The sequence below is a fragment of the Camelus ferus genome, chromosome 18, assembly GCF_009834535.1.
Source record: "Camelus ferus isolate YT-003-E chromosome 18, BCGSAC_Cfer_1.0, whole genome shotgun sequence".
Lineage (NCBI taxonomy): Eukaryota > Metazoa > Chordata > Mammalia > Artiodactyla > Camelidae > Camelus > Camelus ferus.
The window spans coordinates 7,074,515-7,177,399 of NC_045713.1; the positions used below are offsets into that span (position 1 = coordinate 7,074,515).

Consider the following 102,885-nt stretch of genomic DNA (forward strand, 5'->3'; position numbering starts at 1 on the left):
AAACACACAGCCCTGACTCCTATGCTGCTCATGTTGTAAGTGAGCAAGGCAGGCAAACAAAGAATCGCAGGGAAGTGTAGTAAGTGCGACATTAGAGACATGAGCCCCTTAGGTCCAGTGGGACAAGGTAGTGTTGAAACGGGTCAGGTTGGGGATAAATGAAGGAATGTGTGGCTTCCGGTCAGGAGGCTTTGCTAGGCTGAGAGTGGGAGTGCTGGGATCGTTTGGAAACCTCTTGGACTGGAAGGAGGAGGCCAGCTCTGCTACTGGGATGGATGCAAACACATTATTTCACATCTCAGGATTTGTTCCCTCCTTTTCCAAAGAAGGAAGGGCAAAGAGCAGAGCTAGAGACCAGGAGAATTAAAAAAAAAAAAAAAGTCTCTGAAAACCAGAAGGAAGTCCTGGGAGCAGCTGGGATAATATTAAAAAAATTACTCAATTTGTAGGTTAGTGACTTGCTAGGTGCTGAGGTAGACGCTGGAATTTCAAAAGGTCCTTATCTTCAAGGACCTCAGAGTCTAAAACAAGCTCAGTGAGCACTCACCAGAATGTTCTTCCCCTGGGTGGATAGCTACCCACCCATCGAAGTCCCTCAAGGTCTCAGTTCAGTTGTCACCTCATCAGAGAGACTGATCCTGCCCACTTGGTATAAAATAGCACACCCACCAACACCCTGACCTTCTGCATCCTCTCACCCAACTTTGTTTTTAAACTTTACTCAAGCATAATATACATACAGGAAAAGTTCACATATCACAAGTGTACAGCTCAGTAAATTTTCACAAACTGGATGCACACACCCCAGTATCAGCAGCCCCAGAAGCACTATTCTTGTCCAGTCTCTTCCCTAATGGATAACCTGTGGGTAACTGCCACCCTGATTTCTAACAGCATCAATTAGTTTTGCTTATTTCTGTACTTAACATAAATGGAATCACACAGAATGTACTCTTTTGTTTTTGACTTCTTTCACTCAACATCAAGTTTGTGTGATTCATTCACGTTGCCGTGTGTAGTGTCAGTTCATTCATTCTCATTGCTCTATAATGTTCCATTGTGTGAAACTGACACAATTTATTTATCCATCTAACCACTGATGAGCATTTGAGTAGTTTCAATGAAATCAATGAAGTTAGGACACCCCCTCACACCATACACAAAAGTAAACTCAAAATGGCTTAAAGACTTAACTATAAGACATGACACCATAAAACTCCTAGAAAAGAACAAAGACAAAACATTCTCTGACGTAAATCGTAGCAATGTTTTCTTAGGTCAGTCTTCTAAGGCAAAGGAAATAAAAGCAAAAAAAAAAAAAGACTTAATCAAACTCATAAGCTTTTGCACAGCAAAGGAAATCGTAAACAAAATGAAAAGACAACCTTCAGAATGGGAAGAAATACTTGCAAATAATGCGACCAACAAAGGCTTAATTTCTAAAATATACAAACAGCCCATACAGCTCAATAACAAAAAAACAAACAGCCCAGTCAAAAGAAGGCAGAAGACCTAAATATTTTTTCCAAAGAAGACATGCGGATGGCCAACAGGCACGTGAAAAGATATTCAACATAGCTAATTATTAGAGATATGCAAATCAAAACTACAATGAGGTATCATTCACAACAGTAAGAATGGCAATCATCAAAAAGTCTACAAATAATAAATGCTGGAGAGGGTGTGGAGAAAAGGGAAACCTCCTACCCTGTTGGTGGGAATGTAAATTGGTGTAGCCACTATGGAGGGCAGTATGGAGGTTCCTTAAAAAACTAAAAATAGACTTACCATATGATCCAGCAATCCCACTCCTAGGCATACATCTAGAAAAGATGAAAAGTCTAATTTGAAAAGGTACATGCACTCTGATGTTCGTAGTGGCACTGTTAACAGCAGCCAAGGCATGGAAACAGCCTAAATATCCATTGGCAGATGACTGGAGAAGGAAAATGTGATTGATATATATAATGGAATATTAGTCAGACATAAAAAGAATGAAAATTGCCATTTGCAGCAACATGAGTGGAAAAGATATTAGCATACTAAGTAAAGTAAGTCAGACAGAGAAAGACAAATATTATATGATGTCACTTATATGTGGAATCTAAAAAAGTGATAAAAATGAACTTACTTACAAAACAGACACAGATTCACAGACATAGGAAAACAAACTTCCAGTTACCAAAGGGGAAAGGTGGGAGGGATAAATTGGGGGCTCAGGATTTGCAGATACTAACTACTATATATAAAATAGATACACAACAAGGCCTGACTATACAGCACAGGAAACTATAGTCAATATCTTCTAATAGCCTATAATGGAAAAGAATCTGAAAAAGAAAAAAATTTTATTTTTATATTTTATATTTACATATTTACTTTATATATGTATATCATTATTCAATTATATATAATTGAATCACTTTGCTGTACATCTGAAACTAACAATATTGTAAATCAACTATACTTCAATTTTTTAAAAAAAGAATACTCAGGAGAGAGAATAAATAGCAGAATGGATACCATTTTGGAGCAAATTAGTAAGCTAAAGAATTATTCCAGAATTCAGGTTCTATTCCTCATCACTATAGTACTTTTAGAATTCTCTTTACCCTGTTAGTTAGTAATTCCTTACATTAACTTTCCCTGTTCAAATTAATATGTGATTTCTTTTTTCTGATTGGACACAGACTGATACACTAGTAATTCCTAACGAATCACTTTTTGACATTTCTCTTTTTTTTTATTTCAGTAATAAAAATAGTCCTGGAATTTCAGTGGCTGGTTGATACAATAAAAGTTTATTCTGAACTCACTCGATGCCCAGCCAGTGTCTGGAGCAGCCTTCCGCACCCTGTCCTCCAAGCTGTGACTCAGGAACCCAGGATCTTTTCATTCCTGTCTCCTCTGTCCCCCAGGGCCTCCCCAGAGGTCACTTCTGGATCCTCTGCACCCAGCCCACTGATGAGCTGAGAGACAGACAGAGAGAGAGAAAACAAAGGACTACATGGGATGTTTTATGTCCACACATGGAAATGGTGTGCATCTTCACCCCCCAGGTTTCAGTGACCAAACAGGGAATTTGGGAAACACAGTCTTTAGGAGAAGAAAATGGGGGTGGTGAGCAACTAGCTAGCTCCAACTTCCCATCTTTCCAATTATGTTAATTTTAGACCATAGTAAACTGTGTTTATATTTTTGTAAGTATACAAATATTTTTCTCTTCATGGTCAAAATTAATACTATGATTTAGTTTCTAGTGTAATGAATTGTTCTTCCTTATCTCTCTTTGTTCCTCTCCTTCCTTCTTTCCTCTCTTACTCTCTCTCCCTTTCTTTCCTTCTTCCTTCCTTCCTTTCCTTTCCTTCCTTCCTTCCTTTTCTTTCTTTCTCTTTCTTGTTTTTCATCAATAAATTTTTACTAAGCACCTGTGATGTCCAGGCACAGTTCTAGGTTCTAGGACTATAGCAGTGAATGACAACAACAACAAAAATCAAGACTCCTGTTTAGTGGTACATAAACTCTAGTGGAAAAACTCTGAAACAGCGACAAAGTATACACACAATTCCAGAGACTGAAAAGTGCTGTGAGAAAAAAATAATGTGAAGGTGCAAAGTGATGAGGAAGAGGAAGATAGTGAGATCAGATGGTCGGGGAAGATGCTTCCGAGAAGTTTCATCTGGGATGAGTCCAGAACGATAAGAAAGAGCCAGCTCTGTGATGATCTCGGTGATCATCTCTGGCTCATTTTACCCTCTGCTTCTTTGGCAGTGATACCTGTGCAGCTGAACACGCCTGGAGGAGAAGGTCAACCATGCTGTTCTCACTTTAAAGCATGACTGCAAACCTCAGTGGGGCCTAATGCTGCACAGTAATCACGATGGTTCTCAAAACACGGTCCCCAGACCGGCAGCATCAGTGTCACCTGGGAGCTGTTAGAAACGCAACTTCTCAGGCCCCACCCAGACCTACTGAATCAGAAATTCTGGGGAGGAGCTCAGTCTGTGTTTCAACAAGCCCTCCAGTCATTCTGACATGCACTGAAAAGTCTGAGAGCCACTGCCCTAGTTTCACCTTACTTCTCCTTTCTTCTGAAACCTTCGTCATCCTCACACTCAGCTGATGACCTAACCAATTTTTCACACAAAACGAAGCAAAAACTCTCTCCATGCTTCCATCTACAACTAGTCCTTCCACTTGAGCTCTAAACCTCATCGCCTTTGCCTATTTGAGAAACATCACTTGATCAATTTCCCCCTCTCCCTCCTAAATCACCTTCCCTCTCAATAAGCTTTATTTCCATCAAATTGCCACCAGCATATAAAATGGTACTTTTTACTTTTTTTTTACAGGCTTAAGAATTTTCGAGTGAGTTACAGACATCCTGATGTTCCACCCCCAACTATTTCAGTATAAACCTTTAAAAATCAGAATAGCTTTATACGTAACCAAAAGTAGATTCCGTACATCTAATACCCAGTTCAAAGTCAAATTTCCTCAATTGTCCTTCAAGAATTTACACAATTGTTTTTTCAAAGCCAAATCCATTCCAAGACCTGGCTGTTTTGTCCCTTGATTTTTTTTTTTTTTTCAATGCAGGCCAGTCGTTTTTCCTTGACCCTGCTTTATGGAAAAGCCAGGGCCATTTGTCCTGTCAGATGTTCCACCTTCTGGGTACTTCTGATTGCTTCCTTATGGAGACATTTAGTTTGTCCTCTCTTTCTTGTACTTCCCATTAACTGGAATTTAAAGGCTTGATAGATTCAACTTGAGCATTTGCGTAGTGATGTTGTAAATTCTGCTTGCAGCACATCAGAAGATGCATATTATCTGACTGTTTACCGTCAGTGGTAATAAGAGTGAGTCTTTGGGTAAGGGGAAAAAAGCTGGATCCCAACACAGTACGGTTTTGTTTTCTTCTTGGGACCAGAAAGGAAACTAGTGGTGTTATTTTGACATTGGAAAAATTTCAGAAATCCTCATTTACCATTCTTCTAATAATTTTAACACAACTGATGATTATTGCCTGTGTCAGTCATTTTGTAAGTGTTATAAAAGAGTGATTTTCTAATTCTGATTTTCTTTCTGTATGTATTAAGTGGCTTTCTTTTATAAAAATAATGCATTCTCTCATTAACAGGAGCTAATAGGTTAGCTTGAAAAGTAGCTTCTCCTGGAAAGACAAGAAAACATTAAACAATTTCCCTTAAATTACCAATTTACAAAGAAAAGAGCTGGTTTCAAATGGTGACAAATGACTATCTTTTTGGAGTATCATTATGGATACATGGCATGTTTTAGATTTGGTGTGACTGAGCCAATCTTTTACTATAAAATCATTATTTTCTCAAATTATTTTTTCCATTTTTTTCTTTGATATTCAAATTTTCACAATCTCTGCCAAGTTGGCTCCTGTGTCTTTTTGACAAACCGTCAACATTAGAAAGCTCCCTTGATTTCTGGTACAAAATACCCCAGGCTTGCTTTGTACTATTCTGTCCCAGACCTGGAATTTGTTGATCCTCCAAGAATTCATGGGAAATTAGAAATGAACATCTGGGCACTGTGAGTGCTCATTAATATTGGGGTAACATTGTTTCTAGGCTATTTAACAGACAGAAGAAGATGGAGACAGGTGCTCTGTGGGAATACAGAACAACGCGATGTCTCCTGAAGAAAAAGGAATATGCAAAGTTCCCTTGTGACAGGTTAAGGCTGTTAAACAGAAGCCAGATGCTTCCTGGAGGCAAACGATGTTAGCCTCAGAAAACTGAGCTAACGAGCAGAAAACTGCTCCGGCACCTACACCTTGCCTTTTGCTAAAGGAAGGTCAAAAGGTTATCTGTGACACAGACCTGGCCTATTTACAAGTAGGAAGAATGAAGCCAGGAGGAGACAGGATGATGACTATCTTCTAATAACTGATCTAGAGTGCTGGGGGCCTGGTGATTGCTATTAGGCTTCAGTGATCCTCAAAACTATTCTTAGGTTATTTCCTGCTAGAGAATCATAATAAATACGATTCAGACTGGGCATTCAGGGCTCTTGATCCATGAGGTCTTGAGTCCCCTGGTCCCATCTTTGATCTTACTCTTGTGTCTGTCTTTCTTAAGTGCTGCATTGCCCGTTTGTTTACGGGAACCATTGTTGCACTGGCAACAACAATGCTACACAGCTGGAGAGACTGCACATTACAAATTCATGCTTATACTTTAAATTTCTTTTAAAGTGTGTGCTTTATTTTCTTCTGTGGGTTTGTATTTGTATCTTACTTCTCTTACATCAAAAATCTAACTGTACAAACACAATTACTTACCTGCTGTATCCTATCATATCACAAAAGGCAATTTCAAAGTAACAATACCACTGTTACAAATAGCAATAAAACCACTAAATGAAGTTAAAGATCCATCTCTAGATAACCAGGGTGGTATCAAAAGAACTCAGAAGCCAACTTGAAGAGGATTCCACTAGACAAAAAAAAAAAAGACATTTGAACATCAACAAGGGCAAAAACTGCAGTGGACTGAAATACAATAGACAAGTTTACATCCACAAATTTATAATGATAACATTTTGGAGAATTGTAGGCAACCAACTTGCTATTTTAAAAGCTGCTAAGTGAAATGAAAGAATCAAGTTTTTTTTTTCTCCTATATAACCAAATGGTTGGTAAGGGGAAATTTATCTCTAAAAAACTCCAGCTGATAAAGAGAGAATAACACTAGAATGTCATCATTTTGTGACCCCTAATGAATTAATGGATTTAGTCAATAGTCATCAATAGCTGTTCATATCACAAAAAGCAGAGTTATCCAGACAATATGTGCTTCCTGGTGAAAGCACACAGTCATCACCTATGAAGCCCTGCTCCCAAAAATGGAAAAATCTGAATTTGATCAAACCTGTAGATCTATCTAATAACTTGCAGGAAATACAGAGGATAGAGGAGAATGTTAAACACCATGGAGGTTAAAAGCCAGACTATGGGAAACTCTACAGAACAAACAACCTGGTTTCTTCAGCAAATAACTACAAAGGAAAAAAATGCAGGTGGAGGAGGGAAAGTCAATAGATTGGAAAAGACTTAGGAGACAGCCGTCAATCACAATCTGTGAACTTTCCATGATTTGAGCAAACTGTAATATTCGTTTGTAATTCTTTTTGTCCTTAGAATGCAACCCCCTAAGTAAGTCCTACAAAGAACTCGGTGGTAAAGTCACTTGAAATAAATTCTTTCTCTGTGTGGCTTTTATCAATTTGATAAGTACTTTGATACATTTCTTTCATTATGTTCCCAATTTCAGGGACTGCACTCTTTAGATTTAGTTTTTGAGTATGTATTGCATGTACATGAGTCAAAAGTCAAAACTATACAGAAAATTATGCAAAGAGAAGTCTTATTTTCATACCTGCCCATCAAACTCCATTCTCCTTCCATTCCTGAGTAACTGTTTTTGTTGATTTCTTATTTATCCATCAGATACTTTTACAAATATAAGAATTTAAGTGTACAAGTATGCATGTGTATATAAAAATGGGTATACATACTTTTACTTAAATTTTTTTATAAAATATAACACTACATAGAGAAAATACATAAAGCAGTTTAACAAATTGTTACAAAATGATAAGCAAAATAAGAGCAAGGTCTTCATTCCAGAAGCCCCCCAGATACCATGTCTCTCCCGAGTTATAACTCCCCCCATTGTTCTAGATGTATTCATAATTCTAACTTCTATATAATATTTACACCCTTGTTTTTCTTTATAGTTTTGCCAACTTATTAGGCGTTCCTAAACAATCCATGTGAGTTTTGCCTGATTTTCAACTTCACATAAGTGGAAACATAGTGTACAAATTCCACTGTATCTGGCTTCTTCTGTTCAATATTATGTATTTTAAGATTCACCCATATTCTTCCATGCAAGTGTAGTTCATCCATTTTCACTGTTATATGGTCTTTCATTGTATGATTATTTCACACTTTTACATTCTACTGTGAATAGGGCTGCCGTGAAAAATGCTCCCATAAATATTTTTTTGCAGGTAGCTTTAGAGCCCGTATGAACATGTGTTTCTGTAAGGTGTCACCTGGCAGTGGTTTTGCTGATCAGAGAATAGGTGTATCTTTAGACTGACTGGATTCTGTCAATTTTTAAAAACTGGTTTTACCGGTTTACTCTTTCACCAGCAGTTCTTGGTGCTCCACATTCTTGTCAGCATTTGATATTATCATTTAAAAATATTTGGCAAAAATTATGGGTGTGTAGTAGTGGCTCATGCGGTTTTAATTTGAATTTCCTTGATTATTTATAAGAGGACACTTTTTTTTTTTTAACATTCTGGGTATTTTTACACCTGATAGATCTGGCACACAGCCTGACTTCATCCTTTCCCCATAGCACTCCTGTGCATCTTTGTCATAAATCAAGTGTCCATATGTTAGTCTGGGGACTTTCTATTCTGTTTAGTGAATTTGTCTCCACCAGCACCAGCACCGCCCCATCTTCATGACTACCATTGCAAAATAATTCTGGATTTCTGGTGGCAAAGACCCACATAGTTTTAAGGTCTTTGACCCATGTTCATTCCACTTGAAAAGGCAGTTTTTGACCTTTCGTGCTTCCATATGAATCTTTTAATTCAATCTGTGGAATTACCAAAAAAAAAAGAAAAATTCCTGTTGGGATTTTTATTTGTGATTATATTGAACTTGTAGTTCAGTTTGGTTTCAAATGAGATATAATGAACATGATATATCTTTCCATTAATAACATTTTTGTTATTGATTTCTAATTTAGTTGCCTGTGACCAGAGAATATTATTTCATATAATTTAAATCTCTTGTGATTTGATGAGACTTGCATTTTGGCCCAGTATACAGTCAATTTTGTAAGTGTTCCACATGTGTATTCTGCAACTGATAGCTTCATTGTCTAAACAAGACAGTTTTTAAACTGTGCTCTTCAAATCTCTTAATCATTAATTACTTACGTATCACATAATCTTTTGTCTACTTATTTCACCCATTACTGAAAGACATATATATACTAATCTCCCAGAACAATTCTGAATTTATTTCTCTCTGAAAATGTGCATATTTTGAAGTTTGCTTTATTTATTTAATGCTATATTGTTAGATACAGAGCTATTTGGAATTATTACATATTCTTGGCAAGTTGAACTTTTTTGTCATTATGTAGAAACCCTCCTTATTTCTAGAAATGATGTTTGCCTTAAGGTTTATACCAACTTTCTTTGGTTACTGTTTGCCTAATTTATCTTTTTCTACTAGATTTGTTTGAATCAGGATTCAAATAAGGTATGCACATTGCAATTGGTTAAGTTGCTTACATTTCTTCTAATAGTTATGGTGCTATTCAAATTGTCTACTGCATATTAGGTGAGTTGTAATAATTTGTGATTTTCAATGAATTGGTCTATCTCACCAAAGATGTCAAGTTTATATTCATAGAGTTGTTCATAGCATTCCCTCATTATACTTCTGATGTCCGCAGAGTGATAATCTCTATTTCCTTCCTGGAATTGGTAATTTTTGTCTTCTCTTATTTTTCATTTGATTTTTTTATATTTTCAGTCAAATGTGATTAAATGTGGACTTTTCAAAAAGTTCTACTTTGGCTTTGTTGGGATCTTTGAAATAGAAGATTGATGCCCCTCATCATGTCTTTAATTGTTTGGGGGAAACTCTCAGCCATTATCTCTTCAAATATTTTTCCTCACTATTTTCTCTTCCTATTTTTTCTTTTTTTCCCTCTGGGACTCCAGTTAAATTATGGTCTGTTTTCAAAGTAGAATTTTATAACCAGAAAAATTTTTGATAGAATGAAGGAATATACTCTGCTTGGGCTGCCATAATAAGATACCATACTCTGAGGGTGTTTCAACAATAGAAATTTCTTTTCTCACACTTCTGGAGGCTACGGTCCAACATTAAGGGGCCAGCAGGGTTAGTTTCTAGTCCTCTCTTCCTGGCTTGCAGACAGCCACCTTCTGGGTGTCCTCATATGACCTGTCATGCGTGAAAAAACAGATCTCTGGTGTCTCTTCCTCTTCAGATTAGGGCCTCACTTAACCTTAATTGCCTCCTTAATGGCTGTCTCCAAACAGTCACTTTAGGGGCTAGGGCTTCAGCATATGCATTTTAGGGGAACATAATTCAGTCCATAAAAAGTGGTAAAACTAAAACTGATGAGTATGACAACCTCCAGGTCCATCCATGTTGCTGCAAATGACATTAGCTCATTCTTTTATATGACCGAGTAGTATTCCACTGCATATATATACCACAGCTTCTTTACCCAGTCATCTGTCAATGGACATTTAGGTTGCTTCCATAAAGAGAAAGAAAAATACCATATGATATCATTTATATGTGGAATCTTTAAAAATGACACAAATAAACTTATTTACAAAACAGACTCGTAAACATAGAAAACAAACTTGTGGTTACCAGGGGGAAAGGGGAGCAGGTAGAGGGATAAATTGAGAGTTCAAGATTTGCAGATACTAACTACTATATATAAAATAGGTAAACAACAAGGTCCTACTGTATAGCACAGGGAACTACATTCAATACCTTGTAAGAAACTATAATGAAAAAGAATATACATGTATATGGATGTATAACTGAATCACTATGCTGTACACCAGAAATTAACACAACACTGTTACACTTCACAACTATACTTCAATTAAAAAATGATCCAAAAAACCATGATAGAGGTCCTCACTAAAGAAAAAATTTAAAGAATGTACTTCAGAGGGGAGGGTATAGCTCAGTGGTAGAGTGCATGCTTAGCATGCATGAGGTCCTGGGTTCAATCCCCAGTACCTCCATTAAAAATAAATAAATAAACCTAATCCCCCCCCCTAAAAAAAAAAAACCCAAAACAAACAAAACATATAGTTCCATTAGATAAAAAAACAAAAAGAAGATACGTCAGTCAGAAAGAAAGTGACTCCAGATCCTTCTATTCAGATGTGAATAACTTAAAAATGAGAATCCATTTTGCTGGGAGGGTGGAATCAGAAGCCCCCGGATTTCAATAGCGGTGGTGGTTGCAAGGTCAGGCTCCTGGCACAAAACTGGCGTCTTTGGTGTAAACGGTGGGGAAGTTTCCCCTGCTGCTCAGTTGGGTGCAGCAGTGGTAACAGGCATCTCATCAGGCACATTCCGAGTGCGGGTCAGGGACCTACCTCCTGGAAGCTTAGCATTCAGGTCTGCTTCTCCAGTCTCCCAGCAGTATGTGAGCTTTCTAGGGTCCTTTTATTAATGCCCCTTACTCTTTAATCAGCCAGAATTTGCTGCCATTTCTAGAAAGTAAGAAGTCTGATTAATCAGAGTATGTGATTATGCTGCCGTAGTTTCCTATGGGAAGTGCTGTAATAGAGGTGAACTATGAGAGTACATGAGACAGGCATGCATCCCAGTCTTTGGGGTCTAGGGAAGAATTCCACAAAGTGGACTGTGGATTCGCTTGGCACAGAATAGCATTCCAGGCTGGGAAACAGGGATGCCCAAAACCACACAGTAGCGTTTTTGAGTTGGGGATGGGGTGAGGCAAGAAGTGAGATAGAATTAAGCAAGATCCTTGAAGAGTTTGTAGACCATGCTCAAAACTGTCTCCTGGACTAGTAGCAGGGCTAGAGCCCATGCCTTGCCAGGTAGATCCTAGGAAAAGGAAGATACCTGATATGACCTGGATATGGTGTTAGATGAGTGTCTGTTTTGTATTCCGCTCTCAACCTTGCCCAAACACTTCGGGAACAGCAAGCTGGAGGTGACAACAGCCCATGATAGAAACTGCTGGCCTGGAAAGAAACCAGCATGTTGGACTCCCACCTTCCAAGCCCTTAAGCAGGACTCCCCCTCCCTTAGTCCTTGCAACTATGACCCCACTAGCCAAACCCCATCTCCTCAGGGACCTTCTTATCTCAAGTTTCCCCCCAAATAACTATACTCCCTTTCCTGTGTCTTCTACTGTTCAGCTGACAGGGAGCTTTTCTCCAAAGTTGTATCTTACTTTACTGGGAAAGGAAACCTTTTGCATCCTTTCCTGTTAACTTATCTGCCAGAAAACTTACAGCTAAATTTATCACTCACATGGAGCAACTTCTAAGCAACCAGCTTAATTACTGATTTATCTGCCTCTGCCAGCAATTCAGCTACAGTCTCTAAGCTCCAAACTCATCCCTCTGTGTGCTACTGCGGGAGTGTGGGGCTGGGGCCCTGCAAACATCTCTGCTGTACCTGCAGGTTCTCTATGAGGTTCTTCCAATAAAGGACGCTAGAGGGCGACAGCACAGCTGTCTGTCTCTTACGGGTTTGCACCTTAAGTCCTGCTCCTATAAGCATCAGCAACCTTCTTCACACTGGTAGCATCTGTTCCTTCCAGGGACAGAAGCTGACTCCAGTTTGTGGTTTTTCCAACACTTGCAGAGCCAGCTAAGCAGAGGTCTGAGCTTTGTCTCCATGGGACTCCTGAGTTTCTAAATTTCCATCATTCTAACGTCTTCACTTGGCTCCTTCAGCCTCCTGGGTGGTAGCTGCTTCCCGCTGTTATTACCTACATGACACCTCAGTGTTCTCCCTCAGCCTTTTCAGACACCTGCAAACAGCTCTTCATATCCAGTTAACAATTCTTTATGTTAGATTCTCCCTGTTAAAATCTGGTGTGATTTCTGTCTCCTTACTGGACACTGACTGATACAGGCAGACCTCAGAGATATTGTGGGTTTGGTTCCAGACCATCACAAGAAAGCAAATATCTCAACAAAGCAGGTCACACAAATTTTCTGTTTTCCCCGCACATATAAAAGTTATGTTTACACTATACTGTAGCCTATTAAATGTGCACTAGCATTTTGTCTAAAAAAAAAAAAAAAGAGTACATATCTTAATTACAAAATAATGCTGTTGATGTGCAAAAGCTTTTAGGTTTAATTAGGTCCTATTTGTTTATCTTTGCTTTTATTTCCTTTATTTTAGAAGATGGATCCAAAAAAACTATTGCACAATATCTTCAAAGTGCAATAAGATGAAGTATGCTGTATAGTGCCCTCTCTGCTTCCTGAGGCTTTTTTTTTTTTGGTAAGTCAGTCTTTCATACCTTGTCTAACCAAATAATTTGTATAATATTTTTTGGAAATAGAGTCAAAACAACATTTTCCTATATGAACTCTGAACTTTAAAGTTTTTCTTCCCCCAACTTCTCACTCGTTCCTTGCAAACATGGCATTTGGAACCCTTCTCCCTGCTTCCAGCTTGAGCCACTTTTCTCCTCTTAGTGCTGAATGCTACGCAGAAGACAACAAAAATTCAGATGCAGGGAGAAAGCATGCAGTCTTCGAGCAAGAATGCCATATACCATCCCCTGCTCTTTCCCTCATCTGCTTAGGTATGGACTTCACGTCTAGCATCTCTCTAGAAAGCAGACATGTCTGGTCCTCTCCCAGGGCATTGCTGTTCTGCAGACATCAGCAGAAAAGTTTCCCAGTGAGTGGGAAGAGGAAGTTATTATTCTTTGTCCAGGGTTCGGACCATAGTGTTTTACAGTGATTAAGCCCTTCTGGCTGCAGCCTTATTCCCACATTTCTTCTTTGCTGCTGTGTTCTCAGCCTTTAATTTTATTCTGCTAAGAAGCATGGCTGTCTCTTTCCTACTGCAGCTGCCCCGTCTCCACATTTGACATCCTTCCGGGTGCCTGACAGGCTACATCATCCACATTCTTGGAGATGCTGCACTTTGGCAGTAGGTGTAGCACTGGCTGGACGTTATCCCGTGAGCTGCTATGAAGACCGGAAATAAGACTCTGGGGACTTTGCAGAGGAAGGAGAGAAAAAACAAGATTTGTTGAGAGGAATCCTGTGGTGAGCCCTAAGGGGGCTTAGGCCTCAGAAGGGAAATGTGAGCAGAGGAAGTGGACTCCTGGGCAGATTCAGGTTTGGGGAACAAGGCATTTAGTCTATTTGTCATGCAATTAGAATGGATTGAAATCACAATCTGGGCAAGTCACCTTCCTTAATGTCCCACGGAATTCAAAGAGGCGCACAAGATAGGGTGCCTGATTTTGAGAAAGTGATGTACCCAGGGCTTAACAAATAGAACGCTGGGTCATGTCCACCAATAGGGCCTGCGGCAACGTCTGAGTGGTCAGGAAGACAGGAGACTCAGGTCACCATAAAATCCAGGATTGGGTAAGGCTTCAGGTTGGAGAAAGTGGTCCACAGTTTAAAATAATGCTGAGGATTTGAGAAAAATAATGGGAAAAGAGGCCTTGGAGATGACAGTTAACCCGGGCAAGCTTGAGGAGCACTGGAAATAGATTCGTGGTTGGGAAGGGAGCAGGATGGATTCTTTGTTTCTAGAAGACGTGGGATATCCCTAGGATGGGATAGTGTGTGTCTGCCTGCCAAAGCCAGGAGCCAGTGTTCAACTGCGCAGAGCCAGGGATAACAGCTAAGGTGTCTCAGAGTGTGATGCTACACCAGTAGGCCCACAGCTGACGCTTGGTCTGTAGCCGACCTCATGATCTCTCTGTGGGCTCACTTCCTTCACGAACTGGGCCAAAGAGGAGAGAAAGGTGGTATTGGGTGGTGGCAGAGGACCCAACCACTATGGTTCCCTTTATGCCTCTGTTGACCACTGTCTGATATATAATAGTTGTCCAGATGGTCCTGAACACAGTGCTGGTTGGGGAACCATGTCACTGATTGCCACCTAAACTCCAACAGTAAGTCCAGGTCTATGTACAGCAGTGACCTGCTCATCCATCAGCTGAGGAGCTTCCATGAGATGGCCTTCTTTGCTGGCATCCCTTTGGGGTTTGAATTATGATATCAACTTGACTCTGCCCTGGGCATCATTTATAATTACATAGATTGATTCCTCTTCTTGGTCTGCTCTAGCTGAAGATATCTACCAAGGTCCTAGGGCCGTGGAGGCAGAGAATGAAGCCTGCAGCCTAGTCCCAGGAGTGAAAAGGGTCAACTGAGTGGTAGGATGTCTGGAATTTCTAAAGATGGTCTGGATTCCTGGGTTCTCTATCAGCCCCAAGAAATAAATGCTGAGGAGGATGTAAGCTTCCTACTCAAGGAGGGGCTGAAGCAGGAAGAATAAAAGAATGGGCGGCAGCTGCTTTAAGAAGCTGGAGAAGAGATCACTGGCTTTGTCCCAAGTTAAATTCTCATATTAATATTTGCCTTAGGTTTGTTAAGATGTTGAATAAACATGATGTTATAATCATGCTGGAAGCAGATGCCTGACAGTGTAGAATGACTGGGTTTATTAGAGCAGTGTGGGTGGCTTTTATATTTTAAGGAAGTCTGTCTAACATGATAAGTGCAAGGAAGCAGGGGTGGAATTTCTAGGTGCTTAAATGGAGGTGAGTAGGTAGGTGGAATTGGGGGCTAAGAGCCCCGTGTTTCAAGAAAAGAGATGGAATGGGATCGTATCTGGAGGCTGCTAGTAGCAGTTGGGGGACTGCATGTCATACTCTTCTCCCTGCCCCCCGTCCTCATTTGAGTGGGAGCTCAAATCTGCGCAGGTGCCCCCTGCTGCTGCTACTGTGCTACGGCCGCTGTTCTTGCTTCACATTTTTATGGGGCCTCTTAATTTTAATTGCACTTCCGTATCATACACTCTCAGTCTGCACGTGGGCACGGTTGGAATCAATAATATGGAAAATGACGATGACGCTGGTGACAATACTCATTTGCTGTATTGCCCCCTGGCCCAGGACTCTGCTGCTCTGGATTAGAGGGCAGACAGAAGTTAATGCAGAAGGTCGAGAAGAGTCTCAGTTTATTCCCCAGCTCGACGGTCACCAATCTTCATCAATAGCTAGGTTGTCACCGAATCTGGCAACATCGTCTCTTTGCCACTCCCAGGATTCAGTCTGCACAGTGGAAGGCCTGGTTGTCGAGCTCACAATCGCTTCAAGTGTGTGCTGGAACTTCTTCACTGAACACCCAAACTTCTACAAAACCCTCTCAGCCATGGGTGATATCAGAATTGATGTTCTTTGGCAGGGAAATGGTAGGGAACTCTTATTTCATCGTGTTTATGACATCAGCCCTTTTGATTTTACACTTCCATCTACGTAGGGTCTTGGTCATGTACCAGCTGTCTAATAAAGAACTCCAAGCTTCCGCAGACCTGCTCAGCAGACAGTTCAAGCGGCAGGCACAAGATTGTGGCTGTGGGGTCGGCCGTTGCAGCCTGTGTCAGTATAGCCCTTTCTGCTTGTCCCTATCCATCCACAGAGCTCGACCCAGCTACTTTCATCTAGAAGAAGGAGGATGAGGAACGCTCTTCATTTTGTCATTCTATTTTCCTGTTTCTAACCCAGAAACAGAAGTGCCGTGGCGGGACAGGTTCTTAGAGAGAGAGTGAGCACACCGTGTCAGGTGGGGGTAGCTTTAAAGAGTCTGAAGCACTAGCCCAAAAGAGTTTGTCTGAGGGGAAGTTACAAACCTAAGCCGTCCGTGCTTTTCTCTTTCCCTAAGTTGTCCTATTTCTGCTTCAGCTCACCTGAGTCCTTTCCCCGTTCTTAAAACTGAGGAGACCGCTGTTCCCTCCATACCCTGTCTCTAAGGATACTCTGCTTCCCCTTCTGACCTCGCCGCAAATGCAGAAGTTTCCTTTTCTCCTTGGTTCTGCTGAAAAGCAGTTAAATTCTTCAAAAAGAAGATTTTCCAGGAATAAATGGCAGGGAGGCTGGGGAGGAAGTAAAAGAAAACTCAAAGATAGAAATCTATGTGTTTACCGAGGACAGATCACTTGTGTTAAGCTAGTTAACAGCTGCCTTCAAAGTGAGTTGTCTTTACCACTCCTTTTTCTGGGCAGTAACTAAACTGTTCACTGTTTAGCCCGGGATAAGTTCATGTTGTTGCTGTGGCTCATTCTGGTGAGACTGAGAATCTTTCCTCGAAGATCCTTTCTTGTTTTCTGAACCAACTCAGATCTCTATCAGAGAATAGGAGATAGAAATTCAGTATGGAAGCGCTATCTCAGAATAGAGTGTATATCTAAGGCACAAAAGGATCAATTCATCAAGGGGACATAACAAACCTAACTCTATAGGTTCCTAATAGCAGAGTTTCAAAATGCATGAAGCAAAAACTTCAAAGAAAAATAGACACATTCACAGTTATAGTCAGAGATTTCAGCACCCCCTATCAATAACTGAAGGTACAAGTTGACAGAAAATAAGTTAATGTATAGAAGACTTGAACAACAGTATCAGCCAACTTGACCCAGTTTACATTTATAAAACACTCCACACAACAGCAGAACAGAACAAACATTCATTTCAAATGCACATAGAACATTTACCAACATAGACTGTATGCTGGATTATAAAACAAATCTTAATAAATTTAAAATGTTTCAAATAATAAAAAGCTATGTTCTCTGATCACTTTTGAAATACATTAGAAGTCAGTAACAGGAAGATTTCTAGAAAATTCTCAAATATTTGGAAACTAAATAATTTACTTCTTAATAGCCCAATAGGGTCAAAGGAGAAATCTGAAAAAAAAATTAGAAAGTATTTTGAATGGAGGGAAAATTTAACCAGACATATAAAAATTGGGGGGAATGCACAGAGGGAAATATATAGTATTAAATGTCTTTGTCAGAAAAGAAGTAGGATCTCAAATCAATTAACTCAGTTTCTACCCCAAGAAACCAGAAAAAGAAGAATAAACTAAACCCTATCTAAGTAGAAGAAAGAAAATAAATATCAGAGAAGAAATAAATAAAATAGAAAACAGAAAAACAATATAGAAAATCAATTAATTGAAAGCTGATTCTATAAAAAAATCAATATAATTGATTAGCCTCTGGACAAACTAATCAGGAACAAGAATAAAAATACAAATTATCAATATCAGGAATGCAAGAGGTGTCATCAATACATACTCTATAGATATTAAAACAATAATGAGATACTATGAACAAATTTAAGCTAATAAACTCTACAACTTTGATGTAATTGACAAATTGCTTGAAAGACAAAAATAACAACAACAAAAAAGACTCAAAAAGAAATAGACAACATGAATAGCCTTATATCTATGTGGAAATTGAATTTGTAGTAAAAAAAATCTTCCTGGGAGACACACCGTTACTAAGTGGGGTTTACTGTAGGTGTACAAGGCTGATTCAATATTTCAACATCAATTAAGTATAATTCACTATATTAAAAGCCAAGGAAAGAAAAAAAAAGGTTGATTATTACAACAGATGCAGAAAAAGCATTTGATGAAACTCAATGTCTATTCATGATTAAAAGTCTCAGCAAACGAGAAACAGAAGGGGACTTCCTTAAGGTGATAGAAGGAATCTGCTTCATCACACTTAACAGTGAGAGACTGAAAACTTCCCGGGAACACAAGGAAAACTGCTCTCAGCACTCTTCTTCAACGTCGCACTGGAAGTCTTAGCCAACACAGTAAGGCAAGGGAGAAAAAAATACACAGTTTGGAAAGGAAGTAACAAAACTTTCTATTCACATAAGACATTATTTTCTATGTAGAAACCCCCAAGAAACCTACAAGAAAATCTCTTAGAATTAATAATTATATTTAGCCCTTGATGTCCTACTCTGGGGCATCTTGTTATGTGAGGAAAATAGGAACATCATTCTTGCACCACTGTGTGTTGGGTTTTCTGTCATTTGTACCTAAACCATTCCTAGATCATACAACTAACATAGCTGGGCATTTTTTTGGTTGTTTATGTTCATTTTATAGTTCCCTTTCCATAAATTTCCTGCTCATACACTTTGCCTATTTTTCTACTGGATTCTTTGTCTTTCTCACGCTGACTTGTGGCCATTCTTCCTATTTTCTGGCTATTAATCCTTTGTCTATCACACAGGTCACAAATACTATATTTTGTCAGTTCTAAGATGTGCACTTTTCACATGTGAACATCTCTGAAATTGAGATGTGTCTTATAAGCTATGGTATCTCACACTGCAGTCAGCTGTGTGGGACAGAGCTGACTTTGCTATGGTTGCAACCTGAGCCATGTATGCCAGGAAGAGGGGAGGATAATAGCTCAGTGGTAGAGCACATGCTTAGCATGCACCAGGTCCTGGGTTCAATCCTCAGTACTCCATCAAAAAAAAAATAAATAAGTAAACCAAATTACCTCCCCTCCCACAAAAAAAAAGAAAGAAGAATAATAAAATTATAAAATATATATATTTGCCAGGAAGCCAATGAGGCTTAAAGTTCACAGTCTTTCCCTTGCATAGATCCCTTCCAAGGCCCTGGGAGGGGCACATGCAATATCAAGTGTTTTTGTAAAATTTACAACAGTAAAATATTTTAACCTCAATCTGTTAAGGTCATGTATCTTTCTATTACAACTCTCCATGTCAGATGACATTGGGGTGGTCACAGACATTTTTTTTAGAGCCTGGAAAGGGAAATTTGAATTGAGGAACATTTAGTTTTGATTTAATAGTGGTTTTGAGCTAAATGTCTCAGTGTAGGAATGGCTTCTAGGAATACTCCTACCCTGCACTGTGCCAACTCATCATCATGACACAAAGAGACAGCCAGAGGTCCTATCATGATATGACGTTTCCTATGACGCCCAGCACCAGCAGTATGTGGGCAGTGGAGGAGAAACAAGGTTTGAAACAGCCTTCCTTGTTGGGGTATAAATGCGAAACAATTTTAATTCTTTCCGTTGTTGCTATGAACTATGTCTGTTGAATGCTATCCTTTCCCTGGCTTCCTTAACCACATGTGAGTCTAAGTCCGTAACTTTCAAGTTAATTTCAGTTATGAAGTCAGTCCGTTTCATTTCTCTAAGACCCAGTTCTATTTATTTTAAACTTCAACCTCATATCTAATTCAGCACTCTCCTCCTTGCTCCTTCCCTTCTCCTCCATCCCTCTTGCCACGTTCAACAACAGCCCCAGCTGATTGGAGTTGGGGAGTGAGGCATGCTCTGCTCACACATGCCTCCCTCATCTTCATCCCTCTGCTTCCCCTTTGATTGCAGGAAGGGAAACCAGGAGAAGGAAAAGACAGCCTCCTCCCCATCACTAACCCAGGCGACATGGCCATTCCCTCCTAGTGACTGATCGGTCCTTGACTGTTGGCTTGACGAAGGGGTGGTGGTTCCAACAGGCCCTGTGCATGAAGGGCTCAGTCCCAAGCCACTCCCAGAGCCACTGGTCAATTGCACATATCTCTTGACCCCATGCTACATGGGCCCCTGGTAAGACTGTGGTCTCCCCAGTTCTCAGTCACAAACTGCAACTCAAAGAACATGACATAGAAATATTCACATTCCAGGGGCTTACTTAAGTGCCTCTGGAACAGGTCTCAATGATCTGCATGAAGGAAATACTTTCTTCTGCGCCTCCCCCTTGGTATCAGTTTTTCCTTCCTGATGCACCTTCTGAATCTTTCTTCCTGCTTATGCTGATTTTACCCAGGAGATATGTAAGGAGAGGCATCTGGGCATGCCCTGTGCCCTGGAGAGACCCAGGAGGCTCAAATGGCCAGGAGTGTGTATACAACACCTAATGTCTGTGCTATTAGGAAAGGTTGAGTAGGGGGTCAAGTTCTTTAACGCTAAAGTGTAGTCAGAGAACAAACTAGATGCAAGGTAGGTAAATGCTAGAGACCATCAGATGCTGATGGGACATCAAACTGGATTAGCTTCTTTCCCTGGGAGGAATTTATTTGTACTGTGCTTTTAAACCAAATGTGTTTCCCTTGAGGCAAGGCCCACATAGGCTTGTGCTTATTTGAGACTTGGATTTTTGTTGGGGGCTACAGAGAGCTGGGGCCACAGCCTACTCCCTCCCCGAAACCCCCTTCTATCTGCACATCTCTCTCCTTTTGCCTGTTGGACAGGGGAACGCCAAGATACCATGTGTCTGATTCCATCAACTCTAGCTTTTGCTTCTGTGTGTGAAAGAAACCCTCTTTCTAAATCCACGATGGAGATGGTGGAGGTTAGATTGTAGAAAGAGGAAACAGGAGGGCAAAGGGGGATTTAGTCTGGGTTTTGAAGTCCCAAGAGTGAAAAAGAACTTGTAAGAGGTGGGGAGAGCCAGAGACTAGGGGGTAGGTCCAAGCCTAGACCCCAGCTATGGTGGCAGTAAAAAGTGTATGTGTCAGGGGTGAGCAGATGGTGGGGTGGAAGTTAGTGGGGACCAGGAGACAGAGATACTATTTATTCTCTGTGGGGATTTAGCAAAACCCACAGACAGATGGTTTTAAGCACGAGATGGTAAAGGTTGGAGGAGCAAGAGAAGGGTAGGGGATTAAGAAGTACAAACCACTATGTATAAAATAAATACCTTACAAGGATATATTGTACAGCACAGGGAATATAGTCAATTTTTATAAAGTTAAGTGGAGCATAATCTATAAAAATGTTGAATCACCATGTTGTACTCCTGAAACTAATATAATATTGTAAATCAACTATAGATCGATAAAAAAAATTTAAAATAAAAAGTTAACAGGAGTTGGTGTCTGCAGATATGTATGGTGGTGGCTCAGACACCAGCTTTGGGTCAGAAGCAGCAGGAGGCAGGGCAAGTGGGGTTCCTGCCTCAGACCCACCAGGCAGAAGAGGACGAAGTTTGGTGAATTGAGAACTTCCCAGAAGAAAGAGGAAGAGACACAAACCACTGATGGGTTCTTCTTTCTCTGCCCACAGATCTTCTACATCAAGGTTTCCTGGCCTGATAGCGCTGTCCCTCTGCCCGCAGGGCCCCGCCCTGCCCACAAGTCATTCGGCTCTCTCTCGCAGGAGCTCTCGGATCTGACCCATCTTCTGCATTGGCCTCTAACCCCAGGAGATGGGGGGGGACCTTTTGGCCTCCACCAGCCCCAAAACCTCCACTTGCCACCTGAGGGATCCTGCCCAGGCCAGCTACACCCTGGGAGGCTACCTGGAGGCCGTCCTTATCACCAGAGACCACCAGGGCAGGCCCAAGACCCACGGTGGGGATCTATTTCGGGCACAGCTGTTGGGTCCTGACCTGAAGGCAGGTGTCCCTGGAGATGTCAAAGATCTGGAGAACGGCACATACCTGCTGTCCCTGCCCCTGCTCTGGGCTGGGCAGGCCCAGGGGCAAGTCCAGCTGATCCACTCCAGTGAGGCAGTTAGGGTTCTGCGGGGGATCTGGAGAGACCAGTGGGCCACAGTTGATTTCATGGGTTATTTCCAGGGACCCACGGGATATGAAGAAATTGTCACTTGCAACGTTAACCCCCTGTTAATCGGGGAGGAAGGGTCTGCCTGTCACTACAGGGATGAAGATTCGGGTGAGCTCTGGTTCTGCGCTCGACCCCCGACCCTTCCCTGCGACTCCTTGTAGAACATTCAAGTGGACGTTACTGGAACGTGACCACACCACACGAGGAGGCCCTGCTGGCACGGTAAGAAAACCAGCATCGTCTGGGATGTCTGTCCCAATCCCTGAATCCCAGTGCCTGAGATTCCTCTGCCTGAGTCCTACTCTTATCATTCAGCTATTCACTCCTATTAAACACGTTTCCTGAGCACCTACCCCAGGCCAGGTCTCACTCTAAGAGCTGACAACTTTTAAGTAATAGTTGGTAAAGGTTTTCACCCACCTTCCTCTCCTCCCCATGCTCCTGACTGACCCCAGTGCTTCCCAACATGGCCCTGCATGGTATATACCGTGCCCCCACGCGGCCCTGCGTGGTATATACTGTGTCCCCACGGATTGGGAACTGTGAGTAACACACTATCTCTTCAATGGCAACCATCTCCTGATCTGTTGGCCTCACCAGATCTGAACAAAACCAAAGTCCTGGGTCCATTTTAAAAACAATTTTGCTTTCTGCACTGATGAAATCCCTCAGGGTGGGAAATTCAAAGACCCTGGATCCCAGAGCTCCAGCTTCTAATCCCATCCCCAGCCCCATACGTCACAGTCTCCTAGGAGCCCTGACACTGGACAGATGCTCTTGACGTGGAGAACTTCCTTTCCTCCAAACACCCCCAACCCCTGCACCTCGCTCCAAGATTCCTTCCCATTACACATTCCCCTCTTGCCAACTGGTCTCTCTTCAGGAATGTGACAGACCAGGCCCTCCCTCAGGGTACTTCTCCAATCTGGGTGGCTGAGAGCAGCAGGAGCCTAGGTGAGTGACCCCGGGGCTGGAAGGGAAGGCAGCCCTTAACTGCATACCCGTGGCTTTAGCCTCTTGGGGCACTCACTGATTGTTTTGCTTACAAGCCATTTCTTCCAGTTCCATCCCCTCAACAACCATGCCATCCTGGGATCCCGGGCCCAAAGCCCTCTGGATTCTACCACCAGAACATGTGGCACTCGCTGTCCTGCTCCAGCCACTCCTTCTCCACGGCTGACAGCGTCCTGGGCTGCCTGGCTGGTCACATTGTCCACATGATGGGGGACTCCACGCTCCGGCAGTGGTGGGAGTACCTGTGTGACACTGTGCCCTGTGAGTGGCCATGGGGAGAGAAGGCAGGACTGATTTTGCTCTCCCTAATCTATAATATTGCCAGGAACCTCCCAGTTAGCAAGTCTGAAGACCTATTCTCGGTCCTCAGCCTCCCTGGCTACCTACAGCATTTTGTCTCATTGATTTTCCTTTGGAAACCCTCTCTTTTCTTAGCAGTGTGTTGGCACTTTCTGCGGTCTGCTTTCTGTCTGAGCTCTCCAGTGTGGAGTCATCCATTGGCTTCCCTCAGCCACCCTTGGATGAAGACTTGCCCCAGGCTAGAGATTCTGGTCCACTTCATGTCTTTGCCAAATGGTGACCAGCGGGTCCTGAAACCCAGCGTGTTCACTCAGCTGTGTGCCCTGACACAGAGCTAGAAACAAATTGAGCAAAGAATGACCAGAAAGGTAGAAAAATGGGATAATACAGTGTTACAGAAGGTAAGAAAGGAAGGTTACAGAAGGTAAGAAAGGAAGATTTCAGAAGAGGCCAACCAGCAGAGGGAAGTCAACACTATAAGGAATTGAAAGCAAACTCATTAGGGGTTTGAATGGATAATAGTGAGATCTGGGGCAACCTTGAAAACTTGAGTGGGGGTCAGCTGTAGGGTTTCGGGAGAAAGTTTATGTCCTAGAAAGAGGGGACTACAATTTTTATTTCATCCAAGAGGAAGGTGCATGGTCCCATACTAACCCTTGAGCCTCCTCTCTCGTCCCCACACAGCCCTGAAGCCAGTAGGTCTCCATGCCACATGCCAGACGGGGCCCCTGATGGCCATGGACACCACTCAGGGCATTGTGCTGCACTGGCGTGCCCACCGCTGGCCCCTGCACTCCCTGCGCACACCAGTGGCCTCCCTGCACTCCGTGGCCCTGGAACTGGAGGGCCTGGCCGGGGGCCCCCGCACCATGGTGGTGCTGAGCCTGGGCGCCCACTTCACCACTTCCCCTCCATCCATCTTTGTGCAGCAACTGGCTGGGATCCGGGCCGCCGTGGTCGCGCTCCCGGCCGGGAGCCCCGCACTCTTGTGGTCATCAAACTGGCCAAAACCAGCTACAAGTTCGTGTACGGCAGCGACTGGTTCATCCTCCAGGTGAATCGGCTCCTCCAAGCTGCCTTTGCCGACCTCCATGTGGCCTTTGTGGACGCCTGGGAAATGACCACCAGCCTGGCCTTGCTGGACAGCATCCACCCCAGGAGGCACGTCGTCCAAAACGAGTTGGACTTCCTGCTCTCCTACGTCTGCCCAACCTGAGCGCTCCTGCCGGTCTGGCAGCTGTGTGGATGGAGAAGCTCATGCGATGGTCAAGTCTGGAAGCCCTTCCTCCCAGCTCACTGTACCTCTTCTGTTATCTCCTTCTAACACACAGGTCGTAATAACAACCAGCAAGAACTGGGGTGTGGGTGGCGTCAGGGGAGGGAAGCCTGGCTGTTGTCCAATGCATCTTAAGAGCTTTAGTCCCCACGTGGAAAAGCCCCGCTGAGGGGATGAGTGTGGGGGACAGAGCCAGCAACACCTATTACATTGCTGCCTTTAAGACTGTGATTTTATGTGTTGGGCTCTCTGTTGAGATGGTCCATGAACCTTATAAACATATAAGAGATAGATTCCATTTCAATTCATCAGAGCCACTGAGGAGCCTGACTACCTAGATAGTCTTTTATGGACTGATTTGTAAAATAAAATATTTCTCCTAATTATAAAAAATAATGCACGCTCTTTGTAGAAAATTGGAATAAGTACTAAGAAACAAACAAAGAAATCTTAGATTGCCATCCAGAGAGTGATGGATTGCTCAAGTGGGGTGAATGAACAGCCAGAACACAGCCTTGCTTTTCTGTGTTGGGGATGTCAGTGCTGAAAAAAAGATGAACGCTATTTTCCTTATAGGACACCCAAAGGTAATGTTCTGATAACCCTTGTCTCACCAGTGAACCATATGGACCCTATTTTCCACTAGACATGGTTGAAATGTTGGAGAACCACATTACAGAAGTATCCCTGTGGTGTGCTGGCTCCCATTCCCTGCATAAGCACTACAGTGTAGGTGTTTTATAATATTAGAGAAAGAAACAAAGGAACAGAGAAATGCACTGGATGCCATATTTTTATATTCATTAAGATTGCTGCAGGGCCACATTTTTTTCCTCCATGCAAATCTGATTAAGGATGGTCAAGGCTTCCCGTGAATCTGTCCTGGGACAAATCTAGGCATGGCCAGTCCTCCAGTGAATCCTGGACAAGACAACTGAAACTCTGACTACAAGAAACATTTATAGAACATGTCGGTGTGTGCACGGTAGCTAGGAACTTTCCTGCTTGTTACACGAATGGTACAGAATTGTAGCAGAAAATTATGGAACAGTTCATGAATCATAAACATTAATTAATTATATTAGGGGAAATTACATTTCCAAAATTAAGCATTGTCATGGTTGCTTCCTTTGGGACTTACTTATTTCTGCTCCAGTTATTATGTTCCTTCTTTCAGATCAATTTTTAAATATATATATATAATTTTCTGTAAGATTAACTTAGCATGTATGGACATTATAAATTAAATAAAGTCTGCATGTGAAACTCCCCTAAAAAACTGCTTGGTGGAAAAGTCACATTTCCCAGAATTTCTTGCAACTAGGGATTGCCACGTCACACATTTCAAGCCAATGATGTATGTAAGCTGACATCCCTGAGTCGGGCTTCAGGAAAGTTCTTAACAGGCAGATAGACTTGGCTAATGAATGCCTTTTGCCCTTTTTCTCTTCTTGACCTCCTAAGATGCAGATGTGGTACTGGAGGTGGGGGGCGAATAGGTAGGGGCAGACATCTTGAGACCATAGGAAACAAAGCAAATGCTAAATCTGGTTGAAAGATACAAGGAGCCAGGGTTTCTACTGGGATCACAGATCTAGTGTCCCCTCCCCTCCAGGCTGCCTGCTTTCGACTTCTCCTTATATGAGAAAAACAATTTTTCTCTACATGTTTAAGGTCCTGGGTTTTTGTTTATTTGTGCATGAGGTCATGGGGTCAATCCCCAGTACCCCCATTAAAAAAAAAACTAATAGTAAATCATTGAATAAAGCCAGTAAGATCTTTTAAAAAAAAAGCAAATACATATGTACCATTTGACCCAACAATCCCCACTGCTAGGTATTTACCCCAGGGAAATGAAAACATGTTCTCACACAAACTTGTACTCTAATGTTCATAGCAACTTCCTTCATAATCATCCAAAACAGAGGGAAAAAATCATCCACCAACTGGTCAACCGGTGAGTGGGTAAACACGTCATGGCACATCCATACAATGAACACCACCCAGAAGTCAAAAGGAGTCAACTCCCAATACACAAAATGATGTGGACGAATCTCAGAAGTATTTTGCTAAGAGAAAGAAGCCATACTCAAAAGGCTACATACTGTATTATTCCATTTATATGACATTTGGAAAAGGAGAAATTATAGGGACAGAACTCAGAGCAGTGATTGCCAAGAGCTAGAAAAGGGATAGAAATGGGATTTTTTTTTTCTTTTTTTATAAAACTAGTCCAAGTTTATTGCTGAGATGGGAGAACAGGGATGGGGTGGGGGTGGGGAGAGGCCACCCTTAGGATTAAGGCCACAGCCTGGCCTCTGTGCTCCACCAGGACAGGGCCTTGGGAGCCTGTGCCCCACCCCCCTCCCCGAGTGACACCCATTCTGGCCCTTGGCGATCAGCTACAAAGGGGCATGAAGAAACTCATGGTTGTGGAATACTCTGTGTCTTGACTGTGATGGCTACACAACCTTATACCTTTCAAAACTCACTGAGCTGTAATACCTAAAAAGCATAAATTTTAGTGTATGCAACCACTGAAATTTATTTATATCAATTTATATATGTCAATTCTCCTCAGATTTGTCCATAAGTGCATACTATACCAATAAAAATTCCAACAAGTTTTGTCATAGAAATTTGGCAAGCAGATTCTAAAACGCAAATGGAAGAGCAAAACACCTAAAATAAGTGAGATTCTGAAGAACCAAACTTAGGTGAGGGTCTCACATATTGGTACTAATTATAGAGTTATTGAAATTAAGACCATGTGGCTTTGGCCCAGAGATAGACAAATAGAGCAATGAGCATACATTGCCTGGAAACAGATCCTTGCGCTTGTGGGAACTTTATATATTAGAGAGATGGCATTACAATCCTATGAGGAAAGGATGGCCAGGACTACTGGCTATCCATCTGGAAAAAACTAAATTCAATTCCAACTTCACACCTTACACAAAAACCAGTTTCAACTGGATGAAAAACTTAAATATGAAAAGCAGATGTTTAGTCTTTAACAGAAAATACAGGAGGCTATCTTTATCACCTTAGACGTAGGATAGGATTTTTAAAATAAGAGTTAGATAAATCTGAGATTAGATTTAAATTTCTATAGCTCAAAAATACAATAAAGTGAAATAACTAGCCACAAACAGAGAGATGATGTTTGCAACATATATAACTGGTAAAGAATTAGAATGCAAGATATCTAGTGAACGGCATATCAATGTAAAAGTAGAAAAATACGTTATTGAACCAGGTTGGTTTGTCCCAGGCGCAGCAAGCCAAACGCTGAGACGCCAGCGTTTGCCCAGAGAAAAATTTTGTTCACGAGGTGGCCAAGCCAGGAACCAGGAAAACAGGTCTCAAATCTGCCTCTTGGAAGGGGAGGGGCTCAGGATATTGATGGGGTAGAGCTGAGGGTGGGGAGCCTGGGGAAAGGTAATTGGAGATGAGAAAATGGTGGGGCAATCGTCATTCTGCGCAGGTGCAACTGAGCCACAGTGCTTTAAAAAGGTCACAAATAGAAACCTAGTTATGGTGGCAAGGGGCTTGTTATGAATAACAAGATAGCCATTTCACATTTATGGCTCTGAAACAATTTCAAGAACTGGAAACAAGAGAACAAATATAACAAAAGATGTTCCTATTGCTCTTATGGCTCAGGAAATTCCAAGGGTTTGGGGAACTGCGAATCAGGAACTGTGGATGACGACCAAATATACATGAGAAATATGTTTTTGGTCATCTGAATGACTAATATATATTTCTTATCAATCACAGTATTGCAAGAGTAAAGGGCAGGTTGCAAATGAATGTGTCCTGGGAGATACCAACATCGTCATCAGTTCCCAGGGACCCAGCGCACAGGCTGGGCTGTCACCAGCCTCCCGATCCCTGGTGACAGGAGGCCAAGGCTGGGCCAGAGCAGGATGGAGACCACACGAGACCTCTGCGTAAAGGCAGGAGCCCTAAATCACTGACTCCCAGACAGTGAACTAGAAGAAAAAGAACCGCCATGAAGAGGGAGGCAGTGGGGACAGATTGTCCAGTCACAGCTTGAGAGAAGAGAATGGACAATATTCCAGAGCATCCCTCACCCTCACCCTCATCCTGGGGGGTTAGGTCAGAACTCACAGTGCCTGTGAGGCTTGAAAAACATGAAGCCAAATTCTCATTTAAAGTGAGCCTCACTGGACAGTACACCTGCACCTGGCAGCTGTAAACACAGATCCCTTCTGGAGGAAGGCACTTACACCTACGCCTGAGGGCATTCCCGCAGGTGAAGTTCCAAGGAAGACGATCTCAGTTAAAAAATCATCAAACACTACAAAACAAGCGATCACGAGCAAAAGAACTGCAGAGACAATTGACTGCAGAGTTAGACCTTCCAAGACTGCTGCCCTTAGTGTTAGCTGACACAGTTCATCAATCAAAACACGTAAACAAATGAAAGTACATATTGGAAGTATGATGAATTAAGAGAATGTGAAACAATGAATATATGTATGTTCATGTAAAACTGAAAAATTGTGCTCTACGCTGGAATTTGACACAACATTGCAAAATGACTATAACTCAAGAAAAAAATGTTTAAAAAAAAGAATATAAAACTCAACAGGCAGATTTGGGGGTAAAACACAAACATTATGATGTAAAATATAAAAATTGAAATAAAAAAGTAAATGGACAATTTAAGTCCAGCTGGAGATAAAATTAGTGGGCAGCCTGAAGATAGGTCCAAAGACATTGCCAGAATGCAGCATGGATGCACAGAAAGGGAAAATATGGGGGGGAAATTCAAAAATAAAAGACAGAGTAAGAAAGTCTTATGTGTCTAAAACAACTCCAGAAAGACAGACTAGAGAAACTGAAATAAGCTGTATTTGATGAGACAATGGCTAAGAATTTCCCAGTATTGACTCGGGAAGTCCAGTAAATTCCAAGCATAATAAATAAAAAGAAGTCCACAACCGGAAACATTTTGGTCTAACTCTAAACTACCAAAGACAAAGAGGAGATGTTAATAGCTGGAAAAATGAAAACCAGTATCTACGTAAGAGCCACAGATAGACACCTACCTCCTCAATGGGACCCAGAAGACAGTGCAATGTTATCTTTGCATTGTCAAGAAAAAAAATGTCAACCTAGAATTATGTACCCAGGTAAATTATTTTTAAGAACACTAGCAAAATAAAGACATTTCCAGACAAAATAAGGGTAACAAAAAGAAGTAAGGTCTGAGGTGCAAAAGGGGATGGTGAGAAAAAGAAGCAAACATGTAGGAAAAATCAGAACTAATACTGAGCTTATAAAACAATGACAATAATGCCCAATTTGTGAGATTGAAAATATCAAGGTAGGAGCCCCAGTTCTGGTCAAGATGGAGTAGACACACTCCACCCTATCTCTTCCCAACTGATTACAACCAAAACCCTGGACAGAACACATGAAGCAACTATGGATGACTTTGAAAATAAGAGCAGACAGATTGGAGAGAGAAATAAAACTCGAGGGAAGACACTGCAGAGAGTTTAAGGTTTTAGAGGTTTTTTTTATCCTCCCCTATCTCTCAGCTCAGACTCGGAGCATCCTGAATCCCAGAACTGCATAACAGGCACAGAAGAAAAAACCCCAACAGAAACCCTCTTTTTCTGACCAGAAACCCAAGGCAGAGAACAGGAGAATCCCAGTTTCATTTGCAATCCCAGAAACCCTGCCCTGAGGCAAGGCCCAAAGCAGCACTCTCCTGGCACTAGTGGCAATCCAGCAGCAGCAGCAGCAGCAGACATGACCACCCCGACAGAGAAACTAGGAGGGAGGAAAAACCCTTCTCCCTCGCCAGGAACCGTGCTTTACTACTGTCTGTGCTCCTGAGGTTACTGGGCTGCTGGGTGCACAGTGGGAATACTGTACCAGGACACAGACTGCACATTTCCTCCTGACTCACATTCAGTGGCTTCATGTTGGCATTTGTAGTATCTGCACAGGCTGCCAGAGCAAAATACCACAGACAGGGTGGCTGAAAAACAGAAATTGACTTCTCACAGTGCTGGAGGTTGGGAAGCCCAAGGTCAAGGTGCTGACAAGGTGGGTTGCATTCTGAGGCCTCTTCCCTTGGCTGGTAGGCGGCTGCCATCTTGCTATGTGTTCGCATGGCCTCTGACTGCAGGCCCGTGGGGGAGACAGAGAGGGTGCTGTGGGCTCACTTCTGATGAGGACGCTAATCCTACTGGGCCAGGCCACTCTCCTCATGACTACATTTAACCTTAATTATTTCCTTAGGGGCCCATCTCCAAATACAGCCACACTGGGGATTAGGACTTCAACGTAAGAACTGCGGGGGTGGGAGGGTGGACACGTTCAATCCATACAATAATTTAGTTGATATCGTGGGAGTATTTACACATGAAAACTGGCAAATGCTCCTTTTCTGCAGGCTGTTTGGCGAACATTTACCAGCACAGCCCTGCTCTGAGGGGAAGTGCCGACAACCATCTCCTGGTCCCATCCCTGTAAGCTTCCTTTACTTCTCCCAGCTGGGAGCCCAGCAAGGTCAGGGTCAGGCTTTGCATCCCGGTTCTCAGCCCTCTGCTCTCATCTCCTAGAAGCTCTGTCAGCATTTGTCAGGTTGATCAGGACCCGATAAGCATGAAAAGGAGGCCGACAAGTGAGGAAGTCTCAGTCACACAACAGGTGAAACTTGCGAATAGGACAGAGGCAGGAACTACAGATGCAGGCTCTGGAGTCAGACTGCTGGGGCAAATGGCTTCCTTCCCCCGAACCTCAGCTTTCTCATCTGTAAAGTGGGGGTAATAACAGCACCTCCCCTGGAGGCTCCCAGTGAGGACAGAATGGGGTGACAGAGGACCCTGCACGCAGCCTGGAAAGCTACATGGATTTAAGGATCCCTCCTTTAAAGATCTCTCCTTCTTCCTATGAACCTGACTGCCCCACACACTCTGCCGGTGACAAGGACCCAAAGCTCCGTGAGCCAGTGCCCCAGCCATTCCTCAAGCATCTCCGTGTGCAGCAGGAAGACAGCACAGAAAAGGGAAGCCTTGGTTGTAAGTGTGGCCAGAGGGCTGCTGACGTTTGTCACTGCAAGGGGAAGTGGTTGGGAGCACGGGCTCTGGGCTCAGACCCACCACCACAGCATTTACACACAGTGTGGCCTCAGCTGAGGCTCATAATCTCACTTGGGAACTGAGTTTCTTCCCACGTAAAATGAGGATCCTGCCTACCTCCTGGGTTTATCAGGAGAATGCAGAGCTATTTTTAAATATAACCTGGCTTTGTTTTAATCAGGTGTGGTAAGACACACAGACGTGAAACTGACTGTTACGAAGGAAGCCGTTTATACTCACAATCGATAAAAACAAGATTCCAGGCACTCCACGCAGGGCTGTGCAGGGAGGCACCAGGCTCAGTCAGGAGGCAGAGGGTCGGGGAGACAGGGGAGGAGACTTTGTTGTGGGTTCTGTGAGAAAGGCAAGGCAGGGCAGAGCAGGCAGGTTTAGGATTGGCTGGTTTGAATAATGTCTGCGGACTCTGGGGATTAGCAGCCTCCTTAGTTGCCTGGCATCTGGCCCTGGGATGAATACAGCACAAGAATATGGAGAATAAGAGTCAGATAGAGGAGGTGGCTGGGAGTGGGGGCTCTGGACTGGTTGGTTTGCGTATGAAGGGTGAGCTCCTGGACATGTCCATTGTTGTCCCTAAGAATTGACAACCCTGGCAGGGGCAGTCTCTCCCTGGTCTGTGAGGTCCCCAGATATCAGAGCATCAAGAATACAGCAACTGAGAAAACATAGTCAATACAAGTGCGAAGCGCCCAGCACACAGTGAGTGGGAGACGTCATCCCGCCTGCTTCAGCACCAACTGTGGGGCCTGGGTCTCCCTCTACTGTTTCACACGGTGAGTCTTCTCTGCTCAGCTGGACTCTAATTCCTGGAGCCCTGGAGGGCTCACTGCACGTCTGCATCCAACCAGGGCAGGACAAGCTCTCCCTGAGCCCCCTCCCCCCAAAAAACAAGAGGAAGTAAACAGACGGCTGAGTCCGCAGAGGCCCACAGACAGTCCGTGGGAAAGAGCTGAGACCAAGACCTTGCCCCTCATTTCTCCTCCTTCCCCATCCTTCAGAGAGCCCTTTGTCATCTTCCTGTGCCTGTGAGCCCTGCCAAGTCTCAGGGGCCATGCTCACATCCCTCCTGCCTTTGTTTCCCAGACCTGGAGAAGCGGCCAGCTGAATGAAGCAGGATGAATGACCATCTCTGGGACGGGCTGTGGGAGGAAGGGGAAGTGAGGGGTGGGGGAGGGGCAGGCACTCGGGTAAGCACCAAGTTGACAAGGTGCACAGACCTGAGTGTGCTCCGCATCCAGATCTGGAGGGTGTTAGAGTAAGTGAGTGTCCTCTCTGAGCCTCGGTTTCTTCCTCTGTCAGGTGGGAGTAAAAACTCCTCCATCTCACAGGACTGCTGTGAAAAGGAAGTAACACACGGCAGGGTCCCAGTGCCAGTGGCCTTGCCCCAGGGCAGTGGTTCTCAAACTTCAGCAGTTCCGGCTGGGGCCTGAGAATCGGCGTTTCCCCTAAGTTGCTGCTGGTCAACACTGTGACACCCACTGTGACACCCGCGGGTGGTATGACTGGGTCACATGGTAGGTGTAGGTGTAACTTTTTAAGGAATGGCCAGAGCGGTTGTACCCTCTCACATTCCCACCAGCTGGGTGTGAGAGCTCCGGCTGTTCCACGTCCCTGTCAACAGTCAGTATGATTGGTCTACTGATTGCAGCCATTTAATGGATGTATGATGGTATCTTGCTGTGGCTTTCATTTGCATCTCCCTAGTGACTAATGATGTTCCACATCTTTTCGTGTGCTTGTTACCTATATATCTTCTTTGATGAAGTATCTATTCACATCTTTAGCTCATTTTTTTCATTGGAATTTTGTTTCCTTATTAGAGTTCATTGTATAGCATGGATATACAAGTCTGTTACATGATCTACAAATATTTTCTCCCAGGCTTGGTAGCATCTTTTGAAGAACAGAAGTTATTAATTCTGATGAACTCCAGTTTTTCAATATTTTCTTTTATGCGTCATGTTTTTGGTGCTGAATCTAAGAAACATTTGCCTAATCCAAGGTCACAAAGATTTTCTTCTATCTTCTTGAGTTATATAATTTTAAGACTTACATTTAGGCCTGTAAATCATTTTGAGTTCATTTTTTAATATAATGCAAGGTATGGAATAAAGTTCCTTTCTTTTGTATACAAACGTCAAATTGTTCCAGTAGCGCTGGTTTAAAAGACTATACTTTCTCCACGTAGTTGCCTTTGCATCTTTGTGGGAAATGAATTGATCATAAAAGTGTGGGTCTATTTCTGTGCCCTCTGTTCTGTCCCATTGACCTATTTGCCTACCTTGATGCCAATACGTCTTGACTACAGTACCTTTTAATGAGTCCTGAAGTCAGGCAGTGTAAATCCTCCAAAAATGTTCTTCAATTGCAAGTTTTTTGGGCTGTTTCAGGTATTTTGAATTTCGATAGGAATAGGGATTTTAGAATTGGCTTGTCAATTTCTACAAAGAAAACCTACTAGGATTTTTATTGAGATTATGTTAAATCTACATATTTTTGAAGGAAAATTGGGATCTTAACAATACTGAGTCTTCTCATGAAATCTCCATTTACTCATCTTTAATTTTTCTCAACAGTATCTCACATTTTCAGTGTTCAGATCTTGCACACTTCCCATCATATTTATTCCTACATATTTCATGTCTTTGATATTATTGTAGCTGGCCTTGTTTTCATTTCAGTTCCCGATTCTTTGTTGTTAGTATAGAGAAACACAGCTGAGTTTTGTGTACTGATCTCGTATCCTACAAATTTGCTTAACCCACTAATGGTTCTGGTAGCTTTTTTGTATGTTCCGTTGGATCTTCTACATAAACAACCGAGTCATCTGTGAATAAAGACAGTTTTTACTTCTTCCTTTCCAATCTAGATGCCTTTTGTCTCAATTATTGTACCTGCAGGGTTTTAATTTATAGAGACGACTTGAGTGATGACTCAGAAAGATTAATGCCATTGAAAGAAGATTTTTATTACTTATATTTCCCAGAGGCAGAAGGTACACTGGTGGTGGGGAAGCACCAGAGTCATTCAGGAGGCAGAAACAAGAATGAGGATGAAGAAAACACATTCTTTATTATGTTTTCTGCGGGAAAAGCAAGGCAGGACAGGGAGACAGTTTAGGATTGGCTAGTTTGAATAATTCTGGTAGGTTTGGACTATACACTCTGTCCTTAGTTGTCTGGTACCTGGCCCTGCGTTGACTTAGGGCAGGGGAAATATTGGCTTGATGTGTGAGGTAGATAAAGGAGATGGGTTAGAGTAAGGACCCTGGAGTGGTTGGTGTGCATATGAAGGGCATGCTCCCAGGACAGCCCTTTGCTGTCTCTAAGAATTAGCTGGTCCTGGGAGGGGCAGCAGCTCCTTGGGCCGTGAGGCCGCAGATGTCACAGCATCAAGAACACGGAAAATTAGAAAATACAGTTATTCCGATTAGCCCTGTGGTGAGTGCAAGCCAAACAGATAAATGCAGAATCTAAGAAAATATAGTTACAGAAATCTCATTTGTGTTTCTTGCCTTATTTCATGGGCTCGAACCTTCCAGCACAATGAATGCAGGTAGTGAGAACACACGTCTTTGCCTCATCCCCAATCTTGGGAGGGCAAGTAGGAGCAGGGTGGGGTGCCACGGAGGGGGAAGGGGCAGGGGCAGTGGTCGACATGGGAAGGGAATGGAAGTTGGGAGAAAGTGGGGAAGATGTAAGGAAGTGGTTCTCACAATGTGGTCCACGGCTGGTAGACCTCACTCTGTCCCTACTCTTAATCATACTGAATTGACTTCTCCCTTGTGGCCACCTGCTGAGCTAAAGGGCTCTCCTGAGGCTCTGCCCATCTTTGAATCACAAAACCCTAGGCCCTCGTCCTCCCAGAGGCCTCCTCTGTAAGTACAGCCACAGCTTCAGGCGGACTCCCAGGCCCTCCCATTCCTGGTGGGGGAAGGGAGGATGAACACGCCAGGGGCCACATACCTAATTCCTGAGCAGAAACCACACCTCACAATTCCTAGCGTTATGGGGACCTAACTGGGTCCAGGGGCCAGAACGTGACATAAGATGTCCAACTTGCATCTAGGGAGCCCTTACGTGGAAGCAGTGGGGCCTGAGGCCACCCGGACAGCAGGTACTCTGAAAATTACCAAAAGCCTGTTTTTGTTAATTATGTGCTGCCCAACGGAATGGGCAGTGATGCCCCCTGGTGGGGTCCAGCCACCTCCTTGGGTGGCCTGACAGTGGGGAGATTTTTCAGGTACGAAGCTAGTGGGGTAAGGCAGAAATGGAACCAGGTGTGACCCCACACACAGGGCAGGGACGCTCTGGAGGCCCTGCCAAGAAGCCAGCAGGTCCCTTGTCTCTCTTATGCCCACCTTTCTAGCTGTTACCAGTTCAGCACAAGCACCTTTCACAGCCCAGAGGGCTCCATGATATTAAGGCTCTGTGCCTCAGTTTTCCCCAAGGGTTAAAATGGAGGTAAGCATTCGTCCATCACAGAATGTTGTAAAGCTGAAAATAACAAACTGGATGTTTAAGGCCTGACTCAAACAAGAGGGTTCCATGAAAATGCAGAACCTCTCTTCTGGGAAGAGGGGTAAGAAAGGTAAATGCAGACAGAGGGCGGAGGGTGCCTGGGCCAACCATGGGAAATCATGGAAGAAAACTATTAAAATTAGGGGGAAACTGAGAAAAGGAGAAAGGAAGTCAGTCTGCTTGCTTCCACCTCCAGCACTGAGGCCACTTCCTCTGCTGAAATCGTGTCCTCCCCAACCTACCCCCACAGCCTGCTCTCAAGCCAATGCCAACCTCACCCTGGGGAGGGGGGAGCAGAGCCTCCTTCGCAGCCAGCCCCAAGGGTCACCAAAGGTCCCAGCCCCCATCCCTCAGCACCTCCACCACCAGTCCCAAGCTGGCAGTGGCCTCCATCAGACATGGTCCCAGGGACTGTCACCAGGATGACTCATGGCTGCTCTGAGCCTTCATCCCCTCTGTCCAGGGAAGGGTCTGGAGTAGCCAGGGTCTCACAGCTGTGGAGGGAATCCCCTGAGGAGCATTATTACAATACAGCCTCCTGGCGCTCACCCCCCACAGCTCTGCACTCAGAAGTTGAGGCCCAGAGACTCTGTGCAGCAACCAGGAGGAAGCATCCAGAAGGAGAAGGAGGCTCTGTGGGCTCAGCAAGACTGGAGCTCCAGTCCCGGCCCTGCCACTCCAGTCCTGGATGGGGGGCAAGACTTCTCTGAGCCCCTGTTTCCATGTGCAGAGAGAGGACAGAGGGCCCTGCAGAACCTGTCCTGCATCCGTGGGCGGAGGCGTGGCCCCCGGAAGGCCCACTCTCCGATGGGTGGGAAGGTGAGCCCAGTCTCACCCCGTAAACTCACTCGGGGAGGGTGTGCAACTGCACAAGGGGGCAGACCAGGGGGAGGGGCCTGGTGGGCCTTGGTTCTGCCTGGGGACTGCAGGGGAGACAGCAGGGGAGCCCCCGCCCAAAGGGAGAGGGACCAAGAGCCAGCCGGGTGCCCCTGGTGCCTGGGCTGGGGGCTGAGGCTCTGACCACCAGCGGCTCCCTCCTCCTCCTCCTCTCTGAGGGGCTGCAGCTGGGCAGGGACTCATGGCCGCCCACCTCCTGCCTGAGCCGGTCCTGCTGCCGCCCCTCCGCTGCGATGAGAGAGACTCTCAGAGAACCAGAGAAAAGGAGGGACAGACACCCAGAGACACAGCGACTGACTCCTAAGGAGGTGCCGAGGGGGTGCGGAGGCAGGGAGCTGGGCGGAGAGAGGAGCGGCCCCAGCTGGCCCAGGGCGGGACCGGGCCCCTCAGCGTGAAGCTGGGGGCTGGGAGGCCTAGACCACGCTCCCTGCGCGCTGACCACACGGAGGCCCTTTTGCAACATAGGAAAAGAAGAAGCCAGATTGATAAAGGAAGTGCCAGTCACTGCCGGGGTGGGCGGTTCAGGGAAGGCTCCCCCCAACCCCAGTCCTGAGGGAGCCTGACCTCGCCCTTCTGGTGCTGAGACTCCCCCCAGGTGGCCCCTCCACCGGCCTCCCCTTGGGCCTTGAGGTCTCTGCTTGTCTTCTCATCCCAGGAAGAGGGCAAGGCCATGGGTCTGGCCCTGCTGCTGCCCCTGCTGCTGCTGCTGCCCCTGCTGCTGCTGCTGCTGCCGCCGGCATCTTCGCAGGCTGGTGAGTGCCCAGGCCTGTCCTGCTCTGCCCAGGGCCTGGGGGCACCCCGGGGAGGTGCCGTGGCCGGGTGTCTGTAGAAGGGGTCTCCTGGGGTTGCCGGCCAGGCTCCCACCCCCAACAAAGGGCTGGTCCCACAGTGCTGGATGCCCCCAACCCCTCACGCTCCTCCCTACCCCGAGCCCGGAGAGGGGCACACCCAGGCCAGAGGGCCAGTCCTGCCACTGTCACACACCCGCCTGTAGGTGAGGGTGCCGGACTGTCTGGGGTCACCTTCTTCATCTCTCCTGGTGGCTTCAGAGTCTCTCCCTCTCCCTCGTTCCTCTAGGTCGCCAGGCAGAACACAGTCCAAACTATGACTTTGGGATGAACCAACCAAATTCTCTCTCAGCCCCCGAGGGCGGCTCCATCCACATCCCCTTCTCCTTCTATTACCCCTGGGACTTAGACAAGGTTCCCAACGTGAGAATATCCTGGAGATGGAAACACTTCCATGGGCAGTTCATCTACAACACAACTCCGCATTTCACTCATAAGAATTTCAAGAACCGGCTCTTCCTGAACTGGACAGAGGGTTGCAAGAACGGCTCCCTCCAGATCCGGAACCTGCGGATGCAGGACCAGGCCGTGTACTTCTGCCAGGTGAAGTTGAACACACGGCAATATGGCGAGAAGGTGTGGCAGTCCATTGAGGGGACCCAACTCATCATCACCCGGGGTGAGTCCAGCTGTCCTGTCTGAGGCTCTTGGAGGTCATTGGTGCCTCATTCCCTGGCCTGGTCTCCTTTTCCTGACTTTTCTATCAAAATCCTCTCTGCCCCTCAGATCCAGCCCCTCCACCAACCCCATGCCTCAGCACCTTCCTCGCCCCCAGCTGTCCTCCCTTCCTGCTCCAAGTTGGGGCTCCACCCTGCCCCTGGCCTTGCCCCACATCCTCCAGGTGACCTGACATCTTCAGGATGTGCCTGTCTCCCCTTTGTCATGTGTCCATGTGCGGAGCCCCACATACCCCATATCTGTGTCTCCCCACAGCCAGGAGCTCAGCCCAGCACACACAATAGGTACCCAATGGTGCCCTGAGGGGCTCTGTCTCCTGGCAACTCCCCATCACCTGTTTCTCAGTCTCCCCACTTCCTTCTCCTGCTCTGCTGCCCAGAACATGGCTCTCGGTGCTCCCACACCCCCCCACCCCCGTCCCATCTCTTTCCCACCTCCTCTTCCCCTGCCTCCACCCTCTTTACCCTCCTTGTCTCTCGCACCCTCCCCCCACCTCTCCTGTGTTGTTCTGGTCACATTGTCCCCGCTGTCCACTCTGAGCTTGCTCCTGGGTCCTGGTCATGAAGAGGTGGCAGCAGCAGCAGTAACGGCAGCTCCCGCTTGCTGTGCACTGCGTCCCGGCTGAACGACCTGGTGGCACCAGCCTCACTAACCTTCCCCACAACCCCCAGTAACAGTCGCTACTGCTGTCATCCTCCCGCTACAGGAAGGGAAACTGAGGCTGGCAGAGCAAACACCTGCTCAAAGTCACACCCGGTAGGGGTGGGATTTGGCTCCAATTTAACTCCAGAGCCTCCTCTCTTAACCATTAGCCGCTGGACCTCACTTACTGACCTGATCATCTTGTCTTGACCTATATTTAACCTAATAATGGACGTGTTGCATTAACACACCTTCCTCTCTTACTCAGTGAGGGGTAGGAATTTGAACCTCGGTGTATCTGTCTCCAGGGTTGGGGAGGAGGTCTCTCCCAGGCACAGGCAATAAGGCAATGTGTGGTCTGTAGATAAGGTTTTAGAAAACTAAAAATTAAAACTGTGTGCTCCTTATAATCACTTGGGCTGGCAATCCTACACAGTATCAGTGATGAGTTACTGCTCCCGGCCTGGAAGGACACGCTCTGTGTCTCCTCCTTGGAAAAACACTGCCTGTCTTGACCACCATGCTGTTTTTAGAGCAAATAGACAGTGGCTCACAACCTGAATTAACACAGCCTTAGATTAATATCTCTTGCCCCTCCTCCGTATTCCCTTAAATGGCCTCTTCAGAGACATTTTGGCTCTACTTAGATCATTCTTTTTCCTTTCCAAATTCCCTACTTTTCTCTCTATTCTTTATTTTTATTATGAATATGCAACATTCCCTTTTGAATGTTCAGTTTTTATAATTTAAATTGTAAAAGTAAGGCATAATTCTGGCCAAGATGCTGGGTTATATGCACTCCCTCCCAATATGTTCTAAAAAAGGGGGGATTTTTTTAAAGACAAAAATCCACAAGGACAAAAAATTTGTGAGCTAGGTGGACCAAATCAAAATTTGAGAAGCTGGAAACAGATAGACTAAAGTAACTGGTTCAGGAGCCCAGAGGAGTTAAATCCTAAGCCAGCAGAGGGGAAATCCAGAAAGAAAGTGATTTACACTGCAAAACCCCTTAAAGGGCCAGGGATGGGGACCGCCAGCTCCCCTGAAGGTGGGAGTGGAAGCAAATCATGATTGGAGATTAGCATAAGGTTTATGTTTATCATTTTACAAAATGAACTAGAATTGCATTATCTTCCATATTTCTCTCTGTTTTAGAAACTTCTGTCTGGGAATTATCTACTCCTTCAATTTTCACAAGAATTTATCCATTCAACCTCCTGAGCTTGAAATCTCTATGAAAGGTAGTTCTTTAATGGTGGTGTCCATTTCTTCTGTGTCTACCCTTTAGTTAAAGTTTACTATTTTGTAAGTTCATTCTTTTAAAATTTTCCTTGTTTCAGAAAATCATCCATTTCACAGAGGTTTTTAGGTTGATCAACCTGTAACTGAGCACACGCTCACTCATGACTTCAGCAGACTTTGTCTTTGTTACGTTGGCAGGAGTGGTTTCTATTTTCTTGCTTATTTTTCCTTGAATAACCACTTCCTGCATTTATTATTCCTTCTGTTGTTCTGTTTTCTTAAAACTTTGTTCTTATCTAAGCTTTCATTACTTTCAAACTATGTGTTTCCTTAGAGCTGGTTCCTCTCTGTTTTGGGTACTTTTTCTTTGGAAACTGAATATATATATATGTCTTCACATTTAAAATAATGAAAGTTTTTAATAATGTTAATTCAACTTTGCATGTAGCTTTAGTTTTGTGTGGTTTTTAACACTCATAAAAATCACTTTTATTTTATCTGACATGTTAGTGTGTATTTTTTCTTTGATTAAGTAATTTTAAAATTTTAAAGCTAAGTTGAGGGATAGTATTTTATTATTAATTTCTAGTAAGAGTGGACAGTGAATTTAGTCCACACTAACCCAAAGATTTATTGGTACTGGATTTTTTTTCACCTTTGGGTGAGTATTAGGTCAATTTTTAAATGGTCTATTAAAAGAAGGTAAAAATATGTTTATAGGACTTAAATATTAAGTTAACCTTAAAAATTCATTCCGGTGTACATTAGGTGCAGACAAATACTTTTTGAGTCCATTTATATGATGTACCTAGAATAGTCAAATTCATAGAGTCAGGAAGTACATTGGTAGATTCCAGGAGCCGGGGGTAGGGAAATGGGGAGTTAGTGCTTAATGGGGACAGTTTCAGCTTAGGAAGGTGAAAAAGTCAGGAGCTGGATGGTGGTGAGAGCTGCACAACAATGTGAATGTTTGGTGCCACTGAGCTGTACAGTTAAATATGTTTAAAATTGCATATTTTACGTTATGTGTCTTTTACCACAAAAAAAATTTTTTTTTAGTCCTGTAATTCAGTTATCCTCATTTGTAGGTGATGAAATGAGGTTCTGAGGTCACAGCACTGATCAGTGGTAAAGGCAGGATTTACACGGAATGATGTGGATTCTAAGCTTCCAACATTTCCCCTTGTTACTCCCCTCCTGGTGGAAGAGCTTCAGAGAGTTGCTCCCCACCCCCTATATTCCCCAAATTAGGGAACAAGATGTGCCAGCTTCCCAGACACCTCCAGTCCCCTAGGGGAGATCTGTGTATTTCTTATGTCTTCTCAGCCACCAGGACAACCACCTGGAGCCCCACCATCACCACTGCCACGACCACCCCTACGCCCACCATCACAGCTGACCTCTGGGTCCCAGAGGACAAAAGAAGTTCAGAGTCTTGGCCCCTGAGTATGGAAGCTATAATTGGATTGGCACTGGCCATTGCTGTGCTCAAAATCGCAATTTTGGGACTGATTGTGTACCTCAGGTGGACAAGAAGCAAAGGTACCCAGGACCCCTAGCCCCTCCCCATGATTCCCAGCTGGGCGTTTCGTAGACGCCCCCTGCATCAGAACTACCACAGGTGTCCATCAAAGATGCAGGTCCCTGCTGGCTGAGGGCTGGGCTTGGGAATCGACATTGTTGTGGCCTCCTCAGTGGCCTTCCTCAACTTCTGTTTCATGGGGAGGAAGGGTCTGCCCTGGGAAAAGGAAGGCGAGAGAAGAAGGGACAGGAAGTTGGCTCACTCAGCAAGCACTGTTTGGATGCCCATTTTCCAGGGCCTGGCTTGTAATTGGAGATGCAAAAGTAAATAAAGCACAGGCCTTGCTTTCAAGGACTGGGGGCCCAGGGGCAGGGGGTAGGGCTTGGGGAGCTGGGTGCAGGAGGAGGGACAGTGACTCAAGGGTTAATTTACTAATTTAGGAAGAGCTGTGGTATTGGGAGGAAGGAGGGCTAGTCAAGTCGGACTTCCCAGAGGAAGTGACTACAAAAAGTCTCGAAGAATGGAAAACAATTACCAGGCAAGCAGTGAGGCTGGTGTCTGGGTCACTGTCCTACCAGGCTAAGGAAACCATTCTGGGAAGTGAAAGTAGCTCAGGGTTGTGGAAGAGGCAAGAGATGAGAGAAGACCTTGTAAATCACACCCAAGAGCCTCTGACCCCAGAGGCAATGTGAAGCAGCGAAGAGGTAACCTCAGCTTGGCCTTCCAGATACACTGCTCTGTGGTGGAGGGGTGGGACATAGGCCAGGCTGGGGTCAGTCTAATGGATGTGTCAGTGCGGACAGAGGGAGAGAGCCAGATCCTGGAAAAGTTTAAGAGGGAAAACCAATAGGACTTGGTGATTGAACTGGTGTAGGGACGAGGGAGCAGGAATAAGTCCCATGTTTTCAACTTGGGTGACTAGGGCCACCAAGTATATTAGGAGACAGAGGAGATCAAACACCATGATTGGGAGAGGATGATGATTCTTTAGTTTGGGATAGTTTACATTTGAGACACCTGTGTGGCATCTGAGTATAGGTGTCCATCAGAAATTTGGATGTATGCATTTCATTGATTTGAAACTACTCTAAAGAAAATCTGCAACAGAAGATTAGCCCTATCAGATTAATTAAAGCACAGAGGTGAAGAGCACAGAATCAGAAATGTCTACTGCTGAATCCTGCTTCACTTCCTGGCTGGGAAAATTCTAGCACAATGATACCACTGCTCTATGCCTCAACTTACTCATCAACAAAATGGGAATAATAATAGCACTTCCCCGGGCACTTTCATAACAATTAAACTTAAGGTATTTGGAATAGATCCTGGTACAGAATAAGCACTATATCAGCATTAGCACTTATCATTCTTAAGCTACAAAAATTTAAATGATGCAATACTGGCATATAGTAGAGAAACATACAACACATAACAGATAAAGCAATGGAAGAAAAGAAAAACCCAAATACAGGCAGGATGAAAACAGACCCAAATATATAAGGGACTTTAGTAGGTTAAGAGGAAGCACTTCTAATCAATGGGGAAGGATAAGTAATTCAAGATATGGTGCTTTAACAATGGAGTAACATCTGAGAAAATAATGTTACCTCCTTACCTCATAATTTGCACAAAAATTAATTCCAGAGAGATCAAAGATTCAAATGACCCTAGTATTAGACAAAAGCATGTGAGACTATTTTATAACCATGGAAGAAAGATGAATCCTCCAAGTATGACATAAAACCCAAAAGCCATGAGTAAAAATATTGACAAATTCATACAAATTAAAAAAAATTCTGCACAGCAAAAACCACAGCTGTCTCCTGAGAATGAGGATGAGGGTCTGAGATGAAGAGAAAATGTGACCTAGTCACTGAGGAAATGCAAGATAGTATTTGAGGATCAACTCAGATGAGAAGCCATAGATGTATTAAAACATGAATGATTATGAGTTTTTTCAGCAATATAAACCATGCAGGTTTAGAAACCTTTTGGAATTATTGGTTGGAAATTGTGTTCAGCTGCTAGCATCAGAGGATAAAAGTAACGGTGGTTTAAACATCAGAGAATTAAAAAAAATTTTCCCTCATATAAAAGGATCTGGAGATAGATAGCAGAGGCCACTGTCCTGAGGCACTCAGGCTCCTACCTTTCTGCTCACTGTCCTGGATACTGGCTTCTATCCTGAAGACTGCCTCATGGTCCAAAATGGCTGCAAGGACTCCAGCCATTATTTCTGACTCCAAACAGGGATCAAGAACAAGGAGGAAAGGACAAAATGACTATGTCCTGGCTAACTGTCCTCCTTTTAAATAGCCTTCATGAAGTCCTACCCACAAATTCCCCTTATATCTTGTTGGCTATATTTAGTCATATGTCCCTCATCTATCTGTAGGGGGCACACTGCCATCCCAAATAAAATCAACATTCTGTAACTGAATACAAAAAAGTGAAAGGATATTGGGTGAGCAAATAGCATTCTCTGCTTAGGAACACACCCAGGATTGGAAATCTGTCAGCATAATGTGGCAGAAGGACAGGGGAACACAGGTCAAGGAGCCAGTGAGGGCACAAATGGAGAGGAGAGGGCTCAGGAGGGAGCCTGGATAACCTGAAAGAAAGTAGCTTATCAAGGGACAGGAGTTCAGTGAGGTCAAAGCACAGGTATAGAGGGATGATGACAAAGGAGAGCTGGAAGAAAAGAAAGTTGTAGCATAAAAATGACACTAGCACTTACTATGTCAGAGTTCTCAGTCCCAGTGATTAAAAAACAAAAACCAGTCCAGGATGCGGCTGAGTGGAGCAGGTCACTGGACTCTGGGGTGGGGAGTGAGTCCGCTGTGCTAAGGCTGTCCCTGTGGGTGACGGGACCTCCCAGGGCGGTGCTGGCTGGTGGAGAGGACGTGTATCAACCAGAGGCCAGATCCCCGGGAAATGCTGCTGCAGGACTTGAGGATGTGGAGGGAGAGGGCTGCAGGGAGACAGCACAGGTTCCAGTGGAAGGGGGCGGAAGGGACCGAGCTGCAGTGTCAACATGGATTCCAGGCACAAGGGTCACAAGGTGGGAGAAACAGTTGCCACTCAGAAGGTCAGCCCAAGAAGCTAGCTTGTCAGGGCAGGAGGGAGCAGTGGTGCCCGTGACAATGGCTGAGTGGGCCAGGACTCAGCAGGGGAAGGAGCAGGTTGGGGGATGCCCGGGAGTTCAAGGAAGGGAGAGAAAGCAGAGAGAAAGGTCAGGAGAGAGGGCAGGGTGAAGGGGTGCAGGGGGCAGAGAAGAGCTGCTGTCCTGATTGGTGTTGAGGATGACACAGGACAGGTGTGGGCAGGCCACCTGGGCACTGGCTCTGAGTCCCAAGTCCTTCCCAAGTGGGTTTCAGCACAGCTGCTTCCCAGCTGTGGTCTCTCCTAGGATGCACTCAGAGTGGGAGGGGGCAGAGAAGGCAGGGAGGAGATGTGCCTCTGTGGATGGCACACTGACAAGCTATTGGTCCCCCTACAGGTCTGCAGACTAAGGCCAGAACCCCAGCCAGGTGAGTGAGTGTCCTAGGGGTAGGGGGGTGAAGGTCACTGGTTTGGGAAACAGGACCTTTCTCTCCAGTCCACATCCTCACACGTCCCCTAACAGGTCAGGCTCTTCATTTCTTGAGGCTCCATCTCTTAAAAAATCTAGGACAGTTGACCAGCCCTTTGTCTTATTCTTTCCCAGAATGACTCCCTTTGTCTTTCTCTGGCACCCTCTTTCCTCCTTCTTTTGTCCCCATTTCTAAACTTTTCGTGCCATTCATCCTGGTTTCTCTCCACCTTGAATATTCTCCTTCTCAAACTCACATATCTTTTCCATGTTTTTTCCTCTTTCTCGCTCCCCCTCTAATCTGTTCTTTCCCCTGTGACATGGGGAAGGCCACCAGGATCCTCTGCCTCCAGCTCCTCTGCCCTTTGTCCTTTCTCAGAGCAGCCTGGTCCCCTCCCCTCTGGCCCCAGCTCCTCTTCCTTTCCTGACCTCTCTCCCTCCTCACCAACCACCTCTTTCCTTTCTCCATCCTTTCCTTCCACTTCCACACTTTTCCTCCTTGCAGCCCCGCCCTCTTTCCTCCCTCTCCCGACTCTTGCCAGCTGTCCTCCTCAAACCTCCCCAGGGTGGCATTTCCTCTGGGGACCAAGGCCTGAGCACTGCCCAGAGGACCTGAGAGTAGCTTCCATGTTTTCAGTCTCCAGTTTTAACGGAGGAGCTGCAGCAGAAAGGACAGGAACTCACCCTCCTATTTCTCCTCCCTATGTCCCTCCAGTAAGGCCACTTCTCTAGAACAATCCACCTCAGTCAGCACTCAGGGACAGGGCTACACCGCAAACTGCCCCTCAACCCTGTCCGGGCAGCCTCCTCCTGAGAGCCTCAAACCGTTGCCCTCATGTTCTGAGTATGTGCAGGCAGGTCACAGAGCTCCCTCTTGGACTTTCTCCTCTAGCTCTTGGACCTGACCTGTCTTCTGTATTAGCCTCCAACCTTAAGAGATGGGATTTTTTGGCCTCCATGAGCCCTCAGACCTCTCCCTACCACCTGAGGGGTCCTACCCAGGCCAGCTGTGCCCTGGGAGGCTACATGACAGCCATCCTTGTGATCAGAGACCACCAAGAGGGCAGGCCTGTTACCCACAGTGCGGATCTGTTTTGGGTCCTGATCTGTAGGCAAAGGTCCCTGGTGATGTCCAGGGTCTGGAAATGGCACATACCTACTGACCTTCCTCCTGCCCTGGGTTGGGAATGCTCAGATGTAAGTGCAGCCAATATATTCCAACAAAGTAGTTGGGTTTTTTTGAGAATCTGAAGAAAACAAGGGACCACAATAGATTTCACAGAGTATTCCCAGGGAATTTGAAGATAGGGCAATAAAAGTACCCAAACTGAAATACAAGAGAGAAAGAACAGAGCTTGCAAGAGCTGTTGGTCAACATCCAAAGGTCTAACATACTGGTAACTAGAATCCCAGAAGGAAAAGAGAGAGAAGAGTGCAGAGGAAATACTTGAAGAGATAACGGCTAAAAGTTTTCCAAAAACAATTTTTAAAATATCAACCCACAGCTCCAAGAAGTTCAGAAAATTCCAAGAGAACACACACATGCTAAACACATAATTTTTAAACTAATGACAACAAAAGAGAAAGAGAAAAATCTTCTGTATACACACACACACACACATCTCACATTTTCTTTATCCATTCACCTGTTAATGAACATTTAGGTTGTTTCCATATCTTGGCTATTGTGGATGATGCTACAATGAACATGGGAGTGTAGCTGCCTCTCTGACATACTGACTTCATTTCATTTGGATACCCAGAAGTGGGACCAGGATGATATGGTAGCTCTGTTTAATTTTTTGTGTAAACTACACACTGTTTTCTATAATATAATTTACATTCCCACTAATAGTCATACACAAAGGCTCCCTTTTCTCTACAATCTCACCAACACCTGTTTGTCCGACAATCCTAACAGGTGTGAAGTGTTGCTTCGTTGTGGTTTTGACTTGCATGTCCCTGATAACTAGTGATCTTGAGCACATTTTCACATGCCTGTTGACCATTTGCATATCTTCTTTGGAAAAATGTCTATTCATGTCCTTTACCAATATTTAAATTGGGTTATTTGTTTCTTTGCTATACAAGTTTCTTACATTTTTTAGATATTAACCAATCATTAGATATATGGTTTGTAAATATTTTCTGCCACTCTGTAGGTTACCTTTTCATTTTGTTGATTATTTCCTCTGCTGTGAAGAAGCTTTTAGTTTGAGGTAGTCCCACTTGTTTTTTATTTTGTTGCCTTTGCTTTTGATGTCATATCCAAAAAATCAACCAAGAGCATGTCAAAGAGCTTTTTCCCTGTTTTCTTCTAGGAGTCTCTGGTTTCAGGTCTTACATTTAAGTCTTTAATCTGTTCCATGTTAACTTTTGTGTATGGTATAATGGTCCAATTTCACTTTTACACGTGGATATCCAGTTTTCCCAACACTATGTGGTTATTCATAAAACTGAATATTACACATGTGAAAATGAATGAATTACAGCTACCTACAATAAATGAGTAATTCTCAGGATAATAATACTGAGTGAAAAAAGTATAGAAGAATACTTATGATATGATTTCACTTACGTAAAGTTTAAAACATACAAAAACAATCATGCTGCATAACTGCAAATCTATATGGTAAGACTACAAAAAAATTCAACCAAATGATAAACACTCCTTTCAAGATAGTGGTTTCCTCTGAGGGGCCAGGAGAGAGATGGGATTTGAGAAAAACAAAGAAGACTTCAAAGTAATGACAAGTATTTTTCTTAAACTGAGTGGTGAGCATACAGGTGTTTGTTGCATTACTGTTCTCTGCACCTTTTATTTTAAAACTTTTCTTGTAACTACTTAATTTTTAACCAAAACGAAAAACTTTTTCAGACTATTCATGGTGCATGAGGAGAAAGAGAAGCCCACAAAGGAGACTCAAAAGGAGTGGGCAGGGAGATTAAGTGGGGAACAGAAAGCCAAGGAGCCATGCAAGTTTCAAGAAGGAAGGTCAAGTGTTCCTGGTGGTCAAATAAAATGAGCACTAAGTGTCCTCTGGATTTGGTGATTACGTCAGTGAGCAGCATCATCCAGAGCCCTTTCAGTGGAGGCGGCAGGGTGGGAGGCAGACTGAGCAGAGCACTGAATAGAAATTGATGAAGAGGAATCAGCAAGGATATAAAGAAAATGTCTGGTCGGGGTGGGGAGGGACCACCCCTCTTCTGGAGGTGAGCGTGGATTTTTCTGGTAAGATGGCTTGAAGCAGCAATAGCTGGGACAATGGTCCTTTCTTTTTCCAAGTGCTGCCCCCTTCTGGAAGTGAGGGGGAATGGTGTGGTGTGATTGATAGGTGCTTTGGGGAATGGCAGGCTTAAAGGATTGAATTTAAGATCCACCTAATTGAGGGGGAGGGTATGGCTTAGTGGCAGAGTTTGTGCTTAGCATGCACAATGCCCTGGGTTAATAAACCTAATTACCTCCTCCCCCAAAACAAACAAAAAGACCCACCTAGTACTGGAGAAGGGCAACTTTTAGCATCACCAATTCATGCACACACTCATCGTGGCAGATTGCAGCAGGAGAAAAAAAAAGCTGTAGACTCTTTGCAGCATCTTTTCTCAAAAGGGAGAGGGTATTTCCTCATCCCCGCATCTGGGCTAGCCTTCTGACGTGCTCTGATCAAAAGAATTTGGTGTAACGGATATTGTGCAATTTCTGAGCCTAGACCTCATGGCCTTGCAGCTTCCAGCTCTAGTGCTGGGAACGCTTCTGCTACCGTGTGAACAAGCCCCAGCTAGCCTATTGGAGACGGACAGACCATGTGGACAGAGGCCCCAGTCATCCCACCAATTCTACCTGAGGCACCGGATGCGTGAGAGAGGCCATTCCAGACCATTCAGCTCCAGCCAAGGCAGTTCAAATGAATCAGAAAATTCTAAGAAATAATGTCTGTGGTTTCAAGCCACTAGATTTTGGGGTGGTTTGTTATACAATAAAAGCTAATTGATACATCATCCATTTATTCGTTCTTTTGACAATTTTTAAAGCATATTCATGACTATCTGGTTATTTTCAGTCATTAACCTTTTGTCTCAGTTTGTGTGTTGCTAGCAAGCTTAGGGCCAAATGTACTGTTCAGCTTCAGTGAGTGTCCTGATAAAATTCCCAAATTCCTAGTAAAATTACCTCCTTCTACCTGGTTTCTAATCCCTCTTTTAATCTTTATTTTAATTATAGTATGTTGTATTCATATCTCTATGGCAGCCACTTGGAGCCTTTTGTGAAAACAGGCACAGTGAAAGTCATGACTGGTATCCTCCTACCTGAACTCCAGCTTTCAGCCCCTCACCATGTCTTCATTCTTATTAGACATTTGTTTCTCCAGGAATGTGACCGACAAAGCTCTCCTTTGGTGCCTTTCTCTGGTCCAGAGCCAGATGGTAGCCAAGAGAAGGAGCAGCTTGGGTGAGTAAATCCGCGATGGCTTCCGGTAGAAGCTGGCCGACCTAGAGGGTTATATCCACAATTGGGATTAGCCTCTCCCTATAGAGTCTGGAAGCCAGCCTTCATGTGGCATTTACCAGCTCATTTCACTCAACTTCCCCATTGATCACAAGAGGATGGGTATAGTGCACTGCACCTGGCACAGAGTAAACACTCAAAAAATATTAGCTCTTTCTAGTATCTAGCCTTTTGTTTTGCCCTTTTTATAGCCTTGTCCCCATGGCCCCCATGCTGCCCTGGACTCCTGGCCCCCCAAACCCTCTGGCTTCTATCACTGTGATGTGGGGTACTTGCTGTGTCTGGCCACTCCTCCACAGAGTCCTGGGCTGCCCGCCTGGCTACGTGGTCCATATAATGAGGGACTCCATGTTTTAACAGTGGTGGGAGTATCCATGTAACACCATGACCTGTCAGCGGCTGGGATGGGAGAGGGCAGGACACCTGGGGCCTCTTGTTGAAAGAGGTGAACAGGGAGGGCTTTGAGAGACACCCCTTAGTTTGCAAAGTGGATGGGATGCTGGAACTTCAGAGGATGGGATAGACACCTAAGTCTTGGACAAGGAGTTAGAGCTGGGCCACAGGTAACAGATGCCCAAGCAGATTTTTTTTAATAGCATGCACTTATTTCGTGGCATTTATAGACAAAACACCAAACTCTAGAGCATTTGGAGAAGCATTTTGCATAGTTTCTGCTCTCAAAGGGAACAGTGGGGAGAGGATATTTCCAGAAAACTAAAATGACGAACATCAGGCATTATCTAATGCTAAGTGAATAATATAGAGAACGCATTACCAGAGTTTAAAGGGTTGGAAAAATCAGAGGTTTTCTGTAGGAGATGAGAGAGCCTGGATGGTTGGGATGGGGAGAAGGATGAGAGGACCTGGGGGGAGAGCAGGATCACAGGCCTGCAGAAGAGGAGGAGGGGGCTAGTTTGTCTGGAAGGCAGCAGGCAGTCCAGCCCAACTGCAGCGGAGAGTTGTTCTTGGAGAACTGGGCAAGGAAGTTTGGGTTACGGGTGACATGCAGTGAAGATCTTTGAGTAGAGGAAACTAATCAAATATGTCAAGTTTTCCTAAAGAGTTTTCACAAAAAAAAGAAGCTTGAGAGAAATTTCTAAGAGTAGTCACTCTGGGCCCGATCTCCTAATGTCTTAAGTACTGTTTTCCCTGTTATCAGCCCTCTCCACACGCTGTCCACACTGCCTGTCTCATTTCTACCTGTGTATGCATTCACCCTGTAAAGGACTGAAAACACAGACAAAGCAGCTTAGGCAGGAAGCAGCTAACTAGCCCAAGAGATTGCTGAGTTAAGCAGTGAATCTAGCTTTTCATCAGGTCCGTTTCTCTCCAAGCACACTTCTGCCCCCTGCTGTTCAGTCTCATTCTCAGTCCCCACTGGGTGTTCCCAGCAGCAGGTGGCTCTTCCAACAAGGGGGCAAGATGACCCATCCTCCCATGTCAGTCTTGCAGGAAAGAATGAGACTTTTTCCCCCTAGCTCCAGCAAAAACCCTACGATTACCAAGTCTGGACCAGCTTAAACTGGACCGTACATCCTGGAGACAATCAGTATGGCCAAAGGGGTGTGTTGCTCTGGATGACCAGGCCTGAGTCATGGGCAGAATACCAATGTTCTAGAAAGTAAGTCCAGGCTGGAATTTTGTCTGTACAAGTTGATAGTGCATAGCTCTAAACAACCCATCCCCTCCTCTCGTCCTCCGAACAGCCCTGAAGCCAGAAGATCTACATGCCACATATTAGACGGGGTCCCCGAGGGTGGACACTACTCAGGGCATGGTGCTGCACTGGTGGACACAACTGGCCCCTGCACTCCCTCCACATACAAGTGGTCCCACTATACCCAGTGGCCTGGGAACTGGGGTGACGAACCAGGAATCCTCACAACATGGTGGTGCTGGGCCTGGGCACCCACTTCACCACCTTCCCTCCGTCCATCTTTGTGCAACGACTGGCTGGGAGCCGGGCCACTATGGCTGCACTGCTGGCCTGGGAGCCGCACACTCTTGTGGTCATCAAACTGGCCAACACTGGCTACCGTGTACAGCACCTACTGGTTCATCTGCCAGCTAAACCCGCTCCTCTGAGCTGCCTTTGCTGATCTCCACGTGGCCTTTGTGGAGGCCCACAAAATGACCTTTAGTTTGGCCCTGCCCAACAGCATCTACCCAGGGAGGCATCGTCCACAAGGTGGACTTTCTCCTTTCCTGCGTCTGCCCCTCCTTAGCTTTTCTGCTGGTCCTAGGGCCGTGGAGGGAGGGCTTGGGCACTGGGACACAGCCCTAGCAGGACTTCTGGGACCAGCAATTTCTCTCACCAGGAAAACTGCAATGGCTTCCTATCTAGCCCAGCCCATTCTATTGTTGCTCCCCTTCTCGACTCAGAACAAGACTGATTACTTTAAAACATAAATGAGACCAGGTCATCAGCCCAGTCTTCTGTGCCGGTATAAATCCAAAGCCTTCTATCTGAGTACAAATCCAAACCCCTCACCATGGTCTGCGCGGCCCTGCATGATGCTGCTGCCTAACTCTGAAACCTTGTTTATTGCCAGTCTTGCCCAGTGCTCAACACTCCAACCCCGTGGTCTTCCTGCTGCTCAAGCAGGTCAAGCAGTCCTGCCTCACGGCCTTTATACCTGCTGTTCCCATCACTGGAATCCTCATCCTTGTATGGCTGGCTTTTTCTCATTCATTCTCATTCAGTTCTCTGATCAAACATCACCTCCTCAGAGGCTTTTCCTGACCACTCTTCCCCCGCCAGCACTCTATCCCCTTCTCGCCCAGTTTCTTTTTCATATCACTAACCAGAACCTGAAATTATTTGATTTACTATTATTATTGTTGTTTACCTGTCTCCTCAATAGAATGTAATCTCCAAAGGGGACAGGGAGTTTGTCTAGCTACTCACTGCTGTATTTCCTTGACCTAGAGTTGTGCTTGAGACATTGCAGGTCTATCAAGTATTCACTGAATGAACGAATGAATAAAAGTCAGATGACTGAGATGTTACTTCTCTGCTCTACACCTTCTTTCAGCAACCTACACCCTGAGAAACAGGTGATCTATCAGCCAAAGTGTCCCCCCTGTTGCAGTTGCTGGATTATATTAGCAATGATTAGCATCACAAATGTTTCACATTTCCATTAGAGCAGTATGGTTTTCAATGCAGTTTCCTACTTTTTTATTTTGGAAGACTCCCCCAAGAACATTCTCCTGTTTTACTAATGAAGCGCCAAGAGATGGCACACAGCTGAGCCAGTCCTTGGTCCCAGTTTGGTCATAGAAACAGTGATATTGGTGTCTACAGTGGCAAAAGCACTGTCCTCCCTGGAAAACTGGCTTCCTGGAAAGGCTGTAAGTGACCAACCCTGACTCCTCTCTGACACGTCCTCTCCGTGTCCCGAATGTCCGTTCCTTGGCTGGGGTTGGGGCAGGGGGGAGGGGGTTCCCGGACAGAAATCCAGGGAAGACCAAGGTTCATTGGTGCACTGGGGGCTCCTCGTCGCCGACCAGGAGTTCAGGACGGCTGTTCCCCAGACCCTTTGTCTCTGGCTGCGAGGCTTCTCTGATCACCCTAAAGGGGGCCCCGTGACCAGGAACGATCACGTCGGCAGCGCCTAGGACCCTCTTCCGGCTATGCTCCTGGGTCACCGGGTCTTCGCTCAGCGCCTGCCACGAGTCCTCGTCCCCATCACGTTCAAACACATCGCCCACTATCATTACGGTACCTAGGGCGGTGCCAGCCACCACCACGCTCACGTCCCGCTGACCACCATGGCCCGGCGTGGCCCACACCTCGAGCCCCGGCCCCAACCGCAGGGGATGCTCTTCACGCAGGCCGTGGGGGAGGTAGCGGCCCCCGGGGAGGCAGAAGTCGTGCGAGACCAGCAGAGCCGCCCCGGGAAACAGCCCCAGGTTCCCGATGTGGTCCGAGTGTCCGTGGGTCCCCACCACCAGAGTCACGTCTCCTGGAGCCACGCCCTGCCCCGCCAGGGCCCTCAGGAGCGCCTCCCGTGCCCAGGGGCCCGCGGTGTCCACGAGAATGGGGCCACGGGCCGCCTCCTCCAGGGCGGTCTTCGCCTCACAGCCCTCGGGCGGGGGCTCCCGGTGGCTGGAGGCCAAGCCCCAGGCCTGGGGCAAGACAAGAGTCACGGAGCCGTCTGCGCGCACAGCGTCGCCAACCCCCTCCGGCTCGGCGTAGCCCTGCAGCAGAACCACCACAGAGTAGGGGTCGCCGGGCACCAGCACTGGGGACTCCCCGCGCAGCGGCTCGGTGCGCACTAGACCGCTCATAGCCGGAGAGGGACGAGCTGGGGAAAGGAAGTAGGGCTGTGGGAGACTGTCCGCTCCCTTCGGGTTCCCACACTCGTCTGGCCTTCGTCAGGTGGTACCTTCCAAGTTTCAGTCCTGCCACCCGCCCTCGCACCCCTAAGTCGGCATCGCCCTCAACTCCCTTCGGAAAATGGTATCGCCCAACCTTCACTTCGGTGAGAACCCGCCCATCACTCAGCGTCTTCGGCCCCGGCCCGGCTAGCGTGCCAGAGCCTCACCCACCACCCTCCAGGGAGACCTTTATTATTTCCCTCACTCTAACCCGGGGCTGCTCTCTACCTTGGACCTAGTTTTATCGCCTCTCTTAGGTCTTGCTCGCTCTGAGTGAAGAAGAGACACCAGAAAAGAGAGTGAGTTTGTCCTCTGCGAGCTACCGTAACCCAAGTATGGCGGCCCAGCAGGCGTCACGCACTGAACGTAATTCCGATGCGTTTCCAGACATGCGCAGACAGGGGCTGCGCAGACCCAGGCCTGAAAACGGTCCTCAGCCCGCTGGTCCCTGGCAGCCTCCTGGGGCTGCAAAATTACAAAGCAGCATTAGCTTCTAAACAGGACGGCAGCCAATGGTCCTATTCCCTGGGCGCCAGCGTATCGGCCAGCGAGGACGTGTGCACGACAGCGGTTTGAAATGTGGGGCCCTGCTGATATTAAAGAAAAGAAAAAGATTTACTAGCGTTATAGAAAATTTGGCACCTTTGCGATTACTTGGTGGGCCGTCGGTGAAATTAGTATGAAGTAGATTAAGTATCTACCCAACCTAACTAATCAACATCGCCTCATCCAGTGTCCCCTTCCTGTTCACAGTTTGTTGGAATGCAGTCTCCTAGATGCAGGTGGTGTATATAGGTCGTAGAGAATGTCCATTCCCGCTTCTTCCTTATAGGAGTATAAAAACAGACCCCCGAAGGTTAAAGTTACTTTCTCAAGGTCCACAGCTCCTGTGCTATGCTGACCTCTGGGTCCTGTGGGGAGCAGAAGAGATATTTAAATGTCTCGATACCGTCCCCACACACAGCTGACAATCAGGGAGCTAGACGGCAGGTGGAGGACTCATCTGTTGGGGCAGGGATTCCACCTACTGCTCTCACCTTTCTCCCCATAGCCGTGCCATGCTGCACCACCAGGATCCTGCCTGAGAGCAGATGGGAGAGAAGAGCCACAAGCTCTAGCATGGAGTCACTCACATACGCACACTCTTAAAGCTGAGGGGCAGGGAGAGCTCAGACTTCAAAGGGTTCTTCTCCATGACCCCTGTCCATCCTTGGGGCTTAAAGACAAGGGTCAAAGATCCTCTGGGTCATGCTTGGGATGCCCTGGTGTGTTAGTCATCTCCTCCTCCTCTACTTCTTCCTGATCTTGGTCTTCCTTCCCTTCTGTCTTCTCTTGCCCATCTGTGTTCTCCTTTCCAGTCCAAGTTTCCTGAAGACACGCTAGGTTGGGTGATAGAACACAGTTTAGAAAAGAGGGGGTGGGGGGGGTTGTGGCCTGGCAAGAAAGGGGCCAGCCCACACACTTACCAGTTTCAGTAGCTGGGAGCACATGACCTTCACAGAGAAAATGCTGTAGGGGCTGCTCCTGATGGTGGAAATACCAGTCTTCCACGATGTCTTCAGACTCCTCCAGCATCATCTCACACTGGTGGAAGAGTCAGAAGAGTATCTGCTCTGCTGGCCTTTGTAATCCCTCTTCTCTGTTCTTCACTCCCTGTCTCCCCACCCCACTTTGGAGAGGCAGGTAGCCAGGAGGTTAAACTTGGCTTATTAGATGTGTGATCCTCAGTTACTCAACATTTACTAGCACCTACTCTGCCAAGTAGATTATTAAACTCTGAGTCTCAGTTCCTTGTCTGTAAAATAGGAAATAGTAATAGTACTTGCTACAACAGGTTGTTGAGAGGGTAAAATATTAATTATTACTCCTTGATATGCTCCTGGGCTCACTTCAATTGATGGCAGAGCCCTCACTGCTCAAAGATGGACCTCCCTAGGATCTAGCTTCCCTCTCAGGTTCCCTTTTCACCTCCCTGGGCAATGTGCAGTATCCTATCCTACCTGCTTCTTGAGGAATGTGACCTCCACGCTGGGCTCGTCCCACAGCTCCAGAGGGATTCCCAGATCCACCTTCACTCCCTTCTCCACCAGGCCTTTCAGCACTGCCATGGTCTGACTCTGACCCTGAGAGATGGGAATTGGAGATCAGCCGAGCTCACTGCCCCACCTCCTCCCCATTTTTGTGTATCAGCCTTGTCAACAACTGGAGACCCTGGTAAGTTCCTTGGGGATGAGGACGAAGGAGTCTGCGATGGGGAGGGGACACTCCAGAACCAGGGGGAGACAGGTAGACATCTCAAGGACCCCAGGGAATACAGGTTATCATTTCTGAGAAGTGGGATCCTGCCTGGGGGAAGAGTCTGACCTTGGCATATCTCAGTGAGCCCTTGCGCTCAGCATGAACACTGTAATCCAGGATCCGCTCACATAAATTCTCCAAGGCTTCTTCCAGCCTTGTCTCTCTGTGGGAAAAGGGGAAACAAAGGCTCCCTGGATGCTCCTGGCACTTCTAGGGCTCCTTCAGGGATCGGAGGGTCGAGGAGCACCGAGAAGGACTCACGAAACGCTGTAAGGGATATGTCTCTTCCTTTTGCCTGTGTCCAGCACCTGTCCCAGCTCCAGCACCTCTCGAGATCGGCCAGTGCGACTCAGCTCTTCCTGTAGCTCCAGGCTCAGCAGTTTACATACTAGATGTCCAAGGGGACGTGAAAGACAAACAAACATACCAGCAACTCATTCTGCAGATGAGCAAAGTCAGCAGAGCATGATGGTTACAGGTGCAGACTCTGGAGCCAGCCTGACTAGGTTGGAATCCTGACTCGGCCACTGAGTGGTTGTGTGACAACCCTGCTGTGCCTTGGTTTCTTCACCTCTCAAATGAAAATAATACTAGTACCTCCCTCCTAGGGGTGTGGTGAGGATTAAATAAGTCTATGTAAAGCCCCTAGAATAGCGCCTGGCATGTAGTGAGTACTACATAAGCGTTTGCTGTTTTCTGAGTTCCTTCTGGATGCACAATAGCAACACAGAGATCAGTAAGCCCCGAGATCCCATCCACAGGATGTTGCCAGTGTCGTTGGGGACAGATAGAAAGATGATGACAATATTGCATAATGGACCCTACACTGGGGGTTAGACCAAGAGACAATCCCACTAGGAAATGCAAAATTCATTCAATAGTCATTCATTTTCCTCCTACTGGCCCCCAGTTTCCTTAAGAATGAGCACTGCATCTCTTCCACCGCTGTCTTTCCAGCATTTAGCACAAGATCTGGCATGTAGCAAGTCCCAAGAAAGGGAGTGGCCTAATACAGAAGTGCCAAGCCAACTAAACACAGGGGCAAGTAACAAAAGTGCCTTAAAATGTTCCAGGGGCTATGCTAGGACCTGGGAGAACACAGGTACTCTCCTTCCCTCCCATGCAGTGGGAGGTGACAGATAAGGAAGGAGGCTTCCATAGGAGGTGACATTTAAACTGGGTCTTGAAGAACCACATTCAGAAGGGAGAGGCTCATTCCCAGCAAAGGAAAAAACAACAGGCAAAGGCACAGAGATGCAAGAGGATGAGGCCGGCTCCCTGACCGCTGAGTTCAGTGTGGCTGAACATGGGTACTTTAGGGATGGGACGTGGGGTGTGGAGGCCATACAACAAAGATATTTGGATGCTATGCCAAAACCCCTTGGCTGTAGTCTAATCACAGCAGGAGGCCTTCAGAGGTGTTAAAGCAAGCACCGACACAATCGAGTTTGTATTTAGAAAAAGTGACTGGCGTAGGCTGGTAAGAGTGGGGACACAAATGAAAGGAGAGGAGAAATTAGGACCAAGTCATGAGGAACACTGATACTGAAATGCAGTGTGGAGTGAGGTAAAGGGGAAAAGAATCCAGGAAGAAATTAAATCCAAGAAGGCAACAAACTAGGGAACCAGGGCACTCAGTGGCCCAGCTCTGAAGTGTCCTCCCCAAGTTGGGCCCCACAGGTGATGCAGCCACAGATGTTCCTCATTGTAAAATCCATACAGTGCACACCCTCTGCAAAGCCTCACAATGGGGAACCTCTCCCAGTTGTGTGGCCTTCTCTTTCTTTTATGAGCTTCAAGGGCTGATTCATTCACTCCCAAACCACCTCAGGAGGGCGTGGGGCCTATAATTTGGAAGCGTCTCTGCCAGGGTGGAGCAGAGATTGTCCAGAAGGTAATGAATCTCACACTCCGCTCCTGCAGCCTCCCAAGCTTTAGGTCTGGTGGCATGGAGGAAACACACACACACATCTGAAGATGCTCAGTAGAGTGGACGGTCCTGGCCAGTAGTCTCTGAACTACAATTCCCATAAGCCATTGGGGCCCAAACCAGCAAGAAAAAGCAGGCTCCCTCTGGATGTCTCATGGGAATTGTAGTGCGATAGTTTTGGGGTAGCAGTATGCGTTCCTTCCCTTGACCCCATTCGAATTCCACCAGGCTCCACCAGAACCTCCCTCAGGTCCTCGAGGAAGTCGAGTGACCCACCCATCACGGTCCATTTGGTCTGGCCCAGACGAAGGAGGTGGGGCAGAGGGATGCGAATACGGGCTACTCCTTTTAGATACCTTCGCATTTGCTGGGCAAGCGTTCTGTGTCATCGTCTTCCTCCTTCGGCATCCCAGCCCAGGCACTGTACATAGTCAAAATGAAAAGCAGCATTCCCAACCGCACAGGTCCCATAACCAAGTACCGTCCACCGCCAATCTTGCCCTCAGACCAATTTCGGGAAGGCAACGGGCCCTTTAAATACCAAAGCTACGTGCTGCAACTTTAATCCAGCCTGGCAAGAGAGGCGCAAGCGCAGTGCCGGCCCGAAAGAGGGCGGGGCCTCGCTGCGCTCCAGGCTTCCCCGCCTGGGTTTTGTGGCGCCTCCGGAAGGTCCTGGCCGCCGGGTAGTGAAGGAATAAACTGAAGTAATTACAGGAAGAAGTTTTGCTCCTTACAAGTAGGCACAGAGACAGGACTTTTATTATCATTTCAGGCCGTGAGCGTGGCGGGCTTATTCCTTCTCCGGGAAGGGGTAGTGACCTGCTCTCTGGCTCTGCCAGGACCTACTCCCGGAGGGGGCGGGGCCAAGATGGCGCCGAGCGCCGGGTGAGCGGCGCTTCGGCAGCGGTGAGAGGCTTTTCCTGCGCGGGGTGCTCGGCTGGCGGGGGCGGGTCCGAGTGGTACCCGGGACTAGACCCTTTGAAGGGCCTGTGTGGGGACCCGGAGGCGGACGGTTGGTTGTGTGTCCATGTGCCTGGGGACCTCTATGTGTGTTTGCATTGGAAGGATGTTGCGAGGATGAGGTGGGCTCTCTACGCCGCCTTTCGCGCTGTACCCGTTGCCTGGGGACCTTGGCCCGCTTCTCTGCTGAGGAAACCGCTACGCGTATCTAACTCTCTACGAAGCCTTCCTGCCGAACTCCACTGACCTGAGGTTTCCTGAGGCCGTAGCGTGTTTTATGAGCCTTTACTGGCAGAGGGTACCGCGAGGTATTGAGAGATTAGTAGGAGTTCGCCAAGGAAGTGGGACACGACAGCCTCTTGTATACCCGGCTCCAGACATAGAGTATGTGTTAAATAAATGTGTTCCTTGCAGATAGGACTTATAAAAGTGGGGAAGGAGACCTGGAATGGTTTGAGAACTAAATTCTCTTTCGCCCCCATCTTCCCGTCGCTCCAGCTGGCCCACACCCGCTCCCCCACCTACACCCCGCAATCAGTCCAAAACACTTTTGACATTAGTTTTCCTATTGCCAGGTTCAAGCGAGCCATTTGCCTTTTGGCCACCAAGTAGATTCCAAGCTTGGGCGTGTACGTTGTTCATTTGATAATAGTGGTACCGTGTAGTTTTTGAGCACCTGCATCTCTAAGCCTTAACAATTCATTGGTTTATTCAACAGATGTTTATTGAGTGTCTGATATGTCTCAGGCACCAGTCTGGGGTCTCAGAATACATCAGTGAACATAAAGATCTCTGTCTACACAATGCGGAAAGGAGAGATGTGGTGGTGATAAACAGGAAGAAATAATATGTATTAGCAGGCGTTAAACTCCATGGGAATTTTAAAAAGCAGCGTAGGGGTGGAGATGAAGTATTAAGTAGGGTGATGGGACTAGGCAGCCAGGGGACATCTGGGGAAGAGCATTCCAGGCAGAAGGAACAGAGAGCAAAGGCCATAAAGCAAGAGCGTGCCTGGGAGGTTTGAACAGTAAAGAGGACAGTGGGTCTGTATTAAACTGGAAAGAAGGAAGGACGGGAGTTCAGAGAAGTGATGGGGAGAGAACAGATCACGGAGGACCTTGTCGACCATGATTAGGATTTTGGATTTTACTCTGTCTCACGTTGAGAGCCAGTACAGGGTTTTGAGCAGAGCAGTGACCCGATCTGATTTATATTTTGACAGAATCACTCTGGCTGCTATGTTGGAACTAGACTTAGAGAGCAAGAATGGAAGCGAAGACCTTGCCAGGAGGCTATTCAAGTTCCCCAGGGGTTAGATGATGGTGAGCTGGCCAGGCAGTGGGAGTTGGGGGACCAGGTGGATCACTTGGTGGATTGGATGTGAGGCTCACACAAAGAACAAGTACCTGGATGAATGGTGTTGCTGTGAAGGTGAGGAAAGCCAAGGCTGAAGCAGGTGGGGAGGGGGAGAGCAGGAGTTCAGTTTTAAAACAGGAGACAGTCTGATCTACAAGTCTGGAGTTAGGAAGAAAGCTCTGGGCTGGGGCTATAAATTTGCCGTCAGCAGCCTAGAAGTGATACTGAAGGCTGTACGAGGGGTGGAGGTCACCACGGGACTAAGTAGAGCTCAGCTATACAAGGACAAAGCCCAGGACACTCCAACATTAAGCAGAAGAGAAAGAATCAGTAAAGGAAACAGAGGGAATGGCCAGTGAGGTAGGAGGAAAACCAAGAGAAGATGGGGTGATACTGGTGAAAAGACTGTTTTCCAGAAGTGAGTAGGCAACTCTGCTATGTGCTGCTGAGAGGTCAAGGACGATCTGGAGGGAGAGGGGACTTTGGATTTGACAATGTGCAATCATAGTGACCTTGATGAGTGGTTTTAGGGACCTAGTGGAATCAAAAGCCTGATTGGAGTAGGTTTAAGGGAAGAGGAGAGGAGAGGGATTAGAAACAGAGTTAAGACAACTCTTTCAGGGAGTTTTATTGTGAGGAGGAGCCAAAAAGGGTATCGTAGAGAAAGTCAAAATGAAGATTTTTTAAAAATTTTTAATTGTGGCAAAATGCACATAAAAATGAACCATCTTAACCATTTTGAAGTGTACAGTTTAGTGGCATAAGCACATTCACATTGTTGTGCACCCATCACCACCCTCCATCCCCAGAACTCTTTTCTTCTTGTAAAACGGAAACTCTGTACCCATTAAACCATAACTCCCTTTTCTCCCCTCCCCAGCTTCTGGCAACCACCATTCTAATTTCTGTCTCTATGAATTTGACTCCTCTAAGCATCTCATATGATTAGAATCATAGTGTTTATTCTTTGGTGACTGGCTTATTTCACTTAGCAGAGTGTTCTCCAGGTTTATTGGTGTTGTAGTGTGGATCAGCATTTCCTTCCTTCTTAAAGCTGAATGGTATTGCATTATATGGATGGACCTCTACTTTGTGTTTTTAAGATGGGCAAAGTTACTGCATTTTGTAGGCTGACAGGAATGATCTGGTAGGTGGGGGAATTGATGGTGATACAGGGAGATGGGAGACATGCTGGAGCAATGCTTGAGTTGGTGGGGGGTGTGACCAGAATCTCTCCAGGAACAGGTGGGAAGGCAGGGTACCTGGGCCCCTTTGCTGCTCAGCAGGTAGGCGTGGTGGTGGCAGCCTGGGGAGGTCTCCTCAGGTGCCAAAAATGAGGGAGGAGAAGTGTCAGATAGGACAGAGGGAACCTGAGTGCACTGAGGTGTATGACTGTCAGGCAGCATTAAGGGCTCCTCTGAAGTTCGAGGCCATGAATTTAAAGGGGGAATTGGTCATGATGGTTGTGTGTTTCCTCGTCATGTTCAACTGAACGGGCGTATAGACTCAGGGAGTTGTATTTAACCAATATTGCATTTTTGTCAAGCACGAATAATAAGGCAAGAAGAGGCAAGAGAGATGAAGGTTGGCACATTAACCTTAAGAAAAAAAACATTTTCACCTTTTAGAGAAGAAACCCAAAGCTGGGAGAGTTTAAGTGGCTTGCCCAGGTAACAGCTAGGTCGTGCTGGGGCTGGGATTTAAACAGAGAACTGAGATCATTCTACTCTACGTGACCTGTACGGTGCCTGGCATAGGATCAGTGTTGAATTGGATGGGAGTGCTGCCTCCTCCTGGTATGGCTGGTGCTGACTCACGTGGGGATGGACAGAGGACACCGCCGAGTCCCTTTCCCCCCATCTCCATTGTCCTCCCTTTGTCATGGCCTCCCTAACCCAAAGCCCCTCTTCTTTGGGTCTCACTCTCACATTTCATCTCATCCCCCTGCCAGGGTCTCCATCTCTCTGCCCTGGGGCACCATCCCTGGGGGGAGGAGAGGAGGGGTTCCAGAATGGCTGAGGAGAAGAAGCTGAAGCTGAGCAACACTGTGCTGCCCTCGGAGTCCATGAAGGTGGTGGCTGAGTCCATGGGCATCGCTCAGATTCAGGAGGAGACCTGCCAGCTGCTGACAGACGAGGTCAGCTACCGCATCAAGGAGATTGCACAGGTACCCTAGCCCCGCTGCCTGGTATCAGTGCTGCCGCCCAGGCTGCCTTCTTCCCCCGGGTCTCAGGCTGACATCTGTCCTCCCACCCCCAGGACGCCTTGAAGTTCATGCACATGGGGAAGCGGCAGAAGCTCACCACCAGTGACATTGACTATGCACTGAAGTTGAAGAACGTTGAGGTGACAGGGATGCATAGGACTGAGAGGGGCGGGTGGGGGCCTCAGGCACAGCATCAGCCTCGGCCACACCTGCTCCGGCTCCCTTCTCATCCCAGAGTGTATCTTTCTATCTCCTGTTGTAGCCACTGTATGGCTTCCACGCTCAAGAGTTCATTCCCTTCCGTTTCGCCTCGGGTGGCGGCCGGGAGCTTTACTTCTACGAGGAGAAGGAGGTTGATCTGAGCGACATCATCAATACCCCTCTGCCCCGGGTGCCCCTGGACGTCTGCCTCAAAGGTTGGCGGAGGGGAGGGGAGGACAGTGTGGCAGAGTCGGGGTTTGAGGTAGCTCACAAGCGAAGGAGCCCTCAGAGTGGGGTCCATGGTGAGGAACAAGAACGCAAAGACTTCCTGACATCCGAGTCCGTGTTCACCTTGACACCTTCCTTCCTCACAGCCCATTGGTTGAGTATTGAAGGCTGCCAGCCAGCTATACCAGAGAACCCACCCCCAGGTAACCTCTGTGCCCAGCGCCCGCCCCTCCACTTCTCTCTCCCTCCTCCTCCATCTCCTGCCCTGACTGCTTTCCCACCAGCTCCCAAAGAGCAGCAGAAGGCTGAGGCCACAGAACCCCTGAAGTCAGCCAAGCCGGGCCAGGAGGAAGATGGCCCCTTGAAAGGCAAAGGTCAGGGGGCCGCTCCAACCGACGGCAAAGGTCAGCGCTGCTAGGCCAGGTCTCTCCTGCTCTTGCCCCAAAGCCAGATGGTCATTTGTGAAGAGGGCGAGGTCAGGGCAAGGAGCGAGACCGCAGGCTGGGAGCCACAGAAAGGGTCAAGAGGCCTAGGGGAAGCCGGGTCTCCCTGGGTGGGGGAGGGTCGGGTCGAGGTTTGTCCAGTGCTGAGGCCTCCTCCGGAGCTTTCTTTCCCAAATTCACACAGGGAAAGAGAAGAAGGCGCCACCCCTGCTGGAGGGGGCCCCTCTGCGACTGAAGCCCCGAAGCATCCACGAGTTGTCTGTGGAGCAGCAGCTGTACTACAAGGAGATCACCGAAGCCTGTGTGGGGTCCTGTGAGGCCAAGCGAGCGGTGAGGCCCCATGTCCTGTCCTGGAGGCCCCGGGAAGTCCTCCCCATGGCAGCGGCCCCCCTTCACTCGCTCCCTTCCCCTCCCAGGAGGCTCTGCAGAGCATTGCCACGGACCCGGGGCTCTACCAGATGCTGCCCCGCTTCAGCACCTTCATCTCGGAGGGGGTGAGAGGGCTCGGGGGCAGGACACAGGATGAGGCTGGGGGAGTGAGGAGGCGGCGAGGAAGCTCACCTGGGGCCCTGGGGCCCGGTCACTTCTCTCTCCTCCACCCCAGGTGCGTGTGAACGTGGTGCAGAACAACCTGGCTCTGCTCATCTACCTGATGCGCATGGTGAAGGCGCTGATGGATAACCCTACTCTGTATCTAGAAAAATACGTGAGTGGACCAACCTGCCCACCTCTCACCCCAGGCTTTGGGGACCCTGCCGCCACCCCCAGGAGACCACTAGTCAGAACTGGTGGACTCACTGCTCCTCCCTCAGGTGCACGAGTTGATCCCAGCTGTGATGACCTGCATCGTGAGCAGACAGCTGTGCCTGCGGCCAGATGTGGACAATCACTGGGCACTCCGGGACTTTGCTGCCCGCCTGGTGGCCCAGATCTGCAAGCATTTCAGCACAACCACTAACAACATCCAGTCCCGGATCACCAAGACCTTCACCAAGGTGAGCCAGGGCGATGGGCATGTAAGCTTTCACATCACTGCTCAGGGGTCACCAGAACAATGAGGGCTTCACCAAACCAGTGTGGCTACAGGATGTGACAATGAAAACCGGGGGTAGGGGGCTGGGGGCAGGACTTGAGCCCCATCTGTTGGCTCTTAACGATTTACAAGAAGAAAGCGTGTTTATGAGAGACTCGGGTCCTTACAGTTAGCTTCTCACACTTCATCTGCTTTATTTTCCGCCCTTTACAGAGCTGGGTGGACGAGAAGACCCCATGGACGACGCGCTACGGCTCCATCGCAGGCCTGGCAGAGCTGGGACATGATGTTAGGCCCCTGGCGGGGAGCACGGGTGGAGGAGAGGGATCGTGAGGTCAGAGTGGGCAGCAGCCCCCAACCCGGGAGACCCTGTGGTGACCCCAGGGCCCTGGCTTCTCCCTTTCCAACAGGTGATTAAGACTCTGATTCTGCCACGGCTGCAGCAGGAGGGGGAGCGGATCCGCGGGGTCCTGGATGGCCCTGTGCTGAGCAACATCGACCGCATAGGGGCTGACCACGTGCAGAGCCTCCTTCTGGTGACAGAGCCCCACCCCCACTCTCCCTTCTCCACCACCACATACATAGGAACAGTGTTTAGCAAGCATATAGTGTCTTTTATTCACTGATTCTATCTTTGCTTTATATTCAGAGCACACCTGAGAGTCCAGTATTGTCTTGCAGGTGGAAAGACTGAGGCACCAAAGGATTAAGTAAAAAATAAAAGGTCTTAACTCTCAGCCTGTGACCACTCGGCTGTGCTCCCCCATCACTCTGGCCCATTCTGGGCAAGGCAAACGCCCTGTGGACCAGCTGGCCCTTAGATAGAACCAGTGTACTCAGCAGTTCTCCACTCACACCAGCTGTTCTGAGGAAAAACCACAGCATTCTCTGCACACAGATAACCCAGCACTGCCTGGCCTCCCACAGGAACATGCTGAAAAAACGGATGACCTTGTTCACCCCGTCCCCATTCCGATTCTGAGGGTCCCAGCCCTCCCTATACCTGGCTGTTCTTTGCCTTCTCTCTACAGAAACACTGCGCCCCTGTTCTAGCAAAGCTGCGCCCACCACCTGACAATCAGGACGCCTATCGGGCAGAATTTGGGTCCCTTGGGCCCCTCCTCTGCTCGCATGTGGTCAAGGCCCGGGCCCAGGCTGCGCTGCAGGCTCAGCAGGTCAACAGGACCACTCTGACCATCACTCAGGTCAGCACAGGGTGCGGGGAGGAAGGGTGAGGTAAAACGGGGAGAACCTTGGGGGTGGTTTCCACGGCAGAGGACTCACACACGTGCACGCACCCAGGACTGCACATGCACTTCTGTGAAACACAGTGCCCACCCCAGTCAGCGTCTGGAGGAGTCTAGGCCTTGTTAGTGGTGATGCCCAACCACAGTGAGACCCCCGAGGGGGAGCAAGAGGACCCCTTCTTTTTGTAGTTGGTGACTTTTTTTCATAGATGGTGACATCTTCCTGCCTCTTCTTCCCACAGCCACGGCCCACACTGACCCTCTCACAGGCTCCCCAGCCTGGCCCTCGCACCCCTGGCTTGCTGAAGGTCCCTGGCTCCATCGCACTGCCTGTGCAGACACTGGTGTCTGCCAGAGCTGCTGCCCCGCCTCAGCCTTCTCCTCCTCCAACCAAGTTTATCGTGATGTCATCTTCCAGTGCCTCGTCCACCCAGCAGGTACGTGCAGGACCAGGGATGGTGGGGAGCAGTCACCACGGCGCTAGTCAAGTACCAGTTACTCAGTTGGAGCAAGTGAAGTATTCCTCCGGGCCTGGGGTGTTGGGAGGGCACCAGGCAAGTGACACTGCCTTCCTCCCCCCCCATCCCCCAGGTCCTGTCCCTCAGCACCTCGGCCCCTGGCTCAGGCTCCACCACCACCTCTCCTGTCACCACCACTGTCCCCAGTGTGCAGCCCATCGTCAAGCTGGTCTCCACTGCCACAACCGCGCCCCCCAGCACTGCGCCCTCTGGCCCCGGCAGTGTCCAGAAGTACATTGTGGTCTCTCTTCCCCCGACAGGGGAGGGCAAAGGAGGCCCCGCCTCCCATTCTTCTCCAGCCCCTCCCCAATCCTCAGCCCCCTCCCCGCTGGGGGCCAGCGCCCTGTGTGGGGGAAAACCGGAAGCTGGGGAGAGCCCCCCTCCTGTTCCAGGGACTCCAAAGGCTAATGGCTCCCAGCCCCCTGGATCTGGCTCCCCTCAGCCTGCGCCTTGATGCTGTCGCCGCCTGCTGGCCTCTCCCCTGGATTCACATACGCGGGCATTCTGGGTGGAAGGAAGTAGTAGTCAGCTTCCCCCATGCTGCTTTCTCTTTAGACATTTTACAACCGTTCCTCAGAATAAAAGTTTGATTTTTAAGTTGTATTCCATCTCAGTCCTTCCCAGGTCTGATACCACAGGAGGGTCAACCCCATCAAGCCCTCCTGGTCTCTAGGACTCTGGACTCTTCAAGCCAGATCCGCGGCCACAGGCTGTAAGTCTGGAGAAAAAAATTCTGTCCCCCTGATGCACAGACCACTGGCTCTGCCACTGCGTCGTGTCCTCCTTTGGGAGCCTCAGATCCGGATGACATAGGCATCGCTGTGGCTCAGGTGTCGCACCCACTTGTGTGGGTTGGCGTTGCCGCAGGGTCTGAACGCCAGCCTGAGGAAGCGGACCTGGAGGCCGGAGCATGTGTGCCGGGGAAGTTCAAAGGAGAGGCTGGCAGGGCCCAACCCCAGAGGAGGAGCCGAGGTGGAGGACCCTTGGCCGGGAGGCCCAGGGAGGCCCGGGACGTCCATCTGGGAGGGCAGAGGAGGGGGGAGGTGCTGAAGACAGACAGGGAGGAGGGCAGGGGAGCCAAGGGGCCAGGCAGCTGACCACGCTGACCCACTGCACATGGAGGCACGGGTGAGGGTGAAAATGGAGGTGGGAGGAGAGGGCCTTCAAGAAGCAGCGGTTGATACCTGGAACAGGCCTGAGAGCTGAGAGCCCCCTTGTACCCGCGGCAGGTCCCAGTGAAGGGCTCCCTCCCCCAGCTCTGCCTTCTGCTCGGGGCTGCTCAGCTCCTGAGACAGGCTGCAGTGCGGAGAGGAAAGGTGCTGGGATCAGCCCCTGCCGGCCCCTGGAGACAAGCCGCTGCCACCCCACGGCTCACACTCTCCCCACCAGTGCCATCCTGTTGTCCACGGAAGCTGGTAAAACCACTGGGGTGGGGGGCCCATGGTGCACACACACTCACCTGACCACCCCTCGTGGCAGGGGAAGGTGCAGCCTGACGTTGAGAGCCTGGCTGCATGGAAGAAAGGGACAGAGTCGGCCCCAGGAATGCAGTGACTCGTCCTGCCTTTGTTAATATCACAACTGGAGTTCCACACCAGTGCAGTGCCACTCCGCCCCCTTCCCCAACCCTAGAGCCTCTAACTCAACTGGATGCTGAGGCTGGGGACCGCATCTGAAGGTGGGAACAGCAGGTATCTTGGCCTTGTCTCCTATCCTACATAGCTGCACTAGGCTTGGCTACCCCACCTCGTACCTCTTTGGGGGCAGGTCACATCGTAACTTCAGATAAACCTGGAGCCTGGGTCAGAAGGTACAATACCATTCACGTTATGCTGCTGGCATCTCACCCTTCCCCAGGCGTCTCACCCCCACACCCAGGGCCCCCACATGTGGCTGTGTTGGCTGTGCCCCATGAAGGAGGGAGAGGGGCTGAAATCCACGAGCCACTACGTGCCCGGAGCTGCGTCCACTTGTGGGGGAGGGCACCTTTTCTAACTCGGAGCCTGTTACCACTACCACCCCCACTCTTCCATACTCAGTCTTGGGACTATTATATACCTACAATGGGCTTGGGCTCCAGAGAAGTTCTAGAACAGGGAAATGGCCTCCCTCACCTGCCTGAGCCTCGGTCCCACTGCACGGAGGGAAAGAGCCGGAAGGGGAGCGGGGAGGGGAGGTCATCTGAGAGTTGGTACCGCATCACAGTCAGCTGAGACCAGAGAGGAACGGAGGTCAGTTTGGTCTCCTCACACCTGAACTGCCTCCCTTCCCCTCGGTGGACCAAATACGCTAGACCAGCCTGATCCTCACCTCGCCCTGAGGTGGCTGCAAGCGGAGGATTCGGTGAGACTCAAACTCATCCAGGTGCACCGAGCTGTGAAATGAGACCTCATCCACCCGAATTCCTGGCCCATAACCTAGAAAGAGAGACTCCTCTCCTAACCCATATTTTGGGAGAAAAGAGCTAGGAGGGACTGGGGCTCTGTCTCTAACTTCTTTCCATGAGACCTTTGGCCACGACCTCTACCTAGGAGAGAAAGACCCCTTCCTCCTCACCTCTCAGTTCTGACTTCCCCACGCAAAATTCTTCTGTCAAGCCGATGCGCATCTCTGTCAGGGGGAAGAACATCAGAAAAAAGAAAAGGCTGCCAAATACCACCGTCCACGCCACCCGGGAGCCTGTCCCAAATCCCACCCCAGGCCCAGCCTGCTGGCTGCTTACCAGAGCCACTGGGCAGAAAGCTCTTAAGTCGGATCTCTCCCTGCACATCCACCTTCAGCAGTGAGCCCTGAGAGGGGCAGGGAGGTTAATGCCCAGAGGTGACCTCCCCAACACGTTTTCCCAATACAACCTGTCCTCGGCTGCAGGGCTGGGAGCCCAAACTTACATTAGAGGCTATCAGTACGGACAGTCTCTCGACCACATCCAAAAACACTTCATTCTTTTGGCTCTAAGGAAGAGAGGGGGGTTTGGTGGTTGAAGGTTGATCGGCCTGTGTTTAAACGTGGACAGGCACGCAGGACAGGGCAGTGGAGGCTGGGGCCCTGGGGTGGGGACAAAGGTAAGAGAAGGATCATCTCCGTTTAGGGGAGGTGGGAAGATATGATGAGATCCCAGACTCTGGGATCCCAGAAAAAAAAATCGGAGGGTCTGAACCCATCAATCCCTCCCTCACCTGGTCAGAGCGGCTGGACAGGACGGGGCGGCTGGCTGCACTGCTGGGGGCCACTTTGCTCTGTTGGGTCTCGGCCCCAAACTGAAAAGTATCCAAAGCAATCAATCCTCAGGTCTGACACTCCCAGCCAACCCTCCTCAATCCTCTGCCTCCTCTGTCCCTCAACTAACCAAGCCAACACTGCTGAGGTCAAAGAGGCTGAAGGGCTTGCTGACTACAGCCTCAGTCTGGATGAAGTTCCTCAGCATCTCCGTGGATGTGGTCTGTACATAGCCATAGTCCTATGGGCAGAGGAAGGACAATCTGTGGGTGGTCAGTGGAAGGAAGGGGGGAAAATGAGTGGACTTAGCCTCCCATCCATGGGATATATCTTCAGAGAATGGGGGACAGGGAGGGACATCCTTGGACCTTACCAGCACTTCATCCAGGAGTTCGTAGACAAGAGCTACATTGCGGGATATGGTCCCCTCACCCAGGGAGCCACAGTAATCACCCAGGAGAGTGGCTAACCTGGGGAAACAGGGCGGAGTGTGCACATCTTCCTCCTCTCCCACCCCCACGCCCAGGTGCCCAGGCCTGCCCTCCTCACCGGGAGAGCAGCTCTAGGAGGCTGAAGGGAGAAATATTTTCTGAAGTCGTGGCCACCAAATAAAGGCCGCTGTGTCTGACGTGAATAAAATGACGGTCACCATGGTGCTGAGGCAGAGGCAGGCGGAAAAAGAGTTCGGAAAAGAGAGTTGTAGTGATTCCTGACCCGTGAGACTTGGGCTGGTATCCTGATTCCCTGACTTACTAGGAGCGTGACTTCGGGCGACATATGAAACCTCCCTAGGGCCCAGCTCCCTAACGTGTAAAAGGAGTTAATAATAGTACCTACTCCACAGTGGATGAGGACTGAGACGAGTGAGGAGCTATGTCTGGTGTATTGTTTGCGCTCGATAAATTTCCATTGATGCTATTTGGAGGAGTGTATTCACTAAGTGAAAGCTCTCAGGGAAACAGCCCTGGGAGGAGGCGCCCCCTACCCCGGCCCTTCAGGAGCATCCCTTCCACCTCCGCCCCTGCCCGTAGTTACCATGACAACCGGAGACTCGTCTCCTGGCAGTCCAGTCAGCTTCCGGTAGAAGAGCTCGGCCACATCTCGGCCGCCACAGTCTCCGCGGACTGATCGGGTGGAAGGACAGCTAAGGAGCCAGGATGCTGGCTGGCTCTGGGGCACTAGTCCCACCCAGCCCCTCCCCACAGCCCCGCCGGTCAAGGATACAGTCTTTGTAGATGAGCGGGTCCCCCTTGGAGGACAGAATGAAGAACTGAGAAATCATGGCCTTTCTGGAGAGTAGACCAGGCGACAGCAAAAGTTGGGCCTGCCCCGCCCTGCGGCCCCGGAACAAAAGGACGCGAGTGGGCTGGCCCTCTAAGAGCGACTCTCCTCGGACCGCGGGAAACCCGGCGCCCGCCCTGCCTTGTCCAGCCTTGCCCGCCCAGCCTTGTCCAGCCTTTCCCTCCCAACACCCGCGCCGCATCCGCGTCACTCAGCCTAGGTTCGCCCGGTGATTGGTTGAGGCTGGGGCCTGTGGCGAGTGGGAGGGGCAGAGGGCCTGCTCTCCGATTGGCCCGCACGCCACCGCGCTGGTCACGTGGGAGGCGACGTTTCGCGCCAATTTCGGTTGGTCGGCCGCAGTTCGCCGCGCGGGCGTACTTTGCTGCTCCGGCAGTGAGAGGTCTGAGCCTGCAAACTGCTGCCGCACTGCCCTCGGCAGCAATGGCCCTTAAGGACTACGCGCTCGAGAAAGGTGAGGGTCTGCAAGTGTGGGAGGGGCGCCCTGCGCGGGTATTCTTGGCCAACACCTGTTGGTGTCGGCTCGGGTCCTGGAGGGGCCGGGCTCGGCGCGCGAGGCCAGAAGGAGGGTTGGGAGGCGGCGGGGCTGAGGCAGACGGTGTCTGGGAGGCGCACGGGGCGCCGAAGTCGGAGAAGAGCTGGTAACTGTGTCCAGGAAAGGAGTGGGGGTCGTGGTGGGGGAGCGGACACCCCAGCTGGGGGGCTCCGGGGGAAGGGTCGTGCCCGGCGGAGACCAGGACCTCAGGGGACCCTGTCTAAGGCTCAGCGTTGGACGCTTCCAGTCCGCTGCCCTCCGCGCTGTTAGGCACTCGGGCTCTCGCGTCTGCTCGAGACTCGCCGAAGCCCTAGGGGTGGGCAGGCCTGGGCCGCTGCGCGCGGGGATTGGCCGCGTTAGTCCAACCTCCAAGCGGAAGTGAAGGCGGGCGGAAGTTGCGCGACGGCGCTGGAGGGAGTGTCGTGTGTAAACAGTGTCCTTCCGCACGGTGGCCTCGGAGAGAGCCACTGAGGGTGGGGGCGTGCCTGGAACTGGGGGGCTTAGCTGGGGGCCGAGGGGAGACATGGCGGGGTAGGACGGAGTGGCCCTAGGCGAGCCGGCCAATCGTCGGGCGGGCTCCCGCCCTGGGCGGAGGAATTCCGGGCGGTGAGGCGGCAGCATCTGGGCCCATGTGCTTCTTTGTTTACTAAGAGCGGAAGCAGTGGCGGGAGAGGGGGTGGGGCGCAGGACGGGCCTGGTGGCGGAGATCCCTGTGAGAGCAAGGATTTGGGGGGCCGAAAGAAAAGGGGAATCATGCGCACGGAAGAAGAGCTGAGGACCTTGAGACCTGAGTGTGTTTCCAGGTGCGGGAGGCCTTTGAGAAAGAGCACTGAGATCTCCAACTACTGCAGAGTGGGATTCCCCTGCCGGGAGGGTGTTGAGTGTTACTCTGAACTGCCAGGGGCCCCTTCTTCCCTAGAGAAAAACGGACTCGTGAAAAGGTGTTCTGCCCAGTTTGGGGAGAATTATCTTAGGCTTATTTAAATGCTCGTTAAGGCTTTTTCAAATGCTCGTTAAGTGGTTTGTAGATCTCATTTTAAAAGAAAGTGAGTTTTTTAGATTTCTACTAGAGGGGTTTGTGATAAGGAAACCGAAAGAAAGGTCGATCCTCATGATTTTACGTTTTACGTTATAGAGAAGGTGAAGAAGTTTCTACAAGAGTTTTACCAGGATGAATTTGGCAAGAAGCAGTTCAAGTATGGAAACCAGTTGGTAAGTCCAAGGTTAGGTAAAGGGAATGGGATGGTGGCTTACGGAGCTTTAAGAGGTGGCCTGGTTTATTTTAGCAAGTACACTTTTCTGTGACAAGTTTAGCAGCATACCTGGTTCCTGTGTATCACTACATTCACAATAATTAAGGTGTTTTTAGAAGTTGGGGGTGCTGAGAAGTGAGTATTGCTGTGTCTCACCAGCTGTTTCTCCCCTGTGGGGGCCTGGAATTTGGGTGCTGAGCTCACAGTGACAGGTTCTCGCGTGTGCACACCAGGGAGCATGGTGTACCTGGCTCTGTTGCTATCTCTTCCTTACCCCAGGTTCGACTGGCTCATCGGGAGCAAGTGGCATTGTACATAGACCTAGATGATGTGGCTGAGGATGACCCTGAGTTGGTAGACTCGATTTGTGAGAACACCAAGCGCTATGCCAGGCTCTTTGCTGATGCTGTCCAAGAGCTGCTGCCTCAGTACAAGGCGAGAGAGGTGAGGAAAATGTAGGGCAAGGAACTTCAGTTTCTGTCAAGAGGCTTCTCGGATACTAGTGTTTTCTGAGCTGGCAGGGATGGGGGCTAATGATTTCTGCCTGGCACCCTTTGTGCTCTTTCCCCGTCCTGCCACTCATTTTTCCCATCTCCCTCCCTCTTCCTTTAGGTGGTAAATAAAGATGTCCTGGACGTTTACATTGAGCACCGGCTGATGATGGAGCAGCGGAGCCGGGACCCTGGGGCAGCCCGGAGCCCCCAGAACCAGTACCCTCCTGAACTCATGCGCAGATTGTGAGTGGTCTCGGTGGGGAAGGGTGTGGGAATTTGTTCTCCAGGACCTAGCTAATGACTGTTTTCCCCTTAGCGAGCTGTATTTTCAAGGCCCGAGCAGTAATAAGCCTCGTGTGATCCGGGAAGTACGGGCTGACTCTGTGGGGAAATTGGTAACCGTGCGTGGAATTGTCACTCGTGTCTCTGAAGTCAAACCCAGGATGGTGGTGGCCACTTACACTTGTGACCAGTGTGGGGCAGAGACCTACCAGCCGGTACGTATGGAACAAGGAACGGGAATGCACTGAACTCTTGCTAGTTTTCTAAGAATTAATTTTGTCTGTTGATTCTTATCTGTCATTTTCGCTGTTTACTGTGAAACACACCTGTGTTTTCCCCTTTCATCATCTCTAGCATAGTCTTCCTGTCCATTTTGTGTTCTCTGTGTTTGTTTATATTGACCCAGAATAGTTCAGGACGTTCTTGATAGTTCCGTGGTATCTGCCACAGAGATGTTTTTCAAGTGACTGACTATAAGGGGCTCTGACTTTGGTGCTTCCTTTTTGACATCCTAGATCCAGTCTCCCACTTTCATGCCTCTGATAATGTGCCCGAGCCAGGAGTGCCAGACCAACCGCTCAGGAGGGCGGCTGTATCTACAGACACGGGGCTCCAAATTCATCAAATTCCAGGAGATGAAGATGCAAGAACATGTGAGTTTGGGGTGTGTGGTCCAGGGCCCAGGGAAGTGGGAGCTTAGAGGCCACTTGAGTCCTGTGGTCACTCACACAGAGTAGGAGAGAGAAAGAACAAAAGAGGGAGGAGTTGAGGCAGGGAGTACCCCAGTGCAGGAGGAGGGGTTAACTGGAACTTCCTGATTGAATTGGGAAGAGGTAAAGGAGAGCTCAGCTTCCCTCCTCCTTAGCTTGTCTGGGGCGGAGCATGCCAAGAAGTGGAAGACTGGAACGCTGCTGAGGGAGGGAAGGTTAGTCCTCAGAGGCCTTGTGTACCCTTCTCCCCCAGAGCGACCAGGTGCCCGTGGGAAACATCCCTCGCAGCATCACGGTGCTGGTAGAAGGAGAGAACACAAGGATCGCTCAGCCTGGGGACCACGTCAGTGTCACCGGTATCTTCTTGCCAATCCTGCGTACCGGCTTCCGACAGGTGGTACAGGTAAGAAAGGAGGTGAAAATGCAGATGTGGTGTTCCCGTCTCATCCATCCCCTCGCTCTTACCACCCCCCACAGAGAAGACTATCAGCAGCAAAACACCAAACAAAACAGAATGAAGGGTTTTGTCAGGAACTCTTAAGGGACTCACGTGGATGGGCAAGGTAAAGGAACCTCTTTCACATCCTGGCTTTTCTGCCTAAGGGTTTACTCTCGGAAACTTACCTGGAAGCTCATCGGATTGTGAAGATGAGTAAGAGTGAGGAGGATGAGTCTGGAGCTGGAGAGCTGAGCAGGGAGGAGCTGAGGCAAATTGCAGGTGAGGGGTCGGGGGAAAGCGGGAATGTGAGTCTCTGAGCAGTTGTTCCCCCAGAAAACACTCAGTCTTCACTGTCCCACAGAGGAGGATTTCTATGAGAAGCTGGCAGCCTCTATTGCCCCCGAGATATATGGGCACGAGGATGTGAAGAAGGCACTGCTGCTCCTGCTCGTGGGCGGGGTGGACCAGTCTCCTCGGGGCATGAAAATCAGGGGTGAGTAGAGGCGTTTGGGAAGGCAAAGGATGACAGGGACCAGTGTCCCATAAGACACAGAATAAGAGTTGGCATCTTGGCTTCAACGGGTGGAGGGTAGGATTAGAAGAAATGGTGCTGGGTGTGGGGGGCGGGCCTTAAAGATACTTTTCTGTTTTTGAACTTGCATTAAAAGAATAGCCACTAAGGAGCTTCCTGCTACTCCTCCAGGCAACATCAACATCTGCCTGATGGGGGATCCTGGTGTGGCCAAGTCTCAACTCCTGTCTTACATCGACCGCCTGGCCCCCCGCAGTGAGTAATTAGACCTTGGGAGATGCAGACCGGAGGTCAGGGACCATCACATTTCCAACCCTCGGGGAGGGCTGGGAATGAAGGTGATGTCAGTGCCACCACCCCCAAGACGTGCAGCTGCCCCAGGAAGGCCTGGCTGGGTCAGTAGGGCAGTTGAGTACACGTCTCACCTCTCTGGCCCATGTTTTTCTATCCTTTGCCCCATTCTTGCTCCCTTGTTCTTTTTCTTCTTAAACCTGTCTGCTTTTCTCTCTTCCTGATCCCTTTGTTCAGGCCAGTACACGACAGGCCGGGGCTCCTCCGGAGTGGGGCTCACGGCAGCCGTGCTGAGAGATTCCGTGAGTGGAGAACTGACTTTAGAGGGCGGGGCCCTTGTGCTGGCTGACCAGGGTGTGTGCTGCATTGACGAGTTTGACAAAATGGCTGAGGCTGACCGCACGGCCATCCACGAGGTCATGGAGCAGCAAACCGTCTCCATTGCCAAGGCGGGCATTCTCACAACACTCAATGCTCGCTGCTCCATCCTGGCTGCTGCCAACCCTGCCTACGGACGCTACAACCCGCGCCGCAGCCTGGAGCAGAACATACAGCTTCCTGCTGCGCTGCTCTCCCGATTTGACCTCCTCTGGCTGATCCAGGACCGGCCTGACCGAGACAATGACCTGCGGTGGGTGAATGCAGCTCGGCAGTAACGTCTCTGGGGAGGGAGGAGAAATTGGAAGACTCCTCACTGTAACTCCAGAGCCTGCCTCTCTTAAACCGGAGCCTGGTCCACTGTTCTTAGGGTGGGTCAGGACTGAAATGCTGATAACCATTTCCTGGGAAATGTCCCTGCCATGCTGGGATGAGGAGCTGAGGGAGGAGGATGTGGAATTGGGGCGCTGTGTGTAGCACCAAAAAGTGTGTTCCTATGTGCCTCCCCTCTCCCCAGGTTGGCCCAGCACATCACCTACGTGCACCAGCACAGCCGGCAGCCCCCAGCCCAGTTTGAACCTTTGGACATGAAGCTCATGAGGTAGGAGGACTGGTGTACTTCACCAGTCGTCGTATGTGCGTTGTTTCTTGAGAAGCTTTCAATCTCAGGGGTTTATATTTATCACTTCACCCCACCCCCTTTCTATTTACTGTATGTTCTGAGTCTGAGGACAGTTGAGTCTAGGTCCCCGCCAGGCCACAGGAAAGACCGTGGCAGAGAACCCGCATTTCGCACCATCTCCACCCCTGCCTGCCTCGGTTGAGGCAGGTTCAGATTTGAGGCAAAGTTGAGTCCTGCTGGGATACTTGACGTCACTTTTCTCCACGGAGTCTGTCGAAGGGCTCCCAGTGATTCTTCAAGTTTTCCTTCCCTTTTACCTGTTCTCTTGAAGTTAACAAGATATACTCGTTTCCTTTGGCCATGTCACATGTTCAGGGGAGGGGGCCCTTTGGAGAAATCAGTGTTAAATATTTAAGCAAGCGAATAATCATCCACTGATTTGTCTTTCCTACTTAAAAGTACCCCCACCCCCAAGAGTTTTCTTCAGTGGAAAACTTAGGCAGAACAAACATCCTCTTCCTATCTCTTTTCTGCTTCCCCACAAACCTCCCCCACAGGCGTTACATAGCTATGTGCCGGGAGAAGCAGCCCACGGTGCCAGAGTCTCTGGCGGACTACATCACGGCAGCCTACGTGGAGATGAGGCGAGAGGCGTGGGCCAGTAAGGACGCCACCTACACGTCCGCCCGGACTCTGCTGGCCATCCTGCGCCTGTCCACTGCTCTGGTGAGCGCCTGTCGGTTCTGCTGGAGGGTGGGCCGTTTTGGCCCTTCCTGGGCACTTGCCGTAACACGTCCTCTCGTTGCCGCCTCCCTCCCACTCAGGCCCTGCCGGGGCTAAAGTGCTGACAGTGCAGATAGTGGTCCTGTCCGTGCTACCGCACTGTGGGTACTTGCTGCTCCAGCAGGGCACGCACAGCGGCTGTGGAGGGGAAGGCCTGCTCCCTGCTTCGCACACCTCTCCGAGGGGTGGGTGGGGCTAATCTCGCTCCGTGTGTCCTAGATCCTGTGCTAGAAACCTTCGTTTCTGCAGTCCCATCTTGGACCTTCGTCCTGGGGGCTCCAAAGTGCTGTTCGTGCAGGTAGTGTGATTGCCTGACCTACTGCTGAGCTAGCACTTCCCGAGCCCCCGGGACACAGCCTCTCTGCCAGGCGCCTTCTTGGCTGAGCTCCCCAGGCTCCATCTGTCGTGGAGGGGAGCCCAGTGGAGTTCAGAAGGGTCTGGTCTCCCTCACAGGACAGCTGAACACCGGGACTGGCCAGTGTTGAGAGGCGGAGACTTGGGCAATTGCTGGCCGCTGCCCTGGGCATTGCACTTGTCTCGGTCTGACAGTGCCGGCCCCACGCTGCGGATGTTTGGGGGCAGGGGAGGGGGCCTCTGCTCGTTTGTGAGTTGACACACATGGGTAGCCCAACTTTTAACACTGGAGGGGGGGGTCCCTGACTTCATTCCACCCCCCTCCTCCCGTTCCCATCTCTCCCTACCTTCCCCTTAGGCACGTCTGCGAATGGTGGACACTGTGGAGAAGGAAGATGTGAACGAAGCCATAAGGCTAATGGAGATGTCCAAGGACTCACTTCTGGGTGACAAGGGGCAAACAGCTAGGTGAGTGGCTTCATGAAGGATGTCAGGAGTCACCTTGACCTTGTTGAGCAGAATGCTTATCCCTGTGGTTTCTGCATCCTCGTGTCTCTGATGTTGGTCTCAGACTTTGAATGCTGACCACTGCTGTTCCGTTGATACTGGGCATTCTTGTACCCTGACCGTACATACCCATGCTTGCTCCCTCCAGGACCCAGAGACCAGCAGATGTGATATTTGCCACGGTCCGTGAGTTGGTCTCAGAGGGCCGAAGTGTCCGGTTTTCCGAGGCGGAGCAGCGCTGTATATCTCGTGGCTTCACACCTGCTCAGTTCCAGGCGGCCCTAGACGAGTATGAGGAACTAAACGTCTGGCAGGTCAACACCGCCCGGACACGGATCACTTTTGTCTGAGTCCAGTCGTGGGAGGCACTGGAGTCTGCTCTGCACACCATGCCAGCCCCCCTTCCCTTAAAGGTCCAGTGATGCTCTTGAGGGGAAAGGAGGCTCCCCTCTTTCTCAAACTGCACTTGTTTTACCCATTCCTTTGCTAATAAAGTGTTTGTAGATTTGCTGCCTTCCATTGTTAAAACAGGCCATTTTGAGTTTCCTAGATTCATATCTTGTTCCCCTTATGCTTGTCTTATTCCGTCCACTCAATTAACTGTACCTGTCAGGCACCATTACAGACAGTGGAGACGCAGCAATGAGTGACAAGTCCCAGCGTGCAGACTGTTCACACTGGATCTCCACTCGTGTCTCCAGCCTCAAAGTAAGACACCAGTATCTCTGCCTCCTAGGGTGCAGGTGCCCTGGGGTTCAGGCACATACCTCACAGTGTAGTAAGCACTCAACGTGGTAACAGACACCTCCCCCTTGGCAATCAATACCCAGTGCCAATAGGATCAAGGCTTTAAGATCCAAGTTGAGAAGCCTGTGGGTACCTAACAGAGAGGACAGAGCCACTGAAAGGGGGTGCTGAGGGGCTGCTCCCCTTTTATTGACAGGTTGCTCCAAAGGGAGTGTAGCACCCTTCCCCTTGACAGCTGTCCTACCCCTGCACATCACCCCTTCAAGTACCCTCTGTTCAGAAGAAGAGCCCCCGCATCCGCCTGCCAATGCCTTGTCGATCATAGAGGACGTTGAACTTGTTGACGAACTGGTTCATGGTGTTGCACGTTTTGGTGATGGTGCCAAGGTAGGCCATGAGCCCCACGTCATTGCATTGCTGCAGGGGAACAGAAAGAACTGGTTCCCCAGGGGCTCCAAGTCCCTCACAGCATGCGCAGGGACCAGCCGAGTCCCGTGTCCCGCATGCAGAAGTGACGGTGTGTGCCCCACCTCCCCATCCTGCATTTCACACTCACATCGTAAAAGTCTGTCTTGAACTTGTCTGTGCTGAGCACCGGGAGGCAGTGACACAAAGCATAGGCCTCCCGCAGGATCTCATGGTTAAAGGGGACCTCTCCTAAAGGCACAATAAGGGGCCACATTAATGTGGATGCTGTCACTTCCCCAGGAGGGAGGAAAAGTGGTTCAAGTGCCAGGGAGACACCTGTCCTACCCGCTTCAGAGGCCTTGACATACTCCAAGATGAGCTTGACGCGGCTGTGCAGCATCTTGATGGCGCTGTGCTGTGCGATCAGGTGTTCGGCCACTGCAGGGGGACAGGGACAGGCTGAGGCTGAGCAGGCAGGCGGCCACACCTTCCACCCCCACTGCGAAGGAAGCCCCTCGGGCCTCCATTACCAGTGGAGTTCTCTCCGCTGCCTGTTGCTGTCATTCGGGCCACGTGGTCTACACCAATGCGTTCGGCTTCCTCTGTGGCCAGAGTGTAGGTCAGCTCAGCAAACAGCATCGTGGCCTACAGGGCACATGGGGAGAGTCAAACACAGGAAACGCCAGGAGTAGGATCTGAGCATTGAAGGGCAGGGCATTACCTCTCCATTGATTATATCTATGACAGACTCAAAAACGCTGACAGGAAGCTGTAAAGAGATGGAGAACAGCTCTTAGTAACATAAATGCACCAGAATCTATTCTAAGAGCCCCAAACTGGGCTTGGCCCTTTCACATTAATAATTTTCTCATCTAATCTTCCTAAGGACCCAGTGGAGTAGGAATTATCCCATTTTATACATGAGGGAAATGCAGCTGAGGTTAAATGACAAACCGAAAGTCACACAGCTGGTAAACTGCAGGGCAGAGACTTGATTCAGCAGGAGATGCAATACAGTAAAAGATAACAGGGGATGAGACTAAAAGACAGGCATGGTGATGGACAAGCAGGCCAAAGCGGGCACGGGCACAGGGTCAGCATTACTCACATCTGTGTGCTTGGTCATAGGGTTCAACTTGAGAAACAGAGGGCTCTCAATAATCTCGCACACCTGGAAGACGGGGACGATGCACACGCGTGTCAAGGCCCATCTTCTTCCCCTCGTCCCCTCTTCTCTGCCCCAGCATGCACACGTGTGAGCATGTGTACCTGCTTATGGACGTGGATGTCGGAGGGGTCAGGCGGCCCCCCTGTGGTATACCAACCCAGAAACTCCAGCTCCTTGAATACCTGTTTAACTGGAGAGGAAGGGGCCAGAGAACACAGCATTTCTTTAAACCATCCTTGATTTGAAGCTCCTGGTGTATTTTTAGCAGCTTCTCCCCTCCCCATCCTGGCTCAATTTAGAATAATTAATCTCTTCTATCTTGTCTTCTCTGACTCCTTACTTTGTGGGGAATAACAGAATGTGTTCTTTTTCTAAGGTCTCTACTTGCCCTTCACTTTTCCTCCGCTCTGGTCCTATTCTGTTGTTTTTTTGTTTTGTTTTTTTTCCCCAATCCTCTCCATCCACTTTGTTTTTGTGTGTGTGTGTGTGTGTTTTTTAACTCCCACTCCTTCCCCCACCTCCATTCCCTTCTCACATTGCTCCTCCTTGGTGTAATAATATTCCTTGTCAATGATAATCTTCTCTTCCACGGTGTGGGACAGCAGCTCAAAGGAGTTCATCACCTCGATGTTTCGGCCCTCCTGCTTCCCGATCAGAGCCCCAATCACTAAGGGGAGAGAACACATAGAGGTGAGGGCAAGGCATCCCGAAACTCCCCAACCATTCAAGCCCGAGGGTCTGAGGTCAGGCGAGCCAAGTACCAGGGAAACGGCGATTTGCGAAGGAGGAACTGGCTTCAGTAAAGGAAGGGGAAAACGCTACTATTTGGGGGAGGTGATCAAGAAAAGGAGGCTAGAGAATTGTACCCAACACTCACCCTGCATAGGCCGCCCCTCCTGGGAGCGCATGCGAATCCAGTGGTCTGAGATGTTGAGAATGACGAGGGGATGAAGAGCGACCGAAACACTGCCAGTTACTCCGGAGGCCATCACGCTGGGGACTACTAAGGAGAAAGAGGAGGTGACAGTCCGGGTCCCACGTTCCTCCCGGGAAATGAGAGTGGGAGACGGCGGAGTCCGGGCCATACATCCCTCCCGCAAGTTATCCCAGAGAGCTCGTCGCTGACCCGCCCTCCTGACTTCTCCCGGGAGTCGAGGAAGGCCGTGATGGGCCTCGAAAGGCGTCTCCAGAAGCTGCCTCCGGGGGGCCCGTTACCTGCTGCATCCACCTCCATGCCGCTGCTCCCTCCGGTCCCGTTCGCCGCAGTCGCCGCCGCCGCCATCGCCATTTTCCCCGCGCCCGCCAGCGTCGGCCCCGCCCCCTCCCTCCCGGCTTCCGTACGGCAGCGGCGCATGCTCCTTGTCGCCGCAGTGCGAGCTGCGCGGACGCTGGGCAGCGCCCGCAGTTCCGCCCGACGCCGGCGGGTGGCGCGAGACGCCCGGGGCGGGTAGAGCTCGAGGCCCGCGGGGCCCGCGAGGCCCCGGCGCCGATCTGTCGTAGCCCCTCTCGCCTGCAGCTGACGTGGAACGAATTACTTAACCCCGCCCTGATCGTCCTCGTCAGTACAACTGCGGTAAGACTGCAGAGTTCCTAAGGCTGTGGCAGAATGAATGAAACGTCATGTTGCTGCCCTCAGAATAAAACCCAAACTCCTAACCACACCACGGCCTGCAGGGCCCTGCATGACCCAGCCCCGCCTGCCCGCCGGCCCTGGCCTCTGCTTTCCTGCCCCTTCGTCCCCGTGCTTCAGCCACACCTCTGTGGCTGACGGGCCCTCACGTCTGTCTCTTTCACACCCGTCACTCATTCCTACTTAAGGGCCTTGTGTCGCCTTCATCACTGTAACCCTTGTGACCAAACACGGTGCCTGACACATGGGTACCGAAATGAAATGATTTTTGAGTGAAGGAATGGTTTGCGGTGGAAGTTGGTTTTGAGTGGCTCCGTCCACACAGCCTATCTTGCCTCCTTCCGAACACTGTATTACCTACAGCACTAGGAACAACCCCAGCATTTTCTAACCTCCCCACCCCCACCCCACAACTAAACTCCCTCTACCCTCTCTAGCCATCAGTCTTTCAAGACCTAGCAAACCTAGCCCACTCTTGCCCTCTCCCCACTCCTCCACCCAAGCAGTTGTACCCACTGCCTTTACCCCGACTTGTTGCCCATACGATTTGGCTGGCTCTTTAAGTGCCTGTGTGCACCGCACCCAAAGTGTTAGTTCCCAAAGAACAGGCAGGGACCTATACTTTGATCCTGTAGAGCCTACTCTGGGCCCAGAACTAGCAGGTCCCAGGAGGTATCTTCTGGTGATAATGGTGACATGTGAATTATGCAATCTCTCCATTTAGGAGCCTGGATGAAGGGAAGTTAAAGTGCCAGCAACTCTCAAAGGAAGGGACCTAATCCTGCAGAGAGGGAGGTCTTCTGGCCAAAAGAAGTTAAGAAAGATTTTTCTCTCATTCCAATCCCCAATGAGTGAAAAACCTCCCAGTCAACTGAGAGGGTTATGAAAGAACCTCACTTAGGAGAAAAATTAGATCAGAAGTACGTATCTCTTTTAAATAACAGGCAGCTTCCAAGGAGTATAATGCTTCTCAGCTAGATTGAAGGCTAAAAGAATTATTCTGCTCCTAAAACGGATAGTTTGCTTTGCTGTTTCACTCATTAAAGAATTCCTCTGTCTTTCTGTTGTTTCAAATGCTTTTGAAACATTGTTCAGATAATTATACAACTCATGAAACAGTGGTTACTGTGAAATTTAGATGACTTTGAATCAGTTGTTTATACATGCTTTGGAAGTAAGCTCACTGAGCAGTTCCTAAAAGTGCATTGTATTTTAAAAAAAAAAAACTACAATCATAAATAAATAAATAAAGTACAAAAAACTATCATCAGATTAAAAAACAAATTTCTTCTGTATAGCACAGGGAACTATATTCAATATCTTGTAATAACCTTTAAGGAAAAAGAATATGAAAATGAATATATGTAGGTATATGCATGACTGGGACATTGTGCTGTACACCAGAAATTGACACATTGTAAGTGACTGTACTTCAATGAAAAAAAGTTTTTCTCAAAAAAAGAAAAACAGCAACCACCACCATTAAAACCTCAAGCTGAAATGGTGTTAAAGCAGCTATCCCACTGTTTTTCACCCTTCCCACAAAACTCAGCATCATGTATCATTTTGTTGTTTTGTTAACTTTTCCTTCCATAGGGTGGAGGTTACTGAGCTGGTGGGGAATAGAGCAGAGGGTCTGTTCAGAGAGTCTGCAAAGAAAAGATAGCGAGGTACAGCATGGGGGCTAGAGCTGACAATACCGTACTGCATATGTGAAAGCTAAGAGAGTACATCTTCAAACTTCTCATCACAAGAAAAAAAAGTAACTATGGATGGTGGTGGATGTAAACTAGACTTATTCTTGTGACCATTTTTGTACTATATACAAATATTGAATCATTATATTGTACAGCTGAAACTAATACAATGTTCTATATCAACTGTACCCCAATTTAAAAAGAAAAACGGAGGGGGAGGGTATAGCTGAGTGGTAGAGTACGTGTTTAGCTTGCACAAGGTCCTGGGTTCAATCCCCAGTACCTCCATTAAAATAAATAAATAATGCTAATTACCTCCCCTGCCAAAAAAAAAAAAAGAGAAAGAAAAGATACTGAAGACTGAAATGCAGGCCTTCAGGAGACCAGCCCAGGCTGCTCACCGATTGCTTTGAGTGTGTGGTGTCGCTGAGAAAGTGCCTCTCTGAGGTCAGTGGTTATCCATCCATCCATCATTCATCCCTTAGCTGGGGATGCAGCACTGAGCAAAACAAAGCTCTGACTTCATGGAACTTACACTCTACTTGTAGGAAACAGACAACAGCCTACAGTAGGATTTGAAGAGGGATTGGAGGATTGCTATTCTACATGGAAGGGAAGACCCGAAGGGAGCAAGGAAGCAAAGTGTGAGGCTACCTGGGTGGAAGGTATTCCCAACAGAGGGAACAAGTGCAGAGATCTTCAGGCAGGACACTGCTCAGTGTGTTCCAGGATTAAACAGAAACTCAAGGGCTGGAGTTGGGGGGGGGGGGGGGAGTAACAGGCTCAGACCACGTGAGGCCTTGCTGGCCATTACAAGGACCTTGGCTCTCAGTCTGGGTGAAGTCTGAGCAGAGGCATGACAGGATTTGACTTAAGTCTTGAAGGATCACCCAGGCTGATGCCTGGAGGTTAGAAGGCAGGGAGAGAAGTCAGAAGCCAGGAACACTGGAGCTGTTGTCCTAATCCAGGTGAGACATGACCAAGCCTTGGACCAGGGCAGCAGAGGCAGAGGTGGGAGGTGGCTCAGGCCCACAGCTATCCACATGCCCCCATCCACAATTAGAGACAGCCTTAGTGACTATAGTGAATAAAACTATAATGCATATTTAAAAGCGGCTAAGAGAATAAATCTTAAAAGTTCTCAAAAAGAGAAAGAAAGGAAGAAAGAAAAAAAGAAAAGGAAAGGAAATAAAAAGACATTCATTCTGGAGCTTAAGCTGGGTTTCAGTCCCCACTTGTCCCCCCCACCCCGCTGCCCTGGACAGCACACAATCAGGATATATTTTGAAAGTAGAGTGAACAGGATTTGCTGACACCAGGGCGTTTGGGCCTCAGGAGAAGCCCATGAATTTCAATCAGTCGGCCTGAGACAAGGTGGTGCAGGTCCACATGTCTGTTCACATATGGCAGGAGGGGGATGATCACGTTAAGGAGTTTCCATCACCATGGCACCCAGGGCACCAGGCACAGCAGGACAGTTGGGCACCGGCAAACCCAGCGGCGGGTCAGGCCGCCAGTCAAAACTGCTGCTTCACTTGGGCAGACCTGGAGATGATCTCGCCAGGCTGCGGTGGTGCTGGGTCCAGATGACAAAGCAGCACCCAGTGACCCTGCCCTCCCCAAGCCTCCTAGGGTCTGCGGTGTTCCCTCTCCAGCTGCCGGGCCGTTCTCCTTCCGCGGCCACAAAAATGGGTATCTCACATCTCAGCAACTACGACTTCTTTCCTCCTTATCCCCTATTTCCAGTCCTTCTGTTCAGAAGGGTCAGGGTGAGTGACAAAGCGTTTTTGACAAAATTTACAGACTTATCACATCCTCCACGTTGGTGTGTGTATTTGTTTTCCAACACAGGCTTCGTGGCTTAAAACATCACACATTTATTGGCTTCAGTTCTGGAGGTCAGAGTCTGAAATAGTTTCCACTGATCTGAAAGCAAGGTGTCTGCAGGGCCACATTCCTTCCAGGGGCGAATCCCTTTTGATGTCTTTACCAGCTTCTAGAACCGCATTCCTTGCATTCCTTGGTTCATGGCTTCTTCCTCATCTTCAAACCCAATATTTTAGCGGCGTCTTTAAATCTCTCCCTCTATTCCCATGATCACATTGCCCTCTGTGGTCAAATGGCTCTCTACCACCCTCTTGTAAGGACACTTGGGATTACATTTAGTGCCCACTGGGATAATCACCCCATCTGAAGATCCTTAATTTAATCATATCTGCAAGATCGCTTTTACCATATTCACAGGTTCTAAGGATTAGGACCCAGATATCTCGGGGGCCATTTTTATTGTCAGCTGCAGTATGCGTGGACCACTATAGGGGAGCTGGAGAGAAAAGTGTCTTCAATTAAGTGATCCAGAACCATATTATAATCCAACAAGAGAATCTTGGTGGCTGGGCCAGAGTTGAGTTGGAATTCCCTAGGCTTCTTTCTGGCTGGGCTGTACTCAGAGATGACCAGCCAGGTTGGCCTGGAATCGCCATTAGAAGTGTTGTACCAACAAATGGTCAGGGCAGAATCTTTAATTTTCAAAATAAGTCTAGAGCACTCCCCATCCCTTTCTACTGATCATTAACCGAGAAGTGGCTGACCAAGAGGACACGAACACTTTCAGGGGATGGCCACATTCAGTGATCAGGCTGCCTCACTAAGGTGTGTGGACCAGGAGGAGGCAAGGGAGGCAGAGCTGATCTGAAGGGGGCCGTTCCAGTGCTCGGCACCCAGATGCTGAGGGTGGGAATGTAGAATGTTCATCCAGCACCTTGACGACTGGTCCACTGTTGAGTGGCTTCTGTAATAAAATAAAAGGTGCACTGATGTCGGATTGCAGAGGGTCTGCAAAGCCTGAAACATGACACTGTTTACTTTCGAGGGCCAGAATGATGTGGCCTGAGTCAGCTGACTGTGCTGGAACAGTGATACTGGCACCAACAGAGCCCCTAGCGGGTGTCAGAGGTTCAGTGGAGTCAATTACCAGGAGCAGGAGGGAGCCTCCGCGCTGGCGATGCAGGCTTGATCAGCAGCTTGGAGCCTGTGAGTTTTATTAAAGACCAGTCCCCCCGTGGGCACCCACATGAATGACCCAACTGTCAGACAGAACCAAGGTGTGTTTCCATTGTTCACCACCCCAACGGCTGTGTCTTTAATCTTCCACCTTTGTCGTCTTCCAAGTGAACCAAGCAACCAGGCCATTGGCTAGCAGCCCAAGTCGGTAAAATTTAACAAAGCACATGAGGGGGAGTGCTGGTCAGACTCGTGATGAGAATGGCCTTGACTTCTGCTCACTGAGCAGGGCAGTGATGTCCACTTTCGGTTTTACATAGCTGGCCCTGAGGTTGGGCCGCGGCAGCCCCCCAGCGCGCCCATCAGGGTTCAGCTGCACTAAGCCATCAGCGAACCAAGCCCAGTCTCCACGGAGCCACAACTTTGTTCGGGGTGGTTTCTCCCAGAGCAGAAACGACTGCTTTTTCATGGAAAGCCCTTCTAGGGCCAGGCTGTGCTTTTAAACATACCATTTCCGCTTGACTAGCGAGTCTTGTAGGCTCTTCCCATCTTGTTAACTGTCAGGTTTGACTTGATTCACCCCAAAATGAGGCTATCAGGCTGGAGAGTTACCAAGCCTCCTGGGTCTCGAGCTCTTCCGCGGCAGAGGTACCCTGCAGCTGGGCCAGCAGGTGGCGCTGTTGCACCGAGCCGTGGACGGGCAGCAATGGGGTTTTTAAGTGAAGCTGTGATTTCCCTTTCTTGCTTTGCAGTCTTTAGTGTTCCTGTTGGACCCTCCTGGAGGTGAAAGGAAGGTGGATTGGGGAGTGATCTCCATGTCCCACTGTCACCCTCTACACAGAGCAGTCCCTGAATAGGAAAATCCCCTCTAACACTTAAGGGAGTGGAAAAGTGCAGGATACAAGCCATCAATTCCTGCAGCGTTATACGGGTGTAGAAGCATTTGTTGAATTCAGACACCTCTTCCCCTACAGGGACAAGGACCAAGAAATCTGATATGTTTGCCAGGGGTTACAATGACCAGCAGCAGGAGACCACGCTAATCCTCCAGCCAAGGCTGCAGGAGAGGGAAGCGAGTCTGCAGGACATGGTGAAGGCAGCAGAGGGGAACCTGAACCCTCAGTCTTCTCCTTCCTTGGCCTCTGGCTCCAGGGTCGGCACCTAAGATTCACTACTGCCCCCTGCCTCCTGCTGGCACCTCCTGGCTTCCTGTAAACACCTCAGCCCAGGGGCCCCTTTCTTTCTGCACCCATGCATGTTGCTGTATTTCACCCCGCAGTCCTTGGCACCCCGGCCACCCCTGTGCTCAGCACCCTCTCCTTACTACCAGGAACTACACACTGCAGCTGGGTTGCGAGTCCAGCCCGGTGGATATTCAGGCCACTGGCTTCTGCAGCACTGGCCAAAGGTGACTGTCCATACACGCCTGCCTTGCACTTGAATCACAAAGGATTTGCTCACCTGCTCAATATTGGCAGCAAGATTTCAAAGGCATCCTTTTGTTTGGTACCCCGGAAGTTTGGACACTCCAGGGCTGTGCACCACTCTACATTTGGGGGTGAGAAACCTGAGTATCTTCTGCCAGGTGGGGAAGGCGACCCAGAAAGAGAGTTGTCCAGCCACGGCGGTGTTTTCCAGGAGAGCAGTTTTAAAGGTGAATAAGATAGAAAATAAGGATCTGGGAATGGATCCTCACAGAACTAGCTGTCTCCACACGCTCGTTGTGAAGATCTGTGTGTTATCCATCCCCCATCCCCACCCTCCTCCCTAGGGTCCTCAAATCCTTGTCTGAAGACAGCTACAGTCTGACCCAATAGCCACAGAAGGCCACCAGTACCCTTCCGTCTACTGACTGTTGATAAGGCTTACTATTTTTTAAATGAAATTAATATTTTTACTGCTTCATCAAGGATATTCTTTTTTATTATTATTTATTTTTGGGGGGGTAATTAGGTTTACTTATTTATTTTTAGAGGAGGTACTGGGGATTGAATCCAGGACCTTGTACATGCCAAGCATGTGCTCTACCACTTGAGCTATATACCCTCCCTCCTAAGGATATTCTTTTCTAAAAAATAATTTATTTATTTTTGGTTTGGTTTTTTGTCTTGGGGTGGTAATTAGATTTATTTACTTACTTATTTATTTTAATGGAGGTACTGGGGATTGAACCCAGGACCTCCTGCATGCTAAGCAGGCATTCTACCACTGTGCTATACCCTCCCCTCATCAAGGATATTCTTATATGAAACTGGATTTTTTTAAAAAGAATGTATGACAATAAAGACTATAATAGTTCTGTCTGGTGCCACTGCCTGAATTTGTACTACAGTGTGAGCAGTTTCACCCACCATTGCTTTTGTAGCATCCCTGCAAATGTCAACACAGTGGAAAAGACAAAAAACAAAACAAAACAAAAACTATCCTGAAACATCCATAATCATACTGAGTGAAGAAAGCAAAACTCAAAAGGCTACAAACAGTAGGTATGATTCCATTTATATAACATTCTCAAAATGACAAAATAACAGAGATGGAGAACAGATTAGAGGTTGCCAGGGGTTAGGAACTGGGTGGGAGGATGTGGAGAGAGATGGGTGTGACTGTAAGAGTGTAGCAAGGGGGATGTTTGTGGTGGTGGAGGAGGTGTGTATCTTGATTATGGAGTTGATACACAAGTCTTCACTTGATAAAATTGCATAGAACTTTAGACACACACTGCACATAAAACTGGCAAAATCTGAGTAAGGTTTGTGGATTGTACCAATGTCAACTTCCTGATTTTGTTATGGTAATTAAGATGTTACCATTGGGGGAAACTGGGTGAAGAGCACACGGGGCTTCTTTGTACTTCTTTTTAAACTTACTGTGAATCTATAATTATTTCAAAATAAAACAATAATGAAAAATCTATCTTATGAAAATAGTTTTGACTGCCCAGACCACCTGGTCTCAAAGACCCACACAGGTCCACAGAATAGACTTTGAAAACTGCTCAAAATTAGATATTTCAAAGATAAGATAATCTTACAAACAATATCATTCCAGTAGAGTAGAGATTTTAGATGAAAAAGATAAATACACAGGAAAAAATTTACTTACCGAACCCGATTCAAGAAGAAGTAAAAATACGAATAGTCTTACAATCTTCAAAAATTCAATCAGGAATCAAAAAATCCTCCCAAAAAGAAATTCTAGACCTAGCTGGCTTGAAAGATGAATTCCTGTGGAATTCTGAGAAAAATAGATACAATTTTGTTCTAATCTGGTTGAAAAGTAACAGCTGCATCTTATTTTATGGCAGATTGTTTCATCACTTTTGCATCTGGGCATCTACTGTTTTTTGAAATATAGTTGATTTACAATGTTTCAGGTGTACAGCGAAGTGATTCAGTTATACACATATATATATATATTCTTTTTCAGATTATTTTCCATTATAGTTATTACAAGATATTGAATATAGTTTCCTGTGCTATACAGTAGGTGCTTGTTATCTTTTATATATAGTAGTGTATCTCTTAATCCCCAAATCCAAATTTATCCCTCCTCCCTCTCCCCTTTGGTAATCAGAAGTCTGTTTTCTATGTCTGTGAATCTGTTTCTGTTTTGCAAATAAGTTCGTTTGTATCATTTTTTTAGATTCCACATATAATTGATATCATGTGGTATTTGTCTTTCTCTTTCTGACTTACTTTATTTAGTATGAGAATCTCTCGGTCCATCCATGTTGATGCAAATGACTTTAATTCATTATTTTTCATGGCTGAGTTTTTATTTATTTATTTATTTAGTTATTTATTTAGTTATTTATTTATAAAAGCTATATGGAAGTTTAAATGTTTTATTCCTCGCCTTGGTAGACTGCCTTGGGCATCTTCTGCATGACTCATGGAACTTCAGAGACCACAGACCCAAGAATAATCATTAATAGCAAGGCTTTTGAGAACTTGTTGGGAATTAACTAGACAGCTGGGTTCTGGGGCAAATACAAATGGCAAGCTGCAAATTGACCTCTAGGCCCCAGAGTAACAGAGTTGATTGTATTGAGGATGCTGGGCACCTGAGAGCTGTTTCCTGAGGGCTGCCATTAGGTGAATTTCTAGGAAACACACAACCCCACTTCCAGGAGGTTCACTCTGCTTCTATCCTTCCCTCCTCTCCTTGCCACTGCCTTCTTCTTCATCTTGTTCTTGTCTTGGAGGAGGAGTGGAAGAATAAGGAAGTGAAAAGAGAGAAAGAAAAAAAATGCCCATTTTTCTTTGGGGGTTGGGGGTTGGAATTTTTATTTAGTGGCTTGGCTATTCCAGCTATTTGCTCAAATTCTCACTGGGTCTAGAAAGACTGGTGTTGGTCACACACTCACACCTCTCAGGCTACCCTCAAGTTTTGTTACCTGGAAATTGTTCTTTCATGCCTCAGGCCTTTTGCACTGGCTGCTGCCACTGGGGAGAGCTCTCCTTCTTCCCTTCAACAGCCTGAATCACTTCTGGAAAGTCTTCTCACCGCCCTACAGGCCCCGCTCTTTGTCACTTTTCTGAGCGCATACCATATTTTACTGACATTGGTTAAATTACTGTCCTTAGACTGAAGTCACCGGAGAGTTAGGTTTGTTGCATCTGCAGACCTGAGTGGCTGTGCTATTAAGTATTGGACGCCATAAAAATCGGGATCAAATTGGAGGCATGGCCATAAGGTGCCATCAGGAGATCACAAGATTTCGTTTTGTGTATATTATCTGCGGGATTTGATCCCGAAACTTTCAGGATTCCTCCTGTGAGGACATAAAAGTGAGTAAATGTGAGTAAACCACGAAAACCTGGACCCTCATTCCCTCAGGCATCTCAAACATCAAAGGGCTTCGCCTGTTTTCTTCAGATCTGGATCTGTAACTTTCCCAAATCTCTTCTGCTTTCATCACTTGTACAGGTTTTGTCCTCACGTGAACTCTCTGATAGGCTAGAATGTTTTCTTCAGATTTTAGTAATTTAAAGGGGGCTTTTTTTTTTTTTTTTTTTTTTTTTTACATGAGACAAACACAAAACTTTGCTTGGAAGCATAACCTTCGTCTGTTTGGAAACTTCAAATATGGGTGAATTTTTTATATCGAATCCTTCAAGCGTCCTCCTGTTTGCTGCGGGTCAACTTGGGACTCCGGTAGCTCAGACACTGTATGCCCTGCTGGGCCCGCGGCTGCCCCGCGGAGGACCACGTGGGAGCGCATCCCGGACCACCCCCGCCACCTGCGCCAGGACGCCCCCTCCCCGGCCGCCGGCTCCCGAGCATGCGCCCTGAGGACCAGGTGCGCAGCGCCCCACCAGGCCCCGCCAGCAGGGGGCGCGGCGGGCGGGGGCGACAGGCCTAGAGTGTTGCGTCAGCGCTGGGGCCCTGCGCCCAGTCAGCAAACCACCGAGAGGCGAAGACTTCCCATTTTCCTAGAGAGAACAAGTGGACGTGGGGGACTCGGGGGTGCGGTGAGTAGTGAAAAGAACCGACCCGGAAGCGAAACGGAGGGAACTTCCGTTCTTTGTTCTGTCCACCGTGTGTGGGTCTGTGACAGGGACCAACGGGGCCTGGTCGGTGTCTGGCCCCCCAAATCTCCCGTCCCTGCCCCCAGGGTGAGTCCGGCCGCCCCCAGGGCTCGCGGTGGGGCAGGGACAGTGGTCGCCAGGGAAGTGGGGGGGTGTCCGTGCTGCTGCGGCCCGCGGGGTCCCCAGGCCCTCCGGGAGCAGGCTCCCGGGAGGCGCGAGTCCCGACTCCGCTTCCCCAGGGACCCCGCCCCCTGCAGGCCCCCCGTGCGAGGAGGAAGGAGGGGCTGCGGTTCTGATTCTGTGACTTCCACAGCGCCCAGCTCGAGCACTTCAAAGTTCCAGTCTGGCTGGAGAGGTGCCCCTCTTTTTACAACAGCTGATGACAGCGACCCTAACTTGGTCGTCATTCGGCAGGAGGGAGGGTCTGTTTTTACTTAGCTGGGTCCGAGGATCAGAGAATGAGGAGTGCTACAAAGCGTGCGCAGTTAAAACTATTCACACATAACGGAATCATCCCCCTGGCGCCCAGTAAATCGAGTCTTTTTCGGGGAGTGGTACAACTGTGTCCCATTTCCAGACGTATTAAATCCCTAATTTGACCCCCTTTTGAAGTGGGATTGAACACAAGCCGGTGTTTCCGTTCTGAAGGGCGTATGTGAACTCCAGGAGAGGATAAGCAGGCTGATGAGCCTGAAATCTGTGCGATATTTAGAGGAACTAAAGGTATTCATCCCCACGAAGAGAAGCTTGTGGAGAGTGGACATCATTGGGTTTCAGGTGTTTGGTGGAGAGTTGCCTGGAAACAGAAAATTGTATCATAGAAACTCCGTAGGTCACTAGGCCTCTGAGAGGTGAAGGTCGGAGGGAGAAGATTCTCAGCGTAACTCCCAAGACCTCTCTAATGGCTAAGCTGTGCTGCAGTGGAACAGACTCCCTGCTGAAGTAAGAGTATCTAGCAAGTTAGTGGACAGACCGTTAGGAACTTGAGGTATTTCTTGCACTGGGTGGGAGGTTGACCTGGAGAACCTTGATTTCCATTTCAGCTCTCGGAGGGCGCAGCACAGATACCAGTTATGGTCTTAATCAGTATTTATCAGCATATGTCCTCTCTTCCTGTTTTCCCCCCCTTATCACTAAGTATCTAGATTCCAAGTGAAGTTTACATGAACCTTTTAAATTCCTTTTTCTTTGTTTTTCTTTAGTCATACAGCATTGGCATCAACTCAAGTCAGAACTCCCAGGAACTTGAACAGACGCTGCCAAATTCCCAGTAATTGCTACTCTGGCCTTTTCGAGACTAACTACAAAGAAGGAAGGAAAGAATCCGGCGGGTAAAGCTTTCCTTGACTTGTTCTCTCTGCCAGGTCATCTTTCTCAGTCCCCAAGAGCACTGCAGGGAGTGGGGTTGGCAGTGGAGCAGGGGAAGGGCCCTGCCTGGACCTGAAGCAGTGGGGGCACAATGGAGGTTTTTCTTTCCATGAGAAACATTGTTTCCTGATCTAGACACTGGGGACTTGTTCTCAACAATATGCCTTTGAGTTCCAGCTTTGCTTAACCCAGTTGTGAGGAGGGAGCGTTGCTTTTTTCTCTGGAATCAGCGCCTCTGACTCTCCTTTCTAAGGAGAGTTTGGACTGAGAGCTGATTTGGTGGGGGTGTCTGCTCGTAACCAGCCCTGGAGATTGCAAAGGTGGTTAATAGGAAGAAGAGGATGGCTGGCTCTGAGAAAGAGTCGAAGGGCCCCAACCAGGAGAGGGTTGTGCAAGAGGGTGTGTCTCCTGGATCGTTAGTGGGCCTGGCTCATACCTGATTCATTGCTTTTCACTGTGTAATGGTCCTGGTGTGGTGATGGGCAGTCTACATGCCCCTGCTGCCCAAAGACTGGCACTGTCTGAACTCTGAGTGACCCTCAGGGCCCCTCCCCATTTTATGCCTTATGTGATTGCAACAGTCTGTAATGATGAAGCAAATGCCTTTTGCATTCTGGATTTTTTTCACTCCTTTCATTAGTGCCTTGCAATGTAACTGGCATGTAACAAATGTTTGTTCTATGAGCAAATGAATAAAGAGAGGGGAGGTGGCCAAAATCCAGGGGTTTCCCCTCTGTTCCTGCCTAAGCGTAAGGAGGCTCTGGCAGCTGCCTCACCTGTACTTCATCTGTGGATCCTCGCCACAACGTTCAGTTGTGGAGTAGAAACTTCTGAGATCCAAACCTTAGTCTGGGTGCTAATGTTACATCTTATTCACTGGCGCCACAGAGAACAGACCTCTTTTGATTGTTGTAGCCACTGGGGAGTGGGGACCTTAGCAAGAATAAAAATGTAGTAAATAATTTTATATTTGTTTAAAAAGTATTAGTTCTTGCTTTAAGGACTTACATCCAAGGAAATCTATTATGAGAGACGGGAGAGAAAATCTTTTATGAGAGAAGCCTCGCTGCTGCCTTCTCAGGGAGAGGACACACCGCAGCTGGGACCAGGGTCTCAGAGCCTGGTGAATACACACACCCACACTCTGTAACGAGACCGCACGAGGACCGCACAGGGCGCAGATTCCTCAGTAATAGCCCGCTTTTGACTGAGGCTGGAAGCAGAAGCTGTCTTAGAAAGAAAGGGGAGGAAGAATTTATCTCAGTCTAGCAGATCTGAGCTGTTTGCCCTAGTTCTGTGAGACAGGTATTGTTTCCCCCAGGTTTTTAAAATGAGACAAAGAACTCAGGGAAACTTTCTCTGATCTCTGTTATTTGGGTGCTACTTCACGGCCCCTCTTCCTCTGAGGGTAGCGCCTACAGGTACTGCAACAGCTAGAAACCGACCAAAGTAAGTTGGGTTTTTTTCCCCTCGTACTAATTCTAACATTTCTGAAGGTCTTTTCTTGATCTGTATACATTAGCTTTATCTATTATTCCCAGGGTTCCTAAAAATTAACATGATACTTAAACATTTTGCAGTCTATGTGTAATACTCTTTTTTCGCTTTACTCTGGTATTTCTCATTTCAGTAGTCACTTAGTATTTCATTCTGTTAATGGCATCGTTTGGCACCCATGTTCTCCATTTTTTGTTGTTAGAAATAGTGCTCGGTGTGGGGAGGGCGCCTAAGGTGGGATGTTGTCCAGGAACTTGGGCCCTTTTTTGTGATCCTCGTGTGGTCTCATCACAGGGACCGGGTGCATTTATTCACCAGGATCTAAAAGACCGATCACTGTTGCTGCATTTCCTCTTGCTATTCTGGTAGTAACTGAAATGCTAGTTCCCCTCTTTCTGTATTCAGGAGAGTTTTTTAAAATTGTCTTTGCACCCTGACCTTTTGCTTCTGCAGTGCTTCCTCATTGTCACTCAAACCCTGCTTCCTGCTGACTTTGCAAACAGGAGACCAGAGATACGAGCTTCTAGCCCTACCCATGGAAACGCAGGCTGACCATGCATCTCAGGAACCTCAGGCACTGCTTGAGAGTGGTAAGGGATAGGGGTCACGCATCCTCTCATTCAGTCATTCAGCAACCAGCTGTTGAAATCCCTTGCTTACCAGGTACTAGGCTAACTGCTGGAGGCCAGTTAGGACGTAGTCCCTGTCCTTCAGTTGCTCCCAGCCTCGTGGGGAGCGCTGGCTGAAGCCATTACTTAAATACAGCCTGATAGGCTTTACGGCTGGGGCATTTGTAAGGGCTGTGGGCTCCTCGTGCAGGATTAAGGAAACAGTGACGATCACCACGTTCCACTTCCCAGGTACTTTGTCGCAGCGGCGTCGTTGCCCTGGTTTGTGCTCTTGGGGAGCACGTGCTTTAGGGGAGCCCTCAGGAATTGTTCTGTAGGTCACAGGCGAAAGGACAGGAGGGCTGGGAAGCCATAAAAAGCACTTGCGTTTTGCTTTCGGAGGCTGTGCCCCTGATTTTGAGCCGGTTTTGGTCCTAAGGATTGTTACTCCCATACTTCTCAGGAAAAAGCATTTAATGACATTTTTGTCCATGTGATTGTACAGAATCTAGTTTCTCTAGGGGTTTAGAGTCTCTAAGGGACAAAGAGGGTAACTTAAGAATTACAGGAAAGGACATATGATCCAGCACAGACACAGGACGTTTGTAGTGTGGAGGTTTGATCTAGGGGTAGAGAGAAAGGAGAGGTGTGGACACAATGCCTTCAGTCACGGTCAGGGTGAAGCTCCTGGTTTTCCTCTGGTCTAGAAGTTTGTGCAAGAGTTTGAGTTGAGATTGGAGAGTGACGGAAGCAACATGGACAGGAGAGCCCATGTTTCTGGCCAGGCCCAGGAGAATGGACAAGACTATACCAGTCACTGACAGTCGTTCTGGGCAAATGTCATTGAGAGGAGAGTGACTGGAGAGCCTGGATGAACGGGGCTTGGACATCTCTCCCTAGCAGGAAGGCCCACCCTGAAGGTCCCTGCTGGAAGCACCTTCTTAGCATCAGAGAGTGCGGACTTAGACAGTCAGAGGGAGGGGTCCTGGGTTGTTCCGGTACCCCAGGAGCCCTCTGTGGGTCACGGGGCCAGAGTGCATATTGACTTACAGACCCTTTCATCGTCCTCAGCTCTTCCTTCCTCCAAAGTTCCTGCATTTTCCGACAAGGACAGTCTGGGGGATGAGATGTTGGCAGCTGCACTGCTGAAGGCCAAGGCCCAGGTGAGCTGTACTTTTCTTTATCCTTCTCTCCTGCCCGTCCTGTGGAAAGTTTTGTGTAGCAGCATCCCATCCAGTGCCCTAAACCGTCCGTCAGGGCTGTGGTCCTTTCCTGTTGAATAATGAACCTTTCTGTCTCAGTCTCTCTTCACTCTTCCTCCACCGTAACCTCCTTTCCCCACTTCCCAAATATGCAGTATTCAGCTCCATCCCGAATCAGGTTTTGGCTCTGCCAGTCCCATCACACACCGTGGAATTGCATGCGAGAACGTGTCATTTCAGGAGTTGGTGACCTTTGAGGACGTGGCTGTGTACTTCATTCGGAAGGAGTGGAAGCGTCTGGAGCCTGCTCAGAGGGACCTCTACAGGGATGTGATGCTGGAGAACTACGGGAACGTGTTCTCACTGGGTAAGGAGGGGTGCTGTCTCAGTACAGCTCCCTGGGCGTTTCTGTGCTTCCTTGCTTGCTAGGAACAGTTGAGTCACTGAAAATCATTAGCTAAGGATTGACTTAATCTCAGACAGTGATAGTAACTCTCATTTGAACAGTAATTTGCAGTTCATAACTAGCGTTCATAGATCTGCTCTCACTTAACCCTCGCAGTAACGCAGCAGTTGAGGTGGCTGGAAGTACCCTCATTTTACAGGTGATGAAAGAGAGGTCAGGCGTCTTCAGTGCTTCGCCGAGTGTCACGTTGCTAGTGACTGGCAGAACTCGAGCCCTGGTCTTTTAACTAAATCTGGTACTTTCTCCCATGTGATTCTTAGGACTTAACATTAACATATAATCCAGAGACTTTTCCAGAAGATTAGCATATGGGACTCCCTAAACGTGAGGTACTGCTCTGTGCCCAGGTGAACATTCTGGAAGTCCGTCTCCTCCTCTGTTGCACTACCTCTAGGGACCTGTTGCTCTGTGGATGGACCTGGCGTAACTGCTCCTCTTGTAGAAATTTCAGCTTGTTTAGAGAGCAGTTAGTTGCTTAACCTTTAGTGTGTGGACTGTTAATTCCTCATCTTTCACCCACTCTCGGCGAGAACACTTCCCGAGCAACGCCGGGGGTCTCCCTGAATCCCGTCTGAGACCTCCCTGTACATTTCCTCTCCGTCGCCTGCAGATCCTGGGTCTCGGATTGAGCCGTGGGCCCATTTGGTATGAAGGATGAACCTTTTCCCGAGTCTTTCCCCACGAGCAGGATTCCCCTTTCTGAATTTTGACATGATCTCTGGGCTGGAGTGAGAGGAAGAGCCGAGGGTCCTGGGTCTGAAGGGGACTGAGAACAGAGATGTCCTGAGAGGTACCTGTTCAGGTGAGGGAGAAACAGCTCTTTCTGTCCCTAACACTCATTGCCCTGTCTTTACTTTTTAAACTATTGACAAACTAAAAATGCTAACACCCAGATCTCTGTACTGGTTCTCTCTGCCTGAAGCTCCCTTTAGAAACCCCAGCGCAGTGAAGATAGCGAAGTTGAACATGGAAGTTGTCGGTGTGTCCTCGCATCTTAGCGTAGCCTCCCCGGCCTGGGGCCCTGGCGTGCACTGGCCTCTGTCTCTTGCCTGTTTCCGGGGATTTGGCGTATGTGTTGCGGCTGCAGACATGGTTGTTCTTTTCACCTGGGGCTGTAGGGCTTCATCCTTCCTGCCCTGCTGCCCACCCCCTTCCCACTTTTCTCAGCCCCCGGCTACATTTCGCTTCTTGTACTTGCATCTTTCTCTGACTGTTCAGTAGTCACCGTCTCTGACCTCCGAGGACTGCGTCACTCCATTACACAGCATGTCCTGCCTCTTCTGTTTTTGATTCCCTGCCTCTGCCTGATCTGTCCTTCTCTCCTTACAAATCCAGTTTTCTCTGCACTTCCAGCTCTTTTCTCAATTTTTCCTTCCCACCTTTCACCTTCCCTGTTTCCTTGGCCAGGTTCTTACTCTGCGTAGCTGCGTGCAGCCTGGACAGGCCTCTTTGCACGCAGATGAGAGGCGTGTGCTTTTAGCCTGTAAACATTATGTGGTTATACTGTGTCTGGTTTTGATTCTGTCTTCCACAGGGAACAAGTGACGTTTGTGTTTTGTATTGTGCCAGATGGTGAGACCAGAACTGAGCGTGATCGACACATTTCTGAAGATACAGGATCACACGGGGTGCTATTGGGAAGATTCCAAAAGGATATTTCTCAGGGTCTTAAGTTTGAAGAAGCCTATGAACAAGAAGTCAGTCTGAAGAGGCAGCTGGGGAACTCCTCTGGAGAGAGACTGAAGAGGAAGATACAGGATTTGGGTCAAGTGACAGCTGAGGAAAAACGAACCCCCATGGGAGAGAGAAGTGAGAAATACCGTGACCTGGGGAACAGCTTCGCTGTGAGTCCCAGCCTTCTGTCCCATCAGAGACTTCCTGTGGGTGACAGACCCCATAAGTGTGATGAATGTAGCAAGAGCTTTAATCGAACTTCAGACCTTATTCAGCATCAGAGGATCCACACCGGGGAGAAGCCCTATGAATGTAGTGAGTGCGGGAAGGCCTTCAGCCAGAGCTCACATCTTATCCAGCATCAGAGGATCCACACGGGGGAGAAGCCCTACGAATGCAGTGACTGTGGGAAGACCTTCAGCTGCAGCTCTGCTCTCATTCTCCATCGGCGGATCCACACCGGGGAGAAGCCCTATGAATGTAACGAGTGTGGGAAAACCTTCAGCTGGAGCTCCACCCTTACTCATCACCAGAGAATCCACACTGGAGAGAAGCCGTACGCCTGTAATGAATGCGGCAAGGCCTTCAGCAGGAGCTCCACCCTTATTCATCACCAGAGAATCCACACTGGAGAGAAGCCCTATGAATGTAACGAGTGTGGGAAGGCCTTCAGCCAGAGCTCACACCTCTATCAGCACCAGAGGATCCACACTGGAGAGAAGCCCTATGAATGTATGGAATGTGGAGGGAAGTTTACTTACAGCTCAGGCCTTATTCAGCATCAAAGAATCCACACAGGGGAGAACCCCTATGAATGTAGTGAGTGTGGGAAAGCCTTTAGGTACAGCTCAGCTCTTGTTCGCCATCAGAGAATTCACACTGGGGAGAAGCCTTTGAATGTAATGGGAGTGAGCAAAAGTTCTCTCCGGGTCACTGCTGCGTTAAATATCAGGGAGTCGACGTGAAAGAGAGCCGCTCACCTGGCCTCCTCGCTTCCTCTGAGTCTCAAGAGCGCCTGCCTTGCTCTACAAGTACGAACAGCTTGGGACGCGTCCCTTCTGACTCGCCTTTCACCTTAGAGAATGGGGCAGACTGGGCAGGCCATCCTGGCACGGTGGTTAACAACCAAGTCAGTGTCCCCAGGAATGACCCCAGCCCTGAAAGATTGGGCCACTAGTAGAGGGAAGCTCTGGGACCAGTCTTCTTCCGTTTTGGAAGGCAGTTTGCACTAGACCATGTTTCTCACACCAGAGGAGCCTTTCTTTCCAAGGTGGGGTTGGAAGCACGTAGGAATAAAATTCCAAGGAGTCCTCTAGTTGGGAGTCAGTATAGTCAGCAGAGAAGAACGTGGAAAGAATGTTCTGGGTCGTGTTACTGGCTAGCAGGGGAGATGGAGGCTGTATTTCAAAGCCACTGCTTCTAATCCAGCTTTCAGGTCTGATGAAGAATGTGCTGTTTTGTTCTATGACTTCGTTTATTAGGGAAACTGGGTGCTGAGGGATGTTATTTTGTCGGGCGGGGGAAGGACCCTAAGGTTTTCTGCAGTGACTGTATCCTTTAGGGCTCCTGGAGCAGCATAAGCCAGTTTCCAGGAGCAGCCTGGCAGTTTTGTGGGAGAACTCGCTCTTCCCTGCTGTGATAGGACTAACTGGGAATCCAGCTAATCAGTGGGTCTAACATGAGGGAAAGGAGCAAAAGCTTTTAGCATCGACCTGTTCCTTTCCTCCTCTCTCCTGCCACTTCTGTGACAGAAAGTGATTTAATCTAAACCCCTAGTTACTAAGGATGTTTTTAAGGAGCTCGCTTAGCCAGCTTCCTGTGCCCTCTGTCACCTATAACCTGTGACCTCTGGCCCTGGCAGCTGGACCCCTCCTGATGCCACCTCTGACTTCGGCAGCCAAGAATGAATGCAAAGCACAGAGACCAGAGGAGGACAACTAGGCCGGAGCCTGGCCGCGGGGCCCCTCGCTGGGTTAGAGGAGCTCCCGGGGCTTCCCAACTGAAGGGATGACCTGTGGTTACACTTGCCCATCGTGCTCCTCCTGTAGCATACATGAAGTGCACTATTAAACAATAGTTTTCAGAAGGACAGACTGAGTGTGTTTTTGGGCAGGGGCCAAATTTATTTCAGTTTAAACAAGAAACATTAGTGACTGTAAATGGAATCTTTAAAAAATTAAAACTTTGTACAGACAACCATTTCCCCTTTAGGCTCAAACATGTGACCTCACTCTCTCAAGACTCACTCCCTCAAGACTCCATCATTTCCTCTGCGTTGCCTCTGACTCTCAGGCATTTCCAGTCGCTCCCCCGTCCATTAGGATTTTATTGATGCGTATTGTTTTGTGTGATACGATACTTAACACCAGCTGCCAAAACTAGGAAGGTGTTGCTAAGTATGGGGTCCTTGATAAGAGTGTACTTGGGTGTCAGGTACCGATGGGCCTGTTGAGATGTCTTGGTTTGGCTGTGGGGAGGTTACGGTCATGGAGAAGGCGGAGATGAAAGAGAAGATGAGGACGTGTCTGGAACTCTGGCCTCTGAAAAATTTTGGATCGTGTATTTTGACCACGTAAAGTTTTTAATTTCATAAAACTAATGAATCTCATCCATCTGGCTCTTCTTTGACACCCACCGCAGACTTACAGATCGACACTCTGCAAGTGTAGACCAAGAGCTGTCACCCATGGTAGGGTCTTGTTGTTAGTGCGGGTGTCTGCCCCAGATCAGACCTATAAAGTGATTTCTGAGAGTAGAGCCTAAATGTTCGTATTGAGAAGGAAGAAACAGTAATGAAATAGAGAACATTTCTAGGAGGGGATAAACAAGCTAGGTCTCACAAGACAGATTCCGTGTGGTAACAGAGAGGAGGTTCCAGGCAGAGAGTTTGGGGTGGGCCGGAGCATGGCTACTCATGTGGAGGTTCCATCATGAAGCTCTGGGGAAGACCCCTGAACAGGCAGACTGCCAGCAATGGGCTGTCAGTGCGCATGAAG

General features: G+C 48.2%; 9 protein-coding genes and 1 non-coding gene across 26 annotated transcripts; 6 read left to right on the forward strand and 4 right to left on the reverse strand.

Annotated features, from left to right (window-relative positions):
• The first annotated feature begins 10,791 nt into the window (after positions 1-10,791).
• On the forward strand, positions 10,792-10,863 carry TRNAA-AGC. Its single transcript has one exon. It is a non-coding gene; the product is annotated as a tRNA-Ala (tRNA).
• Positions 10,864-21,869: 11,006 nt separating this feature from the next.
• LOC102516360 (NXPE family member 3-like) lies at positions 21,870-25,901 on the forward strand. The gene is given in 6 exon segments (XM_032461042.1): positions 21,870-22,338; positions 22,392-22,452; positions 23,114-23,117; positions 23,280-23,505; positions 24,229-24,507; positions 24,510-25,901. Coding segments are annotated over 6 exon segments (1,290 nt in total). The 3' UTR covers positions 24,761-25,901.
• An 11,903-nt stretch (positions 25,902-37,804) lies between these two features.
• Positions 37,805-49,878, forward strand: LOC102512916 (paired immunoglobulin-like type 2 receptor beta). 4 transcript variants are annotated; one of them, XM_032459738.1, is made up of 5 exons: positions 37,805-38,134; positions 38,460-38,849; positions 42,119-42,334; positions 45,814-45,844; positions 49,596-49,790. In XM_032459738.1, exons 1-5 carry the CDS (start codon positions 38,053-38,055, stop codon positions 49,651-49,653), a joined length of 777 nt encoding a protein of 258 aa, XP_032315629.1. In that variant the 5' UTR covers positions 37,805-38,052; the 3' UTR covers positions 49,654-49,790. The 4 variants fall into 4 exon arrangements, with proteins under 4 accessions (XP_032315629.1, XP_032315630.1, XP_032315631.1 ...); XM_032459739.1 differs by having other exon boundaries at positions 49,613-49,745; XM_032459740.1 differs by lacking the exon at positions 45,814-45,844 and having other exon boundaries at positions 49,613-49,790.
• A 3,668-nt stretch (positions 49,879-53,546) lies between these two features.
• MBLAC1 (metallo-beta-lactamase domain containing 1) lies at positions 53,547-55,243 on the reverse strand. Its single transcript, XM_032459737.1, has 2 exons — positions 55,004-55,243; positions 53,547-54,702 (listed from the first exon to the last, which is right to left on the reverse strand). Exon 2 carries the CDS (start codon positions 54,683-54,685, stop codon positions 53,870-53,872), a length of 816 nt encoding a protein of 271 aa, XP_032315628.1. The 5' UTR covers positions 54,686-54,702; positions 55,004-55,243; the 3' UTR covers positions 53,547-53,869.
• Positions 55,244-55,366: 123 nt separating this feature from the next.
• On the reverse strand, positions 55,367-59,607 carry CNPY4 (canopy FGF signaling regulator 4). 2 transcript variants are annotated; one of them, XM_006181243.3, is made up of 6 exons: positions 59,360-59,607; positions 57,335-57,461; positions 57,140-57,236; positions 56,776-56,898; positions 56,242-56,359; positions 55,367-56,154 (listed from the first exon to the last, which is right to left on the reverse strand). In XM_006181243.3, exons 1-6 carry the CDS (start codon positions 59,472-59,474, stop codon positions 56,006-56,008), a joined length of 729 nt encoding a protein of 242 aa, XP_006181305.1. In that variant the 5' UTR covers positions 59,475-59,607; the 3' UTR covers positions 55,367-56,005. The 2 variants fall into 2 exon arrangements, with proteins under 2 accessions (XP_006181305.1, XP_032315634.1); XM_032459743.1 differs by having other exon boundaries at positions 57,335-57,512; positions 59,360-59,495.
• A 184-nt stretch (positions 59,608-59,791) lies between these two features.
• Positions 59,792-67,797, forward strand: TAF6 (TATA-box binding protein associated factor 6). Of its 3 annotated transcripts, none has more exons than XM_014556338.2 (15): positions 59,792-59,909; positions 63,271-63,486; positions 63,579-63,665; positions 63,788-63,941; positions 64,101-64,157; positions 64,239-64,328; positions 64,582-64,727; positions 64,814-64,891; positions 65,002-65,103; positions 65,210-65,392; positions 65,644-65,718; positions 65,841-65,966; positions 66,462-66,635; positions 66,920-67,114; positions 67,269-67,797. In XM_014556338.2, exons 2-15 carry the CDS (start codon positions 63,331-63,333, stop codon positions 67,647-67,649), a joined length of 2,004 nt encoding a protein of 667 aa, XP_014411824.1. In that variant the 5' UTR covers positions 59,792-59,909; positions 63,271-63,330; the 3' UTR covers positions 67,650-67,797. The 3 variants fall into 3 exon arrangements, with proteins under 3 accessions (XP_014411824.1, XP_006181303.1, XP_014411822.1); XM_006181241.3 differs by having other exon boundaries at positions 59,884-59,909; positions 64,239-64,358; XM_014556336.2 differs by lacking the exon at positions 59,792-59,909 and adding an exon at positions 59,961-60,347 and having other exon boundaries at positions 64,239-64,358; positions 67,269-67,649.
• AP4M1 (adaptor related protein complex 4 subunit mu 1) lies at positions 66,024-71,899 on the reverse strand. 2 transcript variants are annotated; one of them, XM_006181245.3, is made up of 15 exons: positions 71,636-71,898; positions 71,447-71,535; positions 70,961-71,067; positions 70,785-70,881; positions 70,542-70,652; positions 70,372-70,452; positions 70,084-70,146; positions 69,918-69,984; positions 69,752-69,805; positions 69,506-69,612; positions 69,310-69,404; positions 68,949-68,993; positions 68,655-68,705; positions 68,380-68,491; positions 67,728-68,214 (listed from the first exon to the last, which is right to left on the reverse strand). In XM_006181245.3, the coding sequence occupies exons 1-15, from the start codon at positions 71,892-71,894 to the stop codon at positions 67,990-67,992; spliced, it is 1,563 nt and encodes a 520-aa protein (XP_006181307.2). In that variant the 5' UTR covers positions 71,895-71,898; the 3' UTR covers positions 67,728-67,989. The 2 variants fall into 2 exon arrangements, with proteins under 2 accessions (XP_032315626.1, XP_006181307.2); XM_032459735.1 differs by lacking the exon at positions 68,380-68,491 and having other exon boundaries at positions 66,024-68,214; positions 71,636-71,899.
• Positions 71,900-72,008: 109 nt separating this feature from the next.
• On the forward strand, positions 72,009-79,418 carry MCM7 (minichromosome maintenance complex component 7). Of its 4 annotated transcripts, none has more exons than XM_032459728.1 (15): positions 72,009-72,164; positions 73,381-73,457; positions 73,778-73,942; positions 74,111-74,235; positions 74,309-74,489; positions 74,790-74,927; positions 75,238-75,387; positions 75,588-75,702; positions 75,785-75,916; positions 76,127-76,210; positions 76,484-76,877; positions 77,142-77,225; positions 77,804-77,972; positions 78,742-78,851; positions 79,039-79,418. In XM_032459728.1, the coding sequence occupies exons 1-15, from the start codon at positions 72,134-72,136 to the stop codon at positions 79,238-79,240; spliced, it is 2,157 nt and encodes a 718-aa protein (XP_032315619.1). In that variant the 5' UTR covers positions 72,009-72,133; the 3' UTR covers positions 79,241-79,418. The 4 variants fall into 4 exon arrangements, with proteins under 4 accessions (XP_032315619.1, XP_032315621.1, XP_032315620.1 ...); XM_032459730.1 differs by lacking the exon at positions 72,009-72,164 and adding an exon at positions 72,675-72,718 and having other exon boundaries at positions 79,039-79,400; XM_032459729.1 differs by lacking the exon at positions 72,009-72,164 and adding an exon at positions 72,773-72,851 and having other exon boundaries at positions 79,039-79,400.
• Positions 79,419-79,792: 374 nt separating this feature from the next.
• COPS6 (COP9 signalosome subunit 6) lies at positions 79,793-82,582 on the reverse strand. Of its 2 annotated transcripts, none has more exons than XM_006181246.3 (10): positions 82,429-82,582; positions 82,091-82,216; positions 81,749-81,880; positions 81,315-81,403; positions 81,154-81,216; positions 80,767-80,814; positions 80,576-80,690; positions 80,391-80,483; positions 80,194-80,294; positions 79,793-80,054 (listed from the first exon to the last, which is right to left on the reverse strand). In XM_006181246.3, exons 1-10 carry the CDS (start codon positions 82,565-82,567, stop codon positions 79,914-79,916), a joined length of 1,047 nt encoding a protein of 348 aa, XP_006181308.2. In that variant the 5' UTR covers positions 82,568-82,582; the 3' UTR covers positions 79,793-79,913. The 2 variants fall into 2 exon arrangements, with proteins under 2 accessions (XP_006181308.2, XP_014411826.2); XM_014556340.2 differs by having other exon boundaries at positions 82,091-82,213; positions 82,429-82,554.
• A 10,312-nt stretch (positions 82,583-92,894) lies between these two features.
• Positions 92,895-101,978, forward strand: ZNF3 (zinc finger protein 3). Of its 6 annotated transcripts, XR_004312575.1 has the most exons (7): positions 93,042-93,161; positions 94,277-94,405; positions 96,393-96,529; positions 97,619-97,710; positions 97,990-98,116; positions 99,785-100,920; positions 101,751-101,978. XR_004312575.1 is itself a non-coding variant. In XM_014556347.2 (6 exons), the coding sequence occupies exons 3-6, from the start codon at positions 96,475-96,477 to the stop codon at positions 100,852-100,854; spliced, it is 1,344 nt and encodes a 447-aa protein (XP_014411833.2). In that variant the 5' UTR covers positions 92,895-93,017; positions 94,277-94,405; positions 96,393-96,474; the 3' UTR covers positions 100,855-101,978. The 6 variants fall into 6 exon arrangements, 5 of the variants coding, with proteins under 5 accessions (XP_014411833.2, XP_006181316.2, XP_032315641.1 ...); XM_014556347.2 differs by lacking the exon at positions 93,042-93,161 and adding an exon at positions 92,895-93,017 and having other exon boundaries at positions 99,785-101,978; XM_006181254.3 differs by having other exon boundaries at positions 93,036-93,161; positions 96,443-96,529; positions 99,785-101,978.
• The last annotated feature ends 907 nt before the right edge of the window (positions 101,979-102,885 follow it).

Bases quoted from the DNA above. Each gene is read 5' to 3' on its own strand.
- CNPY4 (XM_006181243.3), bottom strand. From the start codon at position 59,474: ATGGGACCTGTGCGGTTGGGAATGCTGCTTTTCATTTTGACTATGTAC. The intron at 56,360-56,775 runs GTAGGATAGGAT...CTCTTCCACCAG, and splicing joins TCACATTCCTCAAGAAGCAG to TGTGAGATGATGCTGGAGGA. The intron at 56,155-56,241 runs GTAAGTGTGTGG...CACCCAACCTAG, and splicing joins GCTCCCAGCTACTGAAACTG to CGTGTCTTCAGGAAACTTGG.
- COPS6 (XM_006181246.3), bottom strand. From the start codon at position 82,567: ATGCGCCGCTGCCGTACGGAAGCCGGGAGGGAGGGGGCGGGGCCGACG. The intron at 82,217-82,428 runs GTAACGGGCCCC...CTTTCTCCTTAG, and splicing joins CATGGAGGTGGATGCAGCAG to TAGTCCCCAGCGTGATGGCC. The intron at 80,484-80,575 runs GTAATGGAGGCC...GTCCCCCTGCAG, and splicing joins CAGCGGAGAGAACTCCACTG to TGGCCGAACACCTGATCGCA.
- AP4M1 (XM_006181245.3), bottom strand. From the start codon at position 71,894: ATGCGGCGCGGGTGTTGGGAGGGAAAGGCTGGACAAGGCTGGGCGGGC. The intron at 70,882-70,960 runs GTGAGGAGGGCA...CTGTTTCCCCAG, and splicing joins CTCCTAGAGCTGCTCTCCCG to GTTAGCCACTCTCCTGGGTG. The intron at 69,613-69,751 runs GTGAGGAGGAAG...CTCTCTTTCTAG, and splicing joins GGGGAAGTCAGAACTGAGAG to GTTATGGGCCAGGAATTCGG.
- MCM7 (XM_032459728.1), top strand. From the start codon at position 72,134: ATGGCCCTTAAGGACTACGCGCTCGAGAAAG. The intron at 77,226-77,803 runs GTAGGAGGACTG...CCTCCCCCACAG, and splicing joins TTGGACATGAAGCTCATGAG to GCGTTACATAGCTATGTGCC. The intron at 78,852-79,038 runs GTGAGTGGCTTC...TGCTCCCTCCAG, and splicing joins GACAAGGGGCAAACAGCTAG to GACCCAGAGACCAGCAGATG.
- MBLAC1 (XM_032459737.1), bottom strand. From the start codon at position 54,685: ATGAGCGGTCTAGTGCGCACCGAGCCGCTGCGCGGGGAGTCCCCAGTG.
- LOC102512916 (XM_032459738.1), top strand. From the start codon at position 38,053: ATGGGTCTGGCCCTGCTGCTGCCCCTGCTGCTGCTGCTGCCCCTGCTG. The intron at 42,335-45,813 runs GTACCCAGGACC...GTCCCCCTACAG, and splicing joins CAGGTGGACAAGAAGCAAAG to GTCTGCAGACTAAGGCCAGA. The intron at 45,845-49,595 runs GTGAGTGAGTGT...TTCTGAGCCTAG, and splicing joins AAGGCCAGAACCCCAGCCAG to ACCTCATGGCCTTGCAGCTT.
- TAF6 (XM_006181241.3), top strand. From the start codon at position 63,331: ATGGCTGAGGAGAAGAAGCTGAAGCTGAGCAACACTGTGCTGCCCTCG. The intron at 63,487-63,578 runs GTACCCTAGCCC...TCCCACCCCCAG, and splicing joins GCATCAAGGAGATTGCACAG to GACGCCTTGAAGTTCATGCA. The intron at 65,104-65,209 runs GTGAGTGGACCA...CTCCTCCCTCAG, and splicing joins CTCTGTATCTAGAAAAATAC to GTGCACGAGTTGATCCCAGC.
- ZNF3 (XM_014556347.2), top strand. From the start codon at position 96,475: ATGGAAACGCAGGCTGACCATGCATCTCAGGAACCTCAGGCACTGCTT. The intron at 96,530-97,618 runs GTAAGGGATAGG...CATCGTCCTCAG, and splicing joins TCAGGCACTGCTTGAGAGTG to CTCTTCCTTCCTCCAAAGTT. The intron at 98,117-99,784 runs GTAAGGAGGGGT...GTATTGTGCCAG, and splicing joins CGGGAACGTGTTCTCACTGG to ATGGTGAGACCAGAACTGAG.